The sequence below is a fragment of the Phaseolus vulgaris genome, chromosome 4 (assembly GCF_000499845.2).
Source record: "Phaseolus vulgaris cultivar G19833 chromosome 4, P. vulgaris v2.0, whole genome shotgun sequence".
Taxonomy (NCBI): domain Eukaryota; kingdom Viridiplantae; phylum Streptophyta; class Magnoliopsida; order Fabales; family Fabaceae; genus Phaseolus; species Phaseolus vulgaris.
The window spans coordinates 4941072-5043043 of record NC_023756.2 but is presented as its reverse complement, the minus strand read 5'-3'; the positions used below and the strand labels follow the sequence as shown (position 1 = coordinate 5043043).

General features: G+C 28.8%; 6 protein-coding genes, 4 non-coding genes and 2 pseudogenes across 16 annotated transcripts; 8 read left to right on the top strand and 4 right to left on the bottom strand.

The window, feature by feature from the left end:
* Positions 1-24278: 24278 nt before the first annotated feature.
* On the bottom strand, positions 24279-29806 carry LOC137837027 (agamous-like MADS-box protein MADS2). 2 transcript variants are annotated; one of them, XM_068645845.1, is made up of 8 exons: positions 29151-29806; positions 26618-26696; positions 26085-26146; positions 25759-25858; positions 25472-25513; positions 25352-25393; positions 24726-24862; positions 24279-24646 (listed from the first exon to the last, which is right to left on the bottom strand). In XM_068645845.1, exons 1-8 carry the CDS (start codon positions 29333-29335, stop codon positions 24550-24552), a joined length of 744 nt encoding a protein of 247 aa, XP_068501946.1. In that variant the 5' UTR covers positions 29336-29806; the 3' UTR covers positions 24279-24549. The 2 variants fall into 2 exon arrangements, with proteins under 2 accessions (XP_068501946.1, XP_068501945.1); XM_068645844.1 differs by having other exon boundaries at positions 26085-26149; positions 29151-29759.
* Positions 29807-36904: 7098 nt separating this feature from the next.
* Positions 36905-37010, bottom strand: LOC137838951 (small nucleolar RNA R71; annotated as a pseudogene).
* An 8487-nt stretch (positions 37011-45497) lies between these two features.
* Positions 45498-46582, top strand: LOC137836886 (protein ALP1-like). The gene is made up of 5 exons (XM_068645663.1): positions 45498-45525; positions 45612-45693; positions 45771-45820; positions 45905-46336; positions 46491-46582. Exons 1-5 carry the CDS (start codon positions 45498-45500, stop codon positions 46580-46582), a joined length of 684 nt encoding a protein of 227 aa, XP_068501764.1.
* A 6465-nt stretch (positions 46583-53047) lies between these two features.
* LOC137836884 (uncharacterized protein At4g26485-like) lies at positions 53048-54108 on the top strand (annotated as a pseudogene).
* Positions 54109-56002: 1894 nt separating this feature from the next.
* LOC137837026 (uncharacterized) lies at positions 56003-58912 on the bottom strand. 5 transcript variants are annotated; one of them, XM_068645843.1, is made up of 4 exons: positions 58745-58910; positions 57056-57130; positions 56765-56925; positions 56003-56357 (listed from the first exon to the last, which is right to left on the bottom strand). In XM_068645843.1, the coding sequence occupies exons 3-4, from the start codon at positions 56875-56877 to the stop codon at positions 56138-56140; spliced, it is 333 nt and encodes a 110-aa protein (XP_068501944.1). In that variant the 5' UTR covers positions 56878-56925; positions 57056-57130; positions 58745-58910; the 3' UTR covers positions 56003-56137. The 5 variants fall into 5 exon arrangements, with proteins under 5 accessions (XP_068501944.1, XP_068501939.1, XP_068501941.1 ...); XM_068645838.1 differs by lacking the exon at positions 57056-57130 and having other exon boundaries at positions 58745-58912; XM_068645840.1 differs by having other exon boundaries at positions 56765-57130; positions 58745-58886.
* A 3597-nt stretch (positions 58913-62509) lies between these two features.
* Positions 62510-63924, top strand: LOC137836881 (uncharacterized protein At4g26485-like). The gene is made up of 3 exons (XM_068645658.1): positions 62510-62651; positions 62783-62981; positions 63636-63924. The coding sequence occupies exons 1-3, from the start codon at positions 62510-62512 to the stop codon at positions 63922-63924; spliced, it is 630 nt and encodes a 209-aa protein (XP_068501759.1).
* A 1064-nt stretch (positions 63925-64988) lies between these two features.
* On the bottom strand, positions 64989-65815 carry LOC137837024 (uncharacterized). The gene is made up of 2 exons (XM_068645837.1): positions 65655-65815; positions 64989-65318 (listed from the first exon to the last, which is right to left on the bottom strand). The coding sequence occupies exons 1-2, from the start codon at positions 65765-65767 to the stop codon at positions 65099-65101; spliced, it is 333 nt and encodes a 110-aa protein (XP_068501938.1). The 5' UTR covers positions 65768-65815; the 3' UTR covers positions 64989-65098.
* A 57-nt stretch (positions 65816-65872) lies between these two features.
* TRNAI-AAU (transfer RNA isoleucine (anticodon AAU)) lies at positions 65873-65946 on the top strand. The gene has a single exon. It is a non-coding gene; the product is annotated as a tRNA-Ile (tRNA).
* A 5690-nt stretch (positions 65947-71636) lies between these two features.
* LOC137837023 (protein DOWNY MILDEW RESISTANCE 6-like) lies at positions 71637-74636 on the top strand. 2 transcript variants are annotated; one of them, XM_068645836.1, is made up of 5 exons: positions 71674-71941; positions 72017-72267; positions 72928-73017; positions 73111-73249; positions 74272-74636. In XM_068645836.1, exons 1-5 carry the CDS (start codon positions 71741-71743, stop codon positions 74503-74505), a joined length of 915 nt encoding a protein of 304 aa, XP_068501937.1. In that variant the 5' UTR covers positions 71674-71740; the 3' UTR covers positions 74506-74636. The 2 variants fall into 2 exon arrangements, with proteins under 2 accessions (XP_068501936.1, XP_068501937.1); XM_068645835.1 differs by having other exon boundaries at positions 71637-71941; positions 72928-73249.
* Positions 74637-77072: 2436 nt separating this feature from the next.
* Positions 77073-77146, top strand: TRNAI-AAU (transfer RNA isoleucine (anticodon AAU)). Its single transcript has one exon. It is a non-coding gene; the product is annotated as a tRNA-Ile (tRNA).
* Positions 77147-77297: 151 nt separating this feature from the next.
* TRNAI-AAU (transfer RNA isoleucine (anticodon AAU)) lies at positions 77298-77371 on the top strand. The gene has a single exon. It is a non-coding gene; the product is annotated as a tRNA-Ile (tRNA).
* Positions 77372-78078: 707 nt separating this feature from the next.
* On the top strand, positions 78079-78152 carry TRNAI-AAU (transfer RNA isoleucine (anticodon AAU)). The gene has a single exon. It is a non-coding gene; the product is annotated as a tRNA-Ile (tRNA).
* The last annotated feature ends 23820 nt before the right edge of the window (positions 78153-101972 follow it).

The window sequence follows — 101972 nt, the reverse complement described above, 5'->3', positions numbered from 1 at the left end:
TGGTAATTAATTAAATATTAATTTAAAAATTATTTATTAATAATAAAATATACTTTAATATTTTGTTTTTAATTTTTAAAATATTATTTAATTTAGTTAATAGAATAACTAATTTTTTAAAAAATTAGTTTTTAGTTAATTATGCATTTTTTATTTAAATCTAATAAATATCTTTTAAGAAAAAAAAGACGATAAATTCAGTGAGTTTTAAAAACAAATAATATTTTGAATAGGACGATTAATTTTAACATTGTTACCTTAACATATATTGACTATCTCTACACTAATTCTATTTATAATAAAAAAATAGATTAATTTATTAATATTAATAAAAAAGAGTTAAATTAGTTACTTTGAATTAATATAACATAAATTATATTCTTTTATTTCCTACTTTATATTATTTGTTATCCTTTTTATAAGATCTATTTGTATTTGAATGGTTTGCTAAAAAAATTTTGTAGGGTTCTATGAATTTATTGATATTCGTTTACTACAAATTCATAAATAGTGAAAAAAGTATATGACGTTTCTCTCTCTTAGTATGGTTTGAGAATATAAGAGGTGACATATAAGTCTGCATAACTACTTTAGGCTAGCTTTGAAACAATAATTAATTCACAATATTGATTATATAATTTACTATTTTTACCTAATTCAACTAATATTTTTGGAAAGGGCATGGCTGAAGGTATATTATAAATAGGATTAAAAAAAGTAGTTTTATTTTACAAGCATCCTACATTGAATAATAATTATATTTAAGGAGGCAATTCATACTTTAATGAACATCTTAAATATTCCAGTTGTCCACCGATTATTCATTAATATATGTAGAAAGAGTATTTTATTTATTTCTTTATTTATTTAAGAAATGGAGCTAAGTCACACTATTATGGATAGAGAATAATATCTTAAAACCTCGGAAATATACTTTTTAATAATTCCAGAGTATATTAGTAATTTAACAAGAAATTAGCTTAAAAATTGGTTAATTTTTTTTATAAATAGAAAATATGTTTCTTATAAATGGGAATGGAGTAGAGTATTATATATAAAAAAAATAGATAATTTTATATTTCGAAATCTATTTTTGAGTTAATTTTTTATGCAAACTAAACTTACAAATATGATGATATTAATCTAAGGATGTTTCATACACAATTCATATGCCCTATATGTTGTTTAATGTGTACCTTAATATATATATATATATATATATATATATATATATATATATATTATAGTAATCAAGATTTTTAATTTCATCATTTCTTCTCAAATTTAATTGTTAGATCGAAATTTTTGTTTATATCAATCATTATTAGAAAAATTTATACAACAAATAAAGATGTCTCTTGTATCGAAAGAATTTGTGATTGTTAAGAAATAAGATAAATATAAGAATTGTCTTAAAAAAAAGTATAAATTGAAAAATAAAATTAATGAACAAGAAATAAAAGTATTATTTATTTCAAGTGTAAAAAGCATGACACATATAGTGATACCTAACATGAAAATTTTTATAGTAAAAAAAAAATGGCACATAAAGGTTTAATGTGGGATGCTAAAACAACCACTATAATAAAAACATTAAATAAAAATTAATTTTTAAGATAAAAAATAATTAGTCACTATACAAATTAAATTAGATATTATTATAGAGACTAAAAAATCATTGGTATCACCACTAAAAAATCATTAAATAGAAACAAATTTTAGAGATAAAAATAATTAGTTGTTATATTGATTAAATTACATACTATTTTAGAGACTAAAAAAATTTATTGATATCAAAATTAATTTTTATTATTGATAAATAGTTTTATAAATTGACATCTAATTAGTTACCAAGGTTTTAACTACCAATTACTTTAGATTAAAAAGTTGGTAGCGAATTAGATATCAATTTAGAAATTAATTTATAAATTTTATTAATAATAGAAACTAATTTAGATACAAATATTTTTTTAGTCTCTAAAATAATATCTAATTTAGTCAATATAGTCACTAATTATTTTTATTTCTAAATTTGGGTTCTAATTAATAATTTTCTTGTAATAAACATATACATGTGTTTCCAAGGGAAGAAAATGTCTCATAAATATCATAAATATATGAAAAAATATGGACACCAAGAATAATAACTCATATGAAGATGAGAAAATCAATATATGTTTTTGTAGAAAACAAAAAAAAAACTTCATTAGAGGTAAATCTACCAAAGATATGTTAGACATGGAAGAAAATGTGCCTTATGGCACTTGATCTCTTGATAAATGTCTCAAAAAAAATCTTTAAAACATAGATTTTTATTATATAAAGCATATTAAAATCAATATAAGTCAATGTGCATTATGAGAGTGTGAAATCTTATGAAGTCACAAGATTGAAAGAAAAAAAAAAATTCTAGAAAGGATCTATATCATTTTGTTAGAGGATCTACTAAGTTATAAGTACTTTGGAAAAGTAAAATGCATTTGTTTGACACAACTAGAAAAGAAGGAAAAGATAAGAAAGTTATTCCTCTTATTCATGTCTACCATGAAAGGAACCAAAAGAAATAAATATGCATGCCAAAGTCTATCGTTGTAACTAATATCTTTGGTGGCCAAAAAGAAAGATAAGTTGATACTTAGAAAATGGATGCTACCTATATATGATAAGAAATAAAAGGTCTATGCTCTTACAACTTAAACCACATGAAGGGACAAATTCAACTTCAAAAACTTTCTTACATATACATAATGTTGGTAGTCCCTTTCCCCTACTATTAATAATATATTTTATACAAAATTAAATTAATTTTGGGACGGTAATTTTATACTTTATTTTATTTCTAAAAAACTCAAAATTTATATAAGATTGAACTTAAGAATTTTAGAAAAATATTAAAGTAACATGTGTAATTTCCAAAAAAAAAAATGGAAGATGAGTTTACATTAAAAATTTGGACATATATATTATATTATACACTACTACAAGAAAATCATGAAATAGAAACCAATTTTTAGAAACCAAAATAATTAGTTGCAATAGTAACTAAATTAGACACCATTTTAGAAACAAAACAAAAATTGGTTTCTAAATTAGTTTCTATTATTGTTAAATAGTTTCTAAATTGGTATATAATTAACAACCAAGGTTTTAACTACCAATTATTTAGTTTATAAATTTGGTAGCAAAAACCTTGGTTGTTAATTAGATACCAATTTAGAAACTATTTAACATTAATATAAACTAATTTAAAAAACCAAAATTTTGTTTAGTTTCTAAAATGGTCTCTAATTTAGTTACTATTGTAACTAATTATTTTGGTCTCTACAAATTGGTTTATATTTCATGATTTTCTTGTAGTGTACATATATATAAAAATTTGAAATATATTTCAAAACAGAATTTAATAAAAGGACTGAAAGATTTTTATTTTTTTTTTGAAAAAAATCATTTATTTTATAAGAAAATTTTGAAAACAAAACAAATTAAATTTATTTTCAAGTTAAAGAATGATGTTTCTATTTCTAAACAACTTGAGTTACAAACCATGGAATGTGTTTATTTCAAGTCTTACAAAATTATTCCGAGTGTGAGGATGAGAATGTAATATTCTAATGTTTGGTACATGTTATAAAAAAAATATTCCAAAGCATGTCTCGTTTTCAGGAATCTACATTATATATGTTTCTCCCTCTTCCTATTAATATGTAAAAGGGTGTGGGAAAATTATATTCGAAATGGAAGGAAGATATTTTCTAATAACTTCTCACATTCATTTTATTTTTCCACTCTTAAATATATATTTTTAATAAAATAAATTTAAAAAAAAAATTAAGGAATCACAAATATTTACCAAACATCCTTTGATTGGAGAATAAGAAAAATCATTCCTAAAAATATAATTAAATTCATGAAACAAAATCCATTTTTTTTCATACGGCTTGAATCTTAGAGATTTATTATATTATTGATGAATATATATTTTAGATATGTGTATATTTATTGAGTAACAAAAACATGTTTTATATAAAAGTATATTCAAAAGAAAAAAGTTGTTTTCAGTTACAAGCGATCGTAAGAAAATATATTAATAAACTTATGAGTTTGATTCATTATAAAAAAAAAATAGTTAATTTAACAAAGCAAGCGTTGAAGACATTGTTTTGTGAGATTTTTTTCACTAGTGCAAATAACATATTCTATAATGGTAATAAGAGACTTATTACATCGGTTATATTATCGATGTAAGTGTTAACGATGTAGAAAGTCTAACACTTTTTATATTGGTTGTATATTCAATGTAAATTGTGAAAAATTACATTGGGTTGAATACAAAATGATTTTAAAAAGAGGATAAAAGAGCACCCAAAACACCAAGAAATTAACTTATTATTTTGGTTCTGCCTCATAATCGATGTAATTGATACTGCAAAACTCAAAAAAATCAAGTTTACAAAATTGATGTAATATTCTTTGTAAATTTGATTTTTTTGAGTTTTGCAAGAGATGTTACATCGGTTCTAACCCATAATCGATGCAATATTTCCCTTTTTACATGAGTTGAGTACATAATTGATGTAATATTCCCTTTTTTTACATGAGTTGAGTTAATTTAATAAAGCAAAGAAGAGGGTTAGAGACTTTAGTTGGTGAGAATCTTCATTAATGCAAATAACACATTTTACATTGGTTATAGGAAACTTATTACATCGGTTATATCATCAATGTATGTATTAACGATGTAGAAAGTCCAACACCTTTTACATTCTTTGTATAACTGATGTAAATTATAAAAAAAATTACATCGATTTATATACTAACATGATTTTATATAACTCTTTTATATATTTAATTTGAAGTTAAAAAATAATTTTATTAAATTTATTGAACCTGAAGCTTAGATTGTCTAACAGGTATCGTCAGACCATCTACAATTCTTTGTTTGACAAATATATGTATTTTATTATGACTATTTCTTCTTATATTAAATCTCAAAATTATTAAAAAGCATGCAAACATCCCGAAAGGCTTATTTCTATACAAAGAGAGATAGAAGCACTCTAAACCAACAACACTTGAAATTTGACAATGTTGTCACATGACAAGGTGTCTATTGGATGTAAGTGGGTGTATAAGGTTAAATACCAAACAAATGGATCAATTGAGAGATACAAGGCTCGCCTTGTAACAAAGAACTACACTCAAGTTAAAGGTATATCTAGATTTTTTTTCACCAGTTGCAAAATTGACTATTATTAGATTGTTTTTAGCCTTGGCTACTACATAACATTGACATTTGCACCAGTTGAACATTGATAACACTTTTTTCCATGGAGATCTTAAAGAAGAAGTTTACATAGTTTCCCATCTTAGGCTTAAACTATCTCAACCAAATTAGGTTTATAAATTGAAAAAGTCCTTGTGTGGACTTAAGCAAGCCATCAGACAAAATGATTTGCTGAACTATCCTTTCTCCTTGTTTCGATTAGTTTTACTCAATCAAAATCAGATAATTCATTTTATTTTATTTTTTATAAAAAATGCAGCTGTTGCTTTCATTTTTTTACTTGTTATGAAGAGAATATTATTCTAGCTGGAAATTGGGTCAGTCCACCCTGCATTTGGCAAAATGTGGGTTGTGTTGGTCTGCTTCGCATAGAAAATGAGGATTGATTTTATTGGCATGTCCCGCATGCAAGTTGGCCTACGAGTCATCCCACATAAGAAATATTTTTTAAAAGTTAATGAAAAATAAATTTTTAAATATAAAATTTGAATTAATTAATTTATTTTTGTTTATTAAGTTATTTTTTTTCTTATTTAGATGAATTAGGTAAATGGTCTCACAGTATTATTCTCATGAAACGTGTAATAAGATGTTCTAATTTTCAATGAAATTTGAATTTCAATCATACTAAAAAGTTGACTACTAAAATATTTCATTAAATATATACACTTTTTTAAGGTAATACATGTAGACACATAATTATTATTCTAATTTGAAAAATAATATAAAATAATATATAATAATACTATATTTCAATTTTATTGTAAAAATATTAAGGTTTGACTATTGCATTTAAATTTTGATGAGTATTGAAACCTACAAAATCTATGCATTTCAGAAAGACAAAAAATCTATTAAATATTAAAAAACTAATATCGAATTTCGTGAAGGTGTTAGGAACTAGGGATTGAGACTAGTTTCTTCCAACACCTCCATGTCTTTCATCTTGCACCTCATACTTCAAAAATACTCAAATTACCCTTTGGTATTTTTCATTGAATGTTCTTTCTTTAATTTAGGAATGTGGAATTCAAAGACTCCCCGAGTTAAAGAATCTGGAAGTTAATATTTGTGTTTCAAATTGTACAATATTCCAGATTGCACAATCTCAAATACAAATTTTTATTCCAGATTATAGAATTTGGAATGGATAATTTTAGAATTTTTTAGAATATAAGGCTGCAAGAAGAAATTATGGGGGTGCAGAAAAAAATTCTAAATTTTTAAAATATGCAGGTTATGCGGGCCATCCCGTCCCGCACTTGGCCCGTGTTGGTTGCGGGTTATTCGGGGTGAGCTTAAGCGAGCCATCGGGTTGAAATAGGCAACCTACTCCATGATTTTTCTCACTGAGTCGTGGGCAGACCCGCATGACCCGCATGACCCGCCCCACTTTACCATCCATATTGGGAATCCAGTAGAAATCATTGAAGAGATGAAGTAGATTCTCAATAGCACTTTCAAAATTAAAAATTTAAGAGAGCTAAAATATTTCTTTGACTTTGAAGTTGCTATATAAAATAAGGGAATTCATATTTGTAAAGAAAAAATGTGTTGGATATCTTAACAAATTCAGGAATGTTAGCCAACAAGCCATATCCCACACCATTCTATTCATATCAAACACTCCTCTCCACAATGTAGATTCTTATAGACGACTGATATGGTGTTTTTTTAATCTCACCAACACATTTCCTGGCATGAGCTTTTCCTTACATCTTCTCAATCAGTTTGTTCAAAGTCCCACCTTATACCATCATCAAGTTACACAAGATGTCCTCTGCTATATCAAATCCAATCCTTTGCAAGGTCTTTTCCTTGCTTTAGATGCTGAAATTCAACTAAAAGGATTTAGTGAGTCCAAGAAAATCTCTTCCATTTCCTTCCCATATGATCTGACGATCAACTAACATTTCTTTAAAAAATATTGTATCCAAGCTTGGAATAATGCGTATACATTATCCAACTTGATGGGAGGGTGCTGAACCAGAGGTTTAAACCATCTAAAGGGTATTTCCTAGTAGTCATCTAGATGAACCACATGCTTAGACCGTTTAACATGTATCGTTTTGTATAACGAATATCGTCTAGAAGATCTATCTAACTAAGCACTTCTAGTTAAGCGCAAATGCTTTTCTATTTTCTCTTTCTATATAAGGGATCCTAGTGTAGGATAACTTTTGGCAGAAATCAAATTTGTAATATCATAAAATGGTAATGAGAAAATGTTAATATTTTATACTTTTTTTTCCATTTTTTGTCAAAAGTACAATACTAGTAATTTTCATGAACTAGGTGTAACCTTCCAAAAAACGTTGGTATTTAAGATCACTTGGAAGCATTAAATAAGTTGAGTCTCACCTTATATGAACATCTAAACATAACCCACTTGATGTTTTAATGTCCCAAATATTTATAAGGCAATGTTTAAACATAACTCATAGGGCACCATTTGATATGTTTTTTTAACTTTAAGTTTCCTTGCATATCCAAAATCATTTGACTCACATATTCATATTTACTTTTATGAAATCTTTCAATATGAAACTTTAAATGGGAAGTCTCATACCTTCAATTGCAAAACATCTTTAGCCTCATTCTCAGTTACATGATCGTCATGGACATCAACATCACAAAGAGGTTAATTAATTGACTCATCCATTCTTTCTAATGTTCAATCCTATTTCAACTTAAAAAGTAAACCCAATTTCTAATACATGCTTACAAAAAGAAGCATGAAATTAATATAATAATATAAAGAAGACGATTGAGTTAGGGTGTGGGGTTAAAGGTAGAAGGTTATAAGTGCCATAATTCAGTATATTTCATACAAAAAGATAGGCACTTATAGACTTTAATTGATAAAATAGTTATAATTCAACTCCTAAATTAGGAATTTGAACATTTTTACATATTTTTGGATTATAAGTTGAATATGAATGATTTATTCCAAAATTTGTGTTAATTTCATGATTGTAGGGCAAAATGGAGATAAAAGGGCTAAAGGAGAATGAACAAGTTAAATACAAGATGAAAAGACAAAGTTGGAACATTGAAAACTCACTCAAACTCGCCCAAGCAAGATCACTCCAGAAGAACTCGCGCCAAGACTTGTTTAAGCGAGTTCACTCAAGTGAAGTTGGGTTTTTTTTTTCTCAAAATCGCTTAAGCAATCAATATCTTGCTTGAGTAAGATGTCACTTAACCCAAGCCCAATTAGGTCAAATAGAAAGCGTGAGACATAACTCTAGGCATCATTAGGAGGATATTGAGAGATAGCAACTAGAGGAGACAGTCGTCAAGGAGAAACACGTTGGATCTTCTTTTCTTGCTTTCCATATTTGTAATAACAAATATGAGTGGTTAATTTTTTCCTTTGGGATTGGGAGTAATTTGTTCAAACTCTTATGTATTGAAATGATATTTATTTATAGTATTATGTTCTTGATTGATGATTGGTATTGTCATTTTATTATTAAAGTTTGAATCTTTATTCATGATTTTGATCCTTAGATTTGACTAGAAAGTACTTCTAAGCATCTGACCTAAATGATAATACGTAACATATTTGAATGCTAAGAATAGATTTAAAATGTTAATTGTTTTATAACATTTGTTCGTAATGATAATAGGTTTTTATAAATATGCGAGGAATCAATATTTAGGAGACATTCTAAATAATTTTGTATGCGTGGAATCGATATGAATGATTTTTATATGTGCATCAATGTCAATCAAGATGAATGTTATATTTTTTTGTTCGTTGAAAATACAAACGAGTGAGAATGATGAACCACAATCCCAATTGATTAATCCAAATTGTTTACTTTGCTTTTGTTTAATTTCTTACAAATTCATGATACAAACAACCTTTCAAACAAACTTTTACACATTTTCTTATATTTACTGAATATTGTAGTTGATATTTTAGAACTGTTCCTTGTGGGTTCGATGTCCGTTCTTAAGGACATTTATTACTTCTGACTCAGTACACTTGTTGTAAAATAATCACCAAATGACTATAATAATTGTTATTTGACTTGAAGATAAGATTGTGATTGCAGTAATAGAATTATTAAAAAACAATCCCAAACATACAAAATTAATTATTAAAACAAATCACTTAACTATATAAATATTTGACAACATACAATCAATTAAATATTTGGTATCCTATTGTTGAATAAAGTTAAAACTATACGTAGTTGATAAGTTTATACCTAGAGAGTAATATAAAATTGCATTAGGTTTCACATAGGACACGTAAGTCTTAATTGATTGTTTGTTAACGAGAGATGATCATCACTTCCTTATTTCCTTAATTCATCATTGTTAATTTTAAATTAGAGTTATGGGAAGCCAATGTATAAAATGTGCGGAGAACACCTCGTCCAAAGAAATTAATTTAAAAATAATGGATCAAAATTGTACGAAAAAAAAAATAGAAATCAATTTTAAAAACAAAAAATAATTAGTTACTTAGACCATTTTAAAAATTAAAAAAAAATAATTTATAAAATAGTTTTTATTATTATTAAATAATTTCTAAATTGGTATCTAATTAGCTACCAAGGTTTTAACTATCAATTATTTAGTTTCTAAATTTGGTAGCGAAAACCTTAATTACTAATTAGATATCAATTTAGAAACTATTTAACAATAATAAAAACTAATTTAGAAATCAAATTTTTTTAGTATCTAAAATTATCTTTAATTTATTCATTATAACAAGGTAAATCTTATTTTAATTGTTTGTTCTTATAAATCAGATCCAAAGAGACTAAAACACAATTATGAATATTTTGGTCTCTTTTGAATTTTACTTATTAATTTTTTTTTTTTATGTTTTTGGTATGAAACATGGTGGCAGTCACTAGCACATCCATTGAATGGGTGATGTTCGTGTCTGAGGAAGCAGGGACCATCATCTGCTATTATTATAATCTATCTTCCATAGGCTTTGTTGAATGGTGGCATTGTCAGCAAAACAAAAATATAAAAAAACAAAAGCAAAAGGCTTCAAAAAGAGTTCATTGACTTGACATTGGAAGTGATTTTTATTTTGTTATAAACCGTAAAATAACGTGATTTCAGGTCAAAATAAAGATAAATTTGGAGTGATGAAGTTCATCATCATTGTTCAAACCCCTCTCACCTATAACCAAACCCTAATAACTTTTATTGACTTAATTCAATGTCTTATTAACTCATCTTGTTTCATCTTTATGGAAGTTAAAGTCCTCATAATTCAAAAATGTGTCTCTTAAGTTATGTCTAACACATACACGTTAAAGAATGAACAGAGTAAAATAGTACAAGATAAGAAATTCAGTTGCAGAAATTTTCTTCTAAAGTTCGGTACAACTTTGACTCAATGCTGTTTTTTTCTGCTAATTTTTAAATGATTTAAATGTTTAATTTATTTGTTTCTCGAATTATACAGAGATTTACAGTTTTATTTTTTTTTATCATGCTTCAATAAATATATATAAAATAAGTTGAAAGATCATGTTTTAATAAGTCAATTCACCCACTCAAAATTAATCAAATTAAGTTACATTTTTTTTAAAAATAAAATAAGTCAAGTTGAAATAACTTTACGCTTTGATGCAAGTAAAGATTTGGACTTGAGTTTTTACAAAATCGCATTATGCTTCTTTTCCTTTTTTAGTTGGTGTCTGGTTTTTTTTTTTTTTTTTTTTTTTTTTTCAGCAAAGAATTAAATAAATTAAGGGGATACTTCAGGGGTATCCCAACCCTTATACAAAAACCAACAAACAAGTATAAAAAGAAGATAAAAAAGTGGCATAAAGCTGCGTAATAAACAGCAGCTTGCCCAAACACCTTTCAAAAACCTAGGTCAACATGAGTCCCCACATACACTGCCTTTTTGTTCCAGCATTTTATCTTTTTGTTCCAGTAATTTATGCCACATATTCTAGCGAATCTGCATCTCTCATTCCTAACTGTTCCTTTGGCCATAAATCACATCTACTTCGTATGCTTCTGGTATAGTTGGGCTTCATAGGAGTTGTAAAATTCCCCTGCATTGGTTTAAGCATTGCTTGTAAAACGAGGTTTTTGGCCTTAGAGCACCTTTAATCTACAAACCAGCCTCCAACATCCAACACCAGCTTCCTCATCAAACCAACAATCTCCCCTAATCATCATAACATATGATGCTGGTTCATCTCCTGCATACCATCCCGAACCGTCATCCATACCAAACCAGCATTCCCAATTCTGTTTTACCTTCAACAGCATCAAGAGCACTAGTCCTTCTACATACCAATTCAATTCCTATACAATCTGCCTCCTTACACCACTTCTATTACTTCAACAAATGTATTTTAAATTGTAAAAAACCATAGCTATGAAGATCTTCCCAAAAACCAGTACCACTACCTTGGAAACAACCATTGTCAAAAACTAGTAACACTACCAGCAGCTCATTGCCACAGGATGTTGCCCAAACTGTTCTAGCCTTTGCACCAGATGCAAATGGTATGCTCCATCCAAATGAACTTTGTGCACCCAACATTCGACCCCACTTGGCTGCAGCATCGGGCTCCAAGCTTCCTAAGCAGAAATTCCAGCATCCTGTACCGAACAGATGAAAAAGTGTTGCAATGCCCAGCACTAGTCTACCACAGTTGGTTGACCCAAACACCTTGCATAAAAAACAAACTTCCCCTCCACACAACCCTGCTCCCCACGACTGACCTGCATAAAAAACAACCTTCCCCTCCACACAAAGCAAAAAGCAAAGAAACCATAACAGCAAAATATATATGGATTGAACACACCAATAAACAAGTGAAAAACTGCATTTACCTTGTTACCATATTGACACAGGTTAATGGGGATAAAATCCAGTCTGAAAAGGAGAAAGTGACCTTCTTATCTTTATGTTTCATCCAAGCCCATGATTGTACTTGTGCCATAGTGAAGACTTCCTCTGCATCTACCTTTGCTTGGTTAAAAGTGACCCTGTTTCTATGCTTCCATATACTCCATACAATTGAAACCCAAAGACTCTTCCAAAGTCTATTGCCTTCCTTGTTAAAGCAAATACTAGAGAATTGTTCATAATGATGATGCAGCTCATTGTGGTTCACCGAACTAATTCCCATCCAGCTAAAACACAAATTCCACACTTTACTTGATTCCCTACATGAAAGGAGAATGTGTGTGGTTGTCTCCTCTTCCTTTTCGCATAAAGCACATAAAGTGTCACTTAGAGAGACACCCCTTTTACTCAGATTATGTTTTGTCGCGATCCTATTTGAGAGGGCTCTCCACACATAAAACATAGCTGAGGGCAGAACCTTCAGACTCCAAAGAGAACCGAACACTGATTCCCCCACAGGCCTGTGATCAACTAACTTATTATAAGCAGATTTAACCGAGAAAGTGTATGATGGAGGGTCATTCCATAACCTTACATCCTCCTTTTCAGGTTGAATTATCACCAATGATATTAAAGACATAAAATCCTCCACCATATTCTTCTCCCACTCGAACCATTCCCTTCTCCAGTTGAACTTCCACTCCCATCTGTCTGTGTTCCAACTACCAAAACTTTCAATATTCTTATCTTTAAGCACATAATTGTTGTACATTCTTTCGTACCTTGCTTTAAGTTGACCAATTTCTAGCCATTTATCTTCCCAAAATTTGATTTTATCCCCTGATCCTATTTTCCAGGTTGTATTCTGATTAAGCCAATTGTCTCCTTCGTTTGATAGACCCACTTTACATATGTCAGTCCACCACCTTGATGTAAGCCTACTTCGTTTTGGTGCATGTAAGTTCGACAACCCTCTCAGATCGTATTTGGATTCCAACACCTCCTTCCAGAGTCCGCCCTCTGTGGAATGTAATCTCCATAACCACTTAGCCAAGAGAGCCTTATTAAACAAGTCAATATGTCTAATTCCTAGGCCTCCCTCCTCTTTCGCTTTACAAATATTTTCCCAGCTCGTCCAAGCGATTTTCCTCCCTTCCGATCCCCACCCCCACAGAAACTTCCTCTGTAATTTAATAATTTCCTTACACACTCCAGTTAGGGCTTTAAAGAAAGATAAAAAGAAGAGTGGTACGGCATTGATAACAGATTTTATGAGACAAACTCTTCCCGCAAACGATAGATTCCTACCCTTCCATACGGACAGTTTCTTTCTTATCTTGGATAACACTGGTTCCCAAAGAGCACACCTAGCTGGGTTGCCACCAATAGGTAGGCCTAAGTAGGTGAACGGTATATCCATTAGACTGCAATGGAGTATTTCTGAAAACATTTTCACCTCGTACCTATCTACTCCAATTGCCCCAATCTTGCTCTTATGGAAATTTACTTTAAGACCCGAGCTTAATTCAAAACATCTTAAAATAGCCTTGATGCACATAATATTCTGGACATTTGATTCACATACAAAAAGGGTGTCATCCGCAAATTGTAGTAAATTCACCTCCACCTTTTTATCCCATATTTTGACACCTGAGAGCAAATTTTTTCTTGTCGCTTGTTTTACTAACCCAGCTAAGCCTTGAGCAACAATCAGGAACAAGAACGGTGCCAGCGGATCCCCTTGTCTGAGACCTCTAGTTGGTTTGAATTCCTTTGTCGGGCTACCATTTACCAAGACCGAAACTGTAGCTGATTCAAGGCAAGCTCTAATCCACTGAACCCATTTCCCACAAAACCCTAGTCTTCCCATCATATAAAATAAGAATTCCCACCTTACCGAATCATACGCCTTCTCAAAGTCAAGTTTCACGATCACCCCACTTTTCCTCCTTTTTTTCAAGTCGTCCACAACCTCATTCATTACGAGGACACTGTCTAACAAACCTCTTTTAGACAGAAAAGCTGATTGCGAACCATCTATCACATTCTCGATGACCTTTTTAATCCTATTTGCTAGCACTTTTGACAAAATTTTGTACAGACAACCAACAAGAGATATAGGTCTGTACTCTTCAAGGGACTGGGGATTCTCTAACTTAGGGATCAACGTTATGAAAGAAGCATTACAACCCTTTGGAATCGTCCCAACTTTATGAAAGGATTTTACGGCCCCCATCATGTCTTTTTCTAAAAAACTCCAATTATTTTTAATGAAGCTAAAAGTTACACCATCTGGGCCAGGGCTTTTTTGACTATCACAATTCCAGATGGCTTCCTTTATTTCTTTGTCATCAAACGGATCTGTCAAAAACCTATTTTCAGATTCGGATATCTCCTTGAAGACCACATTATCCAACCTAACTCCAATATCTTCGGTAGCCGACATCTTCTTTTTGTAGAACTCCAACACCATCTCTTTTACCTTGTTTGGTTCTTCCACCCAGTTCCCAGATGTATTACAATTAACTCCTCTTATCTCATTCCTCATTCTCCTCCATTTAATAGAAGCATGAAAAAACTTGGAGTTCGAGTCCCCTTGCTTAATCCACAATGCTCTTGATTTTTGATGTAGAAGGGATTCATTTCTCTCATTTATAACCTGTAACTGGCTCAAGAGCTCTCTTCTTTCTATGATCCTGTTTTCATCCAAACCGTCTTCATCGTCTCTCGAATCCAACTCTTGTATTTTCCTCAAGGTCTCATGTTTTAGCTTATCAGTAAACCCAAAAACATCTTTATTCCAGCCTTTGAGGTCACTCTTCAGCATTTTCAGTTTCTCTTTTAGTACCATGATTTCGTTACCTTGGACCAAGTAACTGTCCCACTTACTTCTAACAAAATCTTCAAACTCTTTATTTTCCTGCCAAATGTCAAGAAACCTAAAAGGTTTTGGACCCCAATCAGCCACGTTTGATTTTAGCACTAGCGCGCAGTGGTCAGATATTTGTCTCTCTGTAATGTATTGCTTACTCCCTGGCCAGTGTTGTAACCATTCAAAAGTCAACAAAAACCTATCAAGCCTACTCTTTGCTTTACCATTAGGTCTATACCACGTGTATTTTCTTCCAATACAGGGTATATCGACCAGCTCCATATTATCAATAAAGTTATTAAAACCTTGCATTTCTCTCTTATTGCCTCTTACATTATTAACCCCCTTTCGTTCCCTTTCATTTCTTATGGAGTTGAAATCCCCCAATATACACCAAGAATTACACGGATCCCTTTGTCTAAATTCCAGTAACTCTTTCCACATTTGCATTTTTTCATTTAGAATACAAGAAGAGTACACATTTACAACAACAACAGGGATATTTTTCTCCTTAGACCAACCAAAAAACACAATGAAACGTCTATTGATTATATTACTATTACACTGGAAGAACATTTTATGCCAACTCATAAGAATACCCCCTGACCCATTAGATGGTTCACTATATAAAAAATCAATGTCATTATCACCCCATAACTTACAACATAAATTTAAGCTGAAGTTATTCATTCTTACTTCTTGCAAACACAACATTTTAATCCCTTCCTTTCTAATGATTTCCTTAACATACCTCCACTTTACAGCACTCCCAAACCCTCTCACGTTCAACGAAAGAATACTCATTAACAACCTATAGTCTCCCCCGCTTCTCTTTTGAGTTTCAAGAACCTGTCTCTTTTTTCTAGTTCTTCTAGTTCTTCTAGTTGGTGTCTGGTACCTTTGGAATGTATGAGTCTGGTTGTTTGAGACGTTTTGTAAACTACTAGTACGGATAACGCCTTTCGCCTTCTTTGTATAAGGATTGAACCACCCTGAAATGATTTGCATTTATTTATTTAATTGTTATTGCTAATAAAAAAATTAAAAATAACTCTTTTTTAAATCAACTCATGGTAAGTAAATCCGTCAACTAAGTCCTAAATTATGGATTAATCACACAACCTATTATGAGATATGTTTTTAGACATATTTTATAGTTATGGAAGAACAATGTGACTTTAATTATAGTGGTTAAGAAAATTGGTGAGTGGTATTAATTTAGGCAAATTTTTCCTACACCCTACCATAAGATGCACCTGACCCACTTAAGAAATTTCCAAAATCATCCTTCATTTCATATTTGAAAATTCGAAATTCAAAAAATACATTGTGAGAAATAAATCTAGAATAGATTATTGTGTTTTGAAAATAAAATTTTAAAATAGAATTCAAAAATCAAAATATTCTGGAAAAAAAATTAAAATGCAGAAAATACGTTAGAAAAAAAATAAAACAAAATCTGAAAATGTACTTCAAAAAAGAATTTTCAAAATTAAAAAAGTGTTCTAAAAATCTAAATCCAAAACATATTTAAAAAGCGGTTCCAAAAATATTTTTGATTCACACTCACTTTTATTTAAGAACATTTTTATCATTCTACATGTAAATTGGATGCAGGTTAAAAATTTGTTCAACATGAAGTAATTGCCATTAATTCATTTGCCTATAATTTTATTTTCATTCTCAGATTAGTGAAGTAATAAATAAATTAGGATTTGGGGTTAATTAAGTCTACTTAATATATTAGAATATTGATTTGTAAATTCATATATATAGTTAAAGTTATACATTAAAGAGAGATATTATTTTGATTTGGGATGTTATCCATTTGACTAAACTAATCAAGACAAAAACAAATATGATTAATTATTGAATTCTTAATATTAGATAATACATATTTTAAATAATTATAACTTATATTTTAATTTATTATAATTATTTTATAATCTAAATTTTATACAAGTTAAATTTAAAGTAATATTTTTGTAAAAAATTATCCTTTATTATAATTTTAAATAGGTATCATCTCTCAATAATTTTTTTATTAAAAATAAAAATATGGATAAAATAATATTAAAACTCCATCTAACAATTTCATTTAATAATTTCTTCTATAATCTAGATAAAATAATTTACAAAATACATTGTTGAAAAGGTTTGACTGCATTAATAGATTTTATTTTTACTATTTGCTGATTAGTGTTTTGTTGTGCTTCTTCTGATATTTTTCTCTGTAGATTCGATGATTATAGAGTTTGACAGAATCTTTGTTGATTAAATGTTGAGTAGTTTAATTTTCGACCAATTTTTATATAAAAGTTGGATACTCCTAAAATATTTTCTTTTCTTTTATTTATTTTTTACTTAAAAAAAATTTAGTAAGTAATGTGATATTACATTGGAAACAAAACTTACCCCTTTAATTTCTTATCATAAAAAAAGTTTTGGAAAGAAGAAACAAAAGTTTTGTGTCATCATAGTCACTACCTAGCTAGCTACTTTCAAAATTACACCAACATATTCATAATGACACAGTTTATGATTATCATAAAAAAGTATTTGGAAGAGATTTTTTTTATTGCAATTTTATGGAATTGGAGATTTCATGTGAAAGGACTGGTTGACACGTATCGGCATAATAGTGGATAGTTCAAATAATTTGTATGAGGTCTTCCAAAATCTGATTACTTTAACTATACTAAAAAATTAATACATAACCTAATGCTACAATGAAAACCAGTACAAGAATTTATTACTTTAATTTTAACTATATATTAGTGCAACAATGCAATGAGAATTTGTATATTAGGGAAACATCTCTAGCTGTTATATTATTTTTAAAAAATTATAATGATTCATTTTAAGTTTAATTGGTAGTATAATATTGAATTTTTATAATTGGATATATTTAAAATTTTATATTGATTAATGTTATGAAGTTAGAAACATTTTTTTTCTTTCTATAAGAGGGTATTATGTTATATTGGTTAGGGATGACAATGCGGGTGATCCGTCCCACATAGGTTCGTTTTGCATTTGATCCTAAAATTGCGGGTCGGGTTGGGCCCATTCTGCATTGAATGTGCAAGCTGATTTTATCGGCACACCCTGCATAAGGGTTATCCCGTGGGCATGCGGGTCAACCCACATAATTTTTTTTTAAATAATGAAAAATTAAATATAAGTTTTGAATATTTTTTATTTATTTAAATGAATTAGGTAAATAGTCTCATAATATTATTCTAACGACACATGCGTAATAAGATATAAGTAAAAATTATAGAATGTGGAATTCAAAGACTTATGTGGTTATAAAATCTAGAAGTTAAAATTTATGTTTCGGATTGTACAATATTTTAGATTACACAATCTATAATACAAATTTGTATTCCAAATTGTAGAATTTGGAATGAAAATTTTAAAATTTTGTAGAATATGAAGCTGCATGAAGAAAATATGAGAGTGCAAAAAGAAATTTCTAAATTTTTAAGTTATGCAGGTTATAAAGACTAACTTGCCCCGCCCCGCATTTGACCCACACGGGCTACAAATTATACAAGACGGACCTAAGCGAGTCAGCAGATTGGAATAAACAATCCATCTCGCGACTTTTCTTAGCGGGCTACTGACCAACCCACACGACCGTCCCGCTTTATCAACCCTAATATTTATTAACAGAGAATGAGAATGAATATCTCTTTTTATTCTTCTGTTGAAATCAAAACAAATGGTCTGAATATATACTAGCAGTACACACATTATAGGTGGTCTAGCTAGAGAGAGAGACTGGAAAACAAAGAGTCAATTAATAAATACTAGAATAAAAAACAGACAAAATAAAGGTTATACACCTCTATAAAGAGAAATAAATAAAAATTAAAAAAAACACAAGTAAGTCTTTTATCCCTATTTAATACTTATAGTACTTTTACTTACAGTAGAAACTCAAAAAAATTTATTCACATGTTTTTAAAAAAAAAAATATATAAATACATTTCTTTATCATAAAATTTGTGGTTGTTATTTTAAACATACCTAAATTCCAAATAAGTTTTTTATGATATCATTCTTTTTTTTTTCTTTAATGTTCAAAAACATGTGAATTATATTATCACGAACATTTTATTTACATACATTAAATCCTAAATTCTAAACATTCATACAATATTTAATATTTAATTTGGATTAATACAAGAGTCTAAAGAATATAATTTTTTTCTTCAAGATTTTCTTCTCGCTAGAGTTCTTCCATGTTTTTCAAGTGTGTAACACACTGTTGTATCTCACTCACTCACACACTTGTTCATTAGGTAAGGTTGTTGGTGTAGTTTTCGTCTTTTTATATTCATTAAAAATTGATTTTGTATTTACTATATGGAAGAAAAGGTTATAGAAATTTTCGATAACTTTACGTATACTGAGAAACATGAAATTCTTAAATATTACAACCATTCAAATTCTCAATGTGGGAAAGTTACTAATAATACAGAAAAATAATTATATAAATTAAAATTTTATAATTTTGGTATAGTTTTAAATACCAATTTCAAAACTACTTTATAAATTTTATTAATAATAAAAACTACTTTAAAGATCAATAAATTTTTTTTTGTCTCTATATAGTATCTACTTTTATTAATATTAATATAGCAACTAATGTAAGATGGTTGCCATGTAGTTATTTTAAATTTTTTATGAAGAAGAAATTGGTATACATTAATCTCAGGATATATATGTTGCCTAAACATTTGATGAAAGGTGTGGTATTAATTGTACTAATAAATAACTAAAGAGTAAGAAATTTTCAATGCTATAATTGTATTCGTGCAATTTTTTACCATCATAGTAAAATCACACCTACTCTTTAGTTTTAGGTATTTTAGTTAATAGAAGTTTAGCAATGATTTCTTATAGGTATTATACTCTCATTTGTCCCTATAGAAAATTACAACAAGAGGCATAAACATTTGATGAAAGGTGTGGAATTAATTGTACTCATAAATAAATAAGAGTGAGAAAATTTTCAATGCTATAAATGTACTCGTACCTTTGTTAATTACCATCAAAGTAAAATCACACCAACTCTTTAGTTAGGAATTTTTAGTTAATAGAATGATTTCACCTACTCTTATAGATTTTATGCTCTTATTTGTCCCTTTAGAAAACTACAACACATAAGTAAGCATACCAAATAAAGAAGTTATTAATTTTGTTCATGCCCATAAAATATTTGTATTGCCTAAATTAATAATTTGAAATCTAACAAATTTAAATGAAGAATTTAAGAAATTTGAATTGAATTATACAAATAAAATATTTATAAAATAAAATATTTATAAAATAAAATAATTCAAATTTCTAAAATTTTAGAATTTTTCATCCATGCATAACCTATACTACGTATAGAATTAGGATGCGATAGAGTAAGTATAACCTAAGCCTCTTATGCTTATCTATGCACCTAATTGTCTTTATCTTCACTTCAATTGAATCCATATTTTCACCAACTTTCTATCCAAATCTCATAAGAATCTATGAAGTTTGGTAATATATAATTAGTCCTTTGGTATGGTATTTGAGCTCAAATCCTTAAGTGAACTTAAAATGAAACATTTAGCTTAGTTTAATCACTTTCTAAAATAACACTACAAGAAAATTATTAAATAAAAATCAATTTTAGAGATAAAAAATAATTAGTTATTATATTAACTAAATTAAGTACTATTTTAGAGACTAAAAAAATTATTAGTTTCTATTATTAATAAAATTTACAAACTAATTTTTAAATTGGTATCTGATTAACTACCAAGATACCCAATTAAATACGAATAATTTTTTAGTTTATAAAATAGTATGACAATATAGTAATTAATTATTTTTTATCTTTAAATTTAATTTCTGTTTAATGATTTTCTTATAGTGTAGTCTATACTTAAGGTAAATAGTGCGCATGGATCATAGGAACAAAATTGTGTGATAAGTTTGAACCTAGTAGATGCTTCTTAAGTAAGATCATCTAGGAAATTAGGGTTCTAATTGGTAATCATAAGCTTAGTGTGTGTAAAATTAAGATTTAAAGTAAATGTCTTGTTTAGTTAAATTTTCATTTTTTTTTTACTAACTATGAGAGACAAACTTTCATCATTAAAGTTGCTTAATCTATACTTGATACTCAATTAAGTCTCTATGGATCACACTCTACTCAACCCTTTATTACTTATTGATTGCTTTTTGAAAGGATTACCTTTTGATTGTTACACTTCACAAGTTTGCATAATTTTTTCTTTGTAATATATATACAAGTCATAATATTCATTCTCAACCACATCAAGTTCTTTCTTTCTTCCATCATAAACAAACATTTGAAGGTTTTGCTTAGTCCAACATATCAACAAGTTGGTGCACAACTTACTTACCCAATAATTAATTAATGTAAAGAAATAAATGATATTCTCTTTTTAACTCTTTTTTTTTCAAAATAAAAATACATTTAAGTATTTAAAAAAATAATTATACATTTATCATTATAAATTAACAGAACTAAAATGTTGAGACTTTTATATTTTAGAAATATATAAAATATATCATGTGAAGAAATTTGTGATTTATTTTATTCGCTGTATATATGATAATATATAACATAATATCAAATATTAATAATATTTCAATCTTGATTTTTCTAAATCTAAATAATAAATAAATTTACTTTTATGTTTATATAAAATATATTTCTAAAAAAACTGAAATATTTTCAAAAAATAATTTAAATAAGAGATATTAACAAATATTCTTAACAGAAGTAACATATTTTATTTTTATTTTAAATTATAAAAACAAGAATGATTATGTTTTAATTTATTTCAAAAACATGTTCTAAAATTAAATTTAGTAAGCTGAATTTTTATTTTCTCATATAAAATTACTTTCAAGTTAATATACATAACAAATATTATTTTCTTATTGTCATATGAAAAAATTTCTTCAAGTTTATTTTACAAAATAATTTCCAACATTGAAAACACAGTACAACAAACTCTAACATAACCTTTACCTTGATGTGTTTGGATATTTGTTTTTTGTTTGTCATGTCTAACATAAAATATTTTTAGAAAAAAAATGTAATATTGATTTTTTCATGTGACCCAGTTTCATATTTTGAAACACTCAATCAAACACACATAATCTAATTAAGAAAGGTGTTAGTAATGCACTCTCTAAGACATTCTTCTGGATGTTTTTTTTTCTTTTATTCTTGTTTAGAGTTTATAAAAACTTATAAAAACATGAGTGAAGCTAGTTTAAGAAGTGAGTGAAGCCAGTCAAATTTTATGTTTTTCAATGAATTTGAATCCATGATATAACATGTGTTTAAAGAATGTGTTTCTCTGATTGTTGGAAAAGAATTGACTAAGCAAACACACAGAAGCAATGAATGATGAACACTATCAGTGAACAACTTAATGAATCAAGTGTTCAATTGATTGGCAAAAGAATGGCATTTGAAGTTGAGTATCAAATCCATGATAAGAAGGTTGTGAGATGCCTTGGCCCAAAAAGTTAGAAATGATTATTGTTTTCAGAGGAATGGAAGTTCAGATGACAAACAAAAACAAGTGGTGGGAGAAAAAGAATGAATGACTGGTGGAGGCATGGCCACCACTTCTTGTGGTCCTCAATTCCCTCTTCTCTCTATTTTCTCATTTTCACATCTCCAACCACCCTCCCACTTCTGCCACTTTCATCCCTTTCCCACACCCCAATTCACTTCCTTCCATGCTAATTTAACAGCCCCCACCCACTGCATAATCAAATTACATAGAAGTCACTGTCACTAAATAATGACTGAAAAATCAGTCAAAATGACCACTGCTTTAATTAGTGACCAACTAAAATCAGTCAGTAATATCTTAGTAGCTGATGCATAATCACTAATTTACTGATAAAAAGATTGAAATCTGATATACTGCATAAACTTTTTTATTTTAGATAAAACTTAGATGCAACATCTATAATATTGTTGAGGTAGTCAATAAATTTTAAGTTTATTTTGCATAATACATACTTACTTTTTAAGAATATATATATATATATATATATATATATATATATATATATGTGGTTTGTTGGTGTTTAAGATTTTTCTTTAGATTAATCTGATACTACCAGTAATACTTGTAAAATCTTTTCTTCTATTTTAACTTACATTTGGTTTGACTGATAAATATTTTTATACTTGTTTCTAATGTAACTCTTGTAATATTAAGTGATAACTAACAGATCTGAATTTCATGTTCTGATCAATAAACATTGAGGATTTGATTTCGTCAGATTGGATAAATTACAGTAGGCATTATTTCAAGATTCAGTCCAGCACATTATTTTTGGGAAGCATATTAATTCTGCAACAAATATTTTTGAGATTACAAGGTACAGTTCATATAGAGAATAAAATCTCCAAGTTCATAAAAAATATGCAAGAGTGTCACTGTAACAGTCTAGAAGATTACAAGGTACACGTTTTCTGATCTCTGCTTGAACCAGTGTTATACACAGTTTAATTGAATTTACTAACTCAATTTAGAGCAACTGCAGTTGACTGCAGGGCACTAACCAAAACCGATGATAATAGAATGAAACCAATTATTGTTCATAATATCACCTTTTGAGTACAACTACTTAAGACAATGCAGGGTCATTGTCTCATCATCCAGTCCACTCAAGAATTCTAAGCAAAAAGATGGGCTATATATGAAATGGATATTGAAAAAGCTTATGATAATCTCAAAAGGAGTAGTATTCTATCAGAGATCAACATTGCAAAGCAAACACCCTACCTACTAAAGTTGATCTTCACTTGTGTAACTTCTTTCTTCAGAATCCTTAACAATGGCTAGATCCTAGTGCCAGCTTCCTTCTTATGCCCCAGCGGCAGAAAGACCCTTTAGCATCTCTTCCTAATACTTCATCTCTAAGGATTTTCTGTTTACATATTATCCCTGATGCAGTTAATGATAATCTACGAAACTCTAAGGTTGCTGGTTAAGATATCAAACGGAAAAATCAATTGACCATTTGACATCAACATTACAATTGAGGAGATGTGGCCAGGGATTATATCTCCAATGAGTTTTTTCCTCCTTTTTGCACAATAAATTCAAGTGACATTGTCATAGCCTCAGTAAAATTTACAAAATTCTCATAACATAGTACAATCTCCCACCAATGAATGCAAGAAGTTCAAAAACAGTAGTTAAAGCAGTCAGAATAGTAACTGATTGCAAAAGGAAAATGACATTAACTGGTCATTCAGTCAGATAATACTAGTCCTTCAAAGATATTCAACATACTGTAACCTTCTTACAAGCCAAATGTCAATGGCTAAAGTTTTAATAGTTTTAAGTCAGTCACTGCTGTTTTTATGCCAAAACAAATAATAGAAGCACAAGCAGCATTTACACATTTCCAACATCAAGAGGCATTTTGACTTTGGCCTTAGGTGTCTGCTAATTTTATTTATGTAGCCAGCTAAATACTTAGCTTAGCTCAAAGCATCCATCCAGGAATAAAACCGTTCACTTGTTGAGCTTGAGTTGTCCCAGTTAGCTGATCTGAGGCTTCAGGGTTGTACCTGTAGTCGGAACTGCATCAAGGGACATGCATTAAAATAGAATTCAAAATCACCCTCAGCACAAAAATACAAGAAACTGATTATATATTACCCTATCTGCAATGTTGGATTGCATTCCAAAGGCTGGAAGAAGCCTTGAGAATGAGCATTCGGAGTACCATAAGGCATACTTTGATCGCCAGCTTCCCATGTTTGCCTATACTGGTTTCTTGAATTGATTTCATCCAGCTGCCAACATAGCAGTCATGCACCAAATCATCATTAGAGGAGATTAATGTGAGTGGAAGATACAAGGTTACCACTTTCATTAAACACTTCTGAATAGAGTTTCCATATTGTAAAATATTAAAAACAAGTGCACAATCACATTATGCAACAGAACAACAACAATAATATCAATGCATAATCATTGACAAGGTTTTTATCATTTTTTGTGGAGAAATTCATTTCTGAATTCACTTCTTAGACTAATCCTAAGGATTGTTTGCTAGAACACTTTAACTTCCAAATATCCAATTCCAATCTGATTGGTCAAGATGTGAGATGGAAGGTTGTACTTCTAAATGGATTTATAGGAACGAATGTAAGCAAAATTTGCAACATAAAGTCAGATGTATATCTTCTACAAATTTATTTTGCTAGAATGAAGCAAGAGGAATGCTATTTTCCCATCATGCTTGTTGTAGGATTAACTTTATGGATAGTGTTCAATGTTACCTTCATGGTTAAAGCTCTGTTTGCTTCTACCAACATCTGTTCCTGTAAGCAAACAATAGCTTGAAAGTGTTAGCTAAAAATAAAGTTTCTTTGTTCTACAACTATGCTAACACTATATACCTTATTTTGAAGATCAGCTAACTGGTCCAGCATGAATTGAGTCTGCAAAGTAATGTTCCAGATAGAGTCAGATAATTAGCAATCAGCTTTCCATAAGGGAACATCAGACTCTTCAATTAGCTTTTCCAACCATATGAATAACATGTCCCAAATATACCTTTGTATATAGAAAATATCCTATAGAAAGATGGAGAAAAACTACACCAGGGCCAATGCAATAGCATAAGTATCATATTAATAAAATTTCTGTGTAACTTTTTGAAAAATTAACACTGATATTTTATTACCTTTGTCGACCTCACTTGCTTGAGAGATGAATCTAGTTGCCTCTCAAGCTGCTCAAGTTCTTTGGTATTTAATGGGCCCAAGTCTTCACCTAGAAGGTTTCTGCAGCATGGAACAAAGTACATGGTCTTAATGAAAACACTGCTACTGATGCAAATGGTAAACCATTTTTGAAAATTATGACAAATTTAATAATGATGACTAACTGAATGGAAGAAAGTTTTCTCAAACCTTAACCCACAAAAAAAAAATGGTAAAAGCCAAGTTATTGGTTTTTTTAGTACTAATTTGAAAGGAGTTTTACAAAATTCTTTCACATGAAATTTACCTTTGTGTCCTCTGAAGAGATTCAAATCTTCCTTTCAGCTTCAAGTACTCACGATAGCTGCTCTGCTACAAAAGCAAATGACAAATGAAGAATAACAAAGTGGCTTGCCATATTTAATGGAAAACATAATTTACATAATATATTTTTTCATATGTTGCCAATCAAAGTTCTTGCAATTAACAAGGCTTTCCTAAGTGAAAATGTTAAGAGATGTTATTTCTGTAATGTTACTACCTTCATCCTATAATTAACAACGGTAATTTAAAGTTTTTTTCACACTATTAAGAATAAAAATAACCATATTATTTAGTAAAATAATTTTACTAAAATAATCTTTTTCTTGAAAAATGCAATACTTTTTATATGTAATAAATTCATTTATTTTCTCAATAGATATTTAGAAACAAATTAAGAAAAAATTATTAATACTTTAATATTCCTTTGCTGATAAAATAAAAAACTTTAATATTCCTTTTTAATGCCTAAACTGCTGTTATTTTGGAACAAAAAGTATTAAACAAAGACTTTCATACCTCAAGCTCTTTGGCAGGTTTGCTGACTTCCACTGCACCATAGCTGCACTTTTGGTACCTTTCAAGTGTTTTGAGCATGCTGCAGATTCCAGAAAGAAAGGAAGAACAAGTAAAATTGATGAATGTGTATGAATAGCCATACAACACTACTTAATTATAGCACACTATATTATATATATTATTCATCTAAATCACTCTTACCTTTGACGTTCCAAGATGAATAAAAACAAATAAAATGGTTTCAAATTATAAAGTAAAAATCTACAATTTTCTTACTAGCTTCCTAAACTAGCACATCAAATAGTTGATAGAGGGGTTAATGAGATGCAATATAATAAGGCTGCAGAAAACACACATGCAATGGCCTGGAACAATTAGCTTGGTGTTGAAGTGAGTGGTGATTAATGGTCTATCTATATGAATCTAATGAACTAGTAAAGCACTTGTGCTATATACTACTATCTAATATATCAGGACCTTGATTTCTAGGGCAAATTTTGAAGAAAAATGCAAGTTCACACAACAATATCACTGCAAAATTTCCACTGTCTGAGATAAAAAAATGTATCTAGAATTGAGTTTAATCTGCTGATAAAAAATAAAAATAAAAAGTTTCTGTATGTTCAGCACTATTTTCCCTGTATTGATTCACTTGATCTTTAGTAGCAATACAATGAGAAGTTAGCATATCAAACTGGTCAGAACTTAGAAGAAAAAGACATGACTTCTATGAGCAACTTTACAAAAATTAGAAGATAAATAATAAAGCTCTTGTATTTTTATATAATTTACTCATTTTAATGGTCAACATACTAAAACAAGAGAGAATATACCTTCAAAGCCCTAGACATGAAGAACTATATTTACACCTTGTAGTTACAGTTAAACCCAAATTCATGCATGCACCTGCACTTCTTAATGAAAAACACATGTGTGCATGGGGTTGTGTCAAAACTTAATAAAAGCATAAATAGCATTACTTATACAACAACTTAAGTTGAGACACAGATCTGAATTCTTCAATAGCAATCAAGCAATATAATCACATTTGCTGACAAAATAGCCTTTAAAATCAGTCTGTTGTGCAGTTGTCCTTATATAATATAAATTATATAATACTATGAGAAAGAACACCTAGGTGTAAGAATTTATTTCAATAGAAAATCATTCTTAATGTCTAATTCGTCACTAGAGGACAGAGAAATCAACAAAAATTAAGAGAAGTAAAAAAAAATAACATGGTTTAATTTACTGTCATTAAATGTTCACCATAGCAAACTTTCTCCCCATACTTTACTGTCATAAATATTCAGCATAACAAACTTTCTCGCCATCCAACCTCAATGAGATAGACTCATAACCTCATATTTGTCCTATCAATTTTCAGTGCTAATAAATTCATTAGTGAAGTACTTGGCTTTTATAATAGTAAGGTATAATACAAATCTGTACGATGACACAGAAAAAAAAAAAAGTATAAAAACTAATTAAAGGGGTAGAGAAGAAAGTATAATTAGTTAACATAAAAAGTGCAGAAAAGAAAATAAAAATTTTACATGGAAAATACTAAAATCACATTATATAATAAATATACATATATATATATATATGGTTAGATAGATATAATAATAATAATAATGTTTCCCTTTATAAGAAAAAGAAATATCTATTAAATGCAGCAAATTCAGGGAAAAGGTTCCGTACACTGATAAACAGTAGTAAGGTGATGAAATAAAACACCCTTTATTGCTTTCCAATGTCCAACTATTTGTTTTAGAGTGAACATATAGTGTTTATTTGTTTTTGGTGCAGCACACTGGATGCTTACATTCTGTCCTTGTTTCATTGGACTTAAGATGTGTTCAAGTTGTCATAGAACTTCATTTCAGGACAATCAAGTACTGCTGCTAATACATCTTGGTCAGCAGCTCACATACATAGATATAACCAAACTTTTTTAAGGAAAAACAAACAAAACAAACAAAATCAGCTTAATATGAAAAAACACAGATCTATGCCTTCTTAGTTTGTAGAAAGAGTCCAAGCAGGAAAAGAAATCACATTCAATTAAGAAGAAACCCCTCAAAGCATGAGGGGTAAGAGAAAACATAAAAGGAAAGGTAAACCATCCATCTACAAAATCCACCAAAAAAATTTCCGTACAGGAAAACAAAACATCACTTATTTCTCAGATCATGAACTACATCACCAGATCTCACAACCTTGCATTCAAAAGACCAAACCAAAGTTCAAAGATTGATTAATTCCTCCAACACCAGCCTCATTGGAAAGAGATAAAAAAAAGTAGGAAAGAGAAACATGAAAGTTCTTCTCAGGCCAGTAGAACTCACAGAATCAGCAAACTCACACACTAAGAATAAGATTCAAGCAGTTATGATGGAATATAAAAAAACAAGGAAAAGTAAATAAGAAAATACTAATTATCTCAAACATAAACAATCTAGTATAGATATTTGCACATACAAACATAAATTTGAGATAAGAATGAGTGCAAAAACGCAGAAACACATACCTTGAACTGCTGCAAAATTCATAAAGCTTGCCACGGGTGGAAAAGATGATAAGGGCAACCTCAGCATCACAGAGAACAGAAAGCTCATAGGCTTTCTTGAGAAGGCCATTTCTCCTCTTTGCAAACGTTACCTGCCTGTTTATCTTGTTCTCTATCCTTTTGAGTTCCACTCTTCCCCTCCCCATATTTTTCCCACTTAATTGTTATCAATATTAATACTATTGTTGTGTTATTCTATTCCCCACTCTTATTCAAAATTTACCCTTTTCTTATTTATTGGTTTATTTCTTCTTTCATACGTACAGTTTCTATTTTTTTCCACCCCTTCCTTCTCTTAGGTACCTGTTGAACCTTCTTTTCTGGGTCAGTACCCAAGTGCAGCCAAATTTGTGAAAAACAAGAGAGTTCTGAAGTTCAAAACTTGGAACCCTAGAGAGAGGAAAAATTAAGAGAGAGAGAAAGATAAGAAAGCAAACAACACCACTATAGTTGTAAGTGTTTATCTCTCTTTACAAAGCATTTTCATCCTCAAATGTTCTCTTTTTTCTTTTCTCTTTTATCTTCTTCCAATCTCCACCATAAAATGGAGTGCAGCTTAGGGTTGGTCTCAGTTTCCTGTTTCATACAAGTTTCTTTTTATCGTGCTTTACTCGGTTAAGCTATTTTTGGCAAAAACAATTCTCTCAGTCGTGCCTGCTTCGCGTCACCAACACGCGCTGTTTGCCTCCGCCATGTTCGGAACTCGCGTGTGCCTCACGGGCGCGTTGCGACAGCTGTCGTAGGTGTGTGTTGTTATTAAGAAAAAATCTGTAATTTTTTCATTGTATTAACTTAAGTAGAGCAGAGCAAGAACGTCGTCAGATACCTTAAAGTGGACCCTCCACGTGTCAATTTATCACTGGCCTCCGTTTTCTAGCATGCAAAACGGAAATTTAGTGTAAGATATAATAATAATAGTAATATTTAGATAGATTATTATATTGTATATTAATATTTATCCACTATTAAAAAAATTGGGAATTTTTTTATAAATAATTCGTAAAATTTTATAAACATTATCAAAAAATCTGTAGAAAATTCAAATTGTGTAAATTTTTATAGATATTTTTTAAAAAAAGTTCTAATAATGTAATGCATGTTTGGTTTCAATTGATTAAATCAAAAGGCAGATTTATGATTCTTGTTGAAATTGTAATTATTTTAAATAGCTTATTTTTAACATTCTTTTCAAACATCAAACTAAACACACAATAATAGTTTTTGCGAAGTTACTTTTTGTTTTTAATTTAAGAATACATCAACAGATAATTTATTTTCAAAATATATACAAATTTATTGAATTTTAAAATAAATCTCTAAATGGAATATGTTGAAAGATTTATTATAATTAGTTTTAAAAATTTATAAACAAAACCCTGTTTAATAAATATTACTCATTTTGTACCAAAAAATATCATTAATTTTTTGTTAAAAATATAAGAACGAGTTAAAAAATATAAGTGAAGAATAATATTTTTTTCATATTAGCTACTTATTTTATCTATACTTTTTTATCTTGCAATTTAATGAAAATGAGAATTTCTCCCTTAACTAGTACTTGACTTCATCAAAATATTTGTCTCTTCACCGTGAGATATATGTTACTTTAATAAAAACAAAAACTATATTTAGAGGTGAATTTAAAAATCGTTTAATAATAATTTATTTCTTCTAATTTCTTTTTACTTTCGAGTTTGAAATGTGTATGGAACACATTAAAATATATTCTCAATTTTAATTCAAACATGATCTGAATTATTTTTTGGGTTAAATTTGATTTTTTTAGTTTTCTTTTATTTATATTATTCAAATGCACTTTAATAATTACATTCAAAAGTAATTTTTTAATCACTATTTTATCGATCTTTCAACTTTATTAACGATTCATTTCTGCTAAAATGTTAATTATTTTATACGTAAAACTAATTTGATAAAGTTATAGAAAAAAAACTTTAATTTTATTAAAATCACAATTGATAAAGTATGTTTAATTATAAATCACTTTCTTTCAAAATCAATTTTAACTAAAATTAATTATCATCGTCTAAAATCAAATTTGTATCCAAGCACACTTATCCTAAGATGGAATGAAAGTTAAGAAAATTTCTAGTAAATAAATTAAGGTTGGAATGTAACATTATTATTTACAATTATGTGTGATATTAGTTATTTTGACACACTTCTCTTTTTTATTTTCTATTACTCTCTTATTATAGTAAACTTTCAACATAAATTGTTGCGAGTATCAACGTTTACCTCATTGATGAAAACATAAATATTTATCAAGTTGGTACAAGGAAAATTGATGTAAAGATTTGTTATGTCATTTCTAGGTATATCACTGTCTTATCATAGCAAACTTTTTCAACGTGATGGATTACTGTGTATCAATAGCATATCTTTTTATTTTAATAAAACTCATGTTAGACCACATGTATTATCACATTAAAAATAGCATAAAATTAAAAAAAAAAGAAAATGACGGACTAGACTAAATACATACGAAAATAAAAATTAAGAAACTCTCATAAATAGCCTAAGGACGTACATTGAGAGTTTAAATAAAAATAAAATAAAGATAATAACGCAAACAAAAAAAACTTTCTCTAATATGTAGCTCTTTAAAAGATAATAATGAAAAAGAACAATTGAAATCCCAAAAAATCAATCACATGGATCCTCGTTTGCATTCGACAATGATAATAAAATCCTATGATATTGTTGAACGTCACTACCATTATTTTTTCTTGGGTTGACCAGTTTTTGAGGTCATCTTATTGGCTCTGACTTCAGCTTTAAAAGAACGTCTTGGTCTCTTGGAGGTTTGAACTAATTCATCATCTTCACTTAATGGATTCTTCTAAGAAAATACCAACTAGGTAGATTCAACTGTATTTGCTGGCAAGATGGTCGGGCATGACTCTTTATCCTCTTGTTCATCACCTAAAAGAAATTCAAAACAATTTTATAAGACTAAATCTTAAGAAACGGATTTAGAAATTGCATATTTGAGATGAGATGAGAATACCCATCTAAAAGACCAAAATTTTTAAGAGGCAAGGAGTTCCTTTTTTTCGTAGCAAATCATCATATTCATAGACGTCTTTCAAAGATAGCATATTAGCAAAAATATCATCATGATATCATGAACCCGCCCATACATCTTCAATAGGTTTCTTAAACTTTTGACCTACAAGAGATATGTTCTCTACCTGGATAACAACAATTTCAACAAGGGTATCAAGATCAATAGCATTACTAACGAGTACATAATATATTTGTACCTCTATAATGGAATTCTATTTCTCTGTGACATCATTAGTTTCTTTGGTTCGGACAATCACAAGTTTATATTGTACAACAACAGGTTTTGACAAAATGAGTAGGCAATTTGGTCATGTTATTGAGGTTATTAGGATGTCGTGTTCATTTATAAATATCATGCCCCTATCATTTTGCATGAAGAGCAAAATGGAGGCAACTTCTCAAATTCAATATCAGCAATAAAATAAAAACCATGTCTTTCCACCAAAATTTGATTAGGTAAAACAGATAGCATATTATATCAACTAGCTCTCTAGCAAAAAAACCTCTAGATTTATTCATGGTGTACCAATGTCTCTCGCTATAAAGAAAAATGCTTTTGGTTGCCAATATTTCATAGGAAGACCATGGATTTTGACCTAACATTGAGGTTTGATGAGTGTCATGGAAGATGACATAGAGTCTTTAGTCCAAGCAAAGACTCTCGAGATACACAAATTAAGATTCCAAGATCCCCTACTAGGAGTATTCTCACGTCTTCAAGGGAAGAAAAAGCCAATTCATAAAATTCTTTTCCCAAAGGAATAACTCTCTAAGATCCTAGAGATTTCCAAGCAAAATCAAGTTGTTTTGCACACGTCCATATGAGTAAGAGATTTGTCACCTTTGAATAGTATTACTCTTCCATGAAGGTGATTTCTACAATCTTCAAGATCTACAAGATACACATCTTCATCAATCTGAACAGATATCAAATCTCTCTTGATGTAAGGAGAAGACAATTGTGAAAGAGGATATCACGTGCATTATTTAAGGCTTGTGCAAAAGTCTTCTTTTGATGTGAGCTGAATTTAGAGTTGTTCATTTTAGATGATGACACTTTACTTATGATTGAGATTTTAGAAATAATATGGTGAGAACCCTAAGAATATTTCCATTGGACACGAACTTAACCAAGTGGTTAAGTAAGTGTGAAGGTTCACTTCACAAGGGCAAAGAGAAAAATGACAATTATATGATGATTGATGATGAAAGGCGAAAATTAATTGAACATGAAAAGGAACATAAAGAATATAATATTGAAGGAGACACAAAGAATATAAAATTTTGAATTGACAGTGGAAGCAAATAAGAACATAAACACATAAAGATAAATGGAGTAATGGAAAATGGAAGAAGAGGTGGAATAGAGAAAGCTTATGGAGATGGCAAAGAGGAGAACACGCCACTTGGAATGTGGATTTCCTAGGATAAGTGTGGAAGGTCGCCACTTGAAGAGCCTCACTCTCACAAGATAAGACCTAAGCAAAGAGCTCACAAATCTCTCACAAATTGTGTAGAGTTTCCTTTCTTCTATAAATTTCAACATGAAAATAAATAGATTAAGGCACCCTATTTATAGGAATGGGAGCCTTGGTGGGAAAGAAGGGCAAGGGTAGGGTGGTAAATGTGTGAGGGACCGCCTTTAGGGTTTGACTAAGTTAAAACCGCATCCTAAGCTTGTTCTTTTAGAAACTAGGTCAAATTTCCTTCAAAAGGGGCTAGAAACAAGCTAAAATGATAACTACAATATGTTGTTTTTATAAATATGCGAGGAATCGATATTTAAGAAGCATCTTCAAAATTTTATATGCGAGAAATCGATATAAATGATTTTTATACGGACATCAATATCAATCAAAGGACACAATATTGTCATGTTAATCAAAATACAAAAGAGTGAGAAAAATGAACTGCAGTCCTAGATACCCTGGCTAACCCTTCAGCCGCTATAAGAAACAAGAATGAAGCTAACAGATCACCTTGCCTCAGCCCTTTCTTTGGAATAAATTCCTTAGTAGGACTCCCGTTTACAAGAATTGACATCGACGCTAATTCCAAGCAAGCTTTAATCCAAGAAATCCACTTTACACAAAAGCCAAGCCTTCCTAGCATATAATATATAAAATCCCACCTCAGAGAGTCATATGCCTTCTCATAATCCACCTTAAAAAACACACAACTTTTCTTCTTCCTCTTCAACTCTTCTAAGGTTTCATTGGCTACCATAATATTATTCAATAACCTGCTTCCTTGAAGAAAGGCAGATTTCCTAACGTCAATAACTTTACTGATCATTTTTTTTAACCTGATAGCCAAAATCTTCGAAATTGTTTTATACACACACCCTACCAACGATATCGGTCTATAATAATTAAGTTGTTGCGGATTATCATTCTTAGGAATCAAACAGATGAAAAAAGCATTTGAACCCCTAGGCCACTTACCATTGACCATAAAATGGTAAGTGGCCTAGGGGTTGTTTTTAAATGATTTTCGCAAAGATTGAAGCTAAAGTGAAAAGTTATGAAGAATCAATCAATTGAAAATTTTGTTCAACCAAAAGAAAATTGTTTTTAAGTTTGATTTCAGAAAATCAACCAGTTGTTTTCACGAAACATATGGTTGTTTATACCAGCATATTTGAAAAACAATATTAAAATAGTTTAATGAGTGTAGGGATAGAGAGATTCACACAAGATGTTTAAACTGGTTCACTCTTAACCAAGAGCTACATTCAGTCCTCAACTAACCACTGAAAATTCACTATGTAATCGATTACAAAACACACACCAAAAGTGATGATCTTGAACCCCTCAAGAACACACACCACTCTTTGGCAAACCAACACAGTTTCCAGAACAACCTTCTGATACTACACTAGGGATGGCAAAGCGGGGCGGGCCATACGGGCTGGCTCACGGCCCGCAGGTAAAAAACGCGGGGTGGGCTAACCTTTTCAACCCGCTAACCCGCATTAGCCCGCCTTGCATTAGCCCGCAGTCCGCACGGGCCAGCAGCGGGGCGAGGCGGGCTGGCCCGCTAACCCACAAGAAAAAAAAATGTCATTGTTTTAATGTGTGCAGATGACAGAGAAGATTATAATTATGAAAAAATGAATGAAAGTTCTTCTAAGGCGACATCCAATGTTATTGAAATGGAAGAATGTCAATAATGTTTATGTTTAATGTTTTTTAATTAATGTTTATGTTTAATGTTTTGGAATTAGGTATGTTTAATGTTTTGGAAGTGGAAGAATAGTGATATTTGATATTTATCTTAATGTTTAATTTTTTGATGTTTGACTATGTTTGAAAAGGAAGAAAAAAAAATTGGATTTGATAGTAACAAATATATAGGTTTAATTTGACAATTTTTTAAGAACAAAATGTAAAAAAAAATAATATTTAATTTAAAAAAAAAAAAATCGCGGGCCAGCTCTTATGCGGGGCGGGTCGGGAATTCTAATCTGCAATAACTTTGCGGGGCGGGCCAAGTGCGGGGCAGGCCAATGCGGGGTGAGCTAGCCCGCTTTGCCACCCCTAAACTACACAACACTCCAATACAGAAATACAATGTTCAAGGAAGAAGGGAATAAAATACACCTAGGTAACTCAAAGCTTAAAATTCAGAAGTACAAAACTCAATCGTATTCCACACACTTAAGATGATCCAAAGCTTTTGATATCTTGAAAATTGTTTTGATTAATCTTTCTTACTTAGTTAATGCAAATGAGTGTATAACAACCTTTTTATAGTCCAATCAAATGGTCAAATCAGTTAAATCAAAAACTAAAAGATGTTGGAATCATTTAAAAGAGATTAAAACCACTTAACAGAATTTTGTTAAGGTTTTCACAAAAATAACCAGTTGATTTATCGAAACAACCGGTTGAATCTGTTTGACAACAAAGCCAAAACAAAGCTAAGATTTTCCAAGCCATTTTAAAAACTACTAAGTGTCAAACAACATGTTGAATCGATATTTCAACTGGTTGAAATTTCACACCCTTTTAGAAATCCCATCTATTAAAAAAGGTAAAGATTCAATTAACCTTGGATCATCTTAAGGAGTGAATTAACAAGTTTCAAACAACTAAACAACACACACATTAACAGGGTCTTCAAGCTTTCCACTTAAATATGAAGACATCAAAGCACCATTTTCAACAAAAGAGACACTAGAGAGGAACCCTCAATCACTTCTTTTTTTCCCACAAATATTTTTCAGGATGAAAGCAACATGGAAGAAGAGCAAGTACCACCTCCTAGGAGAACACTTGGAGATTATGCCATGCTTCAGGGGCCAAGGCATTTTTCTAGTATTGAAATACCTGCTACCACCAGGGTCTTGGAGATGAACCCTTTTTCCTTAGTCTCATTAGTACCCATCAATTTATAGCAATGGATCATGAGGATCGATATACACATTTGGCTACATTTTATGAATTGGTGGGAACAATAGGCTTTCAATCAGGTGATATTGAAAAAAATTATACATTTTTTTTCTTTTTCATTGGTAGGGAAGGCTAAAGAATTACTCAAATCATTTCCAAATCAGAGTCTCACTAGCTGGAAGGATGTAGAGGAAAAATTTCTACAAAGATGTTTTCCAATCTCTCGCTACATCAAAACAAAGTATGAAATCTCTATGTTCAGACAATGAGTAGATGAACCTTTTTGTGAGACATGAGAGAGATTCAAAATGATGTTGGAAAAATGCCCAAATCATGGGTTTGAAGATATTGCTCAACTGAGCATATTTCTTAATGGTCTCATATCTGACACTAAGATGCTCCTAGATGTTGCAACTGATGACACAATAATGGTTGTTGATGTAGAACAAGCGACAAAGATTATTTATGCATTGACATCAACTCATTATCAAGCCCAACATGATAGACAAGGTATTCAAAAGAAAGGGTTGTTAGTGTTGAATACTTCAGATGCACTTTTGGTTCAGAATAAAATTCTAACACAATAGATTAAGACATTAACTACACAAATGGCTAAATTGTCTCAACAATTACAAGTCGTGCAATTATCTCAGAGTCAGATTAAAATTTATTTTTATTTTATTTTATATTTTTAAAAACTAATTCTTACATTAAATTATTTTCAAGATTTTATTTTATAAATATATTTATATAAAAAGTTCTTTTATTACTTTAATTATAAAGCATTTACAAGTTCGCTTAATTTTAGCTTTTTGTTTCTCTCAATCTAAACCTTTTTAAATTTCATTTTAGATTTTTTAGATGATTCTCCAAAGAGAGCTTATACTTCTAAATTCTAAATTCCTAGTGTAGATTGGATAATTAAATTTGAACTAGCTAAAGTTGGGGAAAATATGTTTGATTCCAATTTATAGATTTCTTAATACTATTAACTAACTATAAATTACTTTATATATAATGATTAATTGTTATAAAAATCAACAATTTATCATACTTAGTAATTTATAATTTAATATTATAAAAATAAATTATCAGAGTATTCTAAATTATTTTCAGAGACCACATGTATTTTTATTTAGTTTGAATCGGATAAGATCATAATAAATGATTGAATTATCTAAGATATTAATGCATTTTAGTTAAAGTCCTATAATTTTGGTCCAATTTTGCATTCAACTTTATCAAACACGCATTATGCAAATTTGGCTAATACAATCAGCATTGATTCGCATTAAGTATTATTTATGTCCATGATAAGAGATTAACCAGTCAGCACAAAATCAAATTTTTACTCTTATAAAATTTACTAATTTACAATGAATAAAATTAGTTAAATTAAACCACCTTGTATAATATACTAGTGACTGTGAATAGCAAGATTGATTTAGACAAAGTAAGATAATCTTAAAATTTTGTTCATTCTCACCTATATAACGATAACATTACAAGAAAATTATGAAATAAAAACTAATTTTAGAAACTAAAAATAATTAGTTGTTATAGTAACTAAATTAGAGACCATTTTAGAAACTAAAAAAATTGTTTCTAAATTAGTTTCTATTATTGTTAAATAATTTCTAAATTGATATCTAATTAACAATCAAGGTTTTAACTACTAAATATTTAGATTCTAAAGTGGTTGGAAGTTAAAATCTTGGTAGGTAATTAGATATTAATTTAAAAACAAGTTTATAAATTTTATTAATAATAAAAACTAGTCCAGATACCAATAATTTTTTAGTTTCTAAAATAATATTTAATTTAGTCAATATATTAACTAATTATTTTTTATTTCGATTGACATCAAAATATGATTAGTCTAATTGATTTGCTTGGTATAAGTAAGGGTTTCACAAGTAGCCATTTGAGAATTTATTTTTGAAACCTAAACCTCTTACCCTATGGAGAAATGTGGAATTTGGAAGTGATGAGAAGCCAAAAATGAAAGGTGACTTAGGTTAATTTGGTTGCAAAAAGACCTAAAGTCAAATGAGAAGATTAATTGCAAAGAGCTAGCAATGGGTGATTCCATCACCCACTTGTATTTAATGCCAAAGGTGGTAAGTGATGTTAGAATTGGTAGGGTCCCAAATTCCAAAAAGAGAAAAAGAAGAAGAGTATATTTTATCACATTAAAATCCACCTATATCCAACTAACTTTCTTAAATGTGCTGCATATTTTGTGCTCTCTCAAATATGCTTATCCCTTCTTTTAATTATCTTTCTTTTCTTTTTCTACTAAAGAAATTCTATATTGTCAACACTTAGGTTCAAAAAAGGAAAGTGAGAGTTTTTTTATATATACACACTCTCATGTCCATATTTAGGAATTTGCATGTATCATCACTTCGTCACCTTTTTTTAAACAAAAAATTGTTACTTTCTTTAACTATATATATATATATATATATATATATTCAATAATGTAAATATTTTTCAAATTTTTGAGTAATTAGTATTTTAGTTGTATAAATTGAAATAATAATATTTTTTATATTTTAAATTACTTAATTATATTTGATAATTAGAATTTAATAGGTTATAAGCGTTCATTATTTGAACTTTATATTTTTTTTATACTTTATCATTCAAATAAGAATGCGTTACAAAAATTATAGTCTTTTAAATTAGTTTTTTATTTTAATTAAAAAATAGGTAGGTGTAACTGTTAGATTTATCTAATTACCTATGTAATAGATGTATTTAAGAATGACTCACAATGTTTTTTTCTAACAATTTTAAAACTGTTGTCAATTCAGTCTTTGTAGTAAAAAATATTTTAGATATCAGTTAAAATTGTAATATTATATATATATATAATATTAAAAATATTATATATAATATAGTAAAAATAATATATATATATTAAGACAAGACTTATACATACAAAGTTTAATCGTAATATACATCAGAAATGTATATATAATTAGAAATGACAGGCCGACATATGATGTCAATTGTGATAAAATCATTGTTGTTTAAAGAACCTACAATGATGATGCTTGGAGAATGAATAGTTTTCGTTTCCTTTTTATATTTTATTAATAATGCAAGTATATAAATTGATTTTAATTATTAATTACTAATGATTTGAGATATGTGGGTGGTTTCTTGAGAAGAGTCATACAATAATGAGATTAGTTAGGGATATCACAAGTAATTTTCACTGAAGTCAACATTGAAAATAATTCTAACTACAATTATAATAGGTGGACTATAATTTTATGACTAAAACATTACACTTAGCCATGAACATATGGTGCAAAATATATTTGCTTACCAAACAATTGGTAATTTATGTTTAGGTTTAAAATTTTATATTTTCTAATGAATTAATAAGTGGAGCGTCCATGAATCCATACACATGATGTTCATCGTTAGCCTACTGTGGTGGTTCCATATTTACAACAACTCATTTTGAGTAAATGGTAATATTATTATATTTGTTGTCTTTTTATATTTAATTTAAATACAATCTATTATATCTTTTTATTAAATTTATGCTGACTAAGAGGAGCTTGAACGACAACCAACTGCTTGGAAGGTTGTAGAGAGAACGAAGAAATTGAAGATTGGACAATGGGTCAATGACAAAACTCACGACCTTGCGGTATGTATAAAATTTAAGTTATAATTTAATTTTTACTATATGTTTTCTTCGCAATAATCAATTTGACTTCATTTTTAAGAGAAATATAAGAAACACTGAGAAGAAGCCCAACAACAACAAATGCTTGAAAGTTCATCTTCGCAAAACTCTCATGTTGCCTCTATTGATGACAATGAAATATACATTGATGTTGTTGGAGGTGGAAATAAAAAAGGGAATGTCTATAGACTTGGTGTATTGAGCAAAAGGTTTAATAGTTCAACAAGTGCTCACTTTGCCACAAGACAAGCTCCAATAGTCCATCAAATAGAAGAAATGCGTGAGAGTATTCAAAAGTTAAATGAGGAACTTATGACAAAACGTGTCAAGGAGCGGACACTTGAAGAAAAGATGGAGGTATTGATGAAAACTCATGAAGAGCAAAGTGAACCCATGCACAAATAAAAGGAGCAGATGCGCAAACAAAATTAGCAGATGCAACTCATCATACAACACATTCAATTGAATAATATCATATCAGACTCTTCAGATCCCACTACCAGTGAACATCATAAAGAAAAACACATTAGAGATGATAGTTCAAAAGAAGATTAGTTGTATGTTGAATTATATAATAAATTTGACTTTTTAAACTTGTTTTCAACAGTTTTCGTTGTGTAATATGATTTACTTTTAATTTGTGTACAACTCTTTCTTAAACTATGTATTGAAGTTCATTCATATTTAGCTTGATTGAATTTTGAGTATCTATAAACAGGTTTGAATTTTTTTTTATAAATAGGTCAAAATACCATTTTAAATAAGTATTAATAATACATATAAAAATTAGTCACCGAAATTAATTTGGTGGCTATATCTACAAAGATGTTGTTTAGCGACCGAAACAAAATCGGTTGTTGTAATTAAAAAAATATTTAGCCACTAAAATCAATTTCGTTATTATAAGGGTTTCCATTTAGTCACCGAATTAGCCACTACAAGCTTTTTTTAATTAATTATTTTAATCCATTAGTGACTGAAAACGGTGGTCTCTATCAACTTTTATTTCAGCCACCGATTTAGCCACTGATTTTTTTTATCAAAATTTTGTCGCTAATTCTATCCCTGAATTCTAGTGATGAAGCTCTCTGTGACGGAATAACAACCGAAATTTAAGTTGCAAATTTGCAACTTATTTATAATTTGATCGTTGAATGCTTTGCGACTAGGATTTTCACTTTCATCTTTATTTGGTGACCATTTTGATCGCGAATATGTTTAACAACCAATTGTAGTGCTTCTAACGATCGAATTTGTTGATCGCTAAAAGTGATTTTTTATAATGATACCACCAAGTTAGTAATGACTAGCAAATCAATATGTTATATTCAAGGCGTAAGTTTTGATCAACATTATAATATTTTATAAATAAAAATTAACCATTTTAAAATTAAATATTTTGATATTACCATGATGATTAAAGACATTCTTATTTATATTTTTTTTACTAAATAGCATAATGATAATATTTAACATGTAGTAAATCTTATATTGTACATTGTAATAAACAATTTCAATCTCCCTTTAATTTTTTATCCGTGATTTTTGTCTTTTTATTTTGCTCTCAGTTTAGTTCTTATATTTGAAAAAAATTATATTTTTTTTTCTAATTTCTCATATTTGTTTATTTTAGTAAAAATGAACTCGGAATGTTCAGTTAAGGTACCATAAAAAACAGTTTAATTAATTAAAATTAAAAAAAAAACATACAAAATCAAGATTCCAATAAAAATACCGGTTTTAAAATATAATGAATAAAAATATGAAAAAACTGAAATCGTGAATTAAAGTTAACAAGGGTCAAAACTATAAAATCAATGATACATCAACATGATGTATTAAATATAAAAATTACAAAATAATCGAAAATAAGAGGTAAATTCAGAGATATAAAAAGTAATTTAATAAAAAAAATGAAGAAAAGAAGAAAAGTGTAAGAAAGATTTGTTGAAAAGTGGTGTTGGCGTAAGCATGGGTTTATTTATGGTGTGTGGGTGAAATTTCCAAAGGGTGGTCAGAATGAACAGATAAAGAAAAGTGATACAGTGAGAAATAAAAGAAAGAAAAGCAACGTGTCGAGATCTGAGTGGCCTCACTGTACAGTACCAGGTGACGGAAAGTGGATTGATGGAAAACCCTGTACCGTAGAGGACACGTGTCGGATGGAGAGCGAAGGGTGATAGGAGCATTGGACGCGTGCCATCAAAACGAATCTCAAAATACTGTAGGCAGATTCAACCTCACTCACAATGTCCAATCATAATTCACTTCTATTTTCTAATTTCTTTTCGAATAAAAAATAAATAAATAATCAACTGTATCTGTTGGACTTTACGATCAGATGCTCTTCGATAATGTAATATATTAAGATTAAAAAAAATACACGATAAATTAAATAATTTTATTATTATAAAGTATGCGTATTAAATATCACTCGTCAATAATAAAATTCATTATAAATTAATAAATAAACGCATTAATCAAAATAAATTATGTTTTGTTATAGTAATAATAGCGTCTAAATATTGAATATTCACTTTAATTTAAATATATTTTCAACCGAAAATCAAAATTTAAACAAAAAAAAAATATAATTAAAATAGAAGAATAATTGTTCAATCAGTAACAATAACTAGTGATAATCTTAATAGTACATAACTGTTACTTCACGTTAAAATAGAGATGACAAAATTAAATTTCCCAATAAGATTAATTAGAAAAAGAATTCCCAAGTATAGTTTGAGGGTTTTATTTCCTGAAGTAGCAGTCAACATTATTTATGTTTGAAAATTTATTTTTGGAAAGTTGAATTCACACCTTTATAGTTGCACTCTATATTTATAATTTTTTTTTCAACCAAATTTAGATTTTTTTATCAAACTTTAGAAATATTTTTCTTTTAAGATTTAGGATTTAATGTTTATCGAACACTACGGTTATCTCTCTATAGTTTTATAAATGAATTTCACCGATACCGAAAGGGAATTTTAGTTTCTTTATTCTTTGTAAAGGTGAGAGGGGAAGAAGAAAGGAAAAATAAAATAAATTTAAACAACTTTTTGTAGGAAAAATATATTTTGTAAAATTTAATTAAGAATTGGGAGAATAAATTTGAAACGAGAGGAAAAAAGTTATTTATTTATGGAAGGTTGAATATAATTTTTTTGTGTAGAATTTTATTTTTTTTAAATTGAAAATAGAAGGAAATATAAACTTTGAAAATTAAAAAATAAAAAATATTAAATATTTGAAATATTTTTAAAAAATACAATTGGAAATATTAAATGAAAATATAGGTAGTGTAATCTGTGGGTAGAAATTGTATTAAAAATTGAATTTCAAATATAAAGTGAATAAAAAAAATAAATGTAATGTAATTTGTATATTTAAAAATGGAAAAAAAAATGTTTTGTAGTAAAAAAATGTAGTTATAAATTGAATTAAAATTTGGTGGGTTGGGGGTGGTGTTAGGTTTAATTTGTAAGAGAAGAGAGGAAGAAAAATAAAAAATAATGTAGGTGGAGAATCAATTTGTTATGTTGTTTTGAAATTAAATTTGTATATTACTTGGTTGAAAATAAAAATAATTAATAAATTAAAAATAATTGTTAGTTTTGATTTGGTGCGTTAAAAAAATAAAAGTATTGGTTCTCAGAAAGTAAAAATATATTTCGTACTTAAAAAAGTAAAAATATATATGTTGAAGAAAGATATAAGTATTTACAAAACAAATATAAAATAAGTAATTAAAAATTGTGAGGATGAAGAAAAGAAAAAATAAAAATATTAATAATTATTGAAAAATAAATAATATTAATGTTATTACTATCGATCACACTAAATTAACATAGGATTTTTAAAATTACAATAATATAAGGTTGAATTTATAAACCTAAATTAAGGATAAGAACTGTTATATGGAACTGAAGTTAAAAATACATAAATAATAATGTTAAAGATAAATTAAACAACATATTAAGGGAACATTGCTATGAACGATTTCATTTCATGATTTTTAATAATAATTAAAATTTATGAAGTTGATAGTAAATATTTATATATTTCTTTTAATAAAACAAATTTATCACTTTTATCAAAAAAATTAATTATTTATTACATTCAGTATAATATCATAAAATTAAAATAATATTAATGTGATAGTAAATTATAAAATGATGTCTAATATAAAAAAAATTATAGAAAGGAAACTTAACCCAAAGCTAACGTAATATGCTCACCCTTTAATGTGTATTTTTGGGAAAATTAGTAACCATGTACACATAATGAACAAGATAAAAGGGAGTTTTCTAAAGAAAAATAACCCTTCTAATCGCATTTAAGTTAACCATATAGTAGAAAATTTCATTAATAACATTACACAAAATTTTCGTGCTCAAGTAACTAATTTGTGTAATTTTTATGCTGAAGTAACTAATCTCTGAGTGAAAGATGAATGTTGAAGTAACTAATCTGTGTATTTTTCATGCTCAGGTAACTAATCTGTGAGTGAAAGATGAATGTTCTGCTCAAGATTAGACTCCCAAGAGCACCTTCAAGACAAGTATTTGATTTTTTTATCCTAAAATCAAATAAAATTTACAAGAACATAAAATAATAAAATGAAAAAAAAAATAGATTTGGAGAAAAAAAAAATAGATTTGGAGAGAAAAAAGAAGCAAGGAAGACTTTTTCTTCCTTCACCCTTATAACTTTTAACTACAACACTAAAAAAATTAAATTACTATTTTACCCTTTTTAAAAGTGATTTTCATACTACATGTTCCAGAAATATTCTAAAACAAGCTTTATATAATTTTCAAAACATGATTTGCATAATAGAATTTATGAAACAAAATTTCTACAATAAATCTTTGAACAAGCTTTCAAGAACACGTGAAATATTCTAAAACAATTTGTTTGAAAGTGTTTATAGTCATTTGAATTTGTATGTTAAATATTAGATGACAACTTGTTTACATTGAGTTTAAATTTTATTGAGTGAATTGTGTTGTTTTGATTGAACTTGAGTATTGATAGAACATAATTTGAGTTATGGATGAATTATATATAGTTTATATTAATGATGTCGTAAATAAGAGTTAGAGTGGCATTACTATGATGACGTATGCAAGTAGTAATCAGGAAGGTACTACTAAATGATTGATGCGTGGTGTAAGTATTAAGTTAAGATATTTTATAAATGTGAATTTGTTGTGTATTAAAATTGTTTAGGTGTCATAGATGACACTCACGTCCATGTTAAAGTCCCCATGTTCCTTGTTTTCATGGAAGAAAAGACTGGCCAAATGAAAATGTATTTGTTGCTTGTAATTTTGACATGAAATTCACATATGTTCTTGTCGAATGGGAATGAACAACCTCTGATTCCAGGATATTGAAGAATGTGTTTGTACGAGAGAATCCATTGGTCATTCCGGAAGGTTAGTTGAGTGTGTTTTCAAGTGCAATAAATATTCATTTGGTCACATGACTTATAAGTAATAAGTGTTAATGGATGGTTGTAGGCAAATACTACCTTGGAGACAGGGGGTTTATGCTCAAAGCCCAAGTTATAACTCCATATCGCGGAGTTCGATACCATCTAAAGGAGTATTCTCAAAAAGGTCCACAAAATGCACGCGAATTATTTAATCATCGTCATTCCTCACTAAGAAATGCTATTAAAAGAACATTTGGTGTCCTCAAAAAGCGATTCCCAATTATCGCTAGCGGAACAAAGCCTCATTACTTTGTGGGCACTATGACCGATATTGTTTTAACATGTTGTATTCATCATAACTTTATTTGCGGGGTGGATAATGATGACTCTTTGTTGGAAGAATTTGATCGTGACTTGATGCAAGGAGATATAAATGTGTCACACTCGCAAACTCGTGAGGATGACTATAGGCTTGGGTCACAAATTAGGGATACTGTAGCAAATGGAATGTGGACAGGTTATTATAATAAATAATTTTATGTAATATCCCTAAACTTATATTTATATTGTTGTAAGAACAATTTGTTGGTTTAATGTTGACATTAGACCTTTATTAATCTTTATGTATGGAACTATTTATGTTATTTCAAAAGTTTAACCTTTTTTATTAGGTTTTATCATGGATCGTGGGAAAGGTATTGCTTCAGAGTCATTTGTAGGTATCCATGAACCCAAAAAATGGACTACCGACATGGATTTCTGACTGTTGAATGCCATGATCGATGAGGCATCTATGGGTAACCCCATTAATGGTAGTTGGACGATGCAAGGTTACACAAACATCATTAAATCCCTATACCAGAGTGGATTGGTAAGGATTACAAAAAATAATGTGAAGAACAAACAGAAAAGCCTTAAGGACAGATGGCGTGAGATCCATGATCTATTTAGTGGACTGAGTGGTTTCGCTTGGAATCCAAGCTCAAAAATTTTTGAGGCTGAGAATGAAGTGTGGGATATGTTGATAAAGGTACGTATTCAACTTGATGTTCACTTATCGCACATTAACCAATAATTATGAATATGAGTGTATTTCTTTTCATTAATGAATAGGCAAAGCCCTCAGTTGCAAAATGACACGTTAAGCCCATCAGGCACTACAAGTTGATGGAAGACTTATGGGTGCTTGATCGTGCTACCGATCATGGTGGGAGAACAACACTACAGTCATCAAGTTGAACTCAGTCTCATCGTTTTAGTGTAGATCTTGATTATCACAATATGGAGTACATCCTAGAGGAACCAGAATTTGATGCGACCCAATGTGAAATTCCTCGCTCAATTGATCCTAATGTCGATTCATACAACCCTAACCCTAATTTGACACCCCTATCGGTGCCACCTCAGCCATCCCAACCATCAGGTGGTACTTCCTTATAGGGTCTCAAAAAGAAAAGCCCACATGGTGAACGTCATTGATCTACAATTGGAAAGGCTTAACACAACAAGCTTTGAAGGATTAATTGATATCCTTGGGAGGGGTAGTGATCAGTCAGATAGGTTATGTCATATTACTGAGCGACAAGCCATTTCATCTAAGGTTGTCATTTTGTCATCACAACGAGTAGCTAATGCTACGAAAGAAAATATGCAATATAACAGATGTCATGTTGTTGTAGAAGAAGAACAAAACTCCATATTTCGTGAACACACGTGCACACTCCGCCATAAATCAACTTTCCAATACTCTGAATTTGATATCTGGGAAATATTAGTGAAGATGAACATATAGGATGAAGATATGTTGGATAACTGTTACGACTTCTTGTGTGGTCATCTTAATGCAATAAAACAACTCTTTGGCCCGTCTCTCGAGTGACAAACAAGAAAAGTCGTGAAGATAATGACTACAAGTCCCTAAACTGCGTAAAAATTTGGTTGTATTTTATTATGTATATGTGTTTTTCTTTTTCGAATTTGTAATCTTATTTATGACACGAATCCCTAAACAAATTAAGGACTTCCATGATTCTTGAATGATACATATTTCATTCATATGATTTTTTGAAACATTATTATTATTATTATTATGCATGAAATTTATCAATGAATTTTTCTTTAATAAATTAAAATACTGCATTAATATAAATATTTTTTCTTTTATCAAATTATAGTTCCAATACATTATCTGAAATAATTTGTTCCAGCGAAAATAATCTTTTAATTATGTACAACTATAATTCAAAAAGAAATAATCCACAATTACAACTTTGTTCTAAATAAAGTTTATGATAATCATAAATATGGTCAGACAATTTTACATAATTTATATTTTTCCAAAATTAGCTCGAACACAATATCGGAAAGAGTTCTGATATTTTGACAACCGTGCTCCACTCTACAACCACAATAAATATTAATATTTGTAACAAAAAAAAGAAAAAACAAAAAACTCCTTAATAAAAATACACGCAATACGCAAAAAGTTAGAATTTTTTCAAAATTAACAAAATTATAAATTTCTATAAATGATTAAAATATTAATATTTATTGGGTTGTAGGGTGGAACACTGTTGTCAAATAAACATTTTCGTATTGGAAAGTAATGTTTCAATTGCCAAAAATAATATTTTAATTCAAAACAATTATAATTCACAAACAATCAATCAAATTAATTTTTTAACAACTTTTAAATGCAATGACAAATGTGTAAAGTTACATTTTTATCAATTAAAAATAATACAACTTCAATCACCCATCCCATAACTCACTAATTTTCATAAATTTTTCCTACACGTTCTACTCTATTTACATTAATCCAAACACTCTAACTTTCTTTACATTTTCTTTTCAAATCATCTCAAATCCACTTTCAAATTTTTAATCCCTAATCCAAATCAAAGCATGTGAAGATTTAACCTACCCCATCAAGTTTGAAGCAACTCTTATTTCTTGTTGTTATGAGATGCTTAAATATTTCATAAACACATGGAAGTTTTTGTCTTTGCTTAGATACCACTTCCATCACTATTAGGGAATCAATAGGGACTATACTTCCCTATGCTACAATATAGGAATTAGCATCTGCCCCCCATTATGACCTAACAAACCACCACAAAGGTCACTTCCCTTAGGTCCACATCCCATGCCAAATCCAATCATACATCTTCAATCTTCAACCCAAATAATTACACCACGTGGGGGCTTTTCAATGTGTATGTCACATACAACAAATTCAAGGACAAAACAAATTCCACTAATTTCTACCATATATTATTAACCCCAAATTATACATATACATATACAAACATATTGGGAGGGTGGGATCAAATTATACTAGTATACAAAATTGTTAAAATATACAAAAAAAAATAATAATTTGACTGTTAAATTATAATTTTATATAATTATTATGTCGACTTTTATTAAAATTAAACAATAACAATGTAGTGATAAAATTGTTCATACTTTAATACATCTTAAAAAATATGCGCACACTGATTTAAATTTATGTAAAACGATATATTAAATATTTATAGATTAATACAAAACTATATATATATATATATATATATAATTTTTATGAAAAAACTTTTTATTTACTGGTGAGGTTTAGAAAACATAATTCAATTAAAAAGATTTTGAATAGTGTAACATTTAGTAAAAAAATTACATTAATATAATTTGATTTTTAAAATATAAGTAGTTTATAATATCTAAATTATGTCAATATTCACTGTTAAATAGCATATTTATAAAAATTTAAATTATATAAATTTGATATATGTATTCTTCCTGTACTGAGAAATGAGGAGAAGAGTTTTTTATTTCTTGTGAAATATTTCATTTGAAAGTTGTGACACTTCACAATGCCATATTGCAATAGTGCGATAGAAGAAAATGTTTATTTATATAGCATTCTTCATATATATAGCAAAATGTATATGAGTATATGATAAAAACCAAGACACTTTACAGATCTGATCAATTTTTAGGTTATTTGATTTATGTGAAATTGAGTAAAAATAATATTAGAATTTCCTGCAAATCTGTTTGGTATATGAGAGAGGAGAGAAATGAGAAACAAAATAGTGAGACATACTGAAACAAATCCAAAACAATTGATACTTTTACTTATACAGCACCAAGGGCTATGAAGGGCTACTAACAAAATTAAGTAACTCTTTTTTATTTTATTGTTGTGAAAATAGTTCAAACAAATCTAGTAAAGTGGGTACCAACATAAATGAATAAGAAAGGAAAATGAAAAAATTCACAAGAATAATTAACTAGACAGTTAACAAAGTAAGAAATAAAACGTATAGAGAAATCACCTTGATTAAAGTGTTATCGAACTTTAATCTATATTCTTGATTAAAAACTCATTAATGATAGAAACTATAATTCTCAATAAGTTTCTTCTCCAATGAACCCTCATTTATATAAAAAAAAGAGTCAAAATTAACTTTCCTAAGTTAAGCATAAACTAGTGGAGAAGTCATTTAAACAATGTTTCCACACTTGAGCTCGAAATGTCAAATAGATGTATTTTCTTATGACAAACAAAGGAAGTTATTACTGAAGTAAAATAGACAGTCTCATACTCTCTACAAGACATACACATGACGAAAACATATGAAATGGTAAAGATAGATGATCTTGCATCACAAAACAAACTTTAGAATTATCAAATGATTATCTACATCAAAAGGTTTAGGAATCTTAACAAGATTTTACTGAGTCAACCTTACATCCAACTTCTCTCGAATTATATACATTTATCCCCATGTTTAGCAAATTGTTTTCATGTGTAACTCATAATTTGTTTTTTTTACCTATTTCATCTTAATTAAACAACCTCAATTTAATATTTCATCTTCTTTTCATTTTTTATGTGATTTCAATTTTCTTCTCATTACAATATCATAGAGAAAAAGTATAATCATGATAAATAATATGATAGAATAAAAAGAAAAAAAATGTATATAAAGATATAATAACATTAATAGAATGCTATTTCTCACGAATATTATATAATGAATTTCATATATAAATATAGAATCATTATTGAAAAAAATAATCTAATCCTTATCGGAGTGAATTTTGTAGTTTTGGAATAGAATTTCGATATAGAGAAACTAAACATCAATATTATGAAGTATTTAAATAAGTCTTGTAAATGATTATATTTGAATTTAAAAATCTCACCTCCATGAATATATCAATTATGTTTGGTAAGTTGAGGGACACAAACTAGAGCTAGAAAGACTGATGGAAGAAAAAAAGACAAGAAAGGGAAAAAAATGTTTTAATGAATAAAACAACAAGATTTGAAATAAGAGAGGAAGACCATAATTGAGATTGTGAAAACTTGAACTTAATGATAAAGAAGTTCACAACATTCTTAAAGAACAAGAACAAGTCTCAACAGTAAAAAGAGTGGAACAAAAAACCAGATCAACCATCAACATTCATATGTTTTATCAACATACACATGTTTTAAAAGTGGTAGGAGTGATCATGTTAGAAAGTTCAGAAAAATCTAAAAAAAGACATGCATGACGTGGAAAGACCATGTCTCAAGCTCTTCTACTACCACAAATAATAGTGATGTGAAAGCTAACTTGGGTCTTCATGGATTATTATCTTGAACTATCTAGGTATATAAATGTAGTAACGTTGTGTAGAAAAATAAATAAACTGAGTTCTATTAGTGTCTTTAGACACTTGAGTAACTTATTTTTTCACAACAATGTATAGTATAAGGGTTGAAACACTAAGTGTTCTATGTTTATTAATTTTTTATTGTTAATAAAAGAAATTCTATTATAATTTATGTTGGAAATGCTTTGAAATTATTACATAAAAATACATTAATATCATTCTTTAAACGAAAGCTACCTATTTTAAATTCATTAGCCATACAACTTCTCTTTAAAATGATATTATTGTCATCAGCAAATTTTGTGTCATAATAAAAATATTCAAATGATTTTATCATTGCAACTAAAACCCCTTCTCTCCCATGCACCTTTACTACTTTGTATTTTGAAGAACACAAACTTTATGCCAAGTTTAAACATATAGCACAATCACTATATTGGCATTTTTAAGTTCTTTCTTCTTGTTTTTATTCTTAATTTTTTTTGACAAAATTGCCATTTCAAAAGAACAATTTACTTTAATTTTTTTATGAAAATAATCAAGAAATTATTAAACTCTTGTATCAATTTTTTCATTTTGTTTAGTCTAACCACTACAAGAAAAACTTGATTTAGCTTCCAAAATTTTGCGTGGGCCATTTGCGGACGCTACTCTCGTCGGCCAAAATGAGTAAAAGCCCACGCAAGATTTACATTGGACGCAAAACGGACGCATATATTGATTTAATTTTTTTTTTTTTTTTAAATTTTGCGTCGGCCACGGCCCACGCATAGGCGTCGGTTTTGCGTCGGCCGCAGCCCACGCATATGCGTCCGTTTTGCGTTGCCCACAGAACCCACGCATATGCGTCCGCTATAGCCCACGCATGTTTAGAATTTTAAAATTTAAATATTTTTAATGTATAATAAATATTTTAATTTTGAATTCTTTATTATATTTATTTTAGAATTATTTCTTTAATGTTATAATAAATTATTTAATTTATCAATTTTGAATATAAATTAATTAAATTAGATTTATTAAATTAAATAAGCGTTTGATTTAAAATTAATTGACTAAAATAAAATATATATTTAAATTATTTAAATGTTATATAAAATATTTGTTTATTTTAAATATTATTTATTTTAAATTTATTTTATTTATATATTGTCATAACTATTTTATTTTTGAAATTATGATATAAATTAGTTAAATTAAATTTATTAAATTGATGATAATAATATTAAATTTATTAAATATTAATATTAATACTAATAATATTAATAATATGTATAATATGTATAATAATATTAATAATAATATTAATAATAATGTTAATTATAATATTAATTATAATATTAATTATAATGTTAATTATAATATTAATTATAATGTTAATAATATTATTAATAATAATGTTAATAATAATATTAATAATAATTTAATAATATGAGTATAATTTATTTTATTATTATTAATAATAATTATATTAATATGTATAAATTATATTAATAATAAGTATAATAAAAATGATAATATAACCAAACAATTTGTTTGGTCTAGTGGTTAATGCCTTCCTGGACTTGAGTTCAAATCCTGGCTGTTGCAGTTTTCTTGGAATATTAATTTGGGGGCTTGGTTTGGAGTCCTATGACTTGGGTTCGATTCCTATCTCCTTCTCCAAAACACTTGGGAATTTCTCTAGACACCAATGTGTGTATATATATTCACTCTCCTCGTGGTTATTCTCCTCACTCTCAAGCAAAAGTTTGTACTGATTTGGGTTGTAACGTGTTTTCAATGGAAAAGAAAAGCATATCTCATTATTCTAGCTCTCAAAAGATTTTGCTAGTGGGTGAGGGAGATTTTTCATTCTCACTATGTTTGGCTAGGGCATTTGGCACAGCCAAAAACATGGTTGCTACCACTTTGGATACCAGAGGTACATTTTGAACTATATTGAAGCTGAAACATTGTGTATGTACATGATGCATGCATGCAACTTTTGCAAACATATAAACTAATTCATTATTCTTAATTGAATACACCAATCTTTTAAGGGTCTTTAATGGTGAAGTATGCAAGTGCATCAGAAAACATGAAGGAACTTGAGGTTCTTGGTTGCACCATTGTGAATGAAGTTGATGCAACCAAAATGGCCGAACACCCACTTCTCAAACATCAAAAGTTTGATCGCATAATTTATAATTTTCCTCATGCTGGTTTCGTCGGTCGTGAAAATTGTATCTTCCAAATAGAGTAAGTTATGCAGAAGATATGCAATGTATTCAATTGTTTTATTTAGCTGTATATGTCATTCACATTATGTATATATTCCACTTAAATGCAGGCTTCACAAGAACTTAGTGAGGGGATTTCTGCAAAATGCTAAACGTATGCTTACTTTTTTTGGTGAAATCCATATTACTCACAAGACAAAGCATCCTTACACTCTGGGATATCAAGATGTTAGCAAGTGGGGAGAACTTGGTGTTCGTTGGAGAAGAAGAGTTTGATAAAGGTCTTTATCCTGGTTACGTTAACAAGAGAGGAGATGGTTCTCGATGTGATCATAGTTTTATTCTTGGACAATGCAGTACCTTCAAGTTCTCTTCATTCTCTCTATCTTCTTTATTCCTCTGAAAGAAATATAAGTAGAAGTGTGTGTGGTGTTGGACACTCTTGAAGTGTAGCTTTTTGGCTTCCTTGGAACCATGAACATTGCAACATTGTGTTTCATTCCATTGAAGTGTAGCTTTCTGGCTTCTTTGTAAGCATGAAAATTGCAAAACTGTGTTTCATTCCAAGCTATAATGAGTTTGAAGTTATAAGGAAGATGGTTTATAAGCAAAATTGAGGATGCATGGTACCACCATTTACAATTTCACAACAATGGTTCAGAAAGTTATTCAAAAACTGTGTTGTCTGTTACTATGCTCATTGCACCTTTTTCTAATGGTTGAATTTTTATAAGATTAATATTTTATATTTAATTTTTAAAATTTACTCTTATTTTGACTATTGAATAGAATAAAATAGGAAATTCCGTTTCTATTCTTAAATGATATTTTAGAGAAAAAAAATTGTTTTAAATATATTTTTATAAAATCCTTGATTAATTCTTATGATTTTTGAAGTATTTCCACAATTATGTTTTAAATGTATTGTATTATGAATAAATGAGTATTTGATTAAAAAAATTAAGTATATTAAAAACTTCTGATTTCAAAATATTAATTTACCTTCTTTAATATAAGTGAAAGATGGGTGAAAAAACGACATGGGAAGTACTTTCTGTGTCAAACTTGTGATTTTTTTATATTTGTTTTTAAAGTTTAATATGACAATAACTTATATTTTATCTTTTATCAATGTATGTTACTTTCCATTCATTTTTTAATTAATTAATACTTTTTTCATGAAAGTGGGAAATGAAAAACTAATTTAATTTGGAGTATATTAAAAGATATTAAATGGGAACTTTTTTTTATATGAAGTAAGAATTCCTAACCTAGTCACAACTTTTATTAAGATTGAATAATTAATTGAATTTTACATAAAAACAAAGCAGTTAAATGGTAACAAAAAATAGTGACTGAATTTATTACACATGTAGTGAGTGAATTTTGGTACATTGGTAAATACATTCTTATCAAAGGAGTAGAAATTCATATTACTCAAAAGACAGCACATGATTGGTGGTGTGGTGGGAAGAGGAGTTTCATCTTCTGCTATACCCTGATTTCAGTAAGAGAAGGAGATGGAGGTAATTGTTATAGAAGCTTCCCATGGGAGAGTGCAGAACAATCATGTTCATGAGTTATTCTTAAACTTTTTATAGTATAATTAGAAAATCAAGTTATTGATATCACTTTCTTAGTGAAAATCACTTTTTGGTATTGGTTGGCAGTATGAAAATTGCAGCAATATTAATGTTCTTTTTCATTTCTTTATAAGCAATTTTAATGGTCAAATATAAGTCCTGGGTGTGTCCATTTCTTCTAGCTCTTGACCTTTAGTAAACATATACTTGTGCCAACAAATTTGAATAGGACATGATGTCTGCTCCAACATATTTAAACTCGCTTTTAGTTTCATGTTTAGGTTATTAAAATGTTTAGTTTGGCCAAACAAACATCAATAACAATATAAGTTTTTCCTTTGTATTGTTTGTTCAAAGTTCTATCATACCATTATAACATGTCAAATTACCTGACATAAAAAGAGAGGAAGGATTGCAAGTTTTTTTTTTTTCATTTGTAATGAGAATTGAAGTTGATGTAGAAATTGTAATATAAAATAATATTTGAATTCAAGAAGTAATATGATTATATTAATGGTTTCCAGAACAAGTCTAGGTCTATCAAGTATAACCTAATCGATTGGATTATATGCCAAAATTAGTTAATGTTATAACTTGAGAGATCTACTTCTCTACTTTTTGAATGAAACTTGTCCGCAATCTGTCACTCTGTCTCTAAAGCAATATCCAAATTTTCCCTTACAAACTCAATGCAATTCAACATAACAATACAACTTTCTAACCCTGTTATGCAAGTTTTATTAATTAAGCATTATTGCTCTCACATTACAGACCAAACAAATGCACTTATGAGGAGTTATAATCACAATTAACATTGTTATAATTGGAGGCAAATATAAAGCAGAGTGATTATTGTTGAGAACAATTAGGACATGAAAAGTAACCTTTGGCTTGACATTTTACACATGCTATCTGCTTCACCTTTGATTCACTGTCACCAAGTGTTTCAAAAAAACCCTCAACAGGCTTAATACCAAGTATTCCCCCTTCTCTAATAGACCCGGTTCCTTTGCAGGTGGAGCAAGCCAATCGCCTCAGGTTGCCACATCGCTTGCACATCTCCAATGAGCTGCAAGTAAGGGATTGCAGCTTGTGTCAATAAAGAGAGCATATAAAAAAACAAAAACACCAATGTTTCACTGCAGAGCTTGTTTACAACATTTTTCTCATCATACTTCTACAGAATCTACTGTGTGATGTTTATCTTAATAACACAAATTATCTACTTCTCTACTAAAACCATTCAGTGATGATCACCGTTAAGAATCTAGCTATCAAAATTCACTTCATCATTCGAGCAGTACAATTCAAAGGTTTGTAAAAGGTTCAACAGCATAACATAGAATCAAATATTGAACCAGTTCATGAAAAAGAATCACACATACACCCACATATATATACATATACATATTTATATGTATATATATATATATATATATATATATAGAGAGAGAGAGAGAGAGAGAGAGAGAGAACCTGCGTTGAGAAGAAGAGAAGAAAGCATCGACTTTGGTGGCAGCAAGGGTGGCAGAGAGGAGCAGAGCACCCACTCCCAAACCAGCTACTTCACTTGCTGTAATGTTATCCATTCTCTTCCTTCTATCTTCACTCTCTTTTCTATTTTCTTTTAATACTCACTTCAATTATTGTCATAGTATAAAAGCTATGTCAGAATTATAAAATCAAACGGCCTATTAGCTCAGTTGGTTACCTGCAAGGGCCATTGATTTTAGAAATAATTGTAATTTAAATCTTTTGTGGACTTACGAGAATATGGGCCATTTTTTTTACTTGTTTTATAGACATACGAGAATCTTCACCTTGCATCCATGTTTTATGGGCCTACGAGAAGTAAAGTAAATGGTTTGATTTAGTTCAATTAACTATTCATAAGGTCTAGTTCTAAAATATTTCAGTTTGAACTGCTTTTTTTGCACACCCCTAATGGTTATCTATGGAAAATGTATGGTCAAAAGCCTATAAAGGGAAATTTATTCCCAAGGTATAGTGTTCTCAAATAACAACCGATACAAAATATTGTTGCATTCTTTTGCTTCTATCACACCTAAGCTTTTATCCTAGTATGATAAGTCATTCATGTAACTTTGAGTTTTGCAAGCATGCATTAACAAGTTTTCATGCATCCTTTTTAGATCCTACTGCAAATGCACAAGTGCTGGGTGCTCTGTAAAGAAGCACATGGAATGTGATTTCACGCAACCAACAAAATGAGATTACTACTTATGAGGGAAGACATAATAATGAACAACCAACCACTAGGAACCCAAACAAACAATGTATTTTCAAGGTAGTCCTAGTTTGAGGAAAGCTCTGCATTTTTGGACCAACTCTCTGTTGCTCCTTTTTGTAATAATCAACAGTAAGTCTTAACAACATTAATTTAGCATAACCTAGGATGTCTAAAAAGCTTGCAGGTTCAATTAGAGGAATGTGCAGAATATTATATATGACTATGAAGATTTCACTACTTGAGATGCTTGTTAACGAAGCTTATTAATTATTCTTTCACCACAGTGCTTTTTTTTTCTACCTAAGAATTACTTTTCAACTTTGCTTAGTAAACTCGACACTAAATCAAATTAACGGTTCAACTATAATGATGCTTCGCTTGGTTGACTCTGCCTTGACTCAAGCCAGTAGAACCCTTTTATCAATACAATCTAATCTAAGTTTGAACTATATATTTATTACATGAATAAAAAAAATGATAGTTCTGCAATAGACTGTAATTTTTTCTACATATTCGCTTGTAAATGTGTACTAAATTGGCAATTCTAAAACAATTTCCAACTTTCATGGCCTATCAACTAAACACTCCTAATTACTTGCAATTGCACCATCAGAGTATGACTATGTTTTCCCTCATCTTGTTCCTATGTTTGTTGATTAGATTATCCTTACACTGAGCCATAATACCAAGCTTCTACTAGCAGGTTTCATATATTAAATAATACATGTTTCTAGACTTTTTTATGCATGACGAAGCTTACACAATGCTGTGTGATTTAGTCTCCAAACCACAGAATGACAGCATAAAGGTTCTCACAGCTCTGATTCTTAATATCTAAAGCATATGTTTCTGAAAAATAAGGACAGTAGAATAAGCAAAGCTTAAAACACAGTCTAATCATACTTGCAGTGCTTATGACAAGGAAAAACTGATAGTATATCAAAAACATGTTCACCCCTATCACCCACAAGCCTGTACATGGAAAAATTGTCACAATGGAATTAAAGAACCATTATCTGCATTTGAAATAAAACCCAAAGTGGAGAACCCAGAACTGAAGGGCACAAAGAACGAAAGTGAACCCACGGTGCAAAACCCTTTTTTGTGCGATTTGGGTTCTGGGTTTTGAGAAAGAAAAAACTTTGTACTGAAGGGAAAAAGACAGGGTCCAAAAACAATGGAAACAATGCAAAATCTAAACTCACCTACTGATCAGAAACTTGAAAGAGCTCGTGGAGTTTGGGTTACGCGATTGAGGGAAATGGTTGCAGAGTAGCCAAGAAGAAATAGATGAAGAAAAGAGTTCTAAAGCTTTTGGTTACTCTATCATGTTGGAATGGATGAAGAGAAAAACAAAGAGATAAGAAGAAAAAAAAGCAGAGAGAGAGAGAGTTCAAGGAACTAAATGTGGTGTTTTTGCCATGTTATTTTAGTTTAATGAGTTAAAATTTAATTAAGGTTATACTTTTTATTACTTTATATTTTTGCTTATATTAATTTTAATATATATATATATATATTTCTATAACTTTGTTTAACTTTGAAATATTGTTTAATAAATTTAAATATAAAATTAGAGGGATTTGAAGTTACTAAATTACTAATTAGTTAGAGATATTTTATTAAGGAGACAATTTAGAAGCTATAAGAAATAAGAAAAATTAAGGATGAAGAAAGTGGGAGAATTAATTTTTGTGGTTATTTGGAAGTAGGAAGGAAGGAAAATAAAGAAAATAAAATGATATTAAATTAAGTAACACACGAGAAAGTAAAACATACACACAATAAATAAATCTCATTTATGGATTATTACAAATAATATTTACAATATCAAAATATAATAGGACAAATCAATAAATAATAGGATAAATCGACATAATTATAGAAAAGATAAAAATAGTAAATATGTTTATAAGTACATTGCTTGTCAATGTGATACTTTGAAGTTTCCTTCCATTTTAGTTGTGTAAATCTTTCCTCTAGAGGCACATTCAACCTTTTAAAGGTTAAACTATAATACCACTGTGAAAATATGTTAAAACATAATTCGACAAACGCACTATTAAATGTTTTTCTTAATAAATTGCAATTGATGTGAGATGTCAAATGCAACTTCAAGTTTGATAGATGAATTGTCTAAAATATTTTTCAAAATTTATTCTTTTCAAATCTCTCCATCTAATATTAGTTACATTTAAATAACATTCAATCTAAAAAATAAGGGATAAAAAAAATTTACATTATGTTTTCATATTGATTCATTGTTAACAAATACTACACCCAATTCTCAATTAACTAATTTAGTTTCATTAGGTAGACTTCTACTCTAAGATACAAAGGAGTATTATTAAGACCTCGGTCACTTATGGCTACAAATGAATACACTTAATTACCCTTTTAGTCCCTATAGTAAGGGACCAAAAATCAATTCAATTATGAGATTTTAAAAAAATTACATATGGTCCCAATTTTTTTATAAACGATTCAATGTTGCTCCTTCTCTTAGATTGTCCTCATTAAAACACATTTACCTTAGTTATCATATCAGTGCACATTAAATTATATGTGTTGTTACCACATTTAATCGTTTTAAAAAAAAACTGGGACCGCCTCATTGAATTGTTTTAAAAAAAGTTTGGACCATACTAAACTTTTTTTAAAACGTTGGGACCAAATTGTACTTTTAAAAAAAATTGGGGCGACATTAATCTTTTAAAAATTGGGGGCTGAAATTGATTTTTGACCCTTAATATAGAGACTATAAGAGTAATTAAGTCAAATGAATATTATTTGAACTGCAATCACTCCTGGCTAAACACAAAAATGTTAATTATTTGAAACATAATCATTCCTGACTAAGACCGAATATTATTTAGAATGCAATCACTTCTAGGTAAGAAGTGAGTATTTTTTGAAACATAATCACTCTTGGCTAAGATTGAATATTGTTTGGAACATAGCCACTTTTTGCTTAGACTGGATATAAGATCGAGTATTCGTTTGAAACAGAATCACTTCTAGTTAAGATCGAGTATTGTCTGGAATGCAACCACTCTTGGATTTAACACATGGGGTTTATAAAGAATGTGATATAAAAGATCACAAATCCTCTCACTAGAAATAGGGGTAACGTCTTACCACCTATACAAAGTTTAAACATTGTTCTAAGTTGCTAATGAATACAAACAATGTCATTTCTCATAACACAAACAATGTTCTTTCTCATAACTACAATATTTGGAAGCTTAAGATCTTATGCATATTCTTGTAGCAAGACTTTTGTCGTTCTCTTTCCTTTTTCAAAGAAATCTTATTTTATATATATATATATATATATAAATATAAAGAAAAAAGTTATTAAAAGTCTTTTGTAATGATTATGAAGTTCTTCGGAAATTTATTTTTTTTTTGTAACATTTACCTAAGTTTAAGAAAATCTCCTAAAGAAAAAAAAAATGTATCACTAAAAAAGTTATCACTAAAGCAACCATTCATTTTCAATTTAACGATGAAAAATCCAAATAATGCTCATGAACCAAAAACTTCAATGTACAACTCTCTAATTTATTTAAAGCAAATTATAATTCATAAAAGCTTCCCAAACTGAAAAAAATAAAACTCTAAAGCTTCAACTTATAACGTTAATAGATCTACTTATAAAAATCTTCCTATTCTTCAATTAGTTCATACATATGAAGGAGAAAAACCCTTTGATTGTGAAGAAAAAAGTTAAAAAGAGTTGAACAAACTATAGAAAAATGAAAACACTAACCTAAATCATATTTTTTTATTTATCTATCTTGATTTACGCATAGTCACCGAAGTTTATCGTTAGTTATTAGTTAATCACATCTCAAACTTTATTGTCTAGAAGAATTTGAAAAAAAAAATATATAGAAAAAAAAAACAGACGTGTTTAACAAAGTTATAAGTCAGCATCTAAATAATAAATTTAGTTTATGAGTTTTAAACTGATAAAATAGATTATTAAATTATAAATATTTTAAAAATTATTTAATAAATATAAAATTATATAAAGAGACAAAATTTTATATAAATTTATTATATAAATAAAATTTATATTTTTAGATTTTTTTTTTGTAATTATAGTTTTATTTTTTTTAAATAATTAAATTCTTATTCAATTTTTTATTGTTTCTAAGAATATTGTATATGTCTTTTTTTTATTAAAATAAGTTATTTTATTTAAATTAGTTGGTCTCATAAGTATAATTAAATTGAATTTTGTTTATTGTTATATTTACATTTTTTGATTTCACAATTAACATTGAGTTTCTTTTTTGCAACTTTTTTAGTGGGTAATTACAGGTAATACTTTCTAGAAAGAAATTAAATTAAAGACAATAAAAGATGCATTAAAATATAAGAAATAATAATAATAAAAAAATAACTTTTACATTATCGGGAATAGTTAATAATTTATAAGTTAAAAGTTTCTAAAATAAGTCACTTTAAATAATTTTACTAAATATTTTTGTTGTTAAATATACTTCTTACTACTACACATTAAAATTTATTAGAAACTAAAAGTTAGTGGTTTATTAAATAAGAGGTGAGACTTATAAAAATGTATAATTTGTTAAGAAATTCTATTTAAAAAAGATAAAATGTGTCCTTATCCTTAATCACAAGATGACATCAAACAAATGTGAAGTAGAGAGAATATACTATTTGATGTTGTTCACTTGCACTTAACCTTTCACTTCCCAAAACTAAAATGTGTGAATATCTGTTCAATAAATACAATTAATAAAAAAATGTGTGAATAATTATTAATTCATCACCTTCCCCAATACACTTTGTGGGGAATTTCTTCAGTCACCAATATGTGTGTATATATATATATATATATATATATATACACACACATATTATCATCCTCATCATTGGCTATTTTATTCAGATTGAAGTGAAAGTGAAGACTTTCTAAAGGTGTGGTTTAGGGTTAGATGGGAGAAAAAAGAATAACTCACTACCTTAGTTCTCATTATATTTTGCTAGTGGGAGAGGGAGATTTTTCATTCTCACTGTGTTTGGCTAGGGCATTTGGCACAGCCAAAAACATGGTTGCTACCTCTTTGGATTCTAGAGGTACATTTTTGAACTTCACACATTATATATAGTTTCATGTAGTTTTTAGGGTTTCTTTTATTAGCATGAAACCACTTTTTCTTCTCTTTACTAAGATTAGTCACTGAGTCGTGTTTGTAATTTTTTTGAAGCATCTTTAAGGAAGAAATATGGAAGTGCATTAAGGAACTTAACAGAACTTGAAGGCCTTGGATGTGTCATTCTGTATAAAGTTGATGTCCACAAAATGTTGGAACACCCATTTCTTCAACATCGCCATTTTGATCGTATCATTTTTAATTTTCCTCATGCAGGTTTCACTTATAGTGAAAGTGATGACTGTCAAATTCAGTACGTTATGAAAGAAGTGTGATATTTGTTTTTTTCAATTATTCTCTCAGTTTGTATCTGATTTTAATTATACTGCATATACATTTCATGTGATGAAGAAATCAGAAAATAAGACTTTTTATTATAAACGAAGTTTATTGTGTTTATTTATTATAACGTAAGAACTTAAAAATATAAACTATGCTTTTAAGGAAAATTTAGCTTTGATAATTTTTCCCAAGATCCATTCAGTAATTTATTTAAGAAAATGTGTAATCTATTATATTTAATATATGTAATGAGAAATAATAAATGAAAATCGTTTTATTTATTTTTTAGACAAAACACTTTTCCGGTAACAACAATATATATTATATTTTTTTTTCATCGTTTGGAAACCTTAAAAGTATGTTCTGTTCATATATATGATGTTTTAAGGAAAAAAATTCTACATAATTGTGTTTAGAAGTAATTATGCATTAAAAATATTTTAATTAATTTATGCATTTATTATGAAATTGGAGAATGAAAATATAATTTTTTTCATTTCTTTTTATTAAAACTTTAGGAATATCACTATACAACTTCATATTTCAATCAGGTTTGCACCTAAGTATCAAGATATTATTTACTTTCCTTCTATTAAGACTACTTATATTCTCTACATAAATGCAGACTACATAAGCGTCTAGTGAGTGGATTTTTGTACAATGCTAAATTCATGGTTAACAAAGGAGGAGAAATTCACATTACTCACAAGACAACACATCCTTTCAGTAAGTGGAATATCAAGGGCTTGGCTAAACGTAAGAGTTTGTGGTTTGTGGGAGAAGAAGAGTTTTATCGGGATCATTACCCTGGTTACACTAATAAGAGAGGAGATGGACGTAATTGTGATCAAACCTTCCCCATTGGAAAGTGCAGCACAGTCATGTTTATGCGTTATTTTGATCGTTTTTTATAGTATAATCACTTTTTAGGTATTGCTTGGTTGGTAGTATGAAAATTGCAGCAATTTTAGTGTTCTTTTTCTTATATGAGTTTTGGGTGTCTCCACTTCTTGCTGTTGAATAAACATACTTGCGAGACAGTTTTGAAGAAATCATGGTGTTTTCTCTGAACAAATTTAAATTCACTCTTAGTTTCATTTATAGGTCAATTCAACCTTTTCTTTTCAGAAAATGTTTGTTTTGGCTAGAAGTTATCAGCAAGAAAAGTTTTTATTGTGTTACTTATTTACACTTGTATCATAAGTTTTATAGCATGTGAAATTGTAAGAAAAAATCAGATATAGCAGCAGAAACCGAGTCACAGATTAGATACAAGTTTCTTTCAAAGTATTAGATTGAATCTCTGAAATTATCCAGTTTTGGCAACCGTAAGTCATTTTCTTATCACAAGAAACCATTAATTAAGACTACTTTATAACTTATTAAATACAAACATTACTTTCTATACCAAATTTATGCTATTAGAAAGAAACAGTCTCTTGCACTCCCTGCTCTCTTTTGTATGCCTCCTAATTTGTCATTTTTTACAAGCATAAAAGTTGGTATAGAAAGTAATGTTTGCATTTAATAAGTTATAAACTAGTCTTAGATTAGTGGTTTCTTTGTGATAAGAAAATGACTTATGGTTGCCAAAACTGGATAATTTCAGAGATTCAATCTAATACTTTGAATGAAACTTGTATCTAATCTGTCACTCGGTTTCTGCTGCTATATCTGACTTTTTCTTACAATTTCAAATACTATTAAACATTTAAATACACTTTGCTACCTCTTTATATTCAAGTGTTATTCATAAATGTATGATTGCTCCAACATGCTGCCCACTGAGTAAGCAATTGCACAATGAACTTAGTAGAAGGAACTAAATAAGATCTTGTGGTGTGCCATTTAGCACACATAAATGGGTTCAAAACTAGTAAATTAAGAACACTGACGAAGTATGAAATGAAAATAACTGATTAACAAAACATTTAAGAAATAAACTTTAAACCTAAATCAATATTAAAGTACGTATATATAAGGTAAAGTTACATCTAGATATATATTTTGAATTGTTTAATCTTTAGTACATGTGAATTCTTCAGTTATACCACCACATATGAGGAGTTATAATCATAGTTCAGAATGCTATAGTTGAGAACAATTAGGACATGAAAAATAACCTTTGGCTTGACATTTTACACATGCTATCTGCTTCACCTTTGATTCACTGTCGCCAAATGTTTCAAAAAAACCCTCAACAGGCTTAATACCAAGTATTCCCCCTTCTCTAATAGACCCGGTTCCTTTGCAGTTGGAGCAAGCCAATCGCCTCAGGTTGCCACACCGCTTGCACATCTCCAATGAGCTGCAAGTTAGGGATTGCAGCATGTCTCAACAAAGAGAGGATATAAAAAAACAAAAAGCACCAATGTCTCCCTGCAGAGTTTCTTTACAACATTTTTCTCATCATACTTCTACAGAATCTACCAGTTATATTTATCTTAATAACAGAAATTCTCTAATTCTCAACGAAAACCATTCTGTGATGATCAACGTTAAGAATCTAGCCATCAAAATTCACTTCATCATTTGTGCAGTACAATTCAAAGGTTTGTGAAAGGTTCAACACAATGGCATAGAATCATATAATGAAGCAGTTAATGAAAAATAACCATACACAAGACATTGAGAGAGAGAGAACCTGCGTTGAGAAGAAGAGAAGAAAGCATCGACTTTGGTGGCAGCAAGGGTGGCAGAGAGGAGCAGAGCACCCACTCCCAAACCAGCTACTTCACTTGCTGTAATGTTATCCATTCTCTTCCTTCTATCTTCACTCTCTTTTCTATTTTCTTTTAATACTCACTTCAATTATTAATATTATATTAAACTTTACTTTATGACAAAATCGTATAAACAAAAGGCCTATTAGCTCAGTTGGTTAGAGCGTCGTGCTAATAACGCGAAGGTCGCAGGTTCGAGACCTGCATGGGCCAAAATTTGATAACTTTTTTTTATTTTCAAGAATTGGGCCATTTAAACATGTTTTATGGGCCTACTAGAGGGTACAATTAATACGTGACATCCCTCAATTTTTTTTAATCACGGTTTAAAATATTTTAACCATATCACTTTTTTTTTTATATTTTTTTCTTAAATTTAAAATTAATTATTTAATTTTAAAATATTTGTTTTCAATTTTACTAAAATATGTAGTGTTGTTGGACCGGTTGTTGAAAAAGAAAACAACTTTCTTTTCAAGTTGTGATATTTGATCACTAAATAGCCAAATATAAAAGTTAGTGAGATAGTAACAATGTATTTAAAAGGTAGTATGAGTAAAAGCAGACACTTCGTGATGATGTTATTATATAGGTATTGAACCTTTGTGGATAAAAGTGAATATAAACAAAAAAAAAAGTTATATTAATTTTTTTAGATAATTCTTTGGTTGATTATAATGTAAATAAAATAATTAATTGTTTATAATCAAACTATTAACAAAGAATGACTACCTAATAACTAATTTTAGTGGATAATAACTCAATTGCCAATATTCTTTGAAATATTTAATTATTAAATACATTTTAGAATACTTGAGTATGAGTAAAACTTGGAATTTAAATAACTTATACTATATTAAATATGTAAGTTATTCATCTATGTTTGTAAGTATTGTTAGATTGCACCTTTTGTGTTTCTAGACTTCTAGATGGATTGAGACTGAACTAATCCATATACTTCTTATTTACCTTGTTTCATACTCATTGTTTTGATTGTATCTAATACAATGAAATCATTTGTTAAATGTAATTAGTATAATACCAGGAAACATAAATGAAATGTGACTTTCATATAGTTGTATGCCTAAAATGTTTAACATGGAGGTTCATTCGATAATCTCTAATGTGTCTAGTGGGTAAAATTACAAAGGAACAACAAAAGCGTTGACTTTAATGTAAATGCACGAGTTTTCGCCTCAGCCTTGATAATATGGTTAAAAACTTCCTATGGAATTATCTTCAGATTCTTTCATCTCATAATCATCAATAGGTCCTCTCCTAACTTGTTTATAAACATACAAAATACAAAAGTTAGTTCAACATTGATAAACTTATAAGAATAAGAAAACAAACAAAAAGAAATGTGACATAATACCTTCGCCCGTGTTGAGGGTGGCATGACCAAATGTCTAGCCAAGCCAAAAATGTGTTTAAAGCCTTTGCCACCAGTTGCAGCTATGTATTGGGTAAAGGCACTCGACCTAAAGCAACTTGAGCTTCATCAACCACTACTTGCGTCCAATTTTGTTGTAGAGGGACACTAGGGATGATATTACAGACTGAAAAATGCAAGCAAGTCCCAACTTGTTGCGAAAAAAAGTGTAGGGTAAGGTGGATACTTAAGCCTATTAGCTCGCATAACCCATAGTCTGTGCGGGTAAAAAATGTAGGTTATTTTGCGTCATTTCGCAACTTGCATTAATTTTTAAAATTCTTTATTATTATGTAGTATTGTTTGTGTGTTGAATATAACTATACAATTTAATTCACTATTTCACTGATATCATATATTTACAAGTACAAATTTAAATTTTATTTCATGATCCACTTTAATATTTTTTTTCATAGTTTGCTTCCTTATATAAGATACTCAAATTTGGGATTAAAAAAATACAAATGACTTGATTTTTTTTCAATTATTTTTAATTTATGTGGACTAGCTTGTAGGCTCGCAAATGCAAAAATTATGCAGGGTAGGTCGAACCTATTAACCCGTAAACTTGTTTGGGGTAGTCTGCCTCGACCCATTTTTGGCAGGTCGAATGCAGGGTGGAGCAAAATAGGGCGGGTCAGCCCATATTATAACCCTTAAGGGACACCATGGATGGTTAACCATCCTCTACTGCTCAACCAATTATCACTATATGCGGGGATCTTCAATATATAACTCCCACTAGTTTGTTACATCAGTGATTTACACCAACTTAACTTCCTTTAGAGTTCACTTGAATAACCGTAGGAATTGTATAAAGTGTTTCTTGAGTCTGTTGTTGAGAATGAGAAAAGGATTCAAACTTCTCATCAAACTATTGCTTCAAGGCATTTTGATTGCAAGATTTCTTGTTGCTCTTTCGTGATGGTGTACCAAATTAATCACAAAGGCCCCAACCACCACCAATAACAATGAACACGTCTTGGGTGCTCTAATCTTCTTATGGTCATCATTAGTATATCATCACAACCATGGGGAATAAGTAAGACCAAAGTGGTCTGCTTTCCAACGAATCCTACAACCTATCAAGAGTAAATAAGTGTATCCCTAACTACTTTACATACAAATGATGCAGAATTGAGAATATTATTAGGTATAGTTATACTTACGATTTTATCAACAATGATCTGTGCAAACTGAGAACTAATTTGTTCTATTAATTTTATGCAAACAAACTTCTATATTTTATAGTGTGGAGGTAGGATGCAAGGTCAAAGACACTACAAGAAATTGTCCATTTACATACCGATTATTACATACGAATCCAAATTCGTTTGTAAAGTGAGCATTACATACGAATATTTACATACGAATTTAATTCAGTATGTAAATAGACATTACATACGGATTTTTCCGTATGTAAGAATAAAAGTGATTACATACGGATTTTTCCATATATAAAAATAAAAGTGATTACATACGAATTTTTCCTTATGTAAGCCAAAAGTAATTACATACGGATTTAATCTGTATGTAATTTTGGCGTCATGATCCGTGAATAATTACATACGAATTGTATCCATATATAAAACATTACATATACAGAATATTTTTAATAACTGTAATAATAATAATATTGATATTAATGATAATATTGATATTAATAATAATAATAAGTATAGTAAAAGTCATAATATGATAAAAAAAATTGTTTGGTATAGTAGTTAAAGGTTTTTTAATCATTCAAGGAACTTGGCTTCAAGTCTTGTTACATATTTATTGGTGTTAGACTATAAAAAATATATAATTTAAGTTTTTAATTATATTAAATATTTGATTTTGTTAATTTATTATTTAATATATTTATCAAATTTTGAATAACATATTTTATATTATATATATTATGTTTTAATTTAAAAATTAAAACGTAAATCTTTAATAAGAAAATAAAATTATAATTAAAAATTAAAAATCATAAAAAAACCTTTTAAATCAATCGCACAAATTGGTTTAGTTTGAATCAAATTAGTTTTTTCATAATAAAATCTCAAACTCAACATTTTATTTGAAAAAATCTAACCTTAAAGTGTGTTAAATTAATTCAATGCAACTGTGCCACTGAATCATCACGTGATATTGTTCTCCTTAGTCTTACTTTTTCCCCTAATCTACGTTGATTTGTTAACAACCAAAGTTAAAAAAATATGAATGTTCTTTTAGTGGTACTGTGAATTCTGTAAAACAACTTAACTTGTGGGTTCAACATAATTTTCTTCTAGATTGATGGGTCAATTTCCATAAATTGACCAAGATACATTGTATTAAGCTTTTTGCATGCTTTAGACAACCTAATATTCGGAATAAACAAGAAAGAGTCTCTTTCCATCAATAACATCAAACTTCATTACTTTAATAAATCATTTTTAACATTGTTTGCTTGATGCCAATCACGAGTCCATTTAAGAATGAAGAATATATAATGATCTTATTAATTAAAGTTGAACAATTATAGGATAACAGAGTTTAAAGACTTAATTCTCATTAAGTCTATTTCAAATCTTTGTTAAAACCAAAAATATAACATTAAACATATTGTAGTAACAAATTTGATGAACAATTTTATGTGACTAAATATGTAGTTACTATTTTGATTATTAAATCATAAAAATAATTTTTTATCACAATTGATTTGGTCAATACTAACTATATTTTTTGTTACTATTTAACAATATTTAACAATTTTCTAATAGTGAACGAGATATATAAGTCAATCCTTCTGCTTTATACCAAAAAAAATAAAATTATGAATTGCTATTTACCACATCATATTTGTTATGCAAATTAGCAAAATATTGTAGTGGTGATGACAATCTTTTAGCTTTTGTTATGTCTAAATTTAATTTTGAAAATAAAACTATTTAAATAAAAAAAATTTGACATGTTTTTAAAATGAATCAGAAAATCAATTAAGTTATGACTTGTATTTTGAATTACAAAATCTTAAAGGTTACTTTTGTGTATCTAAGACTTTCGGTAAGAGTTAATTTGAGAAAAGAATGAGATAGAGAAATTGGTTATTAATAAGTTTGAAAATAATTAGTGAGTTAGAGACAAAAAGATTTATATGTGGTGAGAAGGGTGTGTCTTGTGTTTTCATTTTTACCTTTATTCTTTATGTACTTATTCCCCCCTCCCCCTAGAATTCATACAAGGGTGGTTGGGAAAATAAAGGTCTAGTATATTTTTGTGGGGCTATAACATAGAAAGGAAGATAACATATGGATTAGTTGGTAAAGTATTTGTAGACTGAAAGGAAGAGAGTTTTGGCAATAAAGATATTGTGATGTTTAACAAGACTATGATCTTAAGGTGGGGTTGGAACATGTTTCACATAAGGGAGTGTTGTGGTGTTTGATATTGGAGGAAAAATATGATGGATGAAAATATCTTCCTATTAAGGAAAGACCTACCTTTAGGTATTGTATATTTCTTGGAAGAAAGTTTGACCACTTAGAAAGAAAAAAAAAAAGTATCTTGTTCAAGTGCATAAATTGAAATTCAAATCTTTGTTTAATTAAAATGTGTGTTTTTTTATCATCAATGAATTAAATGAGACACTTCAAGAGTGTCCCAACCCTTATACATATACCAAAAAAATCTCTTCACCTATCTTTAAATTTCCAGAAATCCCTATGTAATCATATATATTGGATCAACATCAAAACACATAATGGATAACAAAGCATAGTAGAGAATAAACCACTGTTAGGGAAGCCTAAATATCTTCCATTCTCTACCTAAAAATCTGATTCAGAATCTTTATCAGATTTAGCTCCTTCTCCAAACCCAAGCCTGCAATTTTCTTTTTGCTCAATCATATCCAACACACCCCCTCAAGCCATTCTGAGAACAATCTTATTTTCTTCTCCCCATATGTGGGATATCCAACACACCCCCTCACGTCGAGACCCAACATAAACACTCGCTAGGATAGGCTCGAAATGGCTCTGATACCATATTACAAAGTGGACTTTAAGCCTAACTCAACCCCATAAAACTGACTCATGAGGTTGAGGTTTGCACTCACTTATATACAATTAAAGACTCTAATCTCTAGTCGATGTGGGATCTCCAACACCCTGTCTACAATTTTGCAGCTTAGACCGCACATCACTCCAGGCTTCCTCCATACTTTGTGCCTCCTTCATTTCACCTAAATAATTGGTAGTCAAAACCTTGGTTGCTAATTAAATATCAATTTATAAATTATTTAACAATAGTAGAAACTAATTTGAAAACCAATTTTTTGTTTAGTTTATAAAATGATCTTTAATTTAGTTATTATGACAATTAATTATTTTGGTCTCTAAAAATTGATTTTTATTTTATAATTTTCTTTTAGTGTAATAATAAAATAGGTTTAAAAATGTGTAGGTAAGGGATATAAGGAACATAGTAGAGTTACATAGATGACATCGCTTGTGCGCCACGTATGCAAGTTTAACTATAAAAGAAGAGTTAGAGAGGTTGTAAAAGTCATCATCAAGTTTGATCCAAAGAAAGAAGAATTGAAAGATGAATCAGATGTTTCTCTCAAGCTGGAACAATGGTGATTCCTCAGTGCCCCCATCGTATGTTCAGTTACCAGAAAATAGACCTGGAAAAGTGCTTAGTTCTTCACATGAAGCCATACCAGTTATTGATCTTGGAGGAGGTGACCGTGCTCACATCACTCAACAAATTTTGAAAGCCTCTGAGGAATATGGCTTTTTCCAGGTTCATGTCAATCTCACTGCAACTTTCTTCACTCTTTCTGAAAATTTGACCTAGTAAAAAAAAACTGTGAAATAGGTGATCAACCATGGAGTTTCCCAGGATTTGATGGACCAAACACTGAACATTTTTAAAGAATTCCATGCCATGCCTCCTCAAGATAAGGTAAATGAATGCTCCAAGGACCCAGAAGGAAGCTTCAAGATTTACACTAGTGGTGAGAATTACAAGAAAATTTCGATTCATTTTTGGAAGGATTCATTGGTTCATCCTTGTCCTCCTTCTGGGGAAAACCTGCACTATTGGCCTCAGAAACCGTCTAACTACAGGTCAATTTATTTTGCATATTTTTCTTCAACATAATTTTTCATTTATTTTGTATTATGCTAGTGTTTTCATCATAATTTAATTTAGTTTTCATCTATTATATTTGTTAGACATTATAACATTACCAACTTTCTTATATTTGTTTTAAAACTCATTTTAAATTAATCATGAAACATTAATTATTACTGTCAAGATTACGTAGCTATGTAAAGAGGTCAACTTCAATAACACAATAACACATTTCTTTATGGATCGATCACTATCGTGGCATTATAATTTTGGGAAAAAATCGTTATCAAATTGAAATATATACTTTTGCAATGAAAATAATTTGATTTGTTTTGATCCCTTTGCTTCTAGAATTAACGAGACGTGATTGGATTGTCATCAAGAAATTATTAATTTTTTTTATAAAGAAGGTTTTGATGTGCTAAAGCACATTAAGAAATATAATGAAATTATTAGACAATTTCAGGCAATAATTATTAGACAATAATTACACTTTATAATCACAACAAATTTGTATGTATTTTATTTTCTAATTTATAAAAAATGCATTAACAACACTTAAGACATATTATAAAAGGTTTGTGAAAGGTTCTATATAATTTAATTATTTTATAATTAGCCAATTAACAGAAGCTTTGATGTGAAGTTTATAGGGAGATTGTTGGAAGCTATACCAGAGAAATGAACAAACTTAGCCTTGAAATTTTGGAGATCATGTGTGAAGGGTTAGGGCTTGAGGCAAGGTATTTCTGTGGTGAACTCTCTGAAAATCCATCAGTGGCTTCTCATATCTACCCTCCTTGCCCTGAACCAAGTTTAACATTGGGTGTATCTAGGCACAGGGACCCTACAATTATCACCATTCTGCTTCAAGATAAGGAGGTTGAAGGACTTCAAGTCCTAAAGAATGGGGAATGGATTGGTGTTTACCCTATTCCCAATGCTTTTGTGGTTAACATTGGTCTTCTCTTACAGGTTATTACCATTTCATTTCATGCAACCCAATTTCTCCCCTTTTGCTTTTAATATTCTCTCATTTGACATAACTTTCATCCCAATTTAACAAATTATATATATTACAATCATGGCATAATATCTTTTTGCAAGTATGTATCTAAAATATCTCATAAATTTGTGCAAGAGAATCTGCTTAATTTAATTTTTCATGGTGTTGATTAGTGATTAATTTAAAATATAAAATAGTTACTAGTTAAAATCTAGATAGATAATGTTAAATAGTAATTTATAAATTTTTATTAATAATAAAAGTCACTCTAAATATTAATAAATTTTAGTTTATAAAATAATATATAACTTAGTCAATAAATTTATTTTTAACAAGTTAAAAGAGTTTACTTGATAGTTTTATAAATATGAACAAAATCATTATTATTTTTGTCTTAATTATTATTTATTCGCTAAAAATCAGCCATGTCAAATAGACACTAATGTATAATAAGTGGTATGATATGTTTATCTTCATAATAGAGAGAATTTAATAATCATACTCTAAACATACTGTTATTATTATGAATTTTAAAGTAGTTGTGAAAATCAATAAACTTACCAAGATAAATTATGATTGAATAATTATACAAAATCATTTTGCACCTACGGACATAACATATTTTTCTCAAACATAAAATTGAAAATTATATTATATTATTGCTCTTAATTATTATTTTTTAAGAAAAGATCGCAATGCAATGAATGCATTAGGCAAGAGTGATTTAATCCTGTTATCATCCAAAGTTGTGTAGCTTTTATTAAATAATAAAAATGATAATCAATTATCTAATAATTTGATAGTTGGTAACAAAAACACGACTTACATATAATATATATATATATATATATATATATATATATATATAAAGTCAATGTTATATTATTGTCTCTTCATGAGAAACTGTGAATGCTTACTTAAATTAATTGTTACTTAAACATGGAAATAAATTAAATTTGATCATTAATTTGTTCTCTGATTCTTATTGCAGATTATCAGCAATGGAAGGCTTGTTGGTGTAGAACACAGAGCTGTGACGAATTCGAGAATTGCACGCACAAGTGTTGTATATTTCGTGTATCCATCGTTTGAAAGCATCATAGAACCTGCACAAGCTTTGATCAAAGGAAACAATACTCAACCAATCTACAAATCCATCACATGTAGAGAGTTTCGTACAAATTTCTATCAGAAGGGTCCCAAGGTTGAAGAAGATTTACAATAACTCAAATACTCCCTTCTTATATACACTTATGATATGTTCATATAACTAGTTGTCGATTATATATGGTTTTGAAATGTTTAATCCTATGTTACATGCTTTCATATATTGAATTATAAATAACTTTTTATATATTTCAAATATATATATATATATATAACTTAAATCTATTTTTTCTTATCTTATTTGTATGTTTTTCATTTTAGATTTTTTTTTTCTCAACAAAGAATAAAATGAATTAATTGAAACATTTAAGGGATGTCTCAATTCATATATAACATAAAATTCATTAAAAGATCATGTTTTTGGTGACCATGCACCCTACACATAAAAACATCTTGGTATTGGACCTCAATCTTGTACCTACAAAAAAAAATAACAATCTTGTTCCTAGAAATCAAGATCAATTATTTCACAAAACGATTTATATGATATTCTATTTAGTTATGTGATCCATCATGCTCAAGTTGAAGGTGTTTTATTGTAAGGTACGAGTTTTGAGATGATCCCCTGCATGCTTGAACTCACCCAGATGTTGATATGTTGTCATTCAGTAAAATCGAAGGAGATGGTTCATCCAAATACAAATGGATACATTGTTTATCAATTTTTATTGCACTTGTTGAAATCACATCTTCTTCAATGCATCAATATTGTGCAGAACCACACACAACATCCTTTTTCCCGACTTTTGCCAACCAAATAGCACTATACTTGGATTTAAAAATTAGATTACAATAAGTTGAGTCACAACGTCACACAAACCAAACAGAAATGAACTTTCTCAAACAAAAACAGATAACTTACCGCATAATAGTATGAAGTATAAATAAATAGTAAAGTCAAATACATGCCCATGTAAGTTAGAACTACCTAATAGATTTAAGACAGTGTGTTGGACACAGAATCTAGTCAGAGTAGGAAAAGGTAACAACAAACAATTTATTTTTCATCCAGATCCAGGCTTTCAACTTAGCCATATGATTTCTCCTTGAAACTTGTATCTTTTTATAGATTTTTAAGCTCCAAGGATTTCGAAATAATATTCTAGTTCATATTTTGTTCATAGTTTCTCAGTTTCTAAATTTTCATAATTCTCGGATTTTGTTTCCAGTTTTATCGTGAACTTTGTTTCTTCGTATTTTTGTAGAATGTTTTGTTTCCAATTTTGTTTCTAATTTTTTTTCTTTGTATAATACATATTTTATTCACTAATTCTTTAACTCAGATTGTGTTTCTCTTTTTTATACAGATAAACAACTTAGACTTTTGTGTGTTTCAGTTCATTCACAATGGTAAACATTGTCTACTAGACTATTAGACTATCTACTTCATGTAACCATTAGACTATCTAGTTAAATTGTTTACTCTGCTAAAAAACAAGAATTAGTAGAACAGTGGATTTATACATTATTTTAGTCAAAAACATATATGATTAAAGCTATTAAGTGTGAGTAAAACCATGCTCATCACTTAGTTTTGGACTTGTAGTTCAAAACCATAAATATGTGAACCAATTAGATATATATGATTTTTTTTTATGCAAAAAGAAAAATAAGAATGTTACATGCAAAACTCAATTAGTTGATTAAGGTTTTTTTCACAAATATCTTGTATTGATTTTCAAGAGACATGTTCAATTGTTTTGCTTCAAACTATATTTCAATATTTAAGTAATCTTGTTGCAAAAGAAGGTTTAAAATAATATTTAATGGATGTTGTGACAACCTATTTTATAGTTCTATGAAACTCCTTGAAATATTTAGTTTTTTCAACAATACAAATTCTAGAGTTTCAACATTATAAATTTTAGAGATGATTATTCAATTAAATAAAACAAATTTCTTTATGAATTAAATCAAGGACACATGCTATATAATTGTCTTATTAAGTATTTGTTCAAAGAATCGTGTAAAAATATCATATTTGTCCTTCTATTTATATGAAAAAATCCTAAAATAAATTTGTCATAATTATTGTATGTAGATATCATATGTTTACAACTTCTAAAAACATACAAAGGAATGGTTAGAACTTCTAAACACATACAAAAGCAATTGATTGGTGGGACTACATTTTCTACATTTAAATAAATATATTTCTTATATATCACCGAAAATTATATAACAAAGGTATTTTTAAAGTTTTATATAGATAAAACATACATGTTATGATGGTAGTAAGGTTTCTAGATGTAGATAAAAATCTTTTTTATAACTCGAGAAAGATGAAAAACTTTCTTGACTCTAAAATATCACATTTTAGTGTTATAGGAGTACTAATATATCTTAGTAACTATACTCAACATGATGTAATATTTGTTGTAAAATTATTAAGAAAGTATACTACCTACAATAAGATAATATAATAGAGTGAAGCACATATCTTAATAAGGGTACTATGATTACGAGGTTATTTTTATTCAAATGTGATACACATGTTATTTGTTAGATCCATATAATAGGGATTTTAGGATAGATCCATGTACAAGAAATCTGCTGCATTGACAAGAATTATTAATACTCACATAAATAAATATTTTACAAAAAAGCTTAATGGAACTAAAAGATGGCCTATTAGCTCAGCTGGTTAGAGCGTCGTGCTAATAACGCGAAGGTCGCAGGTTCGAGACCTGCATGGGCCAATTTTTCTCTTAGAAAATTTTTTATTCCACTTTGTTGACTTCATATGGCCCATTTAATATTCATGTTTTATGGGCCTACTAGAGGGTACAATAATTTCAATTATTAGTATTAATCTAATATTAAACTTTTGTGAAAATTGACTAACAAAATGGCCTATTAGCTCAGTTGGTTAGAGCGTCGTGCTAATAACGCGAAGGTCGCAGGTTCGAGACCTGCATAGGCCAATGTTTTTGAAATTATTTTTTTTTCACTGTGGACTTGGGAGTATATGGGCCATTTAAGATACATGTTTTTTGGGCCTACGAGAGGGTACAATATTACGGCAGATTCTACCTGCACCCAATCAAATATGATTGGCACCCAATTGCTTAGGTGAAAAGACTAAACTAACCTTAATGAAATGAAAATTAGGGTTTTATGTCATCCCCTTAGTTTTCCCTGCATCCAACAACACCCAACACACTGCAGTCTCCTTCTTTTTCAATCTTTCTGCCGCTTTCTTCTTTGTGTCATTTTTTGTTCGGCGCTTACCTGTGACGAAGACCTACCGAACGACGACGTCGATTGTGGTGGTGGTGGTCAGTGAGGCGGCATCGTCTTGACGAAGTTGGACAGCGAGAGGAAACGAAGCTACCACGTCCACCACTACACTAAAACCACCTACGCAGCTTAAACTAGCACCAACCAAAGAGAAGAGGAAAACCAAGTTTCTCTCTGCACCCTACACCTTTTTCAAAATAAAGAAGACAATAGCAGAATTGGATTTTAAAAGTTTGTCAGGTGCAGGAAGTAATTGATTGGGTGCAGGAAGCAATTGCCTAATATTACCTGCTATTTGCATCCTCATGCCTCCTTTGTGAAAGGTATCTTCACTCTTTTGTATTTTCTTTTAATATAAATATAAATGTAAACAAAAATTTCATAAACAAGTGGCCCATTAGCTCAGTTGGTTAGAGCGTCGTGCTAATAACGCGAAGGTCGCAGGTTCGAAACCTGCATGGGCCATTTTTTGTTTTTTAGATAATTTTTTTATATTACGACAATATGGGCCTACGAGAGGGTACAACAAGACTTGCAATTTGCACCCTCATACCTATGGGCAAGATAGCTTGTACTATAAATGGACTGAGGGCCCATTCACAGCATAGTTCTTGAATCACATATTTCATTTTCATTTTCCACAGATCTTGCTGAGAGAAATCAACATCATTCAAATTTTCTTCTATTAATCTCTCACTAAATTTTTATAACCTGTAATAATAATTAATCTATTAAAAATACATTCACTATGATTCCCATAAATTCCGTTCATTGATTTTCTTAGCTCAATCACTATATACGTGTCAAAAAAAATGAGAATCATACCTGGATAACATTCATCAAGCCAAATTTTGATAAACATAACAATGATTCAATTTAGAAACAATATTAGAAAATTCTTTTTAGAACTTTGCTCTATATTTCAATAAAGAAGTTTCCGAAAGCATTTCTTACTTATATTTAAAGAAATCCTACATAGAGAGGGCAAATAATAGAGCTGAAAAATGCTGAAAATGATAGGTTTGATATGATAAAAGGAAGGGCACAAGCATCACAAGTTGGTGGAAATTACTAATATATTAATACATGGTGATTTGGAAATGGAAGTTTGGTTATAAAAATGAAGAAAATGATGAAAGTGTGTTAATATGGCAATTAAAAATGCATGGAAAATGGTTATGATTACTGTGCTTATGATGCAGACCAATCATACCATAAGATACACCACTGTGCTCCTCCATGTTTTGCTGTATGAATGAGTTTCAAAGAAAGAATAAAATAAAGTTAAAAAAAAAGTTATGAAAGAAGAAAATTATTATTCCATTTTACTCCGACACAGTTTGCTGGCTAGGCCACTCATCTGGTGGTTACCCTTCATCCGACAGAGAAGCCTTCTTAGTTTTTTCAATATAAAAACTCACCACAAGACATCAATTTCTGAGTTCATAGCATAATTATTCAAATTTTATTTTTTTTTAGTTTTGCTCTTGTTAATTGAATTAGTACACCTTTCATCTTCTTTGTGTTCTTTCTTCATCTTTCTATTTCTCAAAAGTGAAATGTAATGATGTAAAGAAATGGGATGTGTTAGATTTTAAAGAAATGGGAAATAGTATTTCACTTTTAAATTCAAACTATTTGTATTGCTTAAAATTTGATCAAAAGACTTTAAACATATTTTAAGAAAATAGTGAAAAAAAAAAAACAGAAAGCAAGAGAAGGTATAGAAAAAAAAAAGTTCATCAAATCGTCTATAGAAGAAGAAATTCATTAAACATCTAAGTATAATACATACCATAACATCGTCTAATTATCATTTAAACACACGAACCGTCTATATATATATAAAAAAAAACAAATAAGACCATCCAAATAAAACGCAAGCAAACATAGCAACAAAGAAATAATTCTTAGAATACCAAAAATAATTCACACTTTAATAAAAAAAATTATTTAAATCTAAACACGTATTTTAATCACATTCAGTCATAATTGTTTCCATTTATACTAAATGGTAAAAAAAAATGTATAGTCCATATATAACATTACTCAATCATATTACCTTTAATAAAATATGACTACTAAAAAAGTATCACATGCATTTGAAATCAATTTTACTATATTATGAGCACTATGTTCATTTCTAAACTAGAAATCCAAAGCTAATCACATGCTAAAGTTTTCTCAAAACTCAAAATTGTTGAAAGAATCAAAATTCTTTAGAAACCTATGAGAGTAGGGAACAATTTTAGCCAACGTCTTCGTAAGATTGTACACCACAAGGGTAAATAATACAAAAATATAAAGGCTATATAATGATTAAATCTTTTGAAGGTATATTAATATAGAACTATTAAATTAAAGTAATAGAAGGAATTGCAATTGTAATTTATATAAAACGCCAATTGAAACATCACTTTCACATGGCAGTCATTTTCTACTTTTTTTGCACCATCCAAACACAAATCCGAGAGATCCGCTTAAATTTTTGGTTTGAAAAGTAGAGAAATAAAGAGTGTTGTACCCACAAAGCTCTTCTAAGATTTTCAAAATCTCAATTTAGAAGGGCACATACTTAGGAGTGTGATTATTAGTTATGATTAGTCCAAATTCTTAGGGCACCCTTTTCAAATGATCCTTATTACTTAGACATGTGACACATTGGATGAGTTTTTTTTTATTGATAATAAAAAATAAATAAATATGAATCACTTTAAGGATGGTTCAACATTTATACATAATAAAATATTTAAGACACTTTATTCTAAAACTCGTACCACCGAACGTCTATGATTACAAAACATCCCTGACTTAACTTAAAATTAAAATTCTAAAAATAAACACCTGAACTCAAAAATATATCAAGAAATCATTATCATACAGATCAAAGTTCGAGACACCAATCGAAAAAGGAAAAAAAAATAGAGAGACTTGGACGTAATCCAAGACCAAACCTTCACTTGAACCAAGAAAACCACTTTGAAACCATCGATATTAGAAGAGTAATTCCATTATTGGTTTGTTGATTAAATTGATTAATTAACTTGTTAATTAAACTATAATTAGCATAATGGGGTACTAGTTTATATATCCACCGACACAGATTCAGCAAGTGAAAGTTTTTGAGAATAACGAGGGGATCAAGTCAACCTTGAGCCTGTGAATTTGCACTCATTCAAACACAGACTCCTAGGGTTTTGATTTGTGACAATCATTTATGAGGGCATATTATATATAAAACTTTCTCATAATCAGTCACTTCAGCCAATAAATTTTCTTGTTTATGAAGCATGTGATTAGGTAGGTTAGGAAGTATCACACACATGCTACCAATCTCAGAGGAATTAATAAAACAAAACACTAAATCTTATTATCCCAACTTTTCATTATGTGTTATGTGTGGGATACAAGGCTTCATCAATAACATAATATATCCTTCCTCTTTCAAGATGATTTGGTTGCTTTCTTCACCAATAGTGGGGTTCATGTTCTCAATTATGCCTTTTAAACTATGATTAATTAGTTTATTACATTCAAGCCAAACTTTTCTTGTCCATTCAAAAGCACTACATTGATTAGTAGAGTTGTTTAACTTAGCTAGTTTAAACACTTTATATATGAGTACCCTATTGCATGTAAATTTATTATCACATGATTGAATGTGAAGTTCTTAAGATATATATCCTCTACTTTTATATTAGTATTTTTCTCCTTGTTAATAAATAAGATGACTATAGTACATTATAAATTGGTTCACTCAAGAAAACTCATTGAAGCTACCTCCCACTAGATAAATCTTAATAGAAAACTCATTCACCATACTTTTTTTTACAGATAACATGTATGTTTTATTTAAATATATATAATCTTAGTTTAATTGAGTAGGATTACTATGAACAAAAAATATTCCTCAATATTCAAGCTTAAAAAAAATCATGATTAAACTAGAGCAACTAGAATAAATGTTTGATAGTAAACTAACTTCATTTATGTCAAAAAGAATTTATTTTTGTATCTTCTAAATTAGTATATATGCATGAAATCATATGGGTAACTTTTTTATTGATTCTTTAATAAAATAAACAAAAAGGGCCATCATAAAATTGAAAATAAATAGTTTAAGCATGTTTATAGGTCTTTTTAATTAGTGTGAAATTATTTCATCTTAGTAAAATACCACGAATCTAAATTTTGAATAAGTAGTTATGTTAAATATTTAAAGGGAATTTTTTTTTAAATAGTAGTCCTACTTTAGTTAATAAGAGTATTTTAGTTGAAGACTAAGTGTGTTAGATGTACCAATAACTCCCTTTTGTCCAAAACTGTTCGTAGCATAAATCATTTGTCTTTTAATTTAATTAACATTCAACCAATAGTAATTGAACTATGTTTTTGTACTGTGTTATGAAATCCGTTTTTGTAATGTATATATAGTGTAGCATTGTTGATTATGTTATGATATAGAAAGCTATATGTAGCAACTATTAGAGTATGATGTGTCCCTATTCATATGTAGACTTCATCAAATTTGTAACATCACATTTTTAGTGTGTGGGGATCTAAATCCACTACAATCACTCTAACAATTGCCAAAGTCTAAAACTCTCATAACTACTCAATTCATGGAACACTAGTAATCACAAACCCTAAATATAACATATATGTGTTTTTCTCCAAACTAAGATGGATTAAGATTAATTAAGATGGGTGGGTTGTATATATTTTTTTTAAAGGAATTGATTTGTTATCCAAATGAATATAACTGTAATTATAGAAGGATAACAAATTATCTCGAGCTAGGTGGTTCTTTTGAATTTTTTTTGTGTATGACAGACATGGTTGTGGTTTATATTGTATTGGTTTTATCATTTTTTTTTCTTTTCTTTTTATATAAGGGTCAGAACATTCCTGAAAAACATTCCTGAAATGTTTCATTATATTTAATTGATTTTTCGCTGATAAGAAAAAAGAATAAGTTTATGGTTTTTTACGAAATCATGAATATCTTTATGCATTGGTAAAATCAGTTTTTTGGTGAAAGGTATAAATTTGGGACCATATAACAATCATTATGAAAATGAATGGTTGTGTAGGAGTTTTATACTTTTTTTTTTTTTTATATGGATTGAAATATCTCTCCTATTATCAATGTATTGATTATTTGTGTTGATAGAAAAATGAAAATTGAAGTACATGATCATCTTTGATCTACTAAAGAAAAGCAAGAATGTGGATAGATGGAGATGTCAAACTCAAGGTTTAATCTCAAAATGATAAGATTGAAAGGAGGGGATAAGTGTGTGTGCTTTTGAGAGGGGGTGTACCAATTGGGGTCAGAATTCCTTAGTGAGTAGTACTTTTCAAGGGTTTTGTTTTGGTAGGAAGGATGATTATGATATTCCCACACGAGGGGGGTAACATGCAAAATTGCAATGGGACACCATTTTTTTGCCCTTGTTGTTTATGGCACTAAGGGCAGTTAGTTCCCATTAGGCAACCCCACAAGGCTTTGAGCTTCATCCTCAATGTGGCCAAGCAATCACCCAATCACATGGCTTTTGGTACTCCTTTGTAACATAAGGTTACCCAATGTGGCTTCAAAGAAAGGGTGACGTATAGGATTGTGACATGGAAAATGTCCCCATACATACAAGATCATCATTCATTGCTTCTAAAATACACATATTATTAGAAGCTTTAATTGGATTTTCTTTTATTAAGTTCTATCATTCTACAATTTTTGTTCTATATAAAGTTTTTTTTTTTAAACTTTTTATGTTAAATATTATTATATAACTTAACGTTTCAGTTATGTTGACCATCTCGATCAATATTCTATATATAGTGAATTATGAGTATGGTTCTTCAAGTTTCAAATGGGTTAATTAGTATGTCACATTAGTCCTTTCATGAGTTAGGATTTGTGAACATTGATAATATATTTGGAGATTGAACAATTAATTGCCACGTTTATAAGATTAATCACACACTTGAAACTTAAAAAGTAAATTGTAAATCTGTGGTGTTTTAAAGATGATACTATCATCACATAATTGAAATATGAAAGACTAAAGTTACTTGTGATAATTAAAATTGGTAAATTATAATTAACCCCAAAATGTTTTATTGAAATCTGCTTTTCTAAGATATTTCAGAGTGAGTCTCAATTTGTAATTATTTTTTAAGTTTATAGAAGATAAAAATGATTACTCATTATTTTGATTAAATTATATACTATTTTAAAGATTAAAAAAATTATTGGTATTTAAAGTAGTTTTTATTATTAATATAATTTATAAATTAGTTTTTGCTATCTAATTAGCTACCAAGGTTTAGCTATTACTTACTTTATTTTCCAAAGTTGGTAACTAAACCTTGATAGTTAATTAGATACCAATTTAAAAACTAGTTTATAAGTTTTATTAATAGTAAAAACTATTTTAAATATCAATAATTTATTTAATCTTTAAAATAGTATCTAATTTAATTATTATAATAACTAATTATTTTTAGTATTTAAAATTGATTTTTATTTAGTGATTTTCTTATAGCGTTTTAAAAATGAACACTACAAGAAAATCATTAAATAGAAACAAATCTTAGAGACAAAAAATAATTAGTTGTTATAGTGACTAAATTAGAGACCATTTTAGAAACTAGAAAAATTATTTGTTTCTAAATTAGTTTCTATTATTGATAAATAGTTTCTAATTAGCTTACCAAGGTTTTTGCTACCAAATTTAGAATCTAAATAATTGGTAATTAAAACCTTAGTAGCTAATTAGATACCAATTAGTTTCTATTATTGATAAATAGTTGCTATTATAGATAAATAGTTTCTAATTAGCTTACCAAGGTTTTTGCTACCAAATTTAGAATCTAAATAATTGGTAGTTAAAATCTTGGTAGCTAATTAGATACCAAATTAGGAACTATTTATCAATAATAGAAACTAATTTAGAAACCAATAATTTTTTTTAGTTTCTAAAATGATTTCTAATTTAGTCAAGAACTAATTATTTTTTGTTTCTAAAATTGATTTCTATTTAATGATTTTCTTGTACCGGAAAAAGATATACTTTAATTTGTGCTTGTATACATAAAAAAAAAAAGTGACAACATTTAAAAAAAAAAGGTGTTTAAATTTTGTATAAAAAGTAAAAAATTTCATGAGTGGGAATGAAGGATATAAAAGCAAAGACAAAAGCAGTCCCAATTATAAAACAAACCCAAATGGGGACCTTCTACACATGGGTGGGATGCTTCATCTTGTGCTGTGGAGCCACACTCCATAAAGCTAAGAATCTTTTTGCAAAAACATGGATCTGAGGAAGGAGAAAGCCCTACATACAAATATGTTCACATCACACCAAAAACTACAACATTTTTCACTCTTCCTTATCATAACTAATCAACTCAATTCACTATTTCAATGCATCTTCTACAATCCAACAACACACAATCTCTTCACTTCATGGAACAAAACAAAACCTAATCATAAAAATAAAAATTAAAAAAATTATCTTTTGGTATAACTTGGGGTATAATGCTTAAACAAAATCTTAAACATTTCCTAGCTAACTCTTCATTATTTGTGGGGTTTGGTTATTTGGGTTGATTGGTAGTTGAGGTGCTACATGTTTATGCACCTTATTTTGAGTGAAGTGTTTTGTTTTATTGGAGGATTGCATTTGCAGTTGCAGTGGACCCAAAGTACAGCTAAAATGTTTATGTAATTTTCTTTTTCTTAAAAACAAAATACTTTTTCTAATTGATCACAAGATTAGACAATACACAATTCAATATTTAAACAACTCAATTATCTATCAACTATATATGTTAAACCTTATTGCTAATTATTACTCATGTGACTGTACATATATAGCATTTGTTTCATATTATACTTTTTATACGTTATTTGAAAATAATATCTTCCTGATTAATTACAAGAATATAAATTAATAATCTTAATCGTGTTTTTTATTAATATGATATTTTGTTCTAATACTTTAATGTTTTTAATTTGTGTTGGAAATTCCACATCGACTAAAGATTAGAGCATTTTATAGTATATAAGTGGGTGCAAACCTCACCGAGCTAGTTTTATAGGATTGAGTTAGGCTTAAAATCCATTTTTTAACATGGTAAAGCGCAAACCTCACCTTATTAAGCTCATTTTATGGGATGAAGTTAGGACTGACTAAAGGCCACTTCTTAACAATTTGATTTGTTTTTTTCTTAAAAGTTAGTTAATATAACATAATTATTTTAATTAGAAGATATTATTATCTTAAGTGATGATGAATAGATTATTAGAGTGTGTTGAAAAGTTATGAAAAGATAAAATGTTGCATCACACGTGCAAATACTTCCAAAAGCAACATATGGCTGATATACATTCATGCATCACTTTGGAGGAAGATTTCCTCTGCCCATTTTGTTAGTTTTTGAATAAAAACCTTTAATTATTTTATTTTAATTGGGTCTTCATGAAATGGTTGAAATGAAATAGTAAATTTATGTTAGATGCATAACTCCAATGAATATGGTGATGATGTATGGACCAGCACACGTGAAATCCCTCACCCCACTCTGTCACAGTATTCCCCTCACAACTCCTATAAAACTTACAATTCCTTAATGTCATGTCCATGTCACACACAAACAACAACAAATATCATAACAAACACAACTCACACACATTAACTTGTGGAATAACCAATCACCTCAACAATTCAAATAAATCTATCGGTTGTAAACTTTAAATCATAAATCCTAAATTTAGGATTTTAAACTCTAAATCATAAATCCTAAACTCATGTATTGAACAGATGTTTTCACTAAGACAATTAACTTTGATCTCTTTCACTAAATCTATTTTTTAAAATTAAAAATTAAAATTTTTATTGTGTTATTTAAAAAATATAAATATAGAATAATAATGTCATTTAAATCATTAACATTTAAAAATTAAGTTTTCATTAAATAATTTAACAAGTAAAGGTAATCATCATTTTAATTTATCCAATTAAATATATTAATTGATTAATTAAAAACTTAAAAAAAATATTTATATAATTAAAAAGAGATGAAATGGGTCAAAATTTTCAACCTATTTTACCAAGTGAATAAGACTAAAAGAGGTGGGATTGTGTGTTTTGTCAACCCTATACTTCATTTATCTTAGAAAATTACAAAATAAATACATATTCACTCTATGCAGTTTGAATACAAAACATAACACTACTAAAATCTCATGAAATAAAATAAATAAAAATCAATTTAAAAGACAAAAAGTAATTAGTTATTATAGTGACTAAATTAGAGATTATTTTAAAAATTAAGAAAAAGATTAATTTTTAAATTAGTTTCTATTATTGTTAAATAATTTCTAAATTGGTAACTAATTAGCTACCAATGTTTGAACTACTAATTATTTAAATTTTAAATTTGATAGCAAAAACCTTGATAACTAATTAAATACCAATTTGGAAACCATTTAATAATAATAAAAACTAATTTAAAAACTATTTTTTTTTAATTTATAAAATATTCTCTAATTTAAGCAAGCAACTAATTATTTTTTATCTTTAAAATTAGTTTCTATTTCGTTATTTTATTTTATTGTAGTTTAAATATACAATTACTTGTTATTGTTAAAATACACAACTGTAAACAAAATATTTTTTTAATTTTGATTGTAAAGATGGATTAGTAGTCTAATTAATGAAAAACAGTGTGTGATATTAATTATCAAATCAAAATTTAAAAATAGTTAAAAGAAGTTTTGACATATAAATATAACTTTATTGTGTCTTATCAATCAACTCACTAAAGCTTAATAAAAAAAAATAAAAAAAAAACTCTCGTTTAGATGTGACAAAAAAATAGGACAGCATTGAAATGAGACACATTACTATTCCAATTTATATTTAAGCACGGTCTTGTTACATAGACTTTTTGGATTGGGATGAGATGTGAGAGAAAAATATATAAAAAAAAAAGTATTTGAATTGTTATATGTTAGAGTGGATGAGTAAAGAAAATTTATTAGAGTTTGTGAGTGAGTAATGAGAAGGTTGGGAGGAGATTTTGATTTTTTTTAAATATGTAAAATATAATATTACAAATTTACCCTTATCTTAAAAAATAATTGAATAATGAAATATGAAGTATGAAATATGTGTAGATTTGTGTTAGTTAAATTTATGTAATAATTAATATTTGTATTTAGATAAATTTAATATTATTTAATATTAGGATGGAGATGTGTGGGGATTTGAAAAAGTGGTGTATGAGTATTTGAGAGTAAAGTGTAAAGAAAGTGAGTGTTTAGATTGTGGGTGTGTTAGAGTGGATGAACGAAAAAAGTTTATTGGAGTTTAAGAGGGATAAAATGGTTGTGAGAATTTTGAAATAACTTTAAAGGTGTAAAATATACATTACAAGAAAAAGTTGTATTTCTCATGGATAATTACCCATGGAACTTTTTTGGTATGTAAATGGCTTTTTACCTACAAAAGATTCCGTAGATAATGTTATTAATCATAAAAAAAAAATAAGAAAGCTAAAATGGGACTCTTTACGTACGAAAGTTAGGTGATAGGAAAGTTTTTAATATATTTTAAAGTATTTTAAAAAACTAAATAAAAAAAGAGTAAAATTATGTTGGTTTCCTCGACAAGAACATTAGTTTCCTCCACCTCACCTCTGAAACACTCTCACTGTAACACTCTTGCTTCCTAGACCTAGACTGAAACACTCTTGCTTTCCTAAACTGAAACACTCATAGGTTTTCTTAGAAAATGTCAATGGAAGTTCTCAAATCCAAATTCAAACCGTGTGAATGTGAGAAATCGAAATTGTAACACCTTCAAAGCTTTGAAACGCCCAAACAATGAAACTTTGAAGTTCCCATTTTTTCTCTATGTTCCCAATCTTTGTTTCGTTCCGAAATTTCAACCCAAATTCGTGTCTTCCCAAATCTACACTGAAATCCCCAAATATATTTTTTCAATTTGTGAAACCAAAAGCCCTAATCTGGTGTTCGTGATTGTAAACCTAAATCTTGAATGGTGACTTTGAAAATGTAGTGAAAACTCAATGGAAAGTGTCGTCGTGGTGGCCTGAAACATGGGCGATTCAAAGGAGATTTACGGAGGCTTCATTCATCCAGTAGTGAGAAAGGTATTGAATTTTTTTTCTTTCATTTATTGTACAATAATGTTCTATAGGTTTAGGGTTTTTTACAATATACTTTAAATGTATTGATATTGATAACCTATTGTGATCTCATAGTGTTTGTTTCATATGGGACCTTGAAGTGGATAAGCTAGTGTTCTGTTTTGTATCGTGCAGGATCAAAATTTGGATGTAAGTCTTCTTTTCCAAGAGCTTAAATTTGGTGGACAACATTCGTACTGGCTCCTTCATATTTAGTTATTCAGCTACACTAGTTTACAGTAAGGAAGAGTATGACATGATGAACAAGGGCAATGTATGGGCATGAAATTTTGTAGCAATATATTTCTTAATATATTACATATTATTTCAGGTCTTTATATATTTCTTCCTTTTTGTCAGATGTTAGTATGTTACAATGTTTAGACTATAGACTTGTGTGTTCATATGCAAAGTTGCTCTAACAAATGGAAGCAACTAGCCTTTTATACTTTTAAGACTAAACATTTATCTTAAAACTAGGTGTTATAAAATGATTTGGATTGGAAGTGACATTAGTAAGAATACTATCTTCTAGATAATAGTCCTTTCTTATTGTCAATGATAAAGTGTTTTAGATATTGAGGTTAAATATTTTATGTTGACATAGATATCTGAGATAAAGATAGTTGAAGTTCCTGATGTTGACCTATCGAAAGTTGGGGTTACAAAGTTTGGAAGCTTCAGTGTGGAAGTAATAAACCGGCATTTGACTATCTGGAGTTATTGAAGGTGAAAATAATTGCTTGCATCGTTATAATCTTTTAGTTACATACCACTATAATGTAATATAATATTTCACTTGAACTAGATCTCATTCTTGTGATTTTTACTTAAATTTATTTATTGGTTTGTTATATTCCCTGCAGACAGTATTTGATTTTTAGCTAATCTAGGGTCTTCTTTCTCGTCCAGATTTTAGGTAGTCATCTTGTTCCCTAAATATTGCAAATATTGAGTTATGTGGGGTTAGATGTTGCTTTGGATTTTATTCCTTTTAGGGTACTTGTTTATTTTGGTCTTAGAGGTCAAAGTCACTCTACAAATAATGGCTTTTGTACATAGTTTGCTTTGTCTCACAACCCTACTCTGGTACTATATAGTCTATTCACATTGACATGAACCAAAACAGTTTTTCTCTTTAACATCCTGTTGTCTGCACAATTATAATTTGAGACCCTCTGTTTGACAAAATATTTAACTTTCTGTGCTGCACAAAGGTATTGGGAAACCAAGAACGGTTATTTATACCTCACAAACTTACAAGTCTATAAATATAATAATCAAGGAGTACTTCTGACATACTCAATACTTGATATTCACTTACTATTTTAATATCATTATACTCTTACTGACTTGAGCGTCGAATCATCTTTTACAAGTAGACTCTCATTCAACATTTTGGTGATAAAGCTCGACATGTAAATTAAAACACGACAATGCTACAAAGATTGGTTGGTCTTCACCAATAACTTTGATTCAACACCTTATAAGGCCCAACGCCAAATCCGATAAAGCAGTTTTGAATTTTAAAGATTCATTATTGCTTGTTTCCACATGTAACATTTTCTTTTAACTACCGCTCCCCACTTCTTCATCATTAACCTCCATGTATTCTCTAACTCCTCATTTTTAACGTTCTTGAGAGAATTTTTTTTTGAAGAATAAAAAGAAGGCCAAAGAAAGAGAAGCATATTTCTTTCTCTTAGTAGGAATGTTTTCTTTCAAACGCAAAAAATCTTCTGTAAATGCTCAACCAATACTTAGAGAGGGACAAAAACTCAAGCCATGATGAAGATTAACACCTTCTTCCATGTCTCAAAGTTTCACCACCCCATTCGTGTTGCCACCCACCATAACTAACTCGTCCGTAGGAAGCGCCACCGCGTTCATGTAACCATCGTGTCCGAAGGTTGCTAAAAACGCTTCAACAATGCGTCGTTGTCACCAGCCTTGGAGATGACATAATCATTGGAGAGCGTGACAGAGAAGACATGATAGGTGTGCCCGAAAAAACGATGTGTGTTGAGGCCGTTGGCCATGAAGAGGGAAGGGGGATAAAAATAATGTGTTCTACTTTTGGTGGTTTTTGCTACTTTTTGGAATTTATTGTTGTTTCTCTCTCCCTCTCTCTTTAAGCACGTCACAAGACTCTTGCTCTTGAATTAAGGGTTTTTTTTTATTATTTATTAGTTATTACGGTAAAAGTCTCTGTTTTGCCATATGACCCTCAAACATTATTTCATAATTCAGATTTATGGAGTATTTGTTCTGTCTCTGTGTAAATAATGTATATAATTTTGATAACTTAAAATAGAGAATTAGACAAGATTAGTCACGCTAAATTGAAAATTTTCTTGAAACTCTGTTTTTTCATTATAAGATTGTGAAACAATTAGATTTATATGTATCATATTAACATTATACATATAAATGACACTGTATTCTTACTTCCTAGTATATATAAAACAACTCCTCATAATTAGTTTTATTGTTATTTTCATAATATTTATCTTTAAGCATCTCCAGCAAAAATATCTTACATGAGTGTTTGATACCAATTTTTACGCTTATCGGTACATGTGGTTCATCACACTATTTTATGAATCATATTCTATTTTTGTCTAATAAAATAAGCTTACACTTTTTTTTTATATTTTTTCAATTATTTAAATTTTACTTAAAAACGCGTGCTTTTATTTCAAAGGATTATTCTTCCCCTTAGAGTTCTTTTTCTTAAACATGTATCTCTTTTATAGTTGGTTTCTCCACACAAAAACTTTTTTTTCTTTTTCAAATGGTATAATTTTATTTGATACTTTAAATAAAAAAATATGTTCCAAAATTGAAGAAGTCGTATTTATCATATAAAAAAAATTACTCCGAAATCAAACTAGTCGTATTTGACACATATAATTTTAATTTTTATATTAAACCAAAAATTATAACTAAAATTGTGTTTCACACATATAAGTTATTCAATTCTAAACTAAATTTACTTTTTCTCCATTTAAAAAAAAAACCCAAAAACTTCCTTAAAATGTCGTGCTCTGTTCCACACATCCATTTTACTATATTTGTTGATTTAATAGGAGTGTGGTATGTTTTGTTTTTCAAGCAAAGAAAGCAAGAATATTGATGTTTTATAAAAAGTTAAAATAGGTTATTATAAAATAGACTTTAAACTTAACTTAATCTCATAAAATCGACTTATGAAATTGAGATTTACACCTATTTATATACAATGAAAGACTCTAATCTTTAATTGACGAGAGTGTGAAGAAGAGAGTTACTAGAGTGGAAAGTGTAAAATTTGGGTGTTTGGTCCATAGTGGTTAGCCTCCGTCTGAGAGAAAGGACAATGAGGCAGAGAAAGAGTAATGTTGTGTGGTTGGGGCTGGGGTTTACGATGCAGAGTGGGGTCCATGGAGCATTGGGAGTGTGAAGGTGTGTGTGTGTGCACGCATGGTGCGTAACTGATTAATTAACACTGTCACAGCAGAAGAAGAAGATGGTGGTACCGCAGTAGCAGTAAATGCCACACGCATGCACGCCTTCTCATGGGAATGGGAATAAAAACCTCGGTGACGTTATCGTTGCTAAGCAAATGCAATGCATGCACACAACAAATCCATCACTTCGCTCAATACAAACACCTGCACGTGGACATCACCTACCACACGTGTACTCAATCATCACCCATACACTCATAACATAACACATAATTCCACACTTTTTTCCATTATCTAATTTAATATTTTTTATTACTAATGGAAATAATTTAAACAATGAGATTTTTTAAACGAGATTGATACAATGTTAACTAATCTTCATAATTAATAACGATTGAACCTGTTCTTATATTTCGAGACAGAAAAAAGGTTTGCATGATTAACGGTTACCGATATATTCATCAAAAGTTGTTCCGAGAATATTAGTATTGGGTTATGGAGAATTCGATCTATATGAAAAAGGCGATTTGGATTAATTAGTATTAATCAGACAGTAAAAAAAAATCATAATGATAGACACAAGATTAAAATTAGACAGTAAAATAAAAAAAGAATTATAACGGCAGACACAGGGTTAAGATTGTTTTCATATATACCAGATAAAACTTCACAAATAAACGAATCATAAATTAGGTTAAGAACACACTTGTTATTGACTACTATAAATGTTCTGGGTTTAAATACTCAAATTTATACTAATAATGCATTAATATAAAAAAAATGTAATATTATGAGTATTGTTTACATACTTTTTTAATTACAATATAAATTTATTTCAGTATTCTAATTGATAAGATACTTTATTCATGTAAATGTGTATTATAAAAACTCTAATCTTTGATTTAAGAATATCTTATAATGTTATTATTGGAGTTTTTAAATATGTTTGAGGTATAACCAAATTATTGTATATTAACTAAAATTGTATTTTGTAATTGGTTTTATAGGACTGAGTTGAATTTAAAATAATTTTTTTTTAAATTATATTAAATAATGAGTTTTGTTAGACTATTATATTATTTACGGTTAGATTTCTTATTAATATTTAGTTCGTATTTTAGATGATTAATTTTTAATGTGTAATAATATGTTGAAGATTTTAGATAAATTAAAGATAAAATCAAATTATAATATATAATTAAATGTAAATTTGATTTTACTAATCATTAATGTAAAGTTAAATTTAATTTAATTTTTTTTTAAAAAAAATACATCTAATATAACTATATATTTATAATACTTTTCATTCCTTGACCAATTTCAACATTTATTAACATTTTCTTTAATTATAAAGCCAAAAGGTTATCTAATAGAAATATAATGCAAATAATCTTTCTGGGGTGATGAAAGGTAAGAGTAGTGAAAAATAAAAGAAAAATGAAAACTTTAAATATTTTATAGTTAGAGATAAATTAGTGAAAAATGGTAATTGTAATTGATTTGAAATAATAAAAAAAGTAATAATTTGATTATTTATTGGATTACCATATGTTCTTGTTTAAAACATTAGTTATGGTTAAACATTACAATTTTTGGATTTTGCACTTCTCAATGAATCTTTCGTATATGTGAGTATTGTTGGAGATGAATGAAGATGACGAAATTGAGTTGACTGTGAAAGCTTGTGAGTATTAAATAGTGAGACTCAGAGAAAAATCAATCGCGCATGAATGACTTGAATCATGCATCAAAGTCAAGGTTACATACAAGTTTGTCAGAAATACCCTTTTATATTGTTGTCAAATTTCCATGTTTCACTTTTCATAATATAACATTAAAAATAATTTGGCACATTGAAAATAATCAAACGATATAATGTAAAAAAATCTTAATCAAAAGTACTTAAATTTATGAAAAACTCAAAAACTTAATCAAAATTAAAAAAAATTGAAAACAATCTACTCTCTTCCATTCTCTTTTATATTAGACTATGAAGCTCAGATACTCCTTTTAAATGGTGTGTCAGTGTCCGATACTCGTACGACACATGTAGGACACGTATCTGTGAAGTGTCCAATTCAAAAAGTATTTGTTAGATTTCTGACAATTTTAGGACAATTCTAACACAATTTTAAAAAAGAAAAATACATTAATTTTCTCAAAATTCAAAAATTGTTATTATGATTACAAAAATAAGAAACAAATTCTTGTGAACCAGTCATGAAAAACATCTTTCTGCTCCAAAAAATAATCTGAAACATACTTGTGCACATAAATCTTTATTCTTAATTTATATAATTTATAATTATATAATATATAGATTCGTGTCCCCGTGTCCTACATTTTAAAGATTTTACGTATCTCCATATTCGTATCTGTGTCGTATCAATATCCATGTCAGTGTCTGTACTACATAAATACTAGATCATAACAAGAAAATCAAATGAAAGTACATGATAAGGAAAGAAAAGTATTTTTTTTAAGGTATAAGTTCTATAAAAAATAAAATAAGTTTAAATTAAGTTAGGAAATATTTTTTATAAATGAATTTGTTGATAAATGAGTTTTAGTTTATAAATAATTACTTTTTTCATTATAGAAGTAGTTTTGGAAAAGTTGTGAAAAGTCAAAGTGAAGGTGAAAACGTGAGTAAGAAAAAAAGTAGAAGAAGCATTGACGTTCCTTTATGAGGAGGTCTGCAAGGAAAGAAAACCGAGAATGGAAAGTAATGCTCGATTTGCACAAAACGCATTAACTCTCTTCCGCAGTATATTTACTCCTTTTGAAGATGACAACTGAGATTGTGAGTCTCAAGAAATAAGCACCATCACATTGGGAAATGATTTTTTTCCTATTTTTTTATCACTATTCTTAAATGCATAAAATATTAAATCAAAAATCGTGCACTCCTTATTTAATGCCATTTAATTTAAATATATTTCCAATTGTGGATTTTATAAAACAGAAAATTATTAACATTTCATCTAATTTTTTAAAATACATTTCGTGTGATTTTTAATACACTATTTAATAAGTAACTTACCATTAGGTTTAACTTAGTAGTAGAAATTAGATAATTTGAGATTTTATAGGTTTCAATCTTATTCAATATACGGAAAAAAAGTTAGTAAATAAAATATTATAAAGTATATAGAATACTCCTTAAAAATATTAATTTATCAAAAAATAATTTTCATATTATTTAAATTACATAAAATACTGTTTTTTTTTCTATTATGTTCTTATTCTACTTACTCTATAGATAATATTAAATTCACTTATTACCAAAATGAAAACCTACAACGTAGAAGTAAAAACAGAATTTAGTTATGTTTAACTTTCAATGTACAATTTTTTATATAGTAAGGTAATTTTTATGATAATTATTTTATAAGTCATATTTTAAAAATAACTGATTCATAATACGATTTTTTTTTATAGGAGTAAAGACTCAAAGTTAAACCTATAATAATAAGACTGTGAAATTAACTTGTTAGAAATTTATTAGATTGTATTTTTTTTATCACTAAAGAATTGTAATATAAAAAATATTTTTAAGATGTTTGAACTCATTTACATCAAGATATATACTTGGAGGTGAATTGGGTTTATAATCTTTAAAATTTTGTGTTTACATCAGTCATCAAGATAGGTGAAATGGGTTTATAATCTTTAAAATTTTGTGTTTACATCGGTTAGAGAAAAATCACTAGTGGAAACAAGTCAAAGATAAAAGTTTTTCAATAATTAGACAATGATTTTGAAATTATTGTCTATCACGTAGTACATTCTATTATGATATAGACGACGACTTTAGATCCGTCGTATTTATAAGATGGTGGTTAAGTGATGGTCAATAACTTCTATTTATACTCTTTCCTAGTACTGCCATCTATTATGGACATTTTTATTTTAGTTTATTTTGTTTTAGCATTTTCCATCTTAATTAACTTCTTCTTTAAACCCAATCAACCAGATGTATAGACACACTTATTCAAAGAAGCCATTTATATATATATATATTGATAAAGTGTATTACAAACACTAATACATATTCATATCTATTATCGCTGATGATAAAGAAGTTATAAGATCGTCAATGGGAACCGTAAGCTTCTTTTGCGGACTTCGTTTTCGACAAAGTTTATGCAAAATAAAGAACATTTATTAAATTAGATGTAATACTTAAATATAAATTAATAGAATAAAGTTAGATTATTACCGAAAGTTCTGAAATAATACTAACTATGTGTCTAAGTCAAGCTATAAATGTCTGAAATGACTCAATCACAGTAGCGACCTCATTTATAGGCAGTATAACACGAACATCAACTAATATTTATATATAATAAATACAAAGTATAATATCAGCAGTATATAAACAAAAATTCAGAATTCCTATATAACAATATTATCTCCTTAAATCCCTCATTCTACCCCAACTAAATTAGAATTCTTAAACTATTTAATTTCTTATTTCTCCTTCTTTTAAATTGTAAACTTTGTGGTATAAAGATTAGTATGAATGTAATTAAGTATCCTAAATGTATCATTGATTTACGAAAGCTATTGAAGAAAAGTCAAAGGTTGCTAAGAGATCCCGATCCCATCATAACAGCAACCGAATTGGAATGGCCCCAACAAACAAGAGTGGAGACTATTGACACTAAATTAGGTTCAAACAGTTCGATTCAAACCACTAAAAGTTTGTTCAAAGGATCCTACAGAAGCTGGAACATCCGTTTCGTGCTACCTAGTAATGTCCTTTTCAATGTTCACAAGATGATATGCACAGAGAGTGGTAACAAGTTCAGCGTTATCCTATCGCTACCCAATGTCATTATTAGGTCAATTATGCAGAGTGTAATGTTTTGATGTTGTCACAAAATAGAGTCGAATGAAGAGGCTACATTGAGATGCTGTGGAGCAAACGACATCATAAATCTTACAAACGAGAAAACAAATATAATAGTATAGTCCTTTCCACCAACAGGACACACACATAGAGATTGCATTTAATTGTCTTATACAAGATTTTACACATGTATAACACTAATCTTTTTTTTATGTTACCCTTTTTGTAAGTGTCCCAACCTAACTAATCACTCACACCACACCTTCAAAGTTCTGTTTGCATACCTGTAGTATGGTAGACAGATTGTATTGTTTAGAATTGAAAGAAGTTTTAACCAAATGTAGGAGTAGAGTCATGGATGTTTAGCTCTGTATCAGGTTTATAACTTTGGGGGGTTTATGATTACCCTCTTTGGTTTGTTTGTTTTGAGGTTGATTATTTTGGACAATGGAGACTAAATAGTCTTTTTTCTTTTGTGTAGGTGGGTTGGAGTATCACACCCTCCTCACGTCTGATAAACCCAACAATCGAAATGACTCTGATACCATATTACGAAGTAGACTTTAATCCTAACTCAACCTCATAAAATCGGCTCATGGGGATGAGGTTTGCACCCACTTATATACAATGAAAGGCTCTAATCTCTAGTCGATGTGGGATCTCCATCAGTTTTACTTATTTTATTTATTTTTTGTTGATAAAAAACCATTTCAAAGTTCAGTATAAGCGTGTCTACTAGTCTATAAATGTTGTTTTCCTATTTTTGATCTGAGTTTTCTTGTTCTTTGATATGATGTACTAGTTTTTGTTTGTTCTTTAGAGAGTCATTAGTATTTATTTTACAAGCCAACTCTACATCTTTAGGCAAGGTAGTATGATTTATTTATTTTTTGATGTTTTACTATTAAAAAGTAAACTTAAAGTTTAATTTAACCTTATAAAACTAGTTTATAAGGAGGTGAGGTTTGCACTCTCTTATATATATTATGAAATGTTATAATCTCTTATAGATGTAGGATTCCAACATTTATTATTGGTTTGTGTTAGATATTTTCGATTTGGAGGTGTCTAGTTTTTTTTATATGGATTGTACCATCATCTAATATTCCTTTTTATTTAATTTATTATTTATTAATAAAAATTAAATGTGTGAGTCAATAATATGAATTTTAAAAAATAAAAAACATTCAATTTTTCTCAACAAGTACATAAAAATCTGAGGATAAATATTGTAACTTTATTGGTGGGTCATCTCACCAATCAATAACATATTCTTAGAGTGCGTATGTTTCGTAGTTCCCTATCATCTAGTGGTCGTGGTTTAATCCCTAAGCACAACACCAACAATATTTAGAGAAAATGTGTTGGAGATAGTAGTGAAAATTTGAATCCCACAACAAAGAAAAAGGGTAATTATTACAAAATAGAATGAATAAAAGAGAGCAGAGATGAACAAAAGAATAAACTGAAGACAAAGGATATGATAATGAATATCTCTTCTTTTTTGTTATTCAAATCAAAACAAATGGTCAGAATATATACTCATTCTAGGTTTAATTAAAGAGGAAAAGAATTAATAATTAAATACTAGAATCATAACACAAGACAAAATAAAGGTTATTCACCTCTAAAAAGATAAACAACTGATAATTAGAAAAGACACCAAATTATTCTCCTTTATAAAGAAAAACAACTAATAATTAGAAAAGACACCCAATTAATATTATGATCATTTTATAACTCTGGTATCCGCCGTATCCTTTAATAATACTTGTAAATGTTTCGAGAATGAAGTTAGTAATGGAACTTAGCTTGTAGAATGGTGTGATGGTGTTATTCTAGTACGTAGGAAAGTTAGTTAGAAAAGTATGAATACATCATGTCCTTAAATATGAGAAGGCTTACTTTTTCACTAGATAAGATCGACAAGTATAATGTCAAAAATGGATCAAATTTTGTAGCAACTCTTGATTTTACCTCTCTAAATGTACTTTTTCAAGGTTGTCTCTGAGATACGATCGAGAACAACTTACACATCAGTTGGGTTCAACCAAATCTAGGTTTGTGTGGATTAAAAACATGTTTCTAAACACATCCTGAACATAACAGAGATAAAAGTGATTTTGTAATGGCAAAAACTGTACATATGGTTAGGTGATGGAAAGTTGGAGAACAGAGGATTTGCAATTGGAATGGTTGCTAGAAACGGAATGACGTGGTTGATGAAGGAGCGTGTGAGAACAAAGTTGCAATGATTCATAGTGTAATTTGGAGGGAAAGTTATAATAGAAAGAAAAGAAAAGTGATGTGATGAAAAAAGTAGGAAGGAACCGAAAGTTTAGAAGGGTTTGAAGAGAAGGTGTATTGAATAGTATGCATTGGCTTTATTGAGACAAAGTGATGAATGAATGTGTTGTGGCTAAAATACCATTAATGTGTTGAAGGATGGGATATGTAGCATTTAGTATGCATGAAGGACAAGCCAGCTATGATTGGGAAAGTTCAAAATATGCAGCCAAACAATGTTGAGAAGTAGAAGACAACCCCACGAGAATTGACCAAAAGGGTCGAACGACAAAATCTCAATCCCAAAACAAGAAAATAGGTAGCTAGGGGTTAAACCCTAAAAAGGTGTTAAACCCTAAGGGGGGGCTTAGCTAGGGTAAATATGTTGACTCTTTCTCAAGTCCTAGTTGGACCCCAAATTCTCTTTCAATTTCAATAATTTTTTTTTTCTTTACGTGGAAACCCACTCACGTGTGCACGTGTGCACATGTGCAACTATGCATTTTAGAGAGAGAAATGCATGGATACATGGATAGAGAGATACCCAATTGCCATTATTAAAGAAAAATAATGAAAAGGTACTCAATTTCTGGCAGGAAAAAAAAAAAAAGCACTAGAGAACAAAATAGAGGCCCTCGTGCAAACTTGATGTCTCAATGTACATCACAAAAATTTGGTTTAATCATAAATAAATGAGAAAAGAGAATAAGCAAAAGGAAAATGGTATATGCTACATGCGTGCGTGTGGGTAGACATTCTTCTCTCTTTTGCTTCCATTGTTAATTTATATATGCCATTCTCTTTCTCTCTCCAAACCAATTATTACACACTTTTTCTTCAACCCTAAGGTGTAGTTCCGTGAATCATTTTCATGATCCACCAATGAATCTCTATCATATATGCAGAGAGAGATATTCATATCTTTCTTTTGCATAATTTGCTTTCAGAATTTAATATTTTTTTTCATAAGGGTGTTTTATTTGTTTCATTTTTCTTTTTCATTTTCTTTTAGGGTTTATTTACCATGATTGGTCCGACAGTACCCAACTCTATTATTTGATCTTTAATTAATGTGATCCAGAAAATGGTCCCTGTTATGCCATTTGTCTCTTCACCCCCTGTCCTCAAGTTTGCTCTATGAGATCCCTAAATCCATTAGTTTATTGCAATGTTCATTTCAGATTCGGAAAGAATATAAAAAAGTTAACATTCAAAGTAAGAATTTCGTCCTGTGAAAAAACTATTCAATGGTCTGAAAAAAAAAACACTTCGAATCATAAATGAATCGCAATGAATGTGCCTTTAATTGATAATCCTCTTTATATATTCAGTAAATACATAATATGTGTATATATAATGGTTTCTTTAACAAATTTGTTTAATTTAATTAGTGTTTAGGGAGATTATCATAGGATTGGTAAAAACTTTAGAATATTACTCAGAAATATATAGGAAACTTTTCAATTTCACTTTTTTTTTTCATGCTGACTTAAAAAAAATTATTTAAAAAATTTATTCTCTAGAGTGGTCCTGACCCATTTCGAATTAATTGGATATCAATGTAATGTCTGTACACTCCTACAGTTTTCCACCCAAAAAACCTTTTTAGTTTACCAATTGTGTTTAGGTTATTAAGGGAAGAATTTGTCCAGTATAATAGTTTAGTACCACTTTATATAAAATTAGTTTTCATAAATTATCAGTAATTTTGCAAAAAGAAAAACAAACTTAGATTTTCATCCGAAGTTTATTGTCTTATTAAAAGTAATATTTTTTAACATTCCACTATTTAAGCACCATCAATCTCTCTCTCTCTTTTTTTAATCTTTTTCTTATTTCTCAATTATACATATACTAGTATTGAATAGTATTTGGGGGTGTGAAAAAAATGATCTCTGAATTATTAATCCATGAATTGAGTAGGCAGAAAATTTAAACACTTAAAAGTGTCACGGGTCAATTCAGATTATGTCATGAACAAATTGAGTATTTATATATGTAATTAAAGACATTAATATTGTATCAGTACAATAATGATATTAATACCGTATGGTGGAGAAGTGGATCCCGTAAAATTAACCTTAAATAGAGGAATAATGTCTAATACTGAAAAAAATCGAGGTGAAACAAAGAGAGTTTTAGTTCATAATGAAAAACCTATGATAGAATTGGACAAATAACACATAGTTATGGATTTCTGTATTTTCTGACTTTCAAAATGCTCTAAATCGAGTTTTTTTTTATCACCAAGAAACAATAAATAAATAAATAAAAAATACTTTAAGAGTTATTCAACTCTTATACATACATCTCCAAATAAAATGAATACATCAGAACTCACACAAGATTACTAGCTCTTTTTTATATTAATTATTTGGAAATAGGTATTTTTTTCTGAAAAGTCAAATTTTTTTTGTGTAATAAGATTGTAACATTTCTTAATATATTTCATATTTATTATTATTATTTTCA

What these genes read in the sequence shown, in the direction of transcription:
- LOC137837027 (XM_068645844.1), bottom strand. Translation starts at nt 29,335, where the DNA reads ATGGGGAGGGGAAGAGTGGAACTCAAAAGGATAGAGAACAAGATAAAC. An exon ending in GAATTTTGCAGCAGTTCAAG is followed by an intron (nt 26,697 to 29,150) that starts GTATGTGTTTCT and finishes TGGAATCTGCAG; the next exon opens with CATGCTCAAAACACTTGAAA. An exon ending in AGCAAGTGAGGTCGACAAAG is followed by an intron (nt 25,514 to 25,758) that starts GTAATAAAATAT and finishes ATTACTTTGCAG; the next exon opens with ACTCAATTCATGCTGGACCA.
- LOC137836886 (XM_068645663.1), top strand. Translation starts at nt 45,498, where the DNA reads ATGACGTATGCAAGTAGTAATCAGGAAG. An exon ending in TGCAAGTAGTAATCAGGAAG is followed by an intron (nt 45,526 to 45,611) that starts GTACTACTAAAT and finishes AAAATTGTTTAG; the next exon opens with GTGTCATAGATGACACTCAC. An exon ending in AAGACTGGCCAAATGAAAAT is followed by an intron (nt 45,694 to 45,770) that starts GTATTTGTTGCT and finishes CTCTGATTCCAG; the next exon opens with GATATTGAAGAATGTGTTTG.
- LOC137837026 (XM_068645838.1), bottom strand. Translation starts at nt 56,877, where the DNA reads ATGGATAACATTACAGCAAGTGAAGTAGCTGGTTTGGGAGTGGGTGCT. An exon ending in TTCTCTTCTTCTCAACGCAG is followed by an intron (nt 56,358 to 56,764) that starts GTTCTCTCTCTC and finishes CCTTACTTGCAG; the next exon opens with CTCATTGGAGATGTGCAAGC.
- LOC137836881 (XM_068645658.1), top strand. Translation starts at nt 62,510, where the DNA reads ATGGGAGAAAAAAGAATAACTCACTACCTTAGTTCTCATTATATTTTG. An exon ending in TACCTCTTTGGATTCTAGAG is followed by an intron (nt 62,652 to 62,782) that starts GTACATTTTTGA and finishes ATTTTTTTGAAG; the next exon opens with CATCTTTAAGGAAGAAATAT. An exon ending in AGTGATGACTGTCAAATTCA is followed by an intron (nt 62,982 to 63,635) that starts GTACGTTATGAA and finishes ACATAAATGCAG; the next exon opens with ACTACATAAGCGTCTAGTGA.
- LOC137837024 (XM_068645837.1), bottom strand. Translation starts at nt 65,767, where the DNA reads ATGGATAACATTACAGCAAGTGAAGTAGCTGGTTTGGGAGTGGGTGCT. An exon ending in TTCTCTTCTTCTCAACGCAG is followed by an intron (nt 65,319 to 65,654) that starts GTTCTCTCTCTC and finishes CCTAACTTGCAG; the next exon opens with CTCATTGGAGATGTGCAAGC.
- LOC137837023 (XM_068645835.1), top strand. Translation starts at nt 71,741, where the DNA reads ATGAATCAGATGTTTCTCTCAAGCTGGAACAATGGTGATTCCTCAGTG. An exon ending in AGGAATATGGCTTTTTCCAG is followed by an intron (nt 71,942 to 72,016) that starts GTTCATGTCAAT and finishes ACTGTGAAATAG; the next exon opens with GTGATCAACCATGGAGTTTC. An exon ending in CAGAAACCGTCTAACTACAG is followed by an intron (nt 72,268 to 72,927) that starts GTCAATTTATTT and finishes TGAAGTTTATAG; the next exon opens with GGAGATTGTTGGAAGCTATA.